General features: G+C 32.0%; 6 protein-coding genes and 2 long non-coding RNA genes across 18 annotated transcripts; 4 read left to right on the forward strand and 4 right to left on the reverse strand.

The window, feature by feature from the left end:
• Positions 1–21,833: 21,833 nt before the first annotated feature.
• LOC129302247 (endoribonuclease Dicer homolog 2) lies at positions 21,834–34,844 on the forward strand. 2 transcript variants are annotated; one of them, XM_054940981.1, is made up of 22 exons: positions 21,834–21,981; positions 22,087–22,264; positions 22,459–22,572; positions 24,329–24,463; positions 24,745–24,829; positions 24,942–25,006; positions 25,790–25,930; positions 26,213–26,341; positions 26,427–26,577; positions 26,669–26,768; positions 27,116–27,311; positions 27,399–27,559; positions 27,767–27,985; positions 28,113–28,327; positions 28,441–28,712; positions 28,790–29,190; positions 29,289–29,392; positions 29,691–29,872; positions 30,442–30,651; positions 31,795–32,205; positions 33,509–33,787; positions 34,416–34,844. In XM_054940981.1, exons 1-22 carry the CDS (start codon positions 21,932–21,934, stop codon positions 34,761–34,763), a joined length of 4,146 nt encoding a protein of 1,381 aa, XP_054796956.1. In that variant the 5' UTR covers positions 21,834–21,931; the 3' UTR covers positions 34,764–34,844. The 2 variants fall into 2 exon arrangements, with proteins under 2 accessions (XP_054796956.1, XP_054796957.1); XM_054940982.1 differs by lacking the exon at positions 26,213–26,341.
• Positions 34,845–38,127: 3,283 nt separating this feature from the next.
• Positions 38,128–38,999, reverse strand: LOC129302743 (uncharacterized). The gene is made up of 2 exons (XM_054941631.1): positions 38,660–38,999; positions 38,128–38,585 (listed from the first exon to the last, which is right to left on the reverse strand). Exons 1-2 carry the CDS (start codon positions 38,997–38,999, stop codon positions 38,128–38,130), a joined length of 798 nt encoding a protein of 265 aa, XP_054797606.1.
• Positions 39,000–39,624: 625 nt separating this feature from the next.
• On the reverse strand, positions 39,625–40,646 carry LOC129302744 (L10-interacting MYB domain-containing protein-like). The gene is made up of 2 exons (XM_054941632.1): positions 40,329–40,646; positions 39,625–40,248 (listed from the first exon to the last, which is right to left on the reverse strand). The coding sequence occupies exons 1-2, from the start codon at positions 40,644–40,646 to the stop codon at positions 39,625–39,627; spliced, it is 942 nt and encodes a 313-aa protein (XP_054797607.1).
• A 6,379-nt stretch (positions 40,647–47,025) lies between these two features.
• LOC129302251 (uncharacterized) lies at positions 47,026–57,942 on the reverse strand. 2 transcript variants are annotated; one of them, XR_008591229.1, is made up of 4 exons: positions 57,537–57,942; positions 55,607–55,694; positions 53,750–53,806; positions 47,026–47,333 (listed from the first exon to the last, which is right to left on the reverse strand). It is a non-coding gene; the product is annotated as an uncharacterized LOC129302251 (long non-coding RNA). The 2 variants fall into 2 exon arrangements; XR_008591230.1 differs by lacking the exon at positions 47,026–47,333 and adding an exon at positions 48,779–49,806.
• LOC129302248 (endoribonuclease Dicer homolog 2-like) lies at positions 47,889–78,461 on the forward strand. Of its 4 annotated transcripts, XM_054940984.1 has the most exons (10): positions 47,889–48,009; positions 48,120–48,201; positions 48,285–48,562; positions 48,663–49,045; positions 49,145–49,248; positions 73,792–73,973; positions 74,898–75,107; positions 75,630–76,040; positions 76,688–76,966; positions 77,889–78,461. In XM_054940984.1, exons 2-10 carry the CDS (start codon positions 48,174–48,176, stop codon positions 78,234–78,236), a joined length of 2,223 nt encoding a protein of 740 aa, XP_054796959.1. In that variant the 5' UTR covers positions 47,889–48,009; positions 48,120–48,173; the 3' UTR covers positions 78,237–78,461. The 4 variants fall into 4 exon arrangements, with proteins under 4 accessions (XP_054796959.1, XP_054796958.1, XP_054796960.1 ...); XM_054940983.1 differs by lacking the exons at positions 48,663–49,045; positions 49,145–49,248 and adding exons at positions 72,779–73,161; positions 73,260–73,363 and having other exon boundaries at positions 47,910–48,201; XM_054940985.1 differs by lacking the exons at positions 73,792–73,973; positions 74,898–75,107; positions 75,630–76,040; positions 76,688–76,966; positions 77,889–78,461 and adding exons at positions 49,668–49,849; positions 50,816–51,025; positions 51,479–51,889; positions 52,521–52,799; positions 53,662–54,144 and having other exon boundaries at positions 47,926–48,201.
• On the reverse strand, positions 70,366–80,272 carry LOC129302250 (uncharacterized). 3 transcript variants are annotated; one of them, XR_008591227.1, is made up of 4 exons: positions 79,984–80,272; positions 77,977–78,043; positions 71,719–73,930; positions 70,366–70,587 (listed from the first exon to the last, which is right to left on the reverse strand). It is a non-coding gene; the product is annotated as an uncharacterized LOC129302250 (long non-coding RNA). The 3 variants fall into 3 exon arrangements; XR_008591228.1 differs by lacking the exon at positions 70,366–70,587 and having other exon boundaries at positions 71,337–73,930; positions 80,002–80,272; XR_008591226.1 differs by lacking the exon at positions 70,366–70,587 and having other exon boundaries at positions 71,337–73,930.
• Positions 80,273–117,717: 37,445 nt separating this feature from the next.
• Positions 117,718–133,650, forward strand: LOC129302112 (DExH-box ATP-dependent RNA helicase DExH11). Of its 3 annotated transcripts, none has more exons than XM_054940786.1 (23): positions 117,723–117,968; positions 118,399–118,656; positions 118,946–119,206; positions 119,323–119,391; positions 119,620–119,716; positions 119,881–120,053; positions 120,160–120,267; positions 122,038–122,139; positions 122,424–122,624; positions 122,778–122,888; positions 123,205–123,272; positions 123,754–124,120; positions 124,515–124,670; positions 124,737–124,847; positions 125,049–125,102; positions 125,550–125,807; positions 127,477–127,586; positions 128,221–128,374; positions 129,840–130,302; positions 131,806–132,020; positions 132,133–132,371; positions 133,069–133,195; positions 133,317–133,650. In XM_054940786.1, the coding sequence occupies exons 1-23, from the start codon at positions 117,834–117,836 to the stop codon at positions 133,527–133,529; spliced, it is 4,050 nt and encodes a 1,349-aa protein (XP_054796761.1). In that variant the 5' UTR covers positions 117,723–117,833; the 3' UTR covers positions 133,530–133,650. The 3 variants fall into 3 exon arrangements, with proteins under 3 accessions (XP_054796763.1, XP_054796761.1, XP_054796762.1); XM_054940787.1 differs by having other exon boundaries at positions 119,893–120,053; XM_054940788.1 differs by lacking the exons at positions 131,806–132,020; positions 132,133–132,371; positions 133,069–133,195; positions 133,317–133,650 and adding an exon at positions 130,979–131,799 and having other exon boundaries at positions 117,718–117,968.
• Positions 133,651–134,707: 1,057 nt separating this feature from the next.
• Positions 134,708–139,210, forward strand: LOC129303837 (uncharacterized). 2 transcript variants are annotated; one of them, XR_008591546.1, is made up of 2 exons: positions 134,708–137,445; positions 138,100–139,210. XR_008591546.1 is itself a non-coding variant. In XM_054943379.1 (2 exons), exon 2 carries the CDS (start codon positions 138,111–138,113, stop codon positions 138,633–138,635), a length of 525 nt encoding a protein of 174 aa, XP_054799354.1. In that variant the 5' UTR covers positions 134,708–136,733; positions 138,100–138,110; the 3' UTR covers positions 138,636–139,210. The 2 variants fall into 2 exon arrangements, 1 of the variants encoding a protein (XP_054799354.1); XM_054943379.1 differs by having other exon boundaries at positions 134,708–136,733.
• The last annotated feature ends 4,969 nt before the right edge of the window (positions 139,211–144,179 follow it).

Below are 144,179 nucleotides of genomic sequence, written 5' to 3' on the forward strand. Positions count from 1 at the left end.
GCCTGAGTGAGCACCGTTGGTATGAGTGTGAATGAATAGTGCAAACTACTTGAGTAAGAGTCTGTGGCTCTGTGATTGAGTGTGAGTCAGTGACTATGTGAGGCACTGCCGCTGCCGTACTATCACTGAGAATCTGAGATTGCAACTTACAAGGGAGACAGCAAAGAGAAAGGTGCAAGTGACTAACAGTGGCAGCGAGCAATAGGTGCAGAGGCCATTTTTAGATGCGAGTGGGCAAAGAGCCGAGGCAAGGAGGCTTCAAAGTTTAGAGTCTTTAAGTGCGAGTCAAAATGAGTGAGTCTACATCTCTACAAGATGAGATTTGAAGATTGCAACGCGAGGGAGAAAGAGAAGCTAAGACGATGAGACTTGAGAAGCGATTGACCGAAGGATGAGGGTTTCTTTTTTGCCTTTTTTCTTTTAGTTTGAAAGGGAAAATCACGTAGGTTTGGGTCTTAAGGAGAGAGAAAGAGAAGCGACTCAAAAGTTGAGTCAAAATGCAGTAGCTATAGCTGCACTCTGGACCAAATTTTTTTTATTTAAAATAGGATGGGACAGGCATTCCAATGGCTAACCCATAGCCCGTCTCGCCCGTTTATAAAAAACATAGGTTGGCCTATTTTTTTGACTCGCCCGTTTTTTTCCTTTACTGGATGGGTACAAACCCGCCCATTTTCAATAAGTTCAAGTGGGTCCCATGGGTTGCGGGTTGTCTACTCACCCCTAATTGTAACATCTTAAATTTTAATCTCTAGATTATTGATGAAATAATCAAGTTTAATTATGATAATTGAGAGTTTTGATGTGATGTGTAGCTAAGGAGATCTAATTGTGGCATTCAATTGTGTTTTCAACCCTAATTATAGGTTTAAAGTGAAGTTAGGCCACCTGGACATTGAAAGGAGGTGAAAAACATGAAGGAATATCTTTATGTCAAATGTCACGGCGTGCAGCACGTCGTCGCAATGCACAGATGATCACGAAAGTAGGAAGGCCTCTCTATGCCATACATCATGGCATGTACTGCGTGTACCGCAATTCATAGCCCTTTTTTTTATAGAATTTAGTCGTGAACTGAGGCAAAAAAAACAGAGAAAAGGAAAACATGAAATGGAGAGCAAGTGGGAACCTCTATTAAGGTTCACCTTTAGAAGATATTTTGAATATTTTAGAGCTACTAAATACTAAAGGTAAGTACCCTACACCCTAATCTTTCATCCTCTTCCACATTTATGAAGTTTTTTATTAGGGTTTGATAATGGGAGATGATTTTCAGTCCATATAAGTTATGGGTCTAAATCTATTGACTCAAATGGAGTTAATAGGAGTTGACTTAAGTATTTAACCCTAGAAATAATGAGTTTTGATACCTTTAGTTGGTGGACCTCAAATATCTAAAATTTGGTATTTATGAGGGTTGTTGGAAGAGTTATAATGCCATTAATGGGAGTTTAATAGTTCATAAATGTTATTAGGGATTAAAGAGAGTTAATAAATCTAATGAGTAAGCCCAAAGGTGAAAATTAAGGATGTTAGGTGTTGTAGAAATAGAAAATAAGAGTTGAAAATGTGTATTTGACAATGTTGATACGTTTAAAATTGGTTAATTGTAGATTGAGCTATTAGGCACCATTGTGGCTTGGGAATTTAAGATTAGGCACCATTGTGGCTTGGGAATTTAAGCTTCGAAGCTATAATATTGAGGGATAAACCTTTAATCTCTTAAAAGTTTGAGATAACTAGGGAAACCTTGTCACATCCTAAATTTTTCAATCCTAAAATTAGTGGTTAGTTGAAGGTAGAGTGATAATTAGTGTGGAATTAGAGATTCGGATAATTACTTGATAATTTAACTCATTGGTGTGCTGTATGAATAGATATAGGTGAAAGGAGTGCGTTTCGGGTCGAAGTAAGTATGCATGGTGAGAATAAATTTCACTATGCCACACGTCACGGCTTGTATTGCATGCGTTGCGATGCATGAACCAGAAAATGCCTTTATAAGTCATGAAATTTCAAAAATTTTTTAAGAGTGAAATTTAGAAACACATGAGAGAAGGAGAGAAGAAGGGTTGAGGAGTTACAGCAAGCTATTTCAGGTTATTAAAAGGTATTTCTGATTAATAATTTATCAAGTAAGCTACGTATAACTCTTATTTTCCATTCTACACAAATTTTTTTGAAAAATGAGTTATAAAGAAATTGAATCGTTGGAATTTGAAGGGTTTAATTCTTGCTTAATAGTAATAAAAAGATTCTCAAGAATTAAATTAGAGCTTTGTGACTGGTTTAAATCTGAACAATAAAGCTTTGAACTCATAGGCTCAATTTGGCCCTTAGAGAAAGAAAATTTAGGGCAAAAATATGATTTGAGTGAAATAAGACCAGTTGAGATGATGTAAAGTAGTAATAGAGTAATAGTAGACCTGGAATGGATAAATGAAAAAGAGTTTATGGATGAATATAGCTCTAAGTAGTAAAAATGAGTTTTTGGTCAAAATGAACTACATGACTAAAATATGCTAAATGTGTTTAGATTGGCATATTAAATGTGTGAGTTTAGAAAGGAAGCTTATGATAAGCTGTTGTAGTAGTTGAAATTCATAGGTAACCTTTCTAGTGATAGAAGGGTTGAGGTAACATCTTTTACTCCTTTAAGGTGTCTTATACTTTCGTGATTTGTTTTTACTCTAATTAAAGAATTTACAAATGAATTTGACTCATTTTTAAATTATGAAAACTTGAAATCTCTTTATTATAAATCATATCATGGTAATCTCTTTATGAGTTAATCTCTTGATTACCATGAATTTTGGGTAATTAATTATGTTTAGTAAGGAAGGATGTTATATAAGTGTATGTTTAATCATGGTTATTAGAAAAACAACAGCAAAAGATAACTCTTTAAAAATGAGATCTCATTAAAAAACATTTTTCCAAAACATGAACTCAAACAAGAACAATTTAATCAAATAAATGAAAGTAAAATAGATAATCTCATTAATGATTATTATCCAATAGCACATGGATACAATAGTCATTTCCATGACCTAGGTATTCAACCACACTTGTCCTCTCAAAACCACAATTCAACACAATCAATTCTAAAAGTCAAAAGCATATCAAACCATAAACTACACCTGGATAACAACACTCAAGTCCATATAAATATCACCCACAATATTACTACTAAAAAAAACTTTTTACATCATTTTTTAACTTTGATTAACCAAAAATACTTTTCACACCTGGATAACCAACATTATTTCTCTTTATAAATATTTTCTTTGCATCATCCCCCCATTCAAATAACCCCTTTCTTTTTTCCTTTCTCTCTATCTTTTCAAGTTTTCTGTTTCAAGATTAGCCTAATCTTTAAAGCTTTGACCTTTACCTATTTTCATCTTCAAGAAGATCCTTTCATCATTTTTCAAGTTCAAAGAAACCACTTAAAGTACCCAACAATGGAAAAGGAAGAAGGAACAAGCATCCACTAAAAAAATATATTTGAAGAAGACCTACCCATAATGGAAGAAGAGGGAAGAAGGAAGAAAGCAAATGATGCATATAATGCAATTAACCATGCATTTGCTAAGTAGGTATATTACATCAAGTTTCCAAACACAATTTATCCAAACAATCTGAACAAATATGCATGACATAACTTATTCCTCCTTACATCATGCTAGAAATCAACAAACTCAGTCAAAGGTAAGTCAATTTATGCTAAGTGCCCTTCATTGGACCATATGGTATATTATCTTTAAACAAAAATCTCCAAGATACATGTATTTTAAACCCAACAAGTCATGCAAATTAGAACATACCCAAACAAGAAAAACATATCCAAACACATTTTCATGCTTTCGAACACAAAATTTCATACAAAACAATATATATGTATGTGTGTGTGTGTGTGTGTGTGTGTGTGTATATATATATATATAACATCTCACTTGGAAAATAATTTTTCAAACATAATTTAATTTTCAATCAATAAAAAACACATAAAAATCACAAAACACAAAAAATCACATGTTAATAATTGTCTTGTCTAGATCATGACTTTCCTAGAGAAGGAAGGTCAATAAATGTAATAAAATAGGAGTTGCTACTTAAATTTTTAAAAAACCTCAGAAAATTGTATAATAAAAAAGGATGGTTTGTGAAGAAGGGTTTTAAAGTCGATAGTATGTGGAGAAGGTGTTAAACACCCCTCCACACCTATTCATAAAAACGATTACCCTAAGTTGATTGCATAAAATAAATTGGCCATTTAATAATATCTTAATTACACTTTAGAATCACATGTATTTAATTAAATAAAAATTAATGAAAATAAATTATTTATTTACATGGATAGACTTAACCTATAATCAAAACTTTAGGACCTACGTACCCTACGATAAGAATCAAAGTCCTCATACTTTTAAGATATTATTATTAATTTTTAATTAATTTATTTTATGAGAAGAGAATGTCATTTTGGGTTGTATTTTTTTTTATAAAAATTCATTCCTTGAAAGTACCTTTAGGAAGAGGAAAATAACTAGTGCCAGAATCTGCAGTGATTTAGTATCACTCACAGTCCGTTGGTTAACACTTTAAGTACACATGGTGATTTAGTATTACTTATGGCAAACCCAGTATAAGGCACAATCGTCTATGGTTGTAAATAGAGAGCACAGACTAGTTTAAGTGGCTTTAGTCATCCGCAGTTGTGAAATACACTAGTCATGATTGTTTAAGGTTAAAAACATAGATAAAAGTCCCCATTCTGAAAATTAAATCAAAACACGAGAGAGGGAGGTGAAAACATAGAGGGCGATTTTCTTTGCTAGAGCTTGATTTTTCAAAGCCTTTAGCTAGTTTTGAACCTTGCAACCCCTTGAGGTAAGTTTCTTGCCTTCCGCTCTACCATTCTACATTTTTTTTAAGTTTGAGAATGATTTTTAGATTAGGGTTTTCTTTGAGGATGATTTATTATATTTGTTGAGGTTTTTGGATGTATGATAAATGCTGTAGAATATTTCTTTAAGGTTGGATTTTGAATTTAAAAATTTTGAGTTAAATCCTAAACTTATATGGTTGAGTTTATGTTGAATTTAAATCATTGGGATAAATTTATGGTGTTTAGATGCTTATTTTAGTATGAGAAAATGTTTATAAGGCTTTGAAATGGTGATTTAAGGCTTGAGAGCAAATATTTCAGGGTATTTTTGGATGATATGGACTAATGAAATTGTAATATTATGAGTGATTTGAGACTTAATTATAGTTTATCAGTGTATGGGAATTTTAGAGAGAAGTGCGAAATGGTTAAAATAGGCACTAACCTTAATTTAGTGCTAATTGTGTGCTAGGCCTAGGCTTTCTTACTCAATAATTAGAGTTACTTATTGATTTTAAATGTGAAATTAATACCTATGTATTATGAAATAATTGTATAGATTGTGTTGACCAAAGTGTAGTGGAAGTGGTGTTGTGAAGGGGAATTTATTGACCAAGCCATAAGGTAACTACTATTGTCACGTTCGGATCGTGACTTTCCAGTAGAAGGAAGGTAGATAAATGTAATAAAATGGGAGTCACCACAAAAAATTTTAGGAAACCTTAAAAAAATGTATAAACCTTATAGCATGCAAACGGTAAGCTACTGCTTAAGGGTGAATTAGAACTTGGTTTTCCAACAAATAAAATAGAAAGAGGCTTTAAGTATAATTGTGTCATTCATTGCATTAAAAGAAGCATACGCTAGATTAGGGCAAACATAAAGTTCAGGTAAATCAAAGGTTTGTATTAGCTATATCACATCTAATGTTATCATTTTACATTAAATAAATCATCGGGGCTCATTTTGACTAGTTAGTTAACCCCTTTTAAAGCCCTATAACACAGGCACCCTGAAGTCTAGTAATAGAAGGCACCTTTTTTAAAGTCCTGTAACTGCAGGTACTCAAAAGTGTAGTAATGGCTAGCACCCTTTTGAAAGCCCAGTGATGGTTAACACCATTTGAAAGCCATATAACAGCAAACATCCTTAAAAGTCCCATAATGATAGGCACCTCTAAAGCCTAATAACGGCTAGCATACTTTTCAAAGCCTTGTAATAATAAGCACCCCCAAAGTCTAGTAGCAACTGGCATTATTTTGTATAAGCTCAATAATCCCTAGTACTACTTTTCTTAAAGCCTTATACGGGCATGTATCTACTAAAGCCCTATGAAAATAGGCACATCACTTCCACCTATTGTTGTTAAGGGCACTTAAGTCTTGCATCTTGATAGGCATTTCTTTTTAATTTTCATTCTCCTATCCTCCACCTTCTCCCTTAAGAATCAAGTAAAGAATACTACATTCACTTAAGTCTTGTACTTTGATAGGCATGAACACTACATTTTGCCTAGACTTACTTTGATTCTTATAAAAGTATTGACAGCCTTAGGGGTTTCATGTTTTCAACGGAAGTATTTTGTTCCTGGCATTGTATATTTAGCCGAAAAAAATAAATGTTCTTATCTTTATTTACTTCTTAGGCAAGAATTTTATAAAAATACATTCACTATCCTCACTTATAAAATAAGTAAAGAGAGGTAATTGTGAACATCATATTTTTTCTAGGTTTTTAGATATAAATTAAAAATAAATAAAAATCTCAATAAAATTAAGTAAATAAAATAAATAAAAAATATTTTTTAAAAAATAATGCGCAATGATTTTATAAGAAGAATCTTCTTTTTTATTTGACCCTAAATCCCCCCAACTATGGTTCTATCAAATTAAATGCTTTGATTTGAATCTAAAATAATTAGCAAAAGTGAAATGAAAATTAATTGACATGATTGGGTCATTGATGAGAAGAAACCTTTGTTGAATCTCTATAAAAGGGATATGAAGGGGAAGGAAAGGGGACAAGACAATTGGGATAGAAAAAATGCAAAAAAAAAATTGAGAAAAGGAAAAGAATGGGTAGAAAATTTGGAGGAGATGGAGGAGCACGTTGCTAAAGCTTTGCAAGTGAGTGATTTTATTTTTGTGACTGCTTCTTGTCTCCTTGGCTTTGAGTGTGTTTAATTCCAAATAAAGAGAGGCCTTTTCATATTAGGGTTGCATGCCTTTTAGTTCACGGCTAATATTCTTGTCTTCATCGAGTGCAGTAAGCCATTTACTTGATCACATGATACCGTGGTCTTAATTCTCTACTGCATTTATTTTTCATGCCCACAATAATTATGTTTTCGCTTATTATGTTGTGTTGTGTTGCTAATGCACTGAATTTCTTATGCTTCCTATTTTGTTCTCATTAGAGTTGATTACCACGTGCATATATGGAAGACTTTAACACCTTATGAGCACTTGTTCTATTTTATTGGTTTATTTTTCTCTGAGAGCATAACAATATTGCAATATTGTGATGTTTGGTTCAAGGCAATTTTTCTTTATAATCAATATCCACTTGACATCTTATGTTTCAATTCCATCTCCCTTATAATTTTGAAAATTCATGGGCAAAACAAAATCACCGTAAATGTTTTGATGCATTGTGAGTTATATTAATTCGTGAGTTGACTTGTATTACCAGCTCCAAATTTAACTCCCTCCAGCCAACTCTTTTTTTTTTTTTAATTTGTCTACAGGTCTTTTTAATCTTCAATTCTTTTTTTTTATTCTCCTAAAATTTAAAGGGTTGAGTAAGGGTTTTATATTTTTGTTTAAATAAAATTTTCATAACATTAAAATATTTATAATATGATAAGTTGGAATAATATTTTAAATAATTTAATTTAATTATACCTAATCTCATTTATTTTCCTTCTTTGTGCAAAACAATGACGTAGAAACTAAGTCTTCAAAATTTATCCCAACATTAAATTCCAATCAATCCCTAGTTTATTTTAATATCTTAGTCAAAATTTTTGGGATGTCACAGACTATCTATAATTAATTTCATTTCCTTACATGGTCTCCACTTGTAATTCACCTTTGATTGCATACAATTTTTAAGGTTTGTATAAATATGAAATTTAAAATACTTAAAAAATGATCAATGGGGGTTGATTCTAATGGAATGAGTTAATCCCTTACAATATAACAAACCAAATTTTAAATCTCTGCTAGAATAGGTGTTTATATTTAATGTTTGACCATACCTTAAATATGACTACCTCCAATAGGAGTATACATATGAGCATAAAAAATATTGAAAAAGGTGAATGAAAACAATTTTGAGAAGAAAAGTATATACTTAATAATTAATTAATTATTTGTAAAGAGGAGTAAAGCATATATTTGATTACAATATTTGACTAATTATTTAATTGTGAAGAAAAGTGTATGGTTAATTTATAAAGTGTGACATTTTTTGGGTAAAAAGATCAATCAATTACACACACACACACACACAAGCACAAGAAATAAAGATACATCAAAGTAGAAGTGTAACATCTATTGGAGTGTAACCTAGAACTAGCTAGTAAGGGTGAGATTATATCCCTTATAAAAGTTGAATGGAAATCTTGGACATATATATAATTGTCCTTCAACCCTTTCTATTATTACAAGTAAAAATCCTTCATATATTTGCATATCCTTAAAACTAGATCTTATACCCGTGCCATATGTAACATTTTAGTTTCCAAACTTTGAAATTTTACATGTTTAGGAGGGTAAATTAGTAAAATTAAGTGATATATAAGTTAATGATATTTTTAGATCATTAATATGGTTTATGGATCTTTGGATAGCCTTGAAAAAAAGCTAGATTAGAGTTTGAGTGAAATGTGGTATAGAGAGAGGCCCAAAACATGTATGAGCTTACGGATGGGCAAAAATCTACATATATCAAATACACAAACGGACAGAAAACAGAGGGAGAAAAAGAATGAACACATGAGAGGTGACAAAGGGAGCTTGGTGGTCTATTAGGGCTAATTCCCAACATCATCGTGGGAGCATTTGGAGCTTGAACATTATTAGGTAAGCTTCCCATACCTCTTCCTTTTTCTTTTATGCAAATTTTGGTGGATTTATGTGTGATTGGGGTTTGATTTTGTCTCTCCTTGGGTTTTAACTGTACCTATTAGCTTAGCTAAAGTATTAGGGAGTTAAATCAAGCTTCTAAACCTAAATTGATAAGTTTTATAGTGGTGTGAAATTTTTGGCTAAGGTTTGGGCGAACCCTAAGTAAGATTTGAGAGTTTTAGAACAATATGAGTAAAGGATTGATATTATTAGTGTGTTTGGGTGTTAAATAAAATTAATGAAATGTATTAGAGGTGTTGATGTTGTTAAAATGGGATTTTGGGTATAATGGGTGTCAAATTAGTGATTTAAGGGGTTTAACTAGAGTAATAATTGACAACTATTGCTTAATCGTGTAGATTAAGTATTGCTCAAGTGTTATTGTGCGTGTAAAACTTGTGGAGCAAACATTAGACCATGGTAAACCTTTTTGTGACAAAAGGATTGAGATAATTAAATAATTCACTCTATTTGATTAAATTCTTAACTGTTTGTGAGTAAATATATAATTTTGTATATATGTGTTTTGAAAGTGTTGCATGTTGTAAAAGAAAGATATTGTACATTGGTAATGATTTTTAAAACAATGAATTTATGAAAGTTTCTCTATATGTGTAATGTATGGTTTTGATACAGGTATGTGATGGTTATGAGAAGTGTGAGCATAATTATGATAAGAGTTGAGAGTTCACCCGTAGGAAGGAGTAGTACAAGTTTATATGTCATTTATCTCTTTATGCCTAGTAAGGTGAGGTGTTGGAGATTTTCTTCTTAGTACCCATGTAGGGTATGATGTTAGAGACCTTAAATCATGTTGATAGGGGGAAATCATAGTTCGAAAGTGGGATAAGACATGTTTGGCCGGGTGATCCTACTACTGAAAGTGCACTCGGGACATTATGTATGTGCACTTGGTCTAATAGAGCCTTTGATTTCATTTAGAGTAATATAGAGGCTCAGATGATAGAATGATCATGCTAGAATATGAAATTGAATTGTGGATACAAAATTATTATATTTGAATAAGCTATGATGTCTTTGCGTGTATAAGCTTTACTTATTTATAATTGTGCATGTTAATTGATAGTGGTGAGTTATTCTGTTATTGAGATGTTTATCTCATTCTTTGGTTATATTTTGCAAGTGAAGGCTTCAATAGAGGCAAAGATAAGGAAGTAGCTATCAAAGATTGAAGAGCTTTGTTTGTATAGCTCTTCCCCTTTCTTATTTTGGGTATTGTAATGAATTTGTGTTAATTATGCTAACTTAGGATCATGTGCTATTTTGAATCACTTGCAAGAGAACTAGTATGTAAAGGTGTATATCTCAACCTAAAGTGATGTATCTGTGTTGAAATTATTATGAGAGATCGAGATATTAGTGCAAGTGATATTTTTGTGTTGATTATGTGTTATAATGGTTAAAATGATGTTTGTTATGAATTGTTGGTAACCCTTTGAATTCAATGTGAAATTGGAGTTTTGGTAGTCAAGTTGTGATTGGATTGTTTTAGTTGTTGAATACTTACTCTATTAGGTTGTTTGTGGTTTATTTGAGTTGGTCTAAATGATTCTAAGGCTATTGGCACTAGGTTGTGGGTTTTGGACACCCTTATGTGTGTTTTGAATTGAAAATAAATTAATTTAGGTTCGAGTATCCAACTTTTAAATAGTTGATCATTTGAGTGTGAAACCTGTGCCAATAGCTAGAAAGCTCAAAGAACTATATGTGGACACTTGAATCATTCAAATTAAACGTTGGATGATGAAATAGAGCACTCCAAAAGTTAGCAGAAAGAGCTGTCATAACAGCAAAACTATCATGACAGTAAGAGTGCACCGTGTTGCATTACATAGAGAGGAACGTAGTTCCTTTGTGCCATTCGCTAAGATGGGTGATACTTGCGCCACGGCAGATGGTGTATTTATGGAGATTTTCCCAGAATGCCCATTTGATGTTTTTAATAATTGTAATTGGTTTCTATGCTTTGGCTACATTATTTAAATTATTTTATACCATTGTTTGAGCTCAAACATTCTTTCAAAAAGGATTTTTTTGATATGCCAATGTTTAAACTATTTTATTTTCTAAACCCTTGTATTGTAATAATCTTGTTTTGAGAATCTAATTGATCTCGATTTTCACAATGGTGTTATTAGAGTGTTATTTTGATAATATTAAGACGCACATTACATAATGTATAGAAAAACTTAAAATGGAATTGTCTAAATACATTAAAAATATAGTAAATAATCATTTTTTGGTAAAAAAACAGTAATTATTAAAAATATATAAATATATTTATAATATTCTAAATGTATTGCAAAACATTTAATTGATCATTGAACCAATATACATAGCGATAAAATTATATTAATATGTTATTCTGAAAAGTTTACTACTAGAAAATATTTCTTAAAATTTAATATTTTTTATGAAAATAAAATTTTGATATTAAATAGTCACAATAAAACATGTTTTAATTTTACTTTAAAATATAATTTTATAAAATTTCTCATATACATAATAAAATTAAAAAAAATTAAAAAAGTCTTGGGTGTAGAATTGTAGAATATACTAGATAGATTTTAGAGCCAGTGTGATGCATGAATGCATTAATTCATACCATTTCTCTATCGGGGAAGGTGGAAGTTAAATTTTATTATTTTTTTTAAAAGTATTGATAAAAATAACTATATTTTTTAATTTCTTTAGTGATTGCAATAAATTATATTTTTTATTTCTAACACTATATAAGAAGTATTTTCACATATAGGCTAACCTTGGAAATCTCCCACTATGGCATTGTGTGTGGCGACCACATTGTTTCGCGACCGTCAAAAAGACATGAATGTTGGCATGTTTTGGGGGTGTGGGAATAGACTCTTGCCTCAACAACTAACAGGTGACAAGTGGTAAGCCTAAGACTGCTACTTTAATAAAATTAATTTTTCTTACTTAAAACTTAAGGATGAGCATCATGTGCTCATTGTCTCACCAAGTAACAGCTGACAATTAATGAACCTTAACCCACTAATTTAACAAAATTAGTTTCCTTACTCATCTCAAGAATGAGCATATAACAAAATTAGTTTTTTTACTCATCTCAAGGATGAGCATCATGTGCTCATCTTTGAGATGAGATTTGGACCATTCAAATTTTAATTTAGATGGTTCAGATTTTAAAATATTATTATTATATTATTATATATTTCTTCCATTAAAAAATGTAGGTTATTTTTAACTGAATTTTACTTTCCAATAAAATAATTATTTACTTTTTAATTAATCCTATCTTTTCATATTTACTCCTATTAAATATTTTACAATAAATATAAAATTATTATCAATAGGGGCACTTGTAAAAAATGTAATGATTACACCTCAAAAGATTAAAAATGCCTTATATTTTTTAACATTCAACTCTTCAAAAAATGCCTTACATTTTTAAATGAATGAAGTATTATATTTATTAAAAGAAAAATTTATGAGAATTATAAATAATTTTAATAAATTTTTATTTTTAATTTGATCTAAATTTAATTTAGAGGGTTTAATTTAATATTAAAATTTTTATAATTAATGTATATTAATTATTCAAATATTAATTAAATCTAGATCATATTAAAAATAAAAAATTTCTGAAAATTATTTTATAATTTTTATAAATTTTTATTTTAATAAATGTAATATATAATGATACTTTATCCAGATTTAATTTGAAACATTCAAATTAAAATCTGAATGGTTCAAATCTCATTTCAAGAATGAGCACATGATATTCATCTTTAGGATGAGTATAGAAACTAACACTCTAATTTAACTCCCTTCAACCAACTTTTACTTTTTTAATTTGTTTGTAGGTTTTTTTAATCTTCAATTCTTTTTTGTATTCTCCTAAAATTTAAAGGGTTGAGTAAGGGTTTTATATTTTTGTTTAAATAAAATTTTCATAACATTAAAATATTTATAATATGATAAGATGAAACAATATTTTAAATAATTTAATTTAATTATACCTAATCTCATTTATTTTCCTCCTTTGTACAAAAAAATGATTTAGAAACTAGGTCCTCAAAATTTAACCCCACATTAAATTTCAATTAATCTCTAATTTATTTTACTATCTTAGTTGAAATTTTTGAGATGTTACAGCTTATCTATAATTAATTTTATTTCCTTGCATGGTCTCCACTTGTAATTCACCTTTGATTGCATGCAATTTTTAAGGTTTGTATAAATATATAATTTAAAATACTCAAAAAGTGATCAATGAAAGTTAATTCTAGTAGAATGAATCAATCTTTTACAATATGGCAAATCAAATTTTAAATATTTGTTGGAATAGGTGCTTATATTTAATGCATGACCATGCCTTAAATATAACTACCTCCAATAGAAATTTACATATGAGAAATAAAAAATATTCAAAAAAGTGAATGAAAACAATTTTGAGAAGAAAAGTATATACTTAATAATTAATTAATTATTTGTAAAGAAGAGAGTAAAGCATATCTTTGATTACAAAATTCAACTAATTATTTAATTGTGAAGAAAAGTATATGGTTGATTTATGAAGTGTAACATTTTTTTTGGGTAAAAAGATCAATCAATTATCTATATATATATATATATATATATATAAAAGAAATAAAGATACATCAAAGTGTTAAAGTTTTAAAAATGTAACATCTATTGGAGTGCAACATAAAACTAGCTAGTAGGGGTGAAATTGTATTCCTTGTAAAAGTTGAATGGGAATCTTGGTCATATATATAATTGTCCTTCAACTCTTATATAGTTTTATGAGAAAATTAGTGACAACAATAACACTTTTAAAAACAATAAATTACAAATAATACATTTAAATTTTAAATGTAACTCTCAATTTTTATTTATATTATCTAAATCAATATAATTTAATTTTCAAAAAATTTTAAAAATTCAATTGTCATTAATTTGATTTTTTTAATATTTTAATGTATTTCTCCTACACCTTATTATTATGATCACTTGAGAGCGACCAAACACTCGGTCACCTCGTCATCAAACTAGCGTTTAATTATTAAAAAAATATTTATACCCTTCAATCTTTCGTATCAAATATTTGAGAAGTGAATGAAAAAGTGAATGAAAACAATTTTGAGAAGAAAAGTATATACTTAATTATTAATTATTTATTTGTAAAGAAGAGTAAAGCAAATATTTGATTACAATATTCAATTAATTATTTAATTGTGAAGAAAAGCATATGGTTAAGTGTAACGCAAAAAGACCAATCAATTATATATATATATAAGAAATAAAGATACGTCAAAGTGTTAAAGTTTTAGAAGTGCAACATCCATTGGAGTGCAACAAAGAACTAGCTGGTAGGGGTGAAATTGTATTCCTTGTAGGAGGTGAATGGGAATCTTGGACATATATATTATTACAAGTAAAAATATTTCATATATTTTCATATTCTTAAAACTAAATCTTATACTCGTGCAATGTATAGAAAAAATTAAAATGGAATTATCTAAATACATTAAAAATATAGTAAACAATCAATTTTTGGTAAAAAAAACAGTAATTATTAAAAATATATAAATAATTTGATAATATTCCAAATGCATTGCAAAACTTCTTCTCATTTTTTTTATTGGTATCCCACCCTAATTAGCCGCTTTGTAGTCGAGGGCCCCCCGAAGGTGTCCCCACGGCTTTGGCTCTTTGAGCCAACAATGAGACTAATCGTTAAGTCAACAATGTAATAGAGAGTGCTTCCTTCAAAACCTGTCACCTTCCAAAAAGGTCATCTTAAGGAATCAAACCTATGTTCTCTTTTTTGAGAGTCACAGCCGATCTCCACTATGCCAACCCCTCATTGATTGCATTGCAAAACTTCTAATAAACTATTGAACCAATATACATAGTGGTCACATTATATTAATATGTTATCATAAAAATTTATTACTAGAAAATATTTTCTTAAAATTTAAATATTTTTTATGAAAATAAAATTTTGGTACTAAATAGTCACAATAAAACATATTTTAATTTTACTTTAAAATATAATTTTATAAAATTTCTCATATACATAATAAAATTTAAAAAATTTAAAAAATTCGGGAGAACTACAATAATCACCCGATGGCTTTTACAATATACTAGACTAGATTTTAGACTCAACACGATACATGAATGCATTACTTCATACCATTTCTCCATCAGGGAAGGTGAAAGTTAAATTTTATTAATTTTTTTAAAAGGACTGATAAAAATAACTATATTTTTTAATCTCTTTGGTGACTGCAATAAATTATGTTTTTTATTTATAGCACTATATAAGAAGTTTTTGGGGTTTTAGCAAATTAAGTCAACATTATATGGCTAAATAAAACTAATAATCCACCTTTTTTTAAATTAAGATAATGGTCGTTTTTTAATTTATTTTTGATTCAAAAGACAAAACTATCCTTAAACATCACAGTATCCTAATTCCCTCTTTTCACACTGGTTTCGCTTTCACCCACCCGAAGACGTAGAGACGGCATTGCACTCTCGACCATGACGGCAAAGAAACTGACAGTAGATGATAGAATAGCTCACATCGGTGGATAAACGGAGTTAGAAATTCAACTAAGAGACCACACGAACACAAGGCTAGGTAGACTGGAAGCTATAGATTCAAGTTGAAAAATCATGAATGTGAGGTGAGGAAGTCCAAAACTACAGCATCTATATAAAGCTACACTAAAGCTGTAGATTTAGGTTGAAGAAGTATGGTCAAACTTTGTTATAAAAGCTAGAGTTTAAGCAAGGGTTTCCTGATATTTTGTCTTATCTGTTTTGGGCAAATGATTATATGTTTTTTATGTTACTGATTTGCGATACCACATTATTGATATATATGACTGTATATCAATTATAAACAAGTTTATGTTTGATTGTCTGGTTATATTGATTTACGATAGTATATCAGTGATATTATATCACTGATATATAAGCCATATCAGCGAAAACTTACTAATTTGTTTATCATTGATATATAGTCGTATATCAATAATATAGTATCACAGATCAGTAATTGAGTTTTCTTTTCAATGTCTAATGTTATCTTCATAATATCTAAGAAGAATAGAGAGGGCGAGAAAGGAAAAGATTTGCGATGAAAATGGTAATCTAGAAAAAATTAGATCAAAAATTTTGATGAAGAAAAGTACTGTACGAGAGATAAATATGACAATTTAGAAAAATCTGATCTAAAAATCTGATGGAGAAAATATTCATAAATTAAAGAGAGATCACGCACAATATGATTTTTGATAATAAAAATAAAAGGTCTAATTCGTTAAAGATTAGTTAAATCAAATATATTATGTTTTAATAACAAATTTATTTTGAGGATAAAAAGAAAAAACACTTCTAATTGATTTTATGAATGGGTCATATTTTAAAATATTTAAAAACCTCATCCATACTTTATGGGGGTTGTATTTTTTGAGGTCATTGAGCTAATTTTCTCAAAGTTTTTTAGTTATTAGAATATAGAAATAAAAATTCCTGTTTAAAAATCTATAAAAAATTTATTTCATTTTGAAATTTTTATTCAAATATACTCAAATATATATTATAATTTATTTTAGTCTATATATTAGACCCAAGCAAATAAAAAAAACATGATATGATTTCTATTTTATATTGCATTTCGTTTTGTACAGGTCTTAATATTATTTTAGTAATTAAATTTAATTAAAATAAAATTACATTTTAACTATTGAAATGATAAGTATGGATAAGGGTGACTTAATATTTTATGACAAATTAATTGAAAATAAAAACTTTTGTTGGCAAAAAAGAAGATGAAAAAATTTATACAAAAAGTAATCATATATGTAAAAAAGTTATAATAAATCATACTATTTGCACATTATTAATAAAACTATAAGATATAAGAATATGGCAAAACTATAAGTACAATAATGACGTGAAGGTAATTACGTAACCATCAGTCAATTCACATATTAAATGGTGCTCTTTACACATTACTAAGGTACACCATGAAGATATGGCAAAATTATAAGAATAAGAATCCCTACTAAATCAAAAACATCTCACCACAAATTAAATCCATCACGGCATTACGCATAGATACATGTGTATGTATGTATAGAAAATAAGGGCTATAATTTAAAGGATAAATAAACAAATTACTTCCTAAATTTTAAATTTAATAACATAATAAACCGTAAACTTAATTATTACACAAATTATTCTTTTGACTTTTTAAAATAGTGCAACATAACCTGTCTTTAATAAAAGTTAACTTTAATTATTAATTGATAAAAAAATAAAAAATTACAATAAAAGACTCAAAAAATTTTTGATCCTTTTTCTATATCTGTTGATGTCATTTTTTGACTAATTAGCAATTAAAATTAATTTTTATTAATGATAAGGATTAAATTACACTATTTTCAAAAGTCAAAGGACTAGTTTGCACAATAAAGGATTTCAAGATCTATGATGTTGTTATATTTAAAGTTTAAGAGTTAATTTGCTTATTTATTTTAATTTAAAATTTGAAAAAAAAAAAAGGATTGTATTGTGAAACATTCTAATTGCAACATGGGGGATTTGCAAACTTACTCCAATGCATTGGAAGAGAAAGAAAAGAAACCGATCTTGAGAGATAATATTTAACAATTAGTTGCAACGTGGGGATTTGAAAACTTATTCCAATACATTGGAAGATAAAGAAAAGAACCTAGCATTAAAATATGAGATTCAACCGTTATTGCCATTAATCCTCACGGACTAATAAGATAATCATTAAGAAAGATAAAATGTAATACATTGATTAAAGAGAAAATAAATGGAGAAAGAATAATTATCTTGGGAAGATCAATCATTTGTTGTTTTTAAATTAAAAGTGAAAAAGAAAAAAGCAAAAAGGAAAATATGAAGTCAAAAGATATCTAATGAAAAAGAATTCGCCTTAAAAGCTGATAGTTATGCCTTCTTTGATACTATAGAATTGGGGAGAGGGAAGTGAATATGAAAGTGAAATTTTTTTTTTTTTCAGGTTTAGTATGTAAGAACCCAGTTCTTGAGGGAACCCAAATCCATCAAGTGAGCGTTTGATTTTCAGTTTGGCAAAAGTTCATTTAGTAAAAATTTATTTGATAAAAATCAGTTGAGTAAAAGTCAGTTATTGTAACGAAATTTGTGTTTGGATATATTTTTTCAAAAGTCAGTTTGATACATTGAAAGTTGTTTGGTTTGTGATAGTGAAATGTGCTTTTAAATGTACAATTATCAAAAAAAACATTGATTTATAATGATTTATAATTTTTATTATACAAATATAATATATTTAAAATATTTAAAAAATATAATAAAGATTTTAAATAACATAAATTTTGACCTATAATACTAAAAATTTGATCTCTAGTTTAAATAATATAAATTTTGACCTATAATACTAAAAATTTGATCTCTAATTATTTGTATTTTTTAATTTGTAATTTTAAAAGATGTAATAAAGACTTGTAATTTTTATTATATATTAATGTTAAAAATTAACATGATTAATTACTCAATTTATAATACCAAAAAAATTAATACCTAATTATTATTATTAAAATAATAATTATATTTTTAATGAATTAACTATTTTTTAAATAAAAGAATAAGAGATTAAACTTAGGATAGGATGATCAAATAACATTTTACTTTTTAAATTTACTTTTTAAAAGTTTTAAATAATTATATTTCAGAAATTCACTTTCAGCTAGATATGAATGTACTTTCAGCATATACTTTTCTGTAAAATATTCTATCCACTAACTTTTAATTTTTTAAAAATAAAATTTTACTTTCTAAAAAAACCAAACGGACTCCAAATCTACTCAGAGAACTGACTTCCATTCTCATTTTACCGTCTTCACCCTCATTCTCTCTCTTGCCATGAACCCAACCTCATTGATAATGCTCACCGACGACGACACGAAGGAGGATGTGAGTGTGCTTGGCCGGCAATGGCAACTCCCAACCACGGCCGGTTATATTGATTACGTTATCGGCGATACTAATCGGTGTTTATTTGTTCAGGAGTTTTTTTTTTTTTTAAAACGAACGACATAATAAAAGCTTAGGAGCTAGAAATCGAACCCCATTGATATTCCTACTAAGAGCTCGAGAAAGCGACAAGAGGCTTCAAGGATAAGGAGCTTCTTGGACCAGGTGGGTTTGCTCTATTGTACGAAAGAACACTTCCTAGTTTGAAAACCCAGGTAGCAGTCAAACCCAAGTTGATTTCGTCTTTGAAATTGCCAACATTGGGCGGCTCCATCACTGGAATCTCGTTCAACTTCTGGGTTGGAGTTGCCAGCGAGGTGACCTTCTTGTCGAGTACGATTACACGGCCAATGCTGGATTTCAATTTTGAATGGTGGAGTTTGATTTCGACTGCATATTTTGATCTTGTTCAACTTTTGGGTTTTTGATTTCTACCTTCGATTTGTCTTTGCATATCAATTAATTTCTTCCTCTCGGCTCTCATTATCTTGTTCATGGCTGGTGGCGGCTTGGTATACAGGAGCAGTATCGGTGGCCGTGGCTATTTATGGTGATGGGTGGGCATTTTCTTGGCGAGGGTATTTAAGTCTTTTCACATTATAAATGAATATATTAATTAAAAATTATATTTGTAAACCCATTTTTACTTCCAACTTCACTTTCAATTCCCATTCTAATTTCATAAAAGAAGAAAAAATTAATTTTTTATATTTCAAATTAAATATTTATATATTATTCAAATATTTGATTCGAAAGATTGAAGGGTATACTTTTTTTTTTTTTTGTTTAATAATAGAACGCTAGTTAAATCACGAGGTGACCAAGCATTTGGTGGTTATCAAGTGATCATAATAACGTGGTGTAGGAAAATTACTTTAAAATATTAAAAAATTAAAAAAGAATTACATTAAAGTTTTATATAAAAAAATTAATTATTGTAAGGTTTATTGACAATTGAACTAAACTGTATTGACAATACAATCAATTATTTATGTAATTTAGTTTAGTTGTCAATGAACCTTGAAATAATTAATTTTCTTGTATGAGACTTTAATGTAATTGTCCCAAAAATCAAATTAATGGCAATTAAATTTTCAAAATTTTCTGCAAATTAAATTATAAATATTGATTTAGATGATATAAATAACAATTAAAGTTACATTTAAAATTTAAATGTATTATTTGTAATTTAAAATTTTGGAATTTATAATTATTTAAATTTAAATAGATATTTGAAATTTATTATTTAAAAAATTTTATTGTTGTCACTAATTTTCTCATAAAACTATAATATTGAAATCGAGGTTAAGTAAGTCAATTAAATAAGTAAATAATTAAAAAAGTATTTTTAACCACTTTAATAAAATATGTTGTTATAATCGATCTAATAATGACAAGACTATTATTTTAATTATTAACCATTGAATTAACGCTCATTCAATTTAATTATTTTGTTTCAACAAGACCTTATTACAGCTTAGTTTCTGTCTTATTATAAAAAAGAAAATACTCAAACGGTTTAATCATCCGTTGGATTTTATTAATATCTTTCTTTTCTTTCATTGTCATTCACTCTAAGAAAAGTATAATTGTTAGTTGCTATAATTTTATCAAGTTTTAATTTTAATCTCTATAATTTTTTTTTCTTATAGTCACTTTTTATAAAAACTAAAAATATTAAAAAAGTGAAATTATAAAATTTAAAAAACAAATGTCACCTAATCTTTTTAAAATTGTGAAGATTGAAAATATTAAAAAAATTAAAAGGATTAAAAATAAAACTCAATACAACAATGCTGATTCTATTTTTCTTTATTTAAATTTGCATGGAAAAAGAATTTTTATTTACATTTTTGTAAGAATTAGATAAATTTAACTTTTTATCGCCCTCCTCCCGTTGGGGAAGGGGTTTCTTCCTTTATTTTATGTCATTTTCCCTCCTTTTTCAATTCTCACCGTTAATTTTACTTTATTAAATAAATTTATTTTAATTACAAAAGAAAGGAAGGAACCCTCTAATTAGAGAGAGAGAGAGTCTGACACTAGGTGTGGGCACTTGCACAGTGTACAGTGTAGTGTATCGAAAATGAGAGGCCTGTTTGCAATGACGACCATGCCATCGAGGGATCATCCAGATTTAATTGGCATAGATTAAATATTTTTAGTTTTTATCTTAAATTTATATTTTTAAAATAAAAAATTATATAATTTTTTAATAAATATATTTATTTATTTGAGAGTTAAGATTTAATATGAATGATCTAAATTTAATATTAAAAATTTAAATTAACTTTTTATATAAAGTATAAATATATTTTAAATAGAATAGTAAATTTATTAAAAAATTTTAATATTAAATTTAGATTATGTATATTAAATTTGAACTGTCAGATTAATAAATATATTTATTAAAATATTTTTATAATTTTTATATATTCTTCATTTTAAAATATAAATTTTAAATAAAAATTAAAAATATTTAAAATCTGGATGGTTAAAATAATCTTCTGTTTTAACTTTTATGGGGGAAGCAAAGGAAGCTTCTTTTAATGGGGACGCAGAGGAGAAGCTACCCTCTACCGAGAAGGCCGTTCGCCAGTTTCGCTTACATTCGATTTCCCGCAACGCGTCACTTTCACTTGTGGGGTCTCCTTAGTCTAAAAGCTACTTGCTGAGGAAGGAGTGTTTTGAGTGACTTGCCTGTAGCAGTGTTTAACTATATATAGTTTTGCTTCTGAACTCTCTGCCCTGCACTTTACTTGCTCGCTCTCTCTCTCTCTCTCGCTTCAAAATTTCTTACTTGCATTCTCTGTCACCAATTGGCAATTGCAGAGATTGAGAAGCCATGGAAATAGATGCTCCAACTTTCGCTGATCCTCTTTCATTTGCAAGAAGGTAGCGTGGCTCTTTTCTTCACTTGATCGGATTAACTAGACTGATATTGTTATATTTTTTTTTTGTTTAATATTTTGTTTTCTTTGGGTTCGTCATCTTCTGTAGCTATCAGCTGGAAGCTTTGGAGAAAGCTATCCGCCAAAATACCATCGTGTTCTTAGAGACTGGTTCAGGCAAAACTTTGATAGCTATAATGCTTCTACGAAGCTATGCATATCTTCTTCGCAAGCCTTCCCCTTTCGTTGCCTTCTTTTTGGTTCCTAAGGTTGTTTTGGTTAAACAGGTACGCAAATCTTTCTCTCTCTCTCTCTCTTCTTCCGGCATTGGCATTCTTTGATTTCAAATAGAATAAAAAAATATTGACTCATTGTTGGAATTATTACCTACAAACATCCATTATTGTTTATTGGAGAATTATATCATGATCAACACTTTTTTGACTATGCTTTTCTTCTTCCTCCCTTTCTAAAATGTCAGCAAGCTGAAGCTGTGAAAATGCATACAGATCTGAAAGTTGGAATGTATTGGGGAGATATGGGAGTCGACTTTTGGGATGCTGCACAATGGGCAGAAGAAATACAGAAACACGAGGTGATTATTTTGCATATTTGTTTAGAGATATCAAATTAAAATTTTCATGTGAAATCGTCGACCATATATATGTGCTTTGCATAATTTGCTTTCGTCCCTCGAGATTCTCCTGCCCTCCTTTAGCTGTTTCCTATTCCCAATTATATATGTATATATATTTATATCTGCATTTGTTGTATCAGCATGGGAAGTAATCATTTAATTTTACCGATGTCAAGTGGCAAAAAATCTGTACTATATTGCTTTCTTACAAAAGCCCAAAGTGGTTCGAAGCATGTTCTTTGTGAACTAATATTTTGATATAGGGTGGTAATGGCAAATAATTCTCCCTTCAAGATAACTGCAAGATAGTAAGAGGTTGTCATATATCCTCTTTTGTTGCAGAAGGCTTCTTCTTTAGCAATTCTCACTGTCCGACTATCAATAGGTTTGTTGGATTTAAACTTCTTCACTTCTCTCAAATTTGGTTTTCATGGATTAACAATTATATGGCCCTTGATGGTTACTCTTCTAGGAAGAGCTCTTTTCTAGTTATCATCACTTAGAGCTCCCTTAACAACTTGCTGCTGGTACTTCACATAAAATTACACAGTACTAAATGTATTGATTTTTGGAGGGATCATAATCACCCTTTCCTGGGTTTTCCCAGTTGTGGAATCAGCTCTTTTATTTGGCATGATTGGGGCCATCCCACTGTGTAGCTGCACAGCTGTATACAAGATAATTAGATATTAGAGTGGTCCACTGTGAACTGATCCTTTAGCAGCCTATGTCAGTGGCCGTAAAACTGTACCATGTCCAGTGCTTTCAAAGTCCAGGAGTCCTTTTCTTGCCTGAATTTCAGACCATTCTCATGCCCTGATCATTCCTACTGTTTTTAATTGTTTGCATGTTTTTTTACTGGATGCCTTAATATCTAATAACCTCTAGAATTTTTCTCCTTTATATGCCATTATCCATGCTTGGTAATGCTTGTGTTGGCAAAAATAAAGTGTGTGCTTGTATTTTTTATTAGATCTTGAGAAAATCGAAAATATACATTGAGAAGGTTTCTAAACATTAAATGTTGTAAATCTCAGTTTACAAATCCCTGATTATTTTCTAGACACAATAAAATTTCTTTTGGTGTTTATATGATGCCACATCTTTGTGGGAATTTTAAAGGCAAAATCATAATATTCACATGAGAATAAAAGCAGATAATATTACATATTCAGTGTTAAGTTTTTATAAGGGTGTTTATAAATTTTTCGACTTCATTCTGTATGTAAGATCTTGAGAAAATTGAAAATATTCATTGAGAAGATTTCTAAACATCATAAAAATAGCCCTTAAATGTTGTAAATGAGTAAATATCTATTCAGAAATCCCATATTGATTTATAGACACAATAAAATTCTTTTGGTGTTCATATAATGCCACATCATTGTGGGATTTTTAAAAGTAAAATCATAATATTTGCCTGGGAGTAAAAGGAGATAATGTTACATATTTCAGTGAAGCTTTCATGAGGGTGTTTATAATTTTTTTGACTTCATTCTGTATGTAAGGTATTTTAGCTGGCACAAAGTGTATGTTGTTGTGCGCAAAATCCATATTCAAACAGTAAGAATTTTGAATTTTCTCCATTTGGAGGATTAATTGTTCTCAGCATCACATTTATTGTTAGTTATTATTAGCACAAGTTTTCTGATCTGTCTTTTCATAATACATAGATGACAGATAGTTATTGTCAGTTGTTGTTTTGATTTTACAGATACTGGTTATGACTCCTGCAATATTGCTGGCTGGCCTGAGGCATAGCTTTTTTAAACTGAATATGATAAAGGTCTTAATAATGGATGAATGCCATCATGCTAAGGGTAGAGACCCTTATGCATGCATCATGACTGTAAGTGCTTCCTCCAATGGTTTCTATTTTGCTGGCCTTTAAAACAATTGCTTGAACATTGAATGTCATAGTTAATTGGACTCAAAAATCGTTCTCAATGATGTTTAGCATTAAATGCTTGTTGTAGTCAAACTGTATAAAAATTGTTTCCTTCAATGAAAATCGCAGTTTTTTTTTTTGTTTAATAAAGTTTCTATCTTATAATGCATTTTCAGCAACTTGAGATTGTGGCATGTGCAAAGCTTATATTTCTTACACTAGGAAGATCTGATTTCATGCAGGAGTTTTATCATCCTCAACTGCAATCTAAAAGTTCTGATCTTCCTAGAATATTTGGGATGACAGCATCTCCGATTAAATCAAAAGGTCCATAATCTCAAAGAAAATTTTATTCATCTCATTGCATTGACATTATTTTCCTACTCAATACTTTCTAATGTTAAATTTCCTTTTTCCTTGTCCCTAATATTTGAATTAGGTGGGAATTCTGAATTGACTCTCTGGAAAAATATTGCTGAACTTGAGAGCTTAATGGATTCTAAGGTTTTTATTTTATTTTTCTCCATTTTTTATTTTTTAATTGTTTTCTTAATTTCTAATTTCAATGCATGTCATTTTGTTCTGGGTAATATGTTATCCTGATGGATACTGGCAATATTGGAATGAAAGAAACTGAACTACTACTGAGAAAATTGAGATAAGTCTCCAATATACTCCAACACAGATATCAAAGACCTTAGGCAACAGTAAAACAAACTGAACAACCAAATGACAAGACAGATTGTCAGGCTCTAGTTCAAGGCTTCTAGATATCCCCCAAACCATCTAGCCTAAAAATACCTTAACCTTGCTTCCTCTATTTTCCACTTTTTCCTTATTTTCTACTTGAAGACGAACTCTTAACTGACTTCCATCTTGGAACTTCCCTCTCCTGCTATGTGTTGCCTTGTGACCAATTTCCTGTGCCCCCTATTTTCTAACTTCCCTAATTACTCTCCTCTGTTCCTGCCATGTCTCTTCCCATTAACATTAAATTCTTTTCTCATCACATCCATCTTTTTATCATGTCTTTAAATTGACATCTATAGATTTATTGTTATTAAAATCCAAAATAGAAAATTGTTGCTAGGGTTTATGTATATTTTTTTGGGGGGGGGGGTATGTATACTCGTCTAATGGTACAGGAAACTTTGCCAGAAAGATGTTGACACTTGACAACGTATTTAGAGGAGTTTATTTTTCCGGGACTAGTACTCTTATATTGAAGTGCAACTTTGTTTTGTTAAGTTATTTATTATTTTGAATAATTAATATTGTGTATTGAAGGTATATACATGTGCAAGTGCATCTGTCCTTTCTGAATTCGTACCAATATCTACCCCAAAGTTCAAATTTTACAAGCACACTGGAATTCCATTTGAGTTATTCAAATGCTTGGCAGATAAACTGAATCTACTAAAAAAACAGGTGAGAACTTTTAACGAAATTAGCTTTCTTTCTCTTACTTGACATTGACAGAATTAACTTATTCCTCTGGGTTGAAATTATGGGTAAGGAATTGGCTATAAAAAGCAAAAACTGGTATGCTGAGCAGCATGTTTTGTTTGAATCAATGTCAATTCTGTCATGTTCTTATATCAAATACTTTATCAAAGTTCAGTTTTTCAACTTTTAGTGATACATATTTTGATTATATGATTGTTGGTTTACTTCCCTGAGGTTGTTGACTATTGATATTCTCTTCATTAGTATGAGTGCTTTGTGGAAAAGTCAGAGTTGACAAGTTCTGCAGCAGAGTCTATATGCAAAAGAATAACAAAAGTTTTCTCAGCTATAATATTTTGTTTGGATGACTTAGGAGCTTTGTCAGCTTTGAAGGTGCTTATTCATACTTATCCGCTGATTTCATTTTGCTGTTCATGGTTGTATGAAAGGCTTCAATATATGTTTGTTTATGCCACAGGCTGCAGAATTCTTATCATACAATGAAGCATTCTTATCATCCAATGAAGCTGAATTTTTTTCATATGAAAATATGGATGTCTCTGGACAGACAACTGTTAGAAGATTTACCTTGAACGCTTTGGAAATGATTTCAACTTGCATATTATCTGGTAGTAACTTTAGCCTTGAAGACAATAGGCACATTCATCAACTCACTTCGTTTTCCTCGTTTCTAATTTTTATAAATGTTTTCTTGCTCAGGTCCTCGACATACTATTGGTAGTAATGTTAGGTCAAATATGGATGCGGGCCTATTAACCTCGAAAGTTCTGTGTCTTACTGACTCTCTTCTTGAATACAGGTTCCCTCATTGATTATTTATGAAATATTTTGAATTTGAATGCGGTTTCACTATCATATATTCAGGTTTGGACATTGGGATTTTCTTTTGGACTATGTCCTGTTGAAACGTGAGGGTTTTTCAAGGATCTTTGGATATCTCTGTGGCTGGTTCTTTCATTTAAAATAAAGTCGCATCTTTAGTATTTTGCTATTGTATGTTTATATATAGATATATTTTTCCTTGTCTTTGGTTGATTTGTACTTGATCTCAAGGCAATATTTTTTTTATCTCTAATTATATATAGCAATTTGCTAATTTCATTGATGTTGATTTTGACTGGTCTGCTATGCATATCAAATTTACAGGGACTTGAATGATATGAGATGCATAATTTTTGTGGAGAGGATAATTACAGCAATTGCTCTAGATGCTTTTTTGAGAGAATTCCTCCCAAATGTTAACGGATGGAAGACCAAGTACATAGCAGGAAACAATTCGGGGCTGCAAAATCAAACGAGGAAAAAACAAAATGAAATTGTAGAAGAGTTTCGTGTGGGCTTGGTATGAGTATGTTAGTTACATTGTCATCATTTGTATAATTAGAACAAAGTACAATATTTAATTTTATACAGAATATTTAATTTGCAGGTCAATATCATTGTGGCAACATCAATTCTTGAAGAGGGGTTAGATGTTCAAAGTTGTAACGTGGTCATTAGATTTGACCCATCTGCCACAGTGTGCAGTTTCATTCAGTCCCGAGGACGAGCCAGAGTTCAAAATTCTGATTACATATTAATGGTTGAAAGGTAATTCTTTCTCTGTCTTTATTTTGAGTATTCTTGACTGTTTGGACAAACAGGGTTTTAAAAATTTCTGTGGGCTGTAACAACTGGACGATTGCAAATAAATATGTTCTACTGATACTATAATAACATCCATTTGGGTTTTATTTTCTAGTTGAGACAAAATATCCCTGAATAGCTTCCATGTTATGTTTTATTTGTAAAATACAGTGGGGATTTGGCTACACGTTCTCGATTGGAGAAGTACCTGACTAGTGGAGAAATTATGAGAAAGGAGTGCTTGCGTCATTCTTCCCTTCCTTGTGAGCCTTTCAATAGTGATCTATACAACAAGGAAACTTATTGTGTTGAAAGCACTGGAGCGATTGTGAATCTCAGTTCTAGTATTGGTTTGATATACCTTTACTGTTCTCGACTCCCTGCAGATGGGTTAGTGAATTGCTTCTCTTCCTTTACCCTACTTTAGTGTTTCCATAATTTTTATGGGCTGTTTTTAGTTTAGTATTTGAATCTTTGGTTTGGCTAATCCTGCATTTGAATTTTCATCCCTTTCTAGGTACTTCAAACCAATGCCTAGATGGGACCAAGAAACTGGGACGCTACTTCTTCCTAAGAGTTGCCCTATATCATCTGTTTGTGTGCAAGGCTCCAAGAAAACCTTAAAGAATATGGCTTGTCTTGAAGCCTGCATACAACTTCATAAAAATGGAGCTTTGACAGATAATCTTGTTCCTGATATTGTCATTGAAAAAAATTTGGCGGAAGAATTTGGTAATTTTATGCCTATTTTTCATTTTTATTCTAGGAAAAAGTGTTAATTGAAAATGGAATTTTGTTTTCCTTATATTTGTGTTTCCTAAGTGTTTAAGATCTGATTCTTACAGTGAATGAACCTTACAATGAGGAGCAACCTCATTATGTCCCACCTGAATTGGTTAACTGCCTTCCACACAATGGAAGCATGTTATACCACTGCTACTTAATAGAGTTGAACCAAGAATTCAACTATGATGTTGCTGTTCGTGATTTTGTTCTTGCAATGAGATATGAACTTGACCCGGAAATTGGGTGCATGGAATTTAAAATGTGCGTTGATAGGGGTGACTTGATGGTAAAATTCAGATATATTGGTACAATTAATCTTGGCCTAAATGAGGTATGATGTTTTGTTCTCGTGTCTAGCATAATAATAAATGTCACAAATGTTAATGTAGTTATCATATCCTTTTCCAGGTTCTTCTGTGTAGAAGATTCCAAATTACTGTATTTGGAATTCTTCTGGCCCATAATATTGATAAGTTGACAGCCATTTTAAATGAACTCCATTGGGGAGATAATCTTGAGATTGATTATCTTATGCTTCCAGCCACCGCCATAGACCAGAGACCTTTGATCGTTGATTGGCCTTCTGTTACTTCCATATTTTCATCTCAACAAGGTTGCAACAATCACGGTGCAAATGTAAGGACCAAGGATGCTCTGGTCTGCTCCTGCAAACTTGAAAATTCCTTGGTCTGTACTCCTCATAATGGTCAATTTTATATCACCACTGGTAGAATGAAATTGAATGGAAACTCTGTGCTAAGACTCAGCAATGGCAGAATTACTACGTACAAGAAATACTATAAAGAAAAGTATGCTGCTATTTGTTGCAGAGGTCCCTCTTTAAGTTAATATCTCCCATTGGCTGTTTTTACTTTGTTATAATCTTATCCCTTATTCTAAATTTCAGGCATGGAATTGATTTGCGTTATGAACACCAACAGCTGTATAATGGAAGGCACATGTTTCATGTGCAAAATTACCTTCACAGAAGCAGACAAGTGAAGGAGAGAGGTTTGAATATTGATTCTTGTTTTTGGACTTACCCATAAAAGTTAGTTCTGCAGAAAGGTTTCCAAAAAGAAGACAAACTTTTGGGTGATGAAACAAGCACAAAAACTATTTTTAGCTTGTTCTAGAAGTGTCAACTTCTTAACTTTTTCATAAAACGTTTCCTTATAATAAAAGCATTTTTGCGGAGAGAAATTAAGCTTGTTCATGACTACCCAAAATTGCATCCATTGTTAATATCATTTGTCTGTGTGAAGCTGATTTACATGTTAACTGTATATGCGTACATATTATTTTTCAGAATCAACCAAAGCTTCAGTTGAATTGCCTCCTGAACTATGCTCTATTATAATGTCACCAATATCCGTCAGTATCATATATTCATTCTCGTTCATTCCCTCAATAATACATCGGCTTGAGTCATTGCTTTTGGCTTCCAACTTGAAGAAACTGTGCATGCAAAATGATATTCCGACAGTCAAGGTAAGTTGCATTCTATTGCCGTGAAAATGTTTTTCATGATGTACAATTCCAACTGCTATATTTCAGTTTTTCCAAGGGAAGAAAATTTCATGTCTTTTTGCTGAGGCTCATTAACTACCTACATATTTGTCTAGATTAATTTTCTATAGAGAAGTTATTTTAATGTAAAATTATGGCACTAGATAACCATGGTAAAAGAATTGCTTTGGCCTCCTTTTCCTACCATATCCCAACCAATACACACAGATTAATTAGTTGCTAAAAGCTGTTGTAATACTAATGCATAGATTTGATATGAAGTGAACTCTTTCTGTTAGTTTCCTATCCTTAGATTTGTGTTGGGTCTTCCCCATATGGGTATATATTTTATTTGCTTGAAGATGCTTCATTGATAATTTTATTTGCTAAATCATCATTTTAGAAGTTTTGACTCGACGTAATGTATATCCATAGAAAACTTCACCTTTTCCTCATGATTTCATTATATCATAATTATGGAATATCATTTTCCTTGTCTTCAAGCTTTTCAATGATACTTGTGCTGATAGCATTTGCTTTGTGCATTGTAGATCTTGGAAGCGATTACTACAAAAAAATGCCAAGAGTCATTTCATTATGAATCCTTAGAGACTCTTGGAGATTCTTTCCTTAAATATGCTGCTGGACAGTATCTTTATCAAACCCATCCATCTTACCATGAAGGTCTTCTCAGTGTGAAAAAGGACAGGATAATTTCTAATGCTGCCCTCCGGAAGTTTGGGTGCAGCAGTAGACTTCCGGTATTCTTTATTTTTCAACTCGTGTCTTTTCCTTTTTGATTCTTTTCAAAATTGTCTATCAGCATTTTGCATATGCCTTTGGATCCTTACTACTATTCATGCATTCACAGAGAAAATGGCACAAGAGAATGTGGCTGTGCATGTGGTTCATGTCTCGGACTTATACTACATTTTTTTATCTCTATCTCTCTTTGAATGCATTCTTTCACAAAGAATATAGAGGATCACGACTGTTTTTCACATATAGTGGTGAATATTTCCATATTTTTTAATTCTATGCTAGTCCATACATATTTTTTTCTTGACATAATTGACTACCCAATTTTTAAAGTGGTACCGAGTGGAAAATATAACTTTTACTGTAATGTAGTTAAAAAAATTAGTAGTAAGTGGTTCAGAATTTCATTTGCTGATGTTATTGAAGTCTGATATAAATTGGAAGTTTTGACATATTTGGTTGATGGTTGATTGCTTTGTACGTAGCTGTTTCGGCAGATTAGCTTTTTATTAGCCTGTTTCTATTCAATACTGAAGATGAGATAAAACCTGAGTAGGGATTAACATAAAAAAGTCAAATCAAATAAATGTCAACGAGAATACTGAATTAATCCAATTCTACTAGAAGTAGAAACTCAAAGCTGAATCATTATTTTAGAGTAGAAAATAGAATCCTTATCCCATTTTCTTTACGATATCATATTTGATAGAATAAACCCTAGGTTTTTTAATAAATCATAGCTAAACTAATAATCTGGCTCTAGATATCAAGTATACAATTCAAATAACATTGTTACAATCACATTATTCTACATTGGATTAATTTTTATTTAAAAAACTTATCACATTTATCCTGTGAGATCGTGGTTCAAATTGCGTTGGTTAGCTATTTCTTGCTGAAGTGTGTTCGCTAATCTCACCTGAATTGTTGATTTTCTGAAATCATGCATGGCCATGAAACTGTAATTGCTTGACCAATAAGCTTTGTCTCATTGATAGTCTTTTAAGCCTTAAAGATCTGAGACAGAATTTCAATCGAAACCAGAATTGACAATGAAAAAATGGGGAAAAGAAAATTACCTGGTTTCTGTATTTTGGAAACGGTTCTTTTTCTTTTTTATTCATAATTTTCACTCTGTGTTTCAGGGCTTCATTCGTAACAGTCCTTTTGATCCACACAGATGGATTATACCAGGCAATAGCTCTGAATATGTTTCTTTAAAAGAGGAGTTAGCGTCCGATACAACTAAAATTTATGTTAGTGGGAACAGAAAAATAAAACCTAAGATCATTGCAGATGTTGTTGAAGCCTTAATTGGGGCTTGCCTCATCACAGGTGGAGAGAAAGATGCTTTTAAGTTTATGGATTGGATTGGAATTAAGGTGGATTTTAAAATATCACCCAATAAAACACATTTGAGCATACACGCAGAGAAGCTTGTAAATGTCAGATTTCTGGAATCCAAATTGAACTACTCATTCAATGACCGTTCTCTCTTGGTAGAAGCTCTGACCCATGGTTCTTACATGCTGCCAGAAATTCCAAAATGTTATCAGGTACCTTAAAAATTGGTTAGGCTATAAATCATTAGCTTTGAGACTCTTAGGGTGTGTTTGAATTTCAATTGGGTATAATTGATTATGAAAAAAAGTGATTAATGTGATTGATTTTGGATATAATTGATTATGTTTTGAGGTTTATATTTGATTTATAAAATTGATTTGAATTAGAATTGAAAAGTAGAATTGGAAAGCAGAATTGAAAATAAAGTAAAACATGGTTTTATAAAAATATATCCAAACATCTCTACTATATGTTAAAATCAATTATAAATTCAAAACTATATTTTCTAAAAAATACCCAAACATCCTTTATACTTGCCAAAATCAATTATGAATTCAAAATCATGGTTTTCTTAAAAATATTCAAACATTTCCATATATGTCAAAATCAATTATAAACCCAAAATGCTTATTTCATCAGCTACTATTACCTGCTTTTGAATTCACATTTTCAATTATACTTTTCTAAAAGTTTATGCAAAAATCATATAAATTATTTGGCAAATTATATTTTTTGGTTCATAATTGATTTTGACATGTATAGATGTGTTTGGATATTTTTAAGAAACCCATGGTTTTGAATTCATAATTGATTTTAGCGTGTATAATAAGTGCTTGGATATTTTTAGGAAAACATGGTTTTGGATTCATAATTAATTTTAACATGTAATAGGAGTGTTTGGATATATGTTCACAAAACTATGGTTTTGACATCAAAAATTGATTCCAAATGTTATCCAAACAGGCACTTAAACATTCAAGTCAAACATGATCTTCCGACAAATAGGAGAGGGTCATTATTATTAATTTATCATAGGAAAAGAAAAAGTTTGTATGTATCTATGTAGGAAAATGTAACTTTTGGTCCCTCAACTTTTCTTTAATTATTGATTTAGTCCTTAAAATTTGACTCGTAGTAACTCTGCTCTTGTAATTCCTTAAACCATGCTTTATAGCATATTATAGGTATAACTTGGTAGAAGGATTCAGTTGTACTCAATCAAAGTTCAAGGACTAAATTGTTAGTTAAGAGAAAGTAAATTATAATAGCTGAATTCTACCTAGTCAAAGTTTAGGGGCTAAATTGATAGTGAATGAAAGTTTAGGGACTAAAAGTTATATTATCCCTATTTTTGTCATCAATGAAAGGTGAAATCTTAAGGGTCATTCCTTAGGACCAGCCTATCTTTTGATGTTCTGATGTATTCCAGAAGTAGTAGTCACTATGGTTTTGCTCTTAATTTTGTTTCTTTGCTGTTCAACATTATTGAATAATATATATGTATTTTTCGTGCAGCGACTAGAATTTCTTGGGGATGCTGTGTTAGATTTTCTCGTCACTGAGCATCTATACAATAAATATCCTGACTTGTCTCCAGGGTTGTTGACTGACATGAGGTCTGCTTCTGTAAATAATGATTGTTATGCTCGGTCTGCCATTAAGGCTGACTTACACAAACACATACTCCATGCTTCTCAAGAATTACATAGAGATATTGTTTCCACAATAAATGATTTTGACAAGTTATCTTCTGAACCGACTTTTGGATGGGAGACAAGGAAATATTTCCCCAAGGTTAGCCATAACCGTTCAGTTCATCAATCTTCAGCCAATGTCCTTTCTTTGAATCCATAGTGGTGCTTTTAGTACATGTATTCAAATATTATTTTGGTAAATTTGCTCATGATGACACTTGTCAAACTTCTAACATACATTGGGATGAAACACTCTGTTCTAATGCTTCTCTTGTTTGTAGGGCAGAATTGTTTTGCTGGTATCTCAACTCTACATTTCTTGCAATTCTGCATATTTTAATGCTAGTTTCTATTCTAAACTTATTTGGGATTATTGTTTGGATGTGTGTATCATGAAGAACATGAGTTTCCCGCCTATTCCCTCCCCCCCTCTGATAAAGGACACCTTAGACCCAGGACTCATAACGTTGGTAGCTAAGGACCGGAAGATTAAATTACTATTAATGCTTCTCAAACTTATCACTCATGTTCTTTTGAAGTAAAACCTGATTTTTCCATTATTATTGTAATGGCTTGGTTAATTATATACTAGACAGAATACTCGGAGAAGTTATTGTTGTTGATAGAGCAAAATGGCACCATTTAATATATAACCAACTCTACATAATAGGATAAGATTTGTTATTGTTGTTGTTGTAGTTAGATAACATTGTTCTCACTCTTAATAGGTACTTGGAGACATTATAGAGTCTCTGGCAGGAGCAATTATGGTTGATTCTGGATTCAACAAAGAGACCGTGTTCAGAAGCATCATGCCCCTATTGGAACCTTTGATCACGCCTGAGACTCTACAGATTCATCCTGTCCGTGAATTGCAAGAACTCTGCAGCAAACGACATTATATAATGGAGAAGCCATTGGTGTCCACCAGCAAAGGCTTAACTTATGTCACTGTTAGGGTTCTAGTTAACGGGAAAATTTATGAGGAAACCTGTGAAGCTGACCATAAGAAGACAGCCAAAAAGCTAGCTTGCAAGGAAGTTTTGACTTCCTTGAAGAAGATCAATCTTGCATGAATAAACAAGCAATTGTATGTATAAATGGATGAAACTTTGGTACTTAGCCTTGTATGATTAGTATATTTTTATCCAATTAAATTAAGACAAATAAATTTTGATATATAAATAAATAAATATTAATAATAAGAGTTTGTTATAAAATAAATAATCTATAAAATATTCACATGTTTTGATTTAATTGAAAACAAATACTTTAAATATATAAGTTTTTTTTCACATAAGTAAGATTTGTTAATGATTCATTATTATTATTTTTCTTAAAGTATCTTATATTGTAAAACATAAAATCACTTCAAAAAAATATCTTATGACACAGATAAGTGAAGTAGAAATCTATTTTTTTCCCCACAAAAATAGCATTTTCCATAGTTTAAAATTTTCTTTTATGATGATATCAACTATTTCCTTGTATTGAGATCTAAAATTTATTTTGGATTTATGTAAGGAGAGCAGGGGCAAATGACAGAACCAGCCTCAAGAATTAAGAGTAATGTTTTAAAAGCCAAACTAAATATTAAACCAATAAAGTTATCAGGCCTTGTTTTTAATTTTCTATTAGGTTAAACCAGCAATCAAACACGAAAATTAAATAAAAATAATATTAAATATAAATATAATATATACATATACATACATACATATATATATATATATATATATATGTGAAATAAATTCATTGCATATCTAGTCAACAAAATAGCGCTAGCTTGCAAGAAGGAAGTTGACTTCCCCGAAGATCATCCCTGTTTGAGTAAACAAGCAATTGTATGTAAATAAGATTCATTAATAAATCGTCATTTTTCTCAAAATATCTTATGTTGTGAAACGTAAAATTAGTCCCAAAAAACATCTTATAAAATGGGGATGAGTGGAGTAGAAACCTTTTTTTTCACAAAAATAGCATTTCCCATAGTTTAAAAGTGTCTTTTCTGCGGGTATTGATTATTTTCTTGTATTAAAATCTAACATTTATTTTGGATTTACATAAGGAGACTAGGGACAAGCAACAGAACCAATCTGCAGACTCGAGTAACGTTTTAAAAGCCAGACCTAAACCAGTGAAATTATTAGGTCTTGGTTTTTATCTTCTAATCAATTAGATCGGCAGTGTAATAATTAAAAAATAATAATATTAAATGTGCGCGCGTGAAAGAAATAAATTGATTGCATGTCTAGTTAATTAAACAAAAGAAATAACACAATATGACCATAAATCAATTATATTATAAATTATAATTTTATAATTTATTAAATATAAGTGAATTTTATTTAAATTAGATATAAATAGATTGAAAAATATTTGTACTTATATCCATAGTTGTCAACATATAGTTTCAACTCATTATATATATGTAAAGGGTAAAAAAAATGAAATTAGCTTTTAGTATGTTTAATTTTTGAAATTTTATGATTTTTTCTCAAAAAACTTTTAACCTTTTTATATTATGTTTTGACCCATTTGGTTTTCTAAAAACCCTTTCAGTTTTTGGCTCAGTGATAGTTTAACTTGGTTCAACCATGAAAATAGTTTTTTTTTTTAAATCTAAATGGAGCTATTAACCGCCATTCTTTCTTGTAATATTGTTACTTTCTAGCTTTTTTTAATAATAAGTCAAGGATATTTTGTACTGTGTTCTCATTGTTTTTTTCTACACTTAGCTTCTTCTTCTTGTTTTTTTTTTTTTACATATATAGACAAATATTTGGACCAGAAAAATAGAGAAATAGAAAGAGAATTAAATAACGCATAATTGAAATAAAAAATAACAAATGTTAAATTTAACGAGTATATTGTAATGTTATTAAAGGTCCGTTTGGTTCAATTTTAACTCTCTCTGCAATGCAAGGGTAACCAAAATAATCAATTCTAAAAGCTAAAACTATAATTTTGTAAAAAAAATATATATAAACATTCATATTACATGTTAAAATCACTTATGAACTAAAATCTATTACTTTCTTAAAAACATTCAAACACCCATTATATATGCCAAAACTAATTATGAATTCAAAACCATAATTTTCTTAAAAATATCCAAATATCAAAATCAATTATGAAAAAAATGATTTGTAAAATAATTTATATGATTTTTGAATAATTTTTTAGAAATGTAAAATTAAAAAATTGAATTGAAAAGCAGATAATAGTTGATTATGAGATAACCATAGTTTTGAGTTCATAATTAATTTTGGCATGTATGTGGGTGTTTGGATATTTTTAAAAAAATCATGGTTTTTAGCTCATAATTTATTTTAGCATATATAATGAGTGTTTGAATATTTTTTGAAAACATGATTTTGAATTTATAATTAATTTTAACATGTAATATGGGTGTTTGAATATATTTTAAAAAATCATGATTTTACCTTATTTTCAATTTTGATTAAAATCAATCTTATTAATCAATTATATACCACACAAAATAATCAATTATATTTTAAATCAATTATATTAATTAATTTTTTTATAATCAATTATATTTTAAATCAATTATATTAATTAATTTTTTTTATAATTAATTATATCTAATTGAAATTCAAACACACCCTTGCTTTACTTATCTCATTTTTGTAAAGATGATGACAAAGAGCTCAACTGGAAAGTAGTGATGTAAGGGCACACATGAAATGCTCTCTCTCCCTCTCTCTTTGTTTTTTTTTTTCCCTATGGAGTTAAGGAAAAAAAATTATTTCAAAAGTTTTTTAAAAGTAACATTGGATATCCTTAATGTTATCCTGAAAATATTAAAATATTAAAAGTATATCAATTTTATCCTTAGGTTAATTTAGACTAACCTTTGATTGTTAAACCTCTTGATTTGACCATCAAATTGACACGTGTATAGAAACCGGAAACCACTTCCAGGAAGGGATACAACCTTGCTTGCTCAATTTTTACGAGGAAATCAGTCAATCACCTATGGCTCCGTTTGGATTTCAGTTGGGCATAATAGATTATGAAAATAATTGATTAAGTGGTAAATTTTAATCATAATTGATTATGTTAGAACGTAATATGTTTGGATGCTGTTTTTCTAAAATTGATTTTAACAGAACTGAAGATGTTTGGATAATTTTTTTAGAATCAATTTTAGCTGTTTAAATTACCATAAAGAACATTGTTTTTTAAATTTAAATTAATGATAGATTTGTATGTAATAGTATTAAAGTTGTTACATTTTATTTAAAAAGCAAAATATATTATTTAAACTACATATATAATTAATTAAAAATTTAAATTATATTAATATTAACATTTAAATTTATGTAAATAAATAACTAAATATATCTTGCTTAAAATAAATTCAATAAAAGACAAGAAAATTAAATTTTTAAATATAAAACAGTAATTTTACAACAACTAATAAAGATGATAATATACAAGTTGGTCCCTAATAATATCACGAATACTAGTCATAGCTGATGAAGAAGATGTCATGGATGAATATCCATCAACGCCATGGTCTTCTTGGTCCTCATAGTCTTCCTGATCTTCCATCTCATGATGCATAAAATCAGCGTCAGAGTTAGAGTGTCTTCTAATAAAATTATGTATCGCCATTGATGTAACAATGATTTGAACTTGTATATCGTAGTCATAGCTAGGCATGTTGCGTAAAATTGCAAACCTCTTCTTCCAAACTCCAAATGTTCTTTCTATTGTGCACCGTAAACTTGAATGAAAATAATTAAAGACCTCGTTATTATTTGCAAATCCAGTTGATCTTCTAAAATCAGGAAGATGGTAGCGTTCCCGTCTATACGGACCAAGATATCCATTTGGTGTTGGATAACCAGCATCCACCAAATAATATTTACCTTGTAAAAAAAATTACTATCAATGCATGTAAGCTGGAAAGTCTAACACAAATAAATTGAACAAACAAAAATACCTGAAGGCGGGTGTGGAAAGTTCATGGATCGAGCTGTCAGGGCATGTTGAAAAATGCGAGCATCATGTGCAGTGCCCTCCCATCCAGCCAAGACAAAAGTAAAGCACATGTCCCAATCACACACAGCCATTACATTTTGCGTAGGGATTCCTTTTCTTCCAATATATTTTGATTTTTCACTTGCAGGGACTACACATGGAATATGTGTGCCATCAATTGCTCCAATGGCATTTTTAAAGAATGGCCAATATCGCTTATCATTTTCTATTTTGTTTGATACATGACGAAAGGACTTGTCTTGTGGTTTAATATATTCCATTGCAAGTTTCGAGGAAGCCATTAAAACTTTATAAAAATGTCTATGAATAGTCTCTCCTGAGTGTTGAAATCTTTCTTGTGCCATCCTATTTTCCAACCCATATCCAATTGTATTTAAAAAAATTGCAACCATCTCCTGTACTCTCATTCGCCTAGTATCCTTCAATCCATGTCGTGTCAATTCACTACATAATTGATGGAACACATGTGGTTCCATTCTAAACATTTCATAGCAACGAACTGGGTGTCCTTCTGAAATTTCATTCACCCACAAATGACCTGTATATTCACTATTTCTTCGTGGCTCTTTGCACAAATGTCTTGTTGCATACAACCCAATGAGAGCACTAACTTTTTGGGCTCTATTTAGCCTTTTTTTAGATGACTCTTCCATATGTCTTACTATCTGTAGCCAAACACATAAATAATACGTGCACTTAATTTCAATTATAGATACATCTAAATAAGTCATCTATAGAAATACCAATGACTTTTCCACAACATTGTAATACTCAATTACCATATATAAAAAGTACATAAGTAGTTCAAGAGGCTACATAAGTTAAATTCTACAATATAATACAAACATGTTAGATTACTTTTTAAGTAAGATCATATACTCATAATAAGTTTTAAAACTCCAATAATCAACCATTTTTGTAACATTCATATCTCAACCACTCCAAAACGCTTTCTTTATCATCCTTCATCGTCAAAAACATCACCCTAGCCTCTCGGGACATGAAGAGTGACATGCATCGTGAAACCCAATGTTTATCAGTTGCAACTTCTTCCCATTGTTTGACTATAGACATGACTTCGGGAATTGATGTTTCCTTGGCCTGTTGAAATTCTTTCTTTGTTGTCTGAGCTATCACACTCATTGCATCTGCTATTTGACTTGTACTAGGTAACTTGTTCTTCTTTCTACCGTTACTGCTTTCGCCCCTCTTCCTCTTACCACTGCTTCCACTTAAGGTTCCTTGAGAAGCATTTAGAACTACTCTATTAAATTCACCGCTTACTCCAGTAGTTCTTAAGATCTCATCACTATCTCTTGAACCTTCCTCCAAATCAATACCCTCATTTGCCATATCAGGCCGATACACCTCTTCATCCTCACCTTCATTCCTATTGTAAATGTTAGGCAAAACTCCACTTGAAGGTGCCCATGCTCTAGGTCCATTGGCGATAGTACCTTGGAACAACTCGGTTAATTCATTGGCAAATGGTAATCCTTTATGTCTGAATTTCTCATATAATGGATTTTCCTGCACATAAATTATCAATAATATTACAGAATACACAAATAAATAAAATAAATATAAAGCCTCATATAATAACATCATACCAATATCTTCTTCTCCCACCAATCGTCTGAAGCATCCACAGTATTGTTTGCATAATCCCAACCCAATCCTGTCTCACTTGAAACTAACTTATCCCATAGTACCCACTCTTTTCTCATATTATCCCACTTATTCTTGAATTGTTGTCTGTCATATTTCTGTCCAGTCTTCTTATTGAAGGTAGAAATTATGCTGAGCCATCCTGCTTTGGTAAAACTACCACCATTTCTTTGCGATTTTCGAGCTTGGTCCAAACAAATGTCAATAAAGATTCTAGTATTTCTTCGATCCCATGAAGCTTTTGACTTATTGTTACTCATTATACTATGTAAAAAACTAACATATTAATTATAGGAATTATAATTAAAATATTACATGATAAAAACTTGGCAATTTTCAGAGGAGCCAAATTCAACAGAGACTCACACAGCAAAAAATTCGACTAAATGACCCCTATATATGCAAAACATAATGTTTGAGAATAAAGCTCCAGTAATCAGTGATCACAAACCAAAACCAGCAAAGAGTTCGACTTGGCACAAAATTAACTTTCACCAGCTTTCCCACAATTTGCAAATGCATAGATTTTGACTAAAATCAAGTTTCAATAGCTACAAAATTAACTTTTAACAGGTCTCCCATGTTCAGCACAGAGTTCAACTAGGCACAAAACTAACACAAAAATAGCATAAAAAATCAACTTTCACCTATCTTATTATTTGCAAATGTTCAAGAGTTGTAAATGGTTCAAGCCACACAAAACTAAGCCAGCAATCCCGAGAACAAATCCATCCATGCATAGATCAGAGTGGAGAGGAAAACAAAATTTGACCAAGATCAAACCTGAACAAGATCGTCCAAAAAGAGAAGATCACTTACCTCTGAGTTAGACCGACTGAAGAAGACCACGAGCAGAGCAGCGACGGACGGAGGACCACGAGCAGATCAGCGACGGACGGAGGACCACGAGCAGATCAGCGATGGACGGAGGACCACGAGCAGATCAGCGACAGACGGAGGACCATGAGCAGATCGAGGAAATAGAGTATAGATAAAGCTTACTGCCTTCCTCGACTATAGCAAGAGATCACCACCACTGGAAGCAACTCAGAGACGGTGGACGGAGGAGGTGACGCCACGAGGACCACAAATCTGTACAGAGTTGGAAGATAGTCGAAAGATCCTTGCCTCTGTGAGAACTGACTGTGAGACGGCACACCTGTTGGAGGTGGGTGGACGACGGGAGATGGTGGACGGTGACTAAGTTGGGGATGGCTGGACGACGACAGAGCGGCGGCACCACCGTGAGGACCGACTGGTGAGCTGAACGAAAGAGGAGATCACAGAAAGAAAGCTGCGACTGATAGAAGACAAATGAGGATTAGAAAGAAGAGAACTCAATCACGTGAAGGGCACAGATAAAGAGCACGTGAATAACGGTAAAAAGCTTAAAGCTGAAGCTGGTTTTGGTAGATTAAGAATTAACGCGCGTTTAACCTCCCTAATCGATTATTGCATTTTTCTACTGTTTGGCAAATTTTGTTTTGAAAATCGATTAAACCCCAAAAAATTGATTCTTGACGCAAACCAAACGGGCACTGTCTTGCTTCCTCCAACCTTCCATTACTAATCAACACAGTAACTAATGAATTCTATGAAATCAATGAAGTCTAAAGACTAAGCCATTCATGGAGGACTGCACCATGGGTTGTTTCAAGAAAGTTTCGTGCTTCCTGATGCTAGAATCATCGAAAATGGGTTTTTGAGTCTGCATCAAGGACCTTAATAAATATCTCATCTTTTGTCTATAGAGTATTCAGTGAGGTATTCTTTTCATTGAAGTAGCTCCAATCATAACATAATCGATAAAAACCAGTCAATCGATTGGCCAAATTGGTAGCGTACGTGATTCCAAACTTGCCCTTTCTCATAGCTTCCATAAAAAATGCTTATTCCCATGAAATAGAGCCATTCCAATAGTCCCTTGAAGGAATGCACGTTCCCTCAAATGAGATAATAGGCCATTCCATTGAAATACCTATTCCAATATATCAAACATTTAAGATAAACATTTCTTTATTCATTTTCATTCTATCTGCACCTATTCTCTCATACCATGTGAGACCTTAGTACGTATTTAATTTTCAGTTTACAAAATTTTGTTTGAAAAAAAAAATTATTTATTAGATTTGGCAAAATGCACATTTCAAATGTATTTTGAATGAACTTTTGAAGGAAACCCAAACAAGCAATCATTATACTATAATAATATTTCAATTCTCTCTTCACTTGAAGAGTAATATTGAAAAAAATTGTTTTAAAAAATTATTTTTATTAAATTATCTTATATTTTGGGACAACAAATTCCTTTAAAATTGTCTACCAATTTGAAATGGAGGGAATAATAGACATTTTATAATATTTCATTAGAGACACACACCTTGGAATTTTTAATATTCCAAATAGCAAGATGTCTATTGTAAAATCTCTGGGTTGAACGAGCAAGGTTGTTCTTGCTAATCTTCCCTAATCTTCAAACATCAATGTAATTATCATTGTTCGATTTCACAAATGAAATCCTAAATTTTTAATATTTAACACATCCAAAAAGATCTTTACAAGCCGAAAATCAAAGTTCAATTAATATGCGGAAGTATGGAATCTCCAAAAAGAATCAAGACATTTGCTCAAACAATTGAAAACAATGAATCAATGCAGCAGAGAGGCGTGCACCGTGGCGCATTGTACATATTTGATAGCAAATTTTGCTATCACTTGATAGCAACTAGGGTGAACTTTCGATGCTCGCCATGTCCCCTTTCGATCTTTAATTGGGGCGATCTAAGTGTTTATAGAGAACTTTCTCCTATATCTAACTAATTACACTAATTTCATAATCATATCATTTCTCAATCAAAATACGGACACCCATTTCAAAAATCACTCATTTTTCAATCTTATAGCACAACTTAAGTGTCCAATTGACATAGCTTGTGTTAAAAACCAATTTCACACCCTAAACCAAACTTAAAGGACTAAAACAGAACTGTGCAATACACCATAACTCACAATTAACAAATACATTACATTTTCAATGCTCAACCTCTAAATTTAAAAAACAAAAGGGGGAGTTCCAATCACACATTTCATCAATTAATCATCATCAATCAAATGTCATTCACAACCCTTACTTGCACTAGTATTTTGGCCCTGTTATAAATTTCACAATCATTACCTATGCACCCTAGGGCCTAAAATACACAATATAGTTTAACAAAACACATAATGCAAGTAAATCACAACATGAACTTTCTCTAGTTGGAAATATCATACAAGAGTATACACATTAATAATCAAAAAGAAAAGGAGGCCTACAGATAGGATAGTAATCTTATGCCTCAGGCTGTTTTCCTTTGTCTTATCCTGTTGAGTTATTTTATATAATATTGAAGATAATGGAAATGAGTACAACTACTCAGTAATCAAAATCCTTCTAACTCATACTAATGCATGTTAATCAATTTAAATGTAAGAAGCAAAGATATTTAATTTCAAATTATTTAACATCTTCAAGAGCATAATTCAAAATTCTCATTCACAATAACACATGCTCATGAGTTAATGATTTAGTAATATAATTTAATATAGAAATAAGACTAATCACATCAATGCAACATTTCAAGGCATGCAATTACTCAATGTTCAAGCATGCATAACATTATTATTGTACTCATCATAGATATGAAAAACACATTAACTCACAAAAACAAATCATCAAACTCCATTTCACTTATCTCATTGAACTCCTCTTCTACACATTCATTGAATTTCACTAACAACACATCATAGAATTCCACAAAACACTATTTCATTGAACTCCTCATGACACAACAATCACTGAATTCCATTTGCGAATGACATTGTTGAACTTCAAATGAAAAGCACATCATTGAACTTAACAAGATCATCATAGTGGATTTTCAAGTAAGTCATGCCATACTTGCATTTCATTCAATTTCACACATTTAAATCATCAAATACAACTTAATAAACTAATTAACATACAAAAGTATAAGAAAGAATTTCCTCAGTTATTTCAAACCTTTGAGAGGTCAAAGATTTTACCTTTTAAATACACACTCTTAAAGCTTTCATGAAACTTGAATGGTTCTAAATATACTCACTCTATAATTAATCACAACATAATTTATCAATACTCTTTTTTGGATACTTTTCATTATTAAATCAAATACTTCTTTACTTCTAAGATTCAATCTCTTCACATACAAAAGTATCCATAGGGCTTATAAACTTCGTTTAACTTCCATTAACCTCATTGAATTCTTAAATAACTATTAATGAAGTTATATTGCCCCAACCACCTCATTAATGGTGGATTTTCATTCATTTATGGCCCTAACGAACCAAAAACACATGGATTCATAAATGCTAGGTTTAGATAGTTCAATTAATTTTCATTAACTTTATCTAAATCAATGAATTTGGACCCATAGCCTTTATGGACCAAAAATCATCATTCTCAACCATACCCTTACTCTCAACATCATAAAAATGCAAGAGAAAGAGAATGAAAGAGCTTAAGAACCTTATCTATAATGTTTAGAAGCTCTAAAATACTCCCAATGCTTCAATTCTTTACGCCCAATAGAACTCTTTTGTTTCTCCTTCACTTCTCCTTTGTTTCTCTTCTATTTTTTATCTGTTTTCACGTCTTATTTCTACAAATTTGTTACAATGCACTGCGGCGCATGTCCCCCTGCACTGTGATATGTGTAACAGAGCCTTTTATCTTTGTTTTTCTCATTTTTTTAATGCCCGATGGCCTAACTTCACTTGGACTTAATCCCAAGGTTAAAATGACAACCTAAAATACCCATTAGCCTTCTGTAACTATACATCATGCTAATTTACTTAATTAGTCCTCATTTATTCAACTCATTAGGGGTTAAATTCTTCAAGATGTTACATCTATATATAAAAATCATTGAAAATTTCAACTTATAAAATTATATGGACCAATAATTGTTATTATTATAGAAAAATATGATTGTTTTCTTATAGTTTTACATGTTTTGGTATTAGTCCTATTATTTTTTTTTTCAGCGCTCATATTTTTTAAATTTTATTTGCTTGCAATGTTAGTCTTCTTCATCACTTATAGAGTTAACTCTACTTATTTATATGTAATTCCGTTAATTGTTGTGCTGAGTTGGTAAAGTCATGATGAATTAAATAATATGTGAAAATAAAGACTAACATTGTAAATGGATAAAATTGAAGGAACCAAGAGTAATGAGAAAATAAGCTAAAGGAACTAACGCCAAATCATGTTGAAGTACAAGGACTGCTTTATTTTTCCAATTTTTATTACTAATTTTGGACCATATTTCCACGTTAATGAATACTAAAAGGCTATTTAAAACTGTTTTTATTTTATTATTTTGAGAATTAATGTTTTGTAAAATAAGTTATGAGAACAAAAAATAATAAAAATATGTATTTTTCTCATTCTTTCTTGTTCTTCAGCATAATAATATTAGAACACCTGAAAGTTGTTTTCATTTTTCTGTTCTCCAAAATAATATTTTATTTTTTTATTCTTTAAAACACTTTTTAAAAATATGTTATCAAACATATCTTTTTGTTCTTTTGTTCTGAAAAATAGAAAACTGTTTTCAGAACAAGTTGCCAAATAGACCTTAAATTGCTCAAACTTTAGACTAAAAATGAGAGAAGGCTTTGCAGGGTGGGATGATGGGTTATAGATCAGTTACAAACTTCAACAAATATTTTTTTCAAAAATTAAGTGATAACTCAATTTCAGTATTTTGTAGAAGCCAATTTTGGTGATAGTATGCTCAATGTGCCGTAAGACAATTTTAAAGATTATAGCATTGTGGTAAACAGTTTCAAAAGTGTAGCATTTAGGTAAGAAAAATATTATATATTTAAAATACTTATTTTTAATTAAATCAAGATATGTGAATCTTTTATAAATATTTATTTTATAATAAATTCTTATTATTAATTTTATTAATAAGATATTAAAATCTATTTGTTTTAAGTTGATTGACTAAAAGTATATTAAGTATATGAAAGTAAGTACTTAACTCTTGAGCTTTAGGTAAATTCTTTTTTTATTGGCAATAAGGTAAATTTTTTTTTATTTGTAGCATAATGCTCAATTTGTTCAATAAAATTCATTAAATAAATAAAATTTTACAATTTTTTTAAAACATAAATATAAATTTTTAAAAATACTCTTCATTTAATATAACCTTATTACAAAACATTAAATAGAGAGAGAGAGAGAAATAAAATAAGGAGGGAACGGTAATATTATAACAAATATAATTAATAAAATTTTATTTTTTAAATTAAAGTATCTTATATTTTGAAACATCGAATTAACTTCAGAAGTATCTTATAAATTAATATGGTGGAAGTATCATTATTAGGGTAAAACTTACTTTCTCCGTTAAAAAATATAAGGCATTTTTAACATAATTTCACCTTTAATAAACTTATCTCTATTTAATGGGATGTTTCACTTTAAAGTAAATATAAAATAATTTATTTATTATTTATACTTTTACAAAAAAATACAACAATTATACCTTAAAATATGAAAAATATTTTATATTTTTTAATATTTAATTTCTTAAAAAATACTTTGTCTTTTACCGGAAGGAGTATGTATTTAAGTTTTTTTGGGCGAACACAGCGGGACAAAAGCCCAAACTCAAAGGAACTAAAATAATATTCGAGGACTGGAATAGCACAGACTATTCCGATGCAGCACTTCACATGAATCCACAGGCGGATTATGTAGTATAGCTGGACGACGTCGTTGGTTTGAATGAAGCTCCATCTGGCCAGCCAATCTGCACTTTGAGTCCCTTCATGCAGCACATGCGACACTTTCCCGTTCCATCGTCTCCCAAGTTCTCTTGCAATCCTTCTAATGTACCTGTTCTTTGGCGTTCCTGTGATCAAGAGCTCTATCTATCAATCATTTCATGCTCATCTACTAAGTTATATACATTTAATATACTTATATACAATCTAATCATGATTAGTAAATTTTAATGTATTAATAAATTTAATATACAATGAATAATGAATAATTTATAAAAGATTCACATACTTTGATTTTATTAGAAATGAAAACGTTAAGTATATAAGGTTAATAAAGCTAATCATCACCAAGAAAAATATAATTATTTATTTTTATAATTTTATTGAGTTTTGCTTTCAATTCTTATAAATTTTTTTTAGTATTTTTAATCCTTATAGAGATTGAAAACACTAAAATTACAGGGAACTAAATAACAAACATCATCAATCTTGCTGAAACTATAAAGAATGAAAAACTGAAGAGGAAAACTATAGAAATTAAAAATAAAAGCCGATAAAACTATAGGACTGATAACTGTGTTTTCCCATGTTATTATTTTCCAGTACACTGTTAACCATTTTTATTGGGTTAACGGGAATTTAAATATTTTAAAGTTAACTTGACTAACAAGGAGCAAAGCTGGCCACTTTCCTTGTGGTTTCCTAGTTGTATTGCTCGCTTTCCTTCTTTCCGAAAGCGAGAAGCCGAGAACCAATATAATGGCTCTTTTCGTTCTCTCTCTCACTTGTGGGTCTCCTTAAGTTGTAAGCTAACTTGCTCACGAAGGAGACACTGACCTGTTGCAGTGTTATTTATACTTTCCTCTCTCACTACTTTTTGCCTGACGCTTTTCATCAACCGTTTGAAATTGCAGAGTAAGAGAATAAGGCTTGGAGCTTTCTCAGGCAATCTTGGCACTGATATCATCATGGACAGCAAGGTGGTGGAAGAATTAGGTAATTTCGTGCCTGTTATTTATTTTGCTGATTTCCTCTTATGTTTCCTTTTTGTTTGACCATTTATGATCCGATTCTTACAGTGAATGAATCCTATAACGAAGAGCAACCTCAGTATATCCCACCTGAATTGGTCAATAGATTTTCACACATTGATGGCAATACAGTGTATCACTGCTATTTAATAGAGTTGAAACAAGACTTTACCAATGATGTTTCTACTAGCGATGTTATTCTTGCCACAAGGTGTGAGCTTGATCCAGAAGTTATTGGGTTAATGGAATTTAAAATGTGTACTAACCGAGGGAGCCTAGCAGTAAAGTTTAATTACATTGGAATAAAAAATCTTGGCCTAAATGAGGTATGCCAATTTGTTCTCTTTCTGGTTTATACAAGCATAATGGCAAGTGCTACAAAGTTTAATGAAATTACTGTGTTTTCGTTTTGTTGTCCCTTTTCAGGTTCTTTTGTGCAGAAAAAAACAGGTCACTGTGTTTGGGATACTTTGTGGTTATGATATGGCCAAGTTGACAGATATTTTAAATGAACTCTGTCTAGAAGATGATCTTGAGGTTGATTATCTTCTACTTCCTTTCACTACCACACAACAAAAACCTTTAACCATTGACTGGCCTTCATCTCAAGAAGGTTGCAACAATCATATTGCAAATGTATACACTCAAAATGGTTTTGTTTGTTCCTGCGAACTTGAAAATTCATTGGTCTATACTCCTCATAATGGTCATTTTTATATCATTACTGGTATAATGGAATTGGATGGGAACTCCCTGCTAAGAAATAGGAATGGTGAAGCAATTACATGCAAAAAATACTTTGCAAAAAAGTAAGATAATATTTGTGGCTGAGGTCTGGTTTTCAAGTTAATATTTTCCATAGGTTTTTTTTACTCTGTCATGTTCTCATCACTTATCCTGCATTTCAGGTATGGAATTCATTTGTCTTTTGAAAAGCAAAAGCCATATAATGGAAGGCAGATAATTAAGTTGCAAAATTACCTACTCAAAAATAGACAAGTGAAGGAAAGAGGTTTGAATTTTGATTCCAGTATTTGAACTTGAACTGGTACCCTCCATTTGGAATGGGAAGAAAATAGGAAGGAAAGAAATCAATGAGAGAAAAGTAGAAGAAAAAAAACATTCTTTCATTTCTATCATAAAGTTTTTCCGCTCTCTCTAGGAAGAAATTAGGAGTAAACAAACGTATAAAATGTCCTTTTCCTCTAGTTTTCTCCCCTAGTTTTCTCTTCTCTGTTTTCTTCTCATTCCAAGCATATCTGTAAAGTTGCTTGATGCTTTCTGGAAATAACATACAGTTTTTGCCCATGAAACAAGTGCAAAGGCTATATTTAGCTGTTCCTAGAAGTTTCATCTTTCTAACTTTTCCTTAAGCCAGTGTTAGTATCATTTTTCTCTGTGTGCTGCTGATTATATATTATTTTTCTTCAGAATCAACCAAGGCTTCAATTGAATTGCCTCCTGAACTGTGCTCTATTGTTATGTCACCCATATCAGCCAGTACAATATATTCACTCTCATTCATTCCATCAATAGTACATCGTCTTGAGTCATTGCTTGTGGCTTCCAACTTGAAAAAGATGTGCATGCAAAATGATATTCCAACAGACAAGGTAAGCTAGTATTCTTTTGCTGTGAAAATGTACTATCAGGATGTAATTATAGTAGTTATGTTTCCAAGTGTTGCCAAGGATTGAAAATTTCATTTCTTTCTACCGAGGCTTATTAACTATCCATATGATGAAGAAAAAGAATATATGTTTTTCTAGATTAATCAGTTATAGAGAAGTATTTTTATTTGTTGGACAAAATAGAGAGAGTATTAATGGAAAAGACAGGATACTAGATAACCAAAGCAAAAGAATTGATCTAGCCTACTTTTTCCGACATCTTCTCAATGAATACGCAATAAAGAGATTAATCAGCGGGAAAATGGTAGTTAAATCCTGAAAAAGCAAATTAATGTCAGTTAAATTCCTAATAAAATTTTACGAAAAATAAGTGATAGATATCGATTTAAATAATTACAAATTCAGGAGTTCTAATTGTAAATAAAATATTTAATTTCTAACTATAACTCTCAATTTGCAATGGGGATTCTTGTTTGTAATTGTCTAAATCAATACTTGCAACACATTTTTTAGAAAATTTATCAAGAACTTAACTGTCATTAATTTGATCTTTCAGGACTTCACTATAGTTCCCCCTTAATTAGATTACCAAAAAATAATGTAATGCTTTTGTTATGATGTGAACTTTCTATAATAGTATCTTTTGGCTTAACTATGTTGGGTCTTCTCAGTATGAGTGTGTAATTATTTGCTTAAAGGTGCTTGATGGATTATTCTGTTTGCCTTAATTATTTGCTTAAAGGTGCTTGATGGATTATTATGTTTGCCTTCTCATTTTTTGAGAAGGTTTGACTTTGACATCATGTCCAATGCCAACCTCTCCATCTCTTACTCATGCTTTCATTACATCATAATGATGGAATTTTATTTTCTTATATACATTTGTTGTGTTTGTTCCAGTGTTTTTGGTGATACCTATAATAATGGCATTTGCTTTGTGCATTGTAGATCTTGGAAGCAATTACTACAAAGGCATGTCAAGAATCATTTGACTATGACTTGCTAGAGACTCTTGGAGATTCTTTCCTTAAATATATTACTTGTCAGCATCTTTATCAATTTTATCCATTTGATCCAGAAGGTCTCCTTACTGTGAAGAAGGAGAAGATGATATCTAATGCCTTTCTCAGTAGGTTAGGGTGCAACTCTAAACTTCCGGTATTATTTCTTTCTCATCTTATTCACATAAAACAACCATACCGGATCAGGGTATATAATCCGAAAGCTCACAAAGAGTATAGACTACTAGAGTCATTTCTATAAGGCACAATAGATGCATTGTAAGAGAAAATAAAGAGTAGAGAAAAGAGTGAATGCAGAAGAGATATTCAACTTCGGCATGTTCTTTCTCTTGAACCAGCCTCCTCTATTTATAGTGTGGATGGTTGACATAAAGTCATAAATCATATCATAGAAAATCCTATCTCATTGTAAGAGGATGATTACAATATGATATATCCCATAACTTGAAGATTAAGTTTCTCTAGATTCTGTTAAGAACTACTTTATTTTTGTCAAAACTAACTTAACCGATATATCCACTTGTTGTGCTGTATTCTGAAATGGTTCCTTCTTTTTCTCTTTCTTTCTTTTTATTTTTTTTTTTGGCAGGGCTTCATACGAAGCAGACCTTTTGATCCAAAGAAATGGATTATACCAGGAGATAGGTCTAGAAGTGTTACTTTGAAAGAGGAATTGGTCTCAGATATGACAAAAATGTATGTTGGTGGGAGCAGAAAAATGAAATATGATATAATTGCTGATGTTGTTGAAGCCTTGGTTGGGGCTTTCCTCAGCACAGGTGGAGAGAAAGCTGCTTTGAAGTTTATGGATTGGATTGGAATAAAGGTGGATTTTGAAATAACACCTAATAAGAGGCTTTTAAACATAGATCCAGAGAGACTTGTCAAGGTCAGATGTCTGGAATCCGTGTTGAACTACTCATTCAATGACCGTTTTCTCTTGGTGGAAGCTCTCACCCATGGCTCTTACATACGGCCAGAAATTCCAACATGTTATCAGGTACTTAAAAAAATGGCTGGGTTGTGTGTATATTTTCTTAACTGATTTTCATGTTGGCATCTTTTCAGCAAAACCATAAACAGTACTTGGACCTAACTTTGACCATAATACAGTTTTACAGACACTTGAGATGAGACTGGCTTGGAGTTAGGTCTAGGACTCTTGGTATACAAGCCATGATTTTCCACCTAATAGTTACTTCTCTTGTCTTATATATAAGTCGCTTTTAACTGCCTCACCAAAACTAATGAGAGATAGTTAAATTATTGATGTTGTCTTAAAAAAATAAAACAGAAATTTTACAACATCTTTAAAAACACTTTTCCTCTCCTATAGCTTTTTACTCTACTTATGGAAAAATTGTGAAAGGGTGAAATTGTAAGAAGGTAAATGATGATCCACATTTTTATGTAAAGTGATTTATAAAAATGACCATAAATTCCTTCTAAAAGATAACTTACACATAGGATTGGAGGGAGTATCTATGATAAGCTAAATCTTCAAGGTCATCCCATTAAAAGGAGCTTGTCTTTTGGAATTATTGATGTAACCCATGAGTAGTTATGTTTTTTTATATTACTTTCATAATAATTGAATAATGTATATGTATAAAAATGCTTTTTCCCTGCAGCGACTAGAATTTCTTGGGGATTCTGTGTTGGATTTTCTCATCACTGAGCATCTGTACAATAAATATCCTAACCTATCTCCAGAGTTGTTGACTGACATGAGGTCTGCTTCTGTAAATAATGATTGTTATGCTCAGTTTGCCATTAAAGCTGGCTTACACAAACACATAATCCATTCCTCTCAAGAATTAGAGAAGAATATTGTTAAAGCGATAAATAAGTTTGAAGAGTCGTCCACTGAACCAACTTTTGGGTGGGATACAGAGACATATTTTCCTAAGGTTAGTACTTACCATTCATCTTATTGGTCTTGAAATAATGATTTAGTTGAGTCTATGATTATTCATATTATTGTTACAGTGGCGTTTTAGTGCTTATAGTCAAATATCATTTTGGTATATTTGCTCACCATTGGAGTATACAATCTTGCCTTTTGAACCTATTCACATGAAAATTATAGGGTGCATTCAACTAGACGAGAGTGACCTCAGTATCTCATAATTAGTTATGAAATCTAAGGGCTTGTTTGATTGAGTTCCCATTTTTTTTTAAAAAAAAAAGCATCTTTTTTTTATAATATAGTTTGATTGAGAAGTGGGAAGAAAATAGGGAGGATAGAAAACTTAGAGAAAATTTTCCAAAAATAGTAATTTTTTTTTCTCACTATTTTTAAGAGTTTTCTTTTTAGTTTTCCTTCCTCTTTATTTTTTCTCCACGTCCAACCAAGGGTTAGAGCTCAAAAATCAGCCAGTGGTGGTGGCCACAAGTGGTTAACAATGATAGCTTATGATACTGATTAACTATAGCTGATCATAGTTTCCAATAGTTAAATATAGTACATTTGAAAATAAAAAAATAAAAAAATAAAAAAATAGCTCTGAAATGGTTTCATTTTTTTCATTTTTTATTTTTTTTGTCTTGAAAAACATAAAAATAGTTTTTGAAAACAAAATCAAACAGACCCTAATACTCCACCTTTTTTTCTCTATTTTTCTCTAAATACATGCTCTGCCTTCATTCTATGAATGTGAAGCTTCTGTAGTTGGATAAACCATATAGCACATACTATGTCCATGGGAGGGTGTGTACATCATCCAAAATGCCCTAATTTTAAGTTCAATATTAAATATTAGTCATTCACAGGTACTTGCAGATATTATAGAGTCTCTAGCTGGAGCAATAATGGTTGATTCAGGGTTCAACAAAGACATTGTGTTCAAAAGCATCATACCTTTATTAGAACCTTTGGTAACACCTGAAACTGTACCGATTCAACCCGTTCGTAAATCTGCCAAAAACAAAATTATAAATATGAGAAGCGATTGGTTTCCAGAAGCAATCACTTCACTTGTGTCACAGTTAGGGTTCTGGCTAATGGGAAAATGTATGAGAAAACTATTAAAGCTCCCAATGGGGACATGGCTGAAAAACTAGCTTGCAAGGAACTTATTGACTTCCTTGAAGAAAATCAGTAATGTATGAAGACACAAGGAAGTGGATACATGTTCCTTAATCTCCTATTTAGCTCTTCACTCAGTGTCTTTCTTTCTTGTAATATTGTTACTTTTTAGATTTCACTGCTTGGCTTTGTACTGTGTTCTCATTAAGGGAAGGGTCTTTTTTTTTTTTTTTTTAACTTAGCCTTTTTCTACCCATGTGGACAAATATGATTGGAATTTTGGACCAAAAAAACAAAAGGGCATCGTAAAACGCATGACATTATTGAAAGTTGAAAGTAATAAAAAATTATAAGAAATTTTAAATTTAAGGAGTACATGACTATATAGTTAAGGATGGTTATAACATGTTTCAATGCAAAGTTATCAAACTTATAAGTTTATATAAATTTATAATGATAACTTCAATGTCAATTCGTATTGTAAATTTATAAAAATTTATCTTTAATAATAAATATTATTAAAATAAATAATACTATATTTAAAACATAGTGTTTTAAGAACCAGTTTTACTTGAATATAATCCAAATTATAATAATTAAAAACAAATACACACACATATCAAAATTCATAATTCTTAATATAAAACTAATAATAAAGTTTTTAAACAAAGTCATTCAACCTAAATGCTTAGAAAAAAAGTCATTCAACTTAAATGTTCGAGAAAAAAGTCATTTAACTTAAACAATAATAAAGTATATTAATCTATATGCAATAAAAATCTTCAAATAATCTTTTATGGTCATATCCGTTACCTTCAAATTCTTTATCAATATCATCATCTCCATCTATATCATCAACATTATGATTACGACTATGAACATTTAAATTAACATTTAAATCAATTTCAATATGATCATCAAGCTCTATCATTGGCTTGTGCATAGAATTATTAATATTCTCAATATTTTCAATGTATTGCAAAACCTCATCACCTTCCATCATGTTGTAAGTACCTTCATTTATTCTCCCTTCTATTATCCATTCATCACCTATTTTCCTTGCTTCTTATTTTCAAATTGCTCATTACAAATGCTAAATCATTCATCTTTTTTTTATGCAAGCAATTTCTTTTTTTGATGTGAATCTACAAAAAAAAAGTCAATTTTCTAATATTATAACAACATAAATAATATTTCAAAATTTACAACCTACCATCTCAAAAGCACTCCAATTATGTTCACATCTTAAAGAGCTACAACATAAATTGAGAATGCAAATTGCAATTCTTTAAAGTTCAAGGCATTCATTTCCATAAGAATTCCACCATTTTGTCGAAGGCATTTTTGTTCTTAAAAACTGTGCACTATCACATCCAAACATAGCTCTTGCATATAGTGGAAGTCATTTAATTAATACTTAATCTTCTCTCTCTCTTCCGAATCTTCAAACATTCTTGAGAAGCAATTATATAATCCTTCTTTAACCAAATAATCAACTTTGAAATCAGGGTTATAGTGAAAATGATGATTGAAATGGTATGCAGCTACATGCAAAGGTTTATGCAATGGAGTTTCCCACCTCTCATCCAATTATGTTCAACATTTGTGCATAACTACAAAAAAATCATGATATAAAATTGCATTTATAAATTTAAGCACAAGAATTAAATATTTAAATTTACTACTCACCTCTTTTTGACATTGTTAAAATTCTCTTTAATCTTTTGCCTTATAGTTTCCACTGCTTCATGTATGAATCTCATAGCCACCTTCTCATCTGAGTCCACCAAGCTAAGAACTTTAATGAGAGGAGTAGTGACCTTAAGACATATTACAATGTTCTTCCACAAATCATTATCCAAAGCACTTCTAGCTATTTTTTTTTCCTTCTTTGGTGGATGAAAATTTACTATCATTCCACTCCTCCTTAGAATGAAATAAATTTATCAATGCTGCTTTATTTTCAATAAGACATGATATTGTCAAATATGCAATAGCGAATTGAGTTGTAGCTGGTCTAACTAAATCTCGACCATTTGTGAATTTTCTTAGAAGACTAATGAGCATTACTCTATTATAAATATATGTTGTAATTCCTCTACTCTTGCTTATGGTTTCTTGATATAATGTAAGTTTTTCATCAAGGTCCTCCAACATCAAGTCGATATAGTGAGCTAAAAATGGTGTCCAATACAAGTATTTTCTCTTCTCCATCAATTTTTGTCTAGCTGCCTTGTAGTTTGTAGCATGATCTGTTATTATTTGCATCACATTTCTCTCTCCCACTTTTTCTATAACTTCATCAAGAAAAACAAAATTTTTATTGATTGTCTTAAAAAAATAAAAATTGACCAGTGAATATAAAAATATAGTCCTTTTAGGATAGTTTAGTAATAAATTATAAATTGAACATCTTTTTTTATCGGTCCATCGATCAGATATAATGGAACAACTTGTTGTCCATACACTCCTAAATGTATCCAACATATTTTAACTTCTAGATTCAAGTACTTTTCTCTAATCTCATGATAAGAAGGAGATTTAAGTCCAAGGCCATATTTTTTTATAATCTCACACATTTTTATAAATTTTAGATTTTTCACTCAATTAAAAGTAATAGAACTTGTATAAAAAAATCTAGCTGTTTGTTGACAAGCTTCTTCCCTCAAAACTCTCTTGACCATTTGGTTAATAGTTGATTGAGTGTTGCTCACATCCTTGTTGTTATTTTTTGAACTACTTTTCAAAAAATTCATAATCCCATTTTCCTTTTCTTAAGTCTCAACTTGTGCTTGTGTATATTAATCTTCTACGCCAACATCAACATATTTTTTTTTCTTTTAGATGTTGCACATTTGACTTCATATATGTATGTTAAAATCATCCAAAACACTGACATAACCTTCAACATCTATTTTAGTACCAACTAAGTGGTGTTTAAATATGTAAGTATCTCTAGTAACAATTTTGCCAATAGTTGCAATTTACTTTTTTACCATTCCCATCAATATTCATTCCGTATTTCCATCTTATAACATATCTATTACTGGGATAATTTTTTCTTCCAGTAACAACTTTTTTTCTAGCAACTCCACTTGATGACATATTCAACTTATTATATTGACTGAACCAAGCAGTCAACAAGATTCCAAAATAAAAAAAAACATGTTAAACAAAACAAGGCATATAAAATATACTATTTTATGTAAATATATTACAGTATAATTTATTTTTTATATAAAAAATATACTACAATTTATTATAGAGTCTAATTTTTTGTGAAAATTGGATCACGCCCGACTAACGTGAAAACCAACAAAAATTCACATTAAGTTTAATAGCACAATATGAAGAGAAAAAAAAAATACCAAAGATCTAGAAAGCATCTTATTTTTTTTTCTTTTTTGATATGGCTGAGGGCTTGAGACCATGGTTAGAGAAAATTTTAACCAGGGGAGTGTTTATTGAGGGGAAAAAGTGTGTTCGCATATGTAAGCAGTTAACAAGCTTTGGTTTAAAAAAAAAAAAGGGGTGGGGGGGGGGGGAAAACTAACAAGCTTTTGTCCTTTTTGTAATATAAAAATTTCAAAATAGAAAAGTTGAGGAAAGAGAAAGTTACCTTCGATGAAAAGACTCGTCCCACTCTTCACCTTAGTCTACCTTAAACCAACGTACCCTTTAATAAGAAAACATTTTTTCTTCTTTCTTCCACTCCCTCTTCTTTCCTCCGTGTGTTCTCTGCTCTTTCTCTCTCTTCTGGTTACTTTTTTCCTGAGTCCAGCTAGAAGAAGAATAAGAGCAGAGTCTTGAAGGCTTGCTTGGAAGAAGATGAATCAGGAAGGCAAACAATGGAGGACAGCCGTCGACATATTTTTTTAGGTCAAGTTATCATTTTTATTTTGTTTTCACTGTTTGGGTTGTGGGCTGTATTTTTGGGTTAGATTTTGATACATACTCCAACTTACTTGACTTGGCCTAAAATCATTGAGTGTACTTTTTTTTTTTTTTTTTGCGAGTTAAGGGCAAGTTTAACTGAGCTAGTATTAGGACCGAATTTATAATCAATTTAACCCATTTTCATATGCTTAAAACATTGACTCGGCGAGTTAACAATCATGTTTCAATGGGAATTAAGCACTTAAAGTATGTTTTAAAATGTATAATGAAATAGAAAGGCATGGGGTGGAATTGATTGGAATATTTCTTTGTTTGAGAATTTTATTAGAAAAATAAATGATTTTAGTTAATCATTATTTAAGAAAAATTATAAAATTAATTATTGAAATAAAATATAATTATGCTTTTCAACTTTAGGGTGAGAGTGAAAAAGTGAGAAAATGTGAGGATAATGAAGGTAATTTTATAATAATATTATTGGTCGAAGAGCACAAATATCTCCAAATGCTTGATATTTTAAAACACTTTCTTTAGGCAATATTATCCTGAAATTTTTAAAAGGAGTGCAATTTCAACTTCTGTCAATTAGCAATTAGTTAATGGTTAGTTGGCTTAATTTTCATGTGGCTTATTTTTTAAAATTAAAAAAAGAAGCAAGATATGGATTCCAACTCATAGACAGGTCAAGGGTAGAAAAGTGGTAATTGTTTACCACTGACTCCAATGATGAATCGGCCTCACCTCCGCTGAAATTTCCTCCATAGAAGAAGACAAACTGGAATAACTTGTAGATGTTGACGATCAAATATTACAAAGTCCCAATTCAAAAGCTAAAAGAAGATAGCTAGATGATAACCCTTAAAAAAATTGGGGACACCTTGAAATTGGGAGCGTTTGGAGGAGAGCAGCGGAAGAAGATAATGTCACAAACACAATATTATACTCAAAAAAAAAAAAAAAAACAAGTTGCATGACGAAAAGGATGAAATGGAAATCAATTCAGCAATAAGAGTCCTAATACAATACGGAAATGACGTTCAAGCATAAACAACAAATAACAAAAAGCAGAATTGTAGAGTAGTCTGCTTAGAGAGGAAAAAGAATGTCCAAAGGAGATTCACAATAATCACAATCATGCCTCATCCTCTCACATTCGCACATTACATAGCCTCCTCGTCCTTGTACTCACATAATTTCCATGTGAATTCCCTCTCACGTTTGCTTTTGTGCCACCTTTATGCCTTTTCTAGCCTAACATGTCTCTCGGCCCACTTCCTTGATCTGTCTACCTCTTGGGCTTATGAATCTCCATGACAATACCCTTGCCGATAAGTTTGACCTTGTCCTCAAGTCAAAGTGAGGATAAAACTATTGCATCTTAGTAAGGATTCCCAAATAAAAAACTCTGCATAGTCCAGGGAATACATATTTGCATCTCCCTGCTCTTTCCATTCTGCACCTTCCGAACTGCCAAAACATCTTCGAGTTGAGCAATAAGAGCCACTTGGAGATAGAGTAATGGAGTAAGGATGAATGGCGGATCCCCTGTTCCAGAACACTTCTTTAGTAATGACCCATAAAAAACAAGATGAACATGTTGTTCAATGGGTAGCTCAAGACGATAAGAACTGAAACTCAGCTTTTCCATATCTTGAAAGGGCCAAAATATCTTATAGCCATCTTCTAATATTTACTACGTTGCATAGAATGTTGACAATAGGACTGAAGCTTGACAAAGACTGAATCACTGACGCTAAAGTGCAGCTCTATTCGTTTTATTTAGAAAAATGCTTCATTCGATTCTATGCTTCCAACAATGAAGCCTTAAGGTCCTTTAAACAAGATCCTTAGCCTTTAACTGAGCATGTATATCAAAGAGGATGTCCTCTACAGAATAACGAGGGAGCAAAAGGGAAGGGTCACAGCCATTCACGACCTTAAAGGAAGGCATACTAGTGAAGCTATTGTAAGCAGAATTATACTAGAACTCAGCCAAAGAAAGGTAATCAAACCAACAACGCGGCTGCTCAAACCCATAGCATAAGTACATCTCATAGCAATGATTGACTGCCTCCGGTTGGTTTTACTTTGCGCTCATTTTGAGTTGGGTTCCCTTTAGTCGGGACAAATGTCGCCAATATGCGTTAAAGGTGCGATAGTGATTGAAGTCTATCATCTGTAGACTATCTTTTAATTCGTTAACGGGATCCAAGAAAGTCTTGGCCACCATCTGATTGTTGTAGTGAGTTTTCAAGGATATGAAGTGTGCATATTTTGATATGTGGGCAACCGCCATACAAATGATAGAGTACCCCTATAAGATCAGAAGCCCAATGACCAAATTTGTTGTAGTGTCTTCCCAAACACATTTCGGTATCAGCAGTCACTATAATAAATTGGTGAAATGGAGCTGCAATACTTTAGCTTGTTGACAATTTTGAACAAACTCCTTCATATCATTACTCATTTTCGACCAATAGAGTTGAGTGGCAACATGATGAAAGGTTCGAGTGTAACTTGCATGTCCACCAGTAAGTGATGTGCAAAATTCATATAAGACTCGCTGAATAAGGTCGAAGTCATCATGGATCCAAACTAACTGGTGGCACCAATACATATCGCCGTGCTGCAACACATATCCAAGTAGAATAGAAGGGTTGACCTTTAATTGGTGACGACAATCCTAAATGCTTCGGGAAGAATGCACCCCCTGATAGACCTCATCCATTAATGCAGGTTGTATTTCATGGTTGTCATGGGAACCCGTGAGAGAGCATGAACTTCGATATTGGTATTTCCAAGTTGGTATTCCACAGTAAAGCAGTATTCCAATGGTTTAAGTAGACATGCCTCTTGATTCAGGGTTTGAATCCTTTGCTCTATCAAATATTTCAAACTAGCATGATCTATGAGTGTAATGAAGTGGTGCCCAAATAAATGTGTCAAAATTTAGATAAGGCTTCAACAATAGCATACAGCTCTCGGTAATAAACTAATGGAGCTTGAATCTTGTTAGAAAGTTTTATTGAGAGGTATTAATGAGATTTTCATTTTGGCTGAGGACTGCTCTAGGACTCACTCTCAAAGCGTCAATTTGAAGAATGAAAGGCTGAGTGAAATCTGTCAGAGCTAAAACAGGGGCATCTGTTAGTTCTTGCTTCAATTTGTCTAGTTTTGGTTGAGCTTTATCTTGCCATTGGAATGCATTCTTTTTAGGAAATCGAGTTAATAAACTAGCAATCCATGCATCATGTTGTATGAATCATCAATAAAAGCCTATGAATCTAAGGAAGCCATGCAGCAAGGTTACTATACAAGGAGTTGGCCAATCTCACACCGCCTGTATCATGCTCTAGTCAACTTCTACCCCAGTATCCGAAATGATGTAACCCAAGTAACAAATCTTTATCGACCAAAATAGCACTTAGCAAACCTCGCGTGCCCTTGCTTTTAGGTCCGAAATTTCATTTGTGTGGATTTACTCCTTATTTGCATCATCGTTTTGGCTGGAGTCACACTCATGTTGGTGCTTCCATTCAAACCCCCCGTAGAAGATGCTGAGAAAATCGTGCAGAGCCTCGATGGAGTTGTCATAAAAATTTCTCTCCCCCAATATATTCGACCCAATGCCACGACCTCTGATAATATTGACGGAATTTGTGTGACCACCTTATGTCACACATCAAGCTGCAAGCCACCCTCAACGCAATCAACAAATTGTTGTACCTTGGTCATCTCAAAGAAACTAAAGCACTGTTCTTCATAGAACAACCCATCCAAAGGTTTAGCCCCATTAAATTTGAGAAAATCAACTTTTACGGCCTTCTTTGTTTGCGGTTTATTGCGTTACGTCCCTTTGCCAACTTTGAGGACCCTATTCCATGATCTAGAGAAGAGACCTCTGCACGATGATTAAGATTATTCACAGACTTAGCCAAAGACTCTATCATCCTTTCTATTTTTGCAAAACGTCCAGAAGCGTCATCTATAAACTTGTGAAACTTCTTCATGTCTGAGTGGAGCTCTTTCATCATTGCGTTGTCAGCCATTAATCTATCAATGAAAGCACCAAATGTCACAGACACAATATTACACTCCAATAAAACAAGTTGCACGATGAAAAGGATGAAATGGAAATCAATTCAACAATAAGAGCCCTAATACAATATGGAAATGACGTTCAAGCATAAGCAACAAATAATAGAAAGAAGAAAGGTAGAGTAGTCTGCCCAGAGAGGAAAGAGAATGTCAGGAGGAGATTCATAATAATCACAATCATGCCTCATCCTTTCACATTTGCTTTTGTGTGCCACCTTCATACCTCTATCGGCCCAATATGTCTCTTAACCCACTTCCTTGATCTGTCTGCTCTTGGGCTTATGCATATCCATGCTAGATAATGAAGAAGAAAAATCAAAGCACACAAGAGAAGCCCATCTTTCTCTAGTTAGAGACTCTCAAATAAAACTTGAGCCATAAAGTTCCCTCCAAAACCTAGAGTAACAACCCAAGGTGCACAAATCTTGTACCTTCTCACACAAACCCAAGGAATCAAAAAAGGACCAATAATTGGAATTCATGTATGCTATGGTAGATATAAAATCATACCAAAAGCATCGGAAAAATTTTGGGGGCAACATCTTCAGGTAGCGTGTTTTGGATAACTTCGAATAACATTTGTTTTTCTCCCATACAATACTATATCAGAAAAAATACAAGACAAAATTCAATCGTTTCATCAAAAATAAATGGCAACATTTTACCTAGACACCCTGATGTAAAATAAGAAGGGGAGAAGGAAAGAGAGAAAGGAAGGGCAAAGAGAAAAGAGGAGGGAGAATACTAAAACTTTTAGAAACTCTATTCAATAATATTCAACAATTGAATACAAATGAAGACCCTAACTCTACTTATAGAGTTTTAAAATGATAGAATAATAATAATAATAATAATAATAATAATAATAATAATAATAAATATAGATATAAATCATAATTCTAAATATAATCTTAAAGTTACTAATATCTAAGATAATAAAATAAATAATAAATCCTAATTATAATAGATAAATATCCTTACTTGAATATCCCTAATAGATAATCCTAATATCTTAAATAAATCTCAATTATTTTAATTAACCATTATCTCATATTCCATCATTTCTCCCCCTCTTGAAGAACTTATCTCTTGACAAGTTTAAAATTGAGGCACAAATTAGTCAAGGAGGGATGAGAGGGACAAAATTTCATCTATGTGCATAGATTTGGAAATCCTTTCTAACAAATGAGATAGCAATGAACTGCATCATATTGAGGACAACAATGATTATTTGGAATATCTGGAAAACCTTTCCAACAAACAAGATACTGTTGAAGCTTTCTGTTAAGTGAAAAGACATTCATGGCAAGTACAACTTGTAGATGAGGTGAATCTGTAGTAAAGCAAGATTGGTTTTGGTTGATCACAACTTGGGAAGGTGCCATTTGTACAAAAAGTAAAGGAGCTTTTAGTGGAGTTTTTAATGTAATCTGTAATGATAAAGGTGCTAGAATGGATAGACCACTCTCATGATTAGGCTCCACAAGGGTTATTATAGATTCCTCTGAATTTAAGGTAGGAGCTTCAACCTCTTCCTACCTGATTGCTTATTTCTACTAGTTTAGCTATTCCAAAATTTGTTGGAAACTCTTCTTTACTCTTTCAGTTAAAAGTTCACTTTTTGAATTTGATTTTTCACTTCAGTGTTAGATTCAGTATTGCTTATTCACCAGTGCTAGCAAGAAAATCATCTAATCATCAAGACTAAAAGCCCAACAAAGGTTAGCCGCCTATCCAAGTGATTAACAGATTCTATTCTTTTAAGTGAACAAAGTTAGTTTACTTAAACTTAACTATTGGAAAAGAAAGAGGTCGTATCTTCTTGCAGCTTCAGCTATTCACCTTTCAAATTTAGCATCAAAACTTTCATTTTCAACAATCTATCATGCATATTTAATCTTGTGACATGCTTCATAACCATACCATGGTCATATGCATACCAGTATTGTCATCGTTCTTCAATTATTTTCCTCTAGTAGCCTTTGTTATATTATGGATTTACAACACAACAAGGGGGTGCCATAATAATTTTGGCACTCCTTGTATGGCCATTCATGGTAATATCCCATATAAAATCATGAATATATGGATTGAAAATTTTCCTTCAAATATTTTATATGATGATATGTGGCTTTAGAGAAGGTCTAGGTTATTTTATGGATTTTAACTAGAAAAGTAATACAAGGAAGGGAGGTGAAACTAAGCTCTAATATCCAAATTAATGTGAAATAGGAAAGAGAAGAGAGAATGCAGGAGGAAGAGAAAACTATATATTTGTTATTCAAATACAAAAACTAAATACAACTAACGAATCCTAGAGCTACATATAGAGCCCTAAAAATAATAAAATAATAATAAATCTAAATCTAAATTAAATCATAATTTAAAAGGTGATGATAAGGTATCTAGCTAGTTTAGATATCTTATTTTATTTGAGATAATACTTAAAGATAAACTAAATCTAAGATACTAAAGAAATAATATCAATCCCTAGATACTAAATCAAATCTTGATAAATCTAAATCAAATCCTAAATCAAATCAAATATAATTTCCATCATTTCTCGCCAGTTGAAAGAACTTTCTACTGGAGAGGTAAATAGCTAGTAGTTGTTGAATGAAGGAGAGTCAATGGTGTGAAACTCCTCTATAATGATCCATATGGTGTCTAAATCAGAATGACCCTTCCAGCAGACAAGGTATCGTTGGACAGGACCTACTTAAGTTACAATTATTTGTTCGTCCATGACAACATCAATGGTGTCAGTAGGTGGCATAACAACGTGCAATGATGGAATTGGGGCACAGTGGGACTATGTATCTATAGAGTCATCAAAGAGCAAAGGGGGTGGCTCAAAAGTACCCTAATAAAAAACAAGATCCTCAACATTAAATACTAGACTGATAGACATATTTAGAGGTAAATCTAACAATTAAGCATTGGAATCTAGTTTTTTACCAATATGAAAAGGACTAGAAGCATGAGCATGTAACTTCTTGAGTGAATTTCTCAGGAAGTGCTTTGGACATATGCAAGCCATAATGTAGTCTCTAACATCAAATTCTTGAGAATGATGGTGCACATTGGCAACTAATTTATATGTATCATTACTCATTGCTAATTTATGCCTAATCTCAGCATGAAGGTTATGAAGGCGATAGGCAAAAGTTTTAGCTAATTCATATGTACAAGTTGTAATAGGAATAGGAAAGAGGTAAATATGCTATTTAGGGTTGTACCCTTAAACAATTTGAAATGGACTCTTACAGTGGATTGATTGACCGAATTATTATAAGTAAACTTTATGACTGGCAATACCAAATCCTAATTTCCTAATTTATCTATCGTTGTCTAGACTCCTGAGTAGGTCACCTAAACTACGATTAGTAACTTCAATTTGACTATCAATTTGAGGATGAAAAGTAAAGGAAAACTTTAACTAGGTACTATAGAGCTTCCAAAGAGTCTTTCAAAAATAACTAACAAATTTGACATCCTTATCCAAAACAATAGAAGTGGGTAACCCGTGAAGATAGACAATCTCCTGAAAAAATTACTTAGTGAGGTGGGATGCATTGGTGGTCTTGTTGCATAGTACAAAGTGAGCCACTTTTGAGAATCGACCAACGATGACTAAAACTGAATGTGCCCTCAGACTGTCTTAGGCAAACCTAATATAAAATCCATACTAATATCCTTTCAAGGTGCCTTAAGAATTAGTAAGGGTGTATACCATCTTATATTTCTCTTTTTCACCTTAGTTGTATGACATATGCAACATTGTGCTAGGATCTTAGAATATCTTGCTTGAGGGAGGGCCAATAAAACCTATCATCTACTAAGGCTATAGTTTTTTGGATACCAAAATGTCTAGCTAACCCGCTAGCATGTAGTTCCTAAATGAGAAAATTATGCATTGAAGTATGAGGGATGCATGGTCTAAAGCCTTGAAATAGATACCCATCAAGGACCAAGAAGTCTGCATGTTCACAATGATGGCCATTATTAACTTTTTGGTATATAAGTCCAAAGTCAGGACAGAAGGTGTACTCATTCTTTAGTCTCTTAAATCCTACAACACTAACGGTTAATGTGTTCAAAAGGTGGATTCTCTTGCTCAAGGCATCAACCACCTTGTTCTTAACTCCAGCTCAACACTTTACAACAAAAGTGAATTCTTGCATAAATTCAATCCACTTAGCATGTTTGGCATTCAAGTGCTTTTGAGAGCTTAAGAATTTAAGTGCTTGGTAGTCTGAATGTAGACCAAATTATTAAGGTAGGAAATAGTACTTCTAATGCTCAAGTGAACAGACAATGGCATGGAATTCGAGAACTTAATCACAGGGTTAGACTCAGTTCTTCAACTCATAGTAAATACACAGGCAAAAGAGAGAAGCCTTAAGCGAAAAGGGTATGAGAGTCTTTTTCTTGTGTGTGCAGAACCGAAAGCCAAAAACCCTCAGTTATTTAAGGCTTCAAATGACCCTTACATGCTCATTATTCATAGACGTGGGAGGTTATAAAGAAACTGTTCCCTCCAATTAATCAAATTGAATAATAAGAATATTTGTGTATAAAGGCCCAAAGCATATTATACTTAATGACCCAGACTCTTTCATATTCACGGTAAAGCCTCATAGGCTTATATATTAGGTCAATCCACCAAGGGTGGATAACCCAACACTAACATTATTCTTGCAGTTGTTTCAAAAGTCATCGCCCAACCCACACCAACTCTTGTACCTATCAAAGTGTCCCAATTGTTGGACAAGTTTAAAGATGTGGCACTCGAGGAATTACCTTTAGAATTGCCACCCATGAGAGATATTCAAATGCAATAGACTTAGTTCCTAGATTGCAACTTCCTAACTTATCGCACTATAGGATGAATTCGAAAGATAAAGATGAGCTAAATCAGTAAGTTAACAAATTACTCGAGAAAGGTTATATCTTGCTTAGTCTTAACCCCTGTGCTTTACTTGCCCTCCTAACCCTAAAGAAAGCCCTAACTTTCTTTATAGAGTTTTAAAATGACGTCGACGACGACAATGATAATGATGATGATGATGATGATAATTCTAAATATAAATCATAAATCTAAATATAATCTTAAAGATATTAATATCTAAGATAATAATAAAATAAATAATAAATCCTAATTCTAATGGATAAATATCCTTATTTAAATATTCCTAATAGATAATCCTAATATTATAAATAAATCCTAATTATTCTAATTAATCGTTATTTGATATTCCATCACATCCACTCTAAATGTGGCAGTTCATTTGGAAGCTAGGAAATCAATTTTTGTAAATTGAACCTGGAGGAGTAAATCAAACCTTGACCGCAATGCGAGAGAAGTAGATAGTAGCTTGAACCTTTATCTGAACGGCAAGTGTGATCAAAACCATGCTCTGTTCTCAGCTTTGAAGCTTCAAATCGATGTGGAGGAAGGATCCAGATCCTCCTAGGCTCCCACTCCCTCAGCGTCCCTTAACGCCAGGGAAATCTACACCTTCAATCCATATCTAATATCTTATATCTTGCCACATCATCCCATATTAAAATAATTTTATTTTTAAAAATAATTTTTTATACCTTATTTCACTACTTTATATATATATATATATATATATTAGGATAATGATTCAAACTATTTTTTTTATTTTTTGATAATTAATGGAATATAAATTTAATATAATGAAAAATAGATTAGTCAATATAATTTATGCTTATTTTTATCTAAAATTTATAATTTTAATAAAATAATTTTAAATTAGTTTTAAAATACTTATGTGTATATTTTATTTGCATGTGTGATGTTTTGGTTTTGGACTTAGTAAATTATATAATTTAATAAATATTGTTATTCAAATCTCTCTTTCATGTTTTATTTGCTTTACTGAGACATTCTAGTTTTGTCCCAATCTTAAACAAGATAGGACAAATTTTGAGATTAGATAGGGTATGTGACAAAAATTTAATCTCATTAATTTTTTAGAATGAAACATGGGATTGGATTGTCGCTTTCTCGTCCCATGAAATCCTTAGAAATAAGAATCGATGTTAATAAACATAAGGGGTAGGATGTGGAATTTTCTTTTTACAAACATTAAATTATTTAAATTTTGGACCAAGATTAGTTGAAAAAAATACTTATATTTTAGATGGGAGAAAACTATCCATGATGAATACTAAATTATTTAAATTTTGGACTAAAACTAAAAGAGGCTTTTGTAGGGTGGGACTAGAGATGAGAATATGGGCCAACCCGACCCATATAAATTAAGAGAAATATAGGTTAGGTTGGGTTTAACTTGTTTTTATATGAGTTGAAAAAATTTCAACCCAACCCAACCCTTGAGGGTTGGCAGACTAAATGGACTAACCTGCCAACCCATTTTTTTTAAATTTATTTTTATAATTTTTTTAAAATACACCTAAATAATAAGTTTCAATTTGATATTTCTTCATGATTTATTCCAAATATACCAAAATATTATTTTATAATGTTTGTACAAAATATATAAATTGATACAGTTAAATAAATCATGCTTGATATGGTTTATATTCACAAAATTTTCTCCTTTTCTCCTTTTTTTTAATTTTTTTAACAGTAATACGGGTTAAACGGGCCAACCCTAACCCATCAGAGTTAACCCATATAGTTCATAGGTTATATGGTTTGGGTCAGAAAAAATTCATTTTTATTTAGGTTAATTTTTTTTAACCCAACCTGACCCTTATGATCGATTATTCAGGCACCCATATTTCCGATTCTAGGTAGGACGATGGGTATAGATCAATCGCAAACTTCAATAAATATTTTTTAAAAAAATTAAGTGAAAAATCGGCTTCAGTATTTCATAGAAGCCAACTTCGGTGACATTCTACTGAATATGTCATAAGTCAATTTTTAAGATTATAGCATTGTGGAAAATAGTTTCAAAAAGTGTGGCATTTAGGGACGGAAAAATTTATATATTTAATATATTTATTTTCAATTAAATTAAGACATATAAATTTTTTATAAATTATTTGTTCCATAATAAATTTTTATTATTAATATTATTAATATATTAAAATCTACTTATCATAATTTGATTGAATAAAAGTATATTATATGTATGAAACTAAGTATTAAATTTTTTTCCTTTAAGTGAATTCTTTTTTAGCTTTTAGCATTCTGCTCAATTTTTTCAATAAAATTCATTAAATATATTTTACAATTTTTCAAAAGATATATATACATTCTTAAAAATACTCTTCATTTAATATAAACTTATTTATAAAATATTAAATAAAAAGAGAGAGAAATATAATAAAGAAAGAACGGTAATATTAGAGCAAATATAATTAATAAAAGAGCAAGGCCATGAAAAATATATTAACCAAAAATTATGAGAGAAGTTTTCAAAAATTTTAAAATGTAGCCTATTTACAATTAACTGGTGTGTGATTTTTTTTTTATGCTCAAAACAAATAAAACTTGCATAACAGAATAGCAAATTTTTCATAACTAAATGATTATAATCGTGGCCCATTTACAATCTTATATCATTTCAATATTCAAACACTTTTGAATACTTCATCATCAGCTTAGTGGGCATCATATATTTCAAATTTGAGAATGAGAATAAGATTTTAAATTTTAAGAAAATAGAAAATTTTTATCATTTCCATTTAACTTAAATATTAATCTGACCACATTGCAAATGCTAGGCTGTTATCTTTGTTTAAATTTATTAAATAGGTTATATGTGCAAAAGCCTCTTAATAAAATCATATTTTTTATTAAATCATTTTACATTTTAAATCATCGTATCACTTTCAAAAATATCTTATAAATTAAAATGGAGGAAGAGTCATTATCGGGGTAAGGCTTACTCCCTTTATTGAAAAATATAAGGCATTTTTAACCCAAATTCTCCTCCATTAAAGTAATTAATTGTTTTCAAATTATTATCATCTTTTCATATTTACCTTAATTTAATAAAATATTTACTTTAAAATAAATATAAAGTAATTTATTTATTATACGTACTTTTTAAAAAATATAATAATTATACTTTAAAATATTAAAAATACTTCATATTTTTTAACATTTAACTCTCTTATTTCTCTCATAGATGAGGCCAGTAAAAAGCTAGAGAAAGAAACAAAAAAAGACGACAAAGTCTAATTCATATGGGGATTAACCCCATTTTTGTCAAGCAAAATGAGGCTATCACAACCATGTGGCTATAGTCTTGAGCCATTCTAGCCAAGAAATCAGCACAAGAGTTTGCATCTCGAGAAATATGCAGGATCTTGTAGTCTCTGTGGCCACATATGATCTCTTAAACTTTTGAAATAGCATCAACAAAAGGGTGATGAACATATAATTTTTTAAAAAATATTTAAAGATGTATTCTTAGGTTTATTATTTTTATTTATTTATTTATTTATTTTGTGAACACAACGGGGCAAAAGCCCAAACTGAATAAACAAAAATGGTACTCGAGGGCTAGAATAGCCTAAACTATACATTGGTTTGAATGAACATAATTGGATGAAGTACATGTAGCAGCTGGACGCCGTCGGTCTGAATGAAGCACATGCGACACTTTCATCCATTCGTCCCCCGAGTTCACGTGTAATACTTCTAATGTAACTGTTCTTTGATGTTCCTGTGAGCAAGAGCTCTATCAATCATTTTAAAATTTATCTACTCAGTCTTATATAATTTATATTCAATTAAATCATCAATAATGAATTTTAATATACTAATAAAATTAATAATTAAAATTATAGAGACTGAAAATATTAAAATTATAGTGACCTAAGCAATCAACATCACCTAATATTGTTGAAAGTAAATTAAAGGTGTTTAAAGTTATACCATTTCAATCAACCCGTACCTATCCCAATCACATTAGGATTGGTTTGTCCCGGCCTAAAAAAATTGGGACAAGACATTTGCAAGGCAAGACAAAAAAAAGCTCAAGATACCCTTCAAGATGTCCCATCCAGTCTCAATATTATATAAATATATTTCTTTCATTATATATGTTAATTGTTATGTTACTTTTATTGCTAATTTGTTTATATTTTTTTGTTTATTTAATTTTGTAATGCCCTGTGATACTCGGTCTAACCAAACAAGTTGTGAGATATTTTTTCATAATTATTGATATTCAATTAATAAATTAAAAGCACAATTCCAAATTGCTACCATTCAAGTACTCTAATAAGTTTATTTTTCGAGCCTATGCTTGAGCCTGATTGTTGTTACTTATGATAGTTTGAGTTTACAATATGCTCTAACCATATAGTTTGCATATGCACAAGGGCTCTTATATTAGGGTGTCTCGAGTCCTTATTTCTATTTGTTTATGCATTAAAACTCAATTAATTAATCATATATATAGAAGTATGATGCTTGGTGCATATTGGTTAAGTATTACTAATCATTTAAAAATACAAGGGTAACTAAAGAAAGTAAGAATGGTTACCACGACGTTCCAATCTTGTTCTGACTTCTATAAAGACAGGATGGCTTTTGAAATGGGTCAAAAAATGCAATAAAATTTGAATCCCAAACAAACCATCTAGTAAACACACCTAGCTGAAACTACAAAGACTGACAAACTGGGGGAAAAAAAAAATACAAAAGCTAAAAGTAAAACTCAATAAAATTATAAGAACTGATAATTGTATTTTCTCATATTATTTCCCAATAGAATGTTAACCATTTTTCTTGGGTTAACAGAAATTTAAACATTTTAAAGTTAACTTGAATAACAAGGAGCAAAGCTGACCACTTTCCTTGAGGTTGGCACGTTGCATCGTTCGCTTTCCTTCTTTCCGAAAGCGACAGGGCCAATATAATGATTCTTTTCATTGCCTCTCTCACTTGCGGAGTCTCCTTCTGTTGAAAGTTAACTTGCTCATGAAGGAGACACTGACCTGTTGCAGTATTATTTATACTTTCCTCTCTCATTACTTTTTGCCTCGCGCTTTTCGTCACCGATTTGAAATTGCAGACTGAGAGAATAAGGCTTGGAGCTTTCACAGGCAATCTTGGCACTGATATCATCATGGACAACAATGTGGCACTGAAATTAGGTAATTTCGTGCCTGTTATTTATTTTTCTTATTACCTTTCATGTTTTTTTTTTCTTTTTGACCATTTATGATCCGATTCTTACAGTAAACGAATCCTATAATGAAGAGCAACCTCATTACATCCCACCTGAATTGGTCAACAGGTTTTCACACATTGATGGCAATGCAGTGTATCACTGCTATTTAGTAGACTTGAAACAAGACTTTATCAATGATATTTCTCCTAGTGATGTTATCCTTGCTACAAGGTGTGAGCTTGACCCAGAAGTTATTGGGTTAATGGAATTTAAAATGTGTATTGACCGAGGGAGCCTAACAGTAAAGTTTAATTACATCGGAACAAAAAATCTTGGCCTAAATGAGGTATGCCACTTTGTTCTCCTTATGGGTAGTACTTCCTCTAGATCACAATTTAAAACATCTTCTAGACCTTACTTGATTCAAAATATAGAACATTAAATAACTTTTATATTTGTTTTTCAAACAATACCTCTATTTTATTTTACTCTTTCTGAAAAAATCAAGCATTGAAATTTTAATTGCTATTATCAATGTTCTTATATAATGTATTTAATGAAGGTATAAATAAAAAGATGTGAATATTTTTAATAATTTAAAAGTTCTAACATTGTTTGTAAACCATATATTAGTTAACTATAACTTATATTATAATTCAGAGGACGTATAGCATAATAGCAGGTGCTACAAAGTTTAATGAAGTTACTATGTTTTTGTTCTGTTGTCCCTTTTCAGGTTCTTTTGTGCAGAAGATTCCAGGTCGCTGTGTTTGGGATTCTTTCTGGCTATGATATGGCTAAGTTGACAGACATTTTAAATGAACTCTGTTTGGAAGATGATCTTGAGGTTGATTATCTTCTTCTTCCATTCACTACCACACATCAAAGACCTTTCACCATTGACTGGCCTTCATCTCAAGAAGGTTGCAACAATCATATTGCAAATGCATACACTCAAGATGGCCTTGTTTGTTCCTGTGAACTTGAAAATTCATTGGTCTATACTCCTCATAATGGTCATTTTTATATCATTACTGGTATAATGGAATTGGATGGGAACTCTCGGCTAAGACAAAGGAATGGCGAAGCAATTACATACAAAAGATACTATGAAGAAAAGTGAGATAATATTTGTTGCTGAGGTCTTGTTTTTAAGTTTATATTTTCCATTGGGTTTTTTACTCTGACATGTTCTCATCCATTGTCCTACATTTCAGGTATGGAATTCAATTATGTTTTGAAAACCAGCAGCTATATAATGGAAGGCATATATTTCAAGTGCAAAATTACCTACTCAAAAACAGACAAGTGAAGAAAAGAGGTTTGAATTTTGATACTAGTATTTGAACTTGTACTGGTACCTTCCATTTGGAATGGGAAGAAAATAAGAAGGAAAGAAAACTATAGGAGAATAGTAGAAGAAAAAGACATTTTTCCATTCCTAGCATAAAGTTTTCCCCCTCTCTCTAGGGAGAAATGAGGGGAAACAAGGGTATGAAATGTCTTTTTCCTCTAGTTTTCTCCCCTAATCTTCTCTCTTATCTGTTCTCTTCCCATTCCAAACAAATATGTAAAGTTTCTTGTGCAGGATGATTTCTGGAAAGAACATACAATTTTTTTTGCCCATGAAACAAGTGCAAAGGCTATATTCAGTTGTTCCTATAAGTTTCATCTTTCTAACTTTTCCTTGAGCCATTTTTAGTATCATGTTTCTCTGTGTGCTGCTGATTATATACTATTTTTCTTCAGAATCAACCAGGGCTTCAGTTGAACTGCCTCCTGAACTGTGCTCTATTGTTATGTCACCCATATCAGCCAGTACAATATATTCATTATCATTCATTCCACCAATAATACATCGTCTTGAGTCATTGCTTGTGGCTTCCAACTTGAAAAAGATGTGTATGCAAAATGATATTCCAACAGACAAGGCAAGCCAGTATTCTTTTGCTGTGAAAATTTACCATCAGGATATAATTATAGTAGTTATATTTCCATGTCTTGCCAAGGATTGAAAATTTCATGTCTTTCTACTGAGGCTCATTAACTACCCATATGATGAAGGAAAGGAATATATGTTTTTCTAGATTAATCAGTTATAGAGAAGTATTTTTCATTTTTTGGACCAAATAGATAAAGAGTTTTAATGGAAAAAGCAGGACACTAGATAATCAAAGCAAAAGAATTGCTCTAGCCTCCTTTTTCCGATATCTTCTCAATGAATACACAATGAAGAGATTAATCAGCAGGAAAATGGTAGTTAAGTCCAGGAAAAAATATTAACGACAGTTAAATTCCTAATAAAATTTTATGAAAATAAGTGATAAATATCAATTTAAATAATTGCAAATTCATGAGTTCTAATTGCCAAAAAAATATTTAATTTCTAAATATAACTCTTAGTTTGTAACTGAAATTCCTGTTTGTAATTGTCTAAATCAATATTTGCAACTCATTTTTTAAAAAATTTTATCAAAAACTTAACTATCATTAAGTTCATCTTTCAGGACTTTACTATAATTCTCCCTTAATCAGAGTACCAAACAATAATGTGAAACTTTTGTCATGATGCGAACTTACTATAATAGCATCTTTTGGCTTAACTATGTTGGGTCTCCTAAATATGGGTGTCTAATCATTTGCTTAAACATGCTTGATGGATTATTCTGTTTGCCATCTCATTTTTTAAGAAGGTTTGACTCTGTCATCATGTCCACTGCAAACTTCTCCATCTCTTACTCATGCTTTCATTATATCTTAACGATAGAATTTTATTTTATTTTCTACATTTGTTGTGTTTGTTCCAGTGTTTTTGGTGATACCTATACTAATGGCATTTGCTTTGTTCGTTGTAGATCTTGGAAGCAATTACTACAAAGGAATGTCAAGAATCATTTGACTATGACTTGCTAGAGACTCTTGGAGATTCTTTCCTTAAATATATTACTTGTCAGCATCTTTATCAAACTTATCCATTTGATCCTGAAGGTCCCCTTACTGAGAAGAAGAACAAGATGATATCTAATGCCTCTCTTAGTAGGCTAGGGTGCAACTCTAAACTTCCGGTATTCTTTCTTTCTCACCTTAATCACATAAAACACCCATACTGGATCGGAGTATAGAGCCATTAACCCAAAAACTCACGAAGAGAATAGACTTTCTACAAGGCACAATAGATGTACTGTGAGAGAGAAGAAAGAGAAGAGAAAAGAGTGAATCGAGAAGAGATATTCAACTTTGGCATGTGCTTTCTCTCCAGCCAGCCTCCTCTATCTGTAGTGTGGATGGCTGACATAAATTAAGAAATCGTGTCATAGTAAATCCTATCTCATTGTGAGAGGATGATTACAATTTATGATATATCCCATAACTTGAAAATTAAGCTTCTCTAAATGCTGTCAATAATTACTTGATTTTTCTCAAAACTAATTTAACGGAAATAAAATTATATTAAATACTAATTAATATAATATGATATCTGACTTAACAAAGAAAAATAAAAATCCACTTATGTGTTGTGCTGCATTCTGAAATGGCTCCTTCTTTCTCTCCCTAACTTTCTTTCCTTTTTTTTTTTTTTTTGTCAGGGCTTCATACGAAGCAGACCTTTTGATCCAAAGAAATGGATTATACCAGGAGATAGGTCTAGAAATGTTACTTTGAAAGAGGAATTGGTCTCTGATATGACAAAAATGTATGTTGGTGGGAACAGAAAAATGAAATATGAAATAATTGCTGACGTTGTTGAAGCCTTGATTGGGGCTTTCCTCAGCACAGGTGGAGAGAAAGCTGCTTTGAAGTTTATGGATTGGATTGGAATAAAAGTGGAATTTGAAATAACGCCTAATAAGAGGCTTTTAAACATAGATCCAGAGAGACTTGTCAATGTCAGATTTCTGGAATCCTTGTTAAACTACTCATTCAATGACCGTTCCCTCTTGGTGGAAGCTCTCACCCATAGCTCTTACATACAGCCAGAAATTCCAACATGTTATCAGGTACTTTAAAAAAAATGGTTGGGTTATATGCATGCTTTCTTAACTGATTTTCATGTTGGCATCTTTTCAGCAAAACCATAAACAGTATTTGGACTCTAACCATAATACAGAGTTACAGACACTTGAGATGAGACAGACTTGGAGTTAGGTCTGGGACTATTGGCATGCAAGTCATGATTTTCCACCTAATAGTTATTCCTTTGATACTGTTTATAACTTATTTTTAATTACCTTACCAAAACCAACAAGAGGTGGTTACATTATTAATGTCGTCTAAAAAATAAGGAAATTTTTCAATTTATCCTTATTAAATGCATCATCTTTAAAAATAGTTTTTCTCTCCCATAACTTTTTACTCCACTCGTCAAAAATTGTGAAAGGGTAAAATTTGAAGAAAGTAATTGATGATCCACATTTTTATATAAAGTGACTTGTAAAAATGACCATGAATTCCTTTTAGAAGGTAACTTATACATAGGATCCGAGGAAGTATCTATGATAAGCTAAATCTTCAAGGTCATCCCATTAGAAGCAGCTTGTCATTTGGAAGTTTTGATGTAACCCATGAGTAGTTTTTTTTTTTTTTTTATATATTACTTTCATAATAATTGAACACTGTATATGTATAAAATGCTTTGTCCCTGCAGCGACTAGAATTTCTTGGGGATTCTGTGTTGGATTTTCTCATCACTGAGCATCTCTACAATAAATATCCTGGCCTGTCTCCAGGGTTGTTGACTGACATGAGGTCTGCTTCCGTAAATAATGATTGTTATCCTCAGTTTGCCATTAAGGCTGGGTTACACAAACACATAATCCATTCCTCTCAAGAATTAGAGAAGAATATTGTTAAAGCGATAAATAAGTTTGAAGAGTCATCTACTAAACCAACTTTTGGATGGGATGCAGAGACATATTTTCCTAAGGTTAGCACTTACTATTCATCTTATTGGTCTTCAAATAATAATTTAGTTGAGTCTATGATTATTCATATTACTGTTACAGTGGGGTTTTAGTGCTTACATTCAAATATCATTTTGGTAAATTTGCTCACCATTAGAGTATATGATCTTACTTTTTCATCCTCTATTCACATGAAAATGTAGAGGGTGCATTCAACTAGACTAGAGAGTGACCTAAGAATCTCATAATTAGTCATGAAATCTAAGGGCTTGTTTGATTGAGTTCCCTTTTTTTTTTTTTTTAAACGTTCTTTTATTTTCATACTACTTTGATTGAGGAGTGGGAAGAAAACAGGGAGGATAGAAAACTTAGAGAAAAATTTCTAAAAATAGTAAAAAAAAAAAATTACTATTTTTAAGAGTTTTCTTCCTTTCCCTCCTCGCTATTTTTCTCCCCATCCAACCAAGGGTTAGAGTTCAAAAATTAGCCGTGGTGGTCGCTGCTAGTTGTTAATAATGATATTTTATGATAGTGATTAACTATAGCTAACGATAGTTTCCAATAGTCAAATATAGTACATTTGAAAATAAAAAATAAAACAAAAATAGCTCTAAAATGGTTTCATTTTTTATTTTTTAAAACAAAAAATAAGAATAGTTTTAGAAACATTTAAATACAAAACACTTGCCCAAACCCAAACAATTTTTTGTATTTTTTTCCCTTTAAAAACATAAAAATAGTTTTTGAAAACAAAATCAAACAGACCCTAATATTCCACTCCCCCCCCCCTATTTTTCTCTAAATACATGCTCTGCCTTCATTCTATGAATGTAAAGTTTCTATAGTTGGATAACCAGATAGCACATAGTACCTCCATGGGAGGGTGTGTGAATAATCTAAAATGCCCTAATTTTGAGTTCAATATTAAATATTATTCATTAACAGGTACTTGCAGACATTATAGAGTCTCTAGCTGGAGCAATTATGGTTGATTCAGGGTTCAACAAAGACATTGTGTTCAAAAGCATCATACCTTTATTGGAACCTTTGGTAACACCTGAAACTGTACCGATTCAACCTGTTCGTGAATTGCATGAACTCTGCCAAAAACAATATTATAAATATAAGAAGCCATTGGTTTCCAGAAGCAATGACTTGACTTGTGTCACAGTTAGGGTTCTAGCTAATGGGAAAATTTATGAGAAAACCTCTAAAGCTCCCAATGGGGACATGGCTGAAAAACTAGCTTGCAAGGAACTTATGACTTACTTGAAGAAAATCAATAATGTATGAAGACACAAGGAAGTGGATACACGTAATATGTATTCTACTAATATTGCATCATTTGAAGAGATCTGGCAAGGAAAGTCTTGTGATCATATAGGCTTCTAATATTTGGTAGATTTTTATGTACTCTTGTTTGTGATATGGTGTGATATCCATTTCCCTTAATCTGCTATTTAGCTCTTCACTCGGTGCCTTTCTTTCTTGTAATATTGTTACTTTTTAGATTTCACTTCTGAGGATCTGAGCTTTGTACTGTATTCTCATCAAGATTTTTTTTTTTTTTACCTGGCTTTTTTCTACCCATGTAGACAAATATGATTGGAATTTTGAACCACAAAAAATAGAAAGAGCATTGTATGACACATAATTGATTGTAATAAAAAAATTAGAAGAAATTTTAAATTTAAGAAGTACACGGTCAAGGATGGTTATAACATGCTTCAAAGGGAATTAGAGACTTGGGGTTGCTTGAGAATACATGATGAAATATAAAGGCATGGTCATTGATGAAATAGAACACGAGGGGGTGAAATTGAATGGAATACTCCATTGTTTAGGAATTTTATTAGAAGAATAAATATTTTAGTTAATTATTATTTTAGAATAATTATACAATTAAAATATTTGAATAAGATATAATTATATTTTTCAGTTTTTCAATTTTAGGTTGAGAGTGAAAGAGTGAGAAATGGTGAAAATGAATAATATTATGAATTAAAGGGCAAAAACACTCGAAACTTTTTCACAGGAAATGCCTACCTCAGAACTTTTAAAAAAGAGTACACTTTCACCCTACTATCAATGTTTGGCAGTTAGTTAATGGTTTAGTTGACTTAATTTCCACGTGGCTGATTTTTAAAAATAAAAAACAAAAGAAGCAAGATATGGATTCCAGCTAATTGACAGGTCATGGGTGGAAAAGTGGTAGTGGTTAATGTTCACCACTGACTCCGACGATGAATTTTCATCGCCTTACCTTCGCCGAAGTTTCCTCCATCGAAGAAGAAGAAGTTCATCCGATCCTTATTATAAAATATCTTCAATCATTGTGCGCATCTTTAAAAAAAAAAAATAATATCATAAAAAAAATGAGATATACTCTCACTTTTAAGTTTTACCATTCACTCAAAATAATAGGAGAGCGTAACTTGCAGACGCTGATGATCAATATTGCAGTGTCCCAATTCAGAAGCTAAAAGAAGATAGCTGATGGTAAAAAAAAAAAAAAAAACAAGAAGATAGCTGATGGTAACCCTTAAAAAAATTGGGGACACCTTGAAATTGGGAGCGTTGGGAGGAACGGAAGAAGATAACGAATCAGAAAAATCTAAGCACACAAGAGAAGCCATCCTTCTCTAGTTAAATACTCCCAAAAACAATCTAAGCAACAAAGTTCCCTCCAAAACCTTGAGCAACAACCCAAGGCGCACAAATCTCGTACCTCCTTACACAAACCCAAGGAATCAAACAAATGAAAGGACCAATAATTGGAATTTATGTATGCTATGGTAGGTATAAAATCATACCGAAAGCATCGAAACAATTTTGAGGGCAACATCGTCAGGTAGCGTGTTTTGGATAACTTCCAATAACATTTGTTTTTCTCCCATACGATACTATATCCCGAAAAATACAAGAAGGAACACAGCCGTTCCGTCCAAGATAAACAGTAAAATTTTACCCAGACAGCCGCTCTAAATGCGGCAGTTCATTTGGAAGCTACAAAATAAAAATCAGTTTCCGTAAATCGAACCTGAAGGAGTAATCGAACCTTAACAGCAACGCAAGAGAAGCAGATGGCAGCGTGAACCATTATCTGAACGGCGAGTGTGATCAGAACCGTGCTCTGCTCTCAACTTCAGAGCTTCAAATCGGTATGGAGCAACTAACGAGGTGCCGTACCCTGCTCTGAGGAGAAAGGAGGGGCCGATTTGATTATGGGTAAGGATGAGGAATGAGATAAATCAGAATCGGTGAAGACGAAGCAGAGGTGGAGGTGGAGGGAGAGACCACCGACGAGCAGGTGTTTAAAAAAAAGAAATTGCCACATGGCAACAGGTGAAAATCAAACTCAAATTAACAGCTAATATTGATATCAGGACAAACTTGTAATCTTCTTAAAAGTTCTGGGATTATATTATTAAAAAAAATTAAAATATCTGGCATTCCTCACAAAAAAATTTGAGATATTTTTACTCTTTAATTCTAATACTATCTATATTATACCATTTCATAGTAGGTTTAGAATAACTTGAAAAGTCACTTTAAATCATCCCGCAACCTTTTAAAAAATATTTCAAAATAATTGTATAAAACTTTTAATCATCTTACTTCATCTCATTTTATCTAAAAACTTTCCAAACAATCCAAGACTGGCCAAGGGGTATTTAGGCGGTGTTGGACTATGTTCCAGCCTTAGATAAATTAAATCATATAAGTAAAAGCCCAAACCCAATAGCACTTAATTAAAGTTGGGTAAATCATTTTATTTAAATTTAAATAACTCTGAATTATTGGTTGCAAGAAGTTTAATGAAATAGTTATGATTTTATTTTCAAATTTATGTAATTAATATACATAGTGAAATATGAGAATCCAGCTCTATTTTTGGAATGAATGTTGAGACTCTTCTTCTACTTCTCTTTCTCCCACTCTCTTAAATTATATCATGTATTTGCTGTGAAATTTGTAACCTAGATTCATCATGGTAATCCAGAATTCTCTTGTGGTAGAAGAGAAGCTCTAATATCTTTGAGGTATGTTTTCAGGACTCTAAAATTCTACTGGTGAGCTATATTATGGAAAATTAAGAACACAACCAAGAATTAAAGCAATAAAAAAATATCTCAATTATCATAATTTTTCCAAACTTATTCATTTCATGTGTTTTTTAGACTTAAGTTTTGTTTGGTATGATAAAAGATTTTTTAATGGAATTGAAATTAAAATTAAAATAGAATTGAATTATAAAAGTATGTTTGGTATGGAAATAAAATTCTAATACAATGTTATTAAAATATTAAAAGACTAAAGAACCCTTCTCATTAAATAAAAAGAAACCTCAATCCCAAGCGTGTCGAAAAAAACCAATAGCCATCATCGCATTCTCGGAACAAGAAACCACAATGCATTGGAATAACAATATAAACAATGAACAAGAGATCAAAACGAACCAAAAATCACTGGAATTTGTAAAGCAAGAACTAGAACGGATTTTGCGACCATCAAAATATATGATTTCGACAGGCTTTAAGAAGCTCTAAGAAAAACCATTGCAAGATTAAATCGTGAAAAATATGCATTGGACTTATGAGTTAGCAATTAATGGGCAAGAAGTTGTTATTGATGGGTTTTAAGAGGCATGGGCCCAATTGAAAGAAAATAGGGTATATAATTGCGGAGCAAGAATGAATTATTGAGTGGAAAATCATCTAAAGTTGATATTCATGAAATTTTCCTTTTTTATATATATTTTTCTCATTTTATTATTTTTGAATGAAATATAAAATCTCCCCTATCTCTCTTAAAAATGAAAACTTTATGAAATTCACATATTCTTAACTTTAAAGGACATATTCTTATCCATTTACTTCTCTAATAGTTACTCTTCCCTACCCTTTACATTTTTGCTTATTTTCTATGAACTTCTTATTATCACTAAATTTATGACGATCAATTCCATATATAAAATATCAATAAGTTACTTATGACTATTTCTAAACTAATAATGACAAGTTCAACAATAGCTTTATAACCTAGTAACATGTAAGCTCTCCTATAAGTAGGCATCATGGGTTGGATTCCTCTTATAATCTCATACCATTAGTATCTATCCTTCTGATTCAAAAAAATAATAAACAAGTTTATTGACATTAAGATAACATGAGTAAGAGAAACAAAAATATTAAAGAAGAAAAGAGTAACCATTAGAGAACAAGATGATTTTCCACACAATAATTCACCACCCCCACACCTCCTTTATTAAAAAAAAAAATTTACAAATAGACTATCATATAAACTCTATTTTAGTTTTCAAGACACTATTAAATGCTAAATATGAGCCCTATTTTCTTCCAATTGAGCCCATTAATTGGTAACTCATAAGCCCAATCCATATTATTCTTGAGCCATGATAGATTACTCTTACAAAACCGGTAACAAGGAAACATCAACAGGGTATTTGGATGACTTAATAGTTCTATGGAGGAAAGACATTCCTGATTTTAGAATTTGATATTAAATTGAAAAAATAACAATCAAGAATCTCTGTATAAAATTTATATTACTCAAGAATCAATTATTGTCAAAACTCGAATGGATACTTCATTTGAATTAATCTTTTATCAACAAGTATCCATTCGAGTTTCAACAATAACTCATTCTAAATTAACAATAGTCAATTCGAGCTTATTTATCAATAAGTATCTATTTGAGTTTTGATAATAATTGATCATTAATTGTTATAAATTTCATACAAAGGTCCTTAATTGCTATTTTTCCTATTCAATTTAAAGGCACAAAAAGGAGCAAATCCATTAACAGTAATAAATCCAAAGCATGAGCAGGATGATTTCAACTTCAACTCAAGTGTCGGGTAAAGACCTTCAATTTGTTGTTTTCACAACTGTGCATCAAAATGCCTTGCAATTATCTATTGTGTTTATTTTTATTACCTAAACATGGGCTGAGATAGTAAGATGTTTATTTCTAAAAAGAGAGTGACTTCATGTGAGCTAATATTCGTGATAATAGTTGTTTTAATTTAAAAAAATGAAAAAAAAATTCTTTTATTTTTTAATTAAATCTTGATTATGATATTTTTGCCAACCTTAAGTATGATGTTATTGGTATTTAAATTTGAAATAATAAAAAAATTTAAAAAAATAACATGTCCTTTTTAATTGGTATTGGCATCAAAATATGGATATCAACCATTTTCGTTCTTCTCAGGTAAGATAAAATAATTGGAAAAATTAAGTAAAAGTCTTGGATAAGAAAGTTTATTGTCTCATGAAAGTCAATAATTAGTAATGGATGGATTTTAATGGATTTGGGTGTAATTCGAAGAAAACATATGTAAAATTAGAATAGTCTTTTGACCATGTTGATTATCACTTCTTGATTGGTTTTACCAATGTTCTGAAAACCAAGCTAAATTGGTGACCAAGCTAAGCAAAAGCTTGCTCTTCTTTTAAAAATCGTTTTTGAGCTTGAGTCAAATTAGACAAAAAAATTAACTTTTGATAACATCATAATGAAAATGATGATTCCATTTGTTTATATTCCACTTGCCAGTTGTATAACAAAATTCACTTACTTTAGCATGAAAAACAACATTTACATTGTAGGTGTAAATCACAAGTGGTTAAGGGAGAGTGGACCATTTGTCATGCCAAAGGATATTTGGTCTCATTTTTTCAAGCCAACATATGTTATGAATTTATTCTAGATTTTACAAATACTACTCCAAGATAACCTAGATTTATACATAATAGGAATAGTGGCTTGTTGCATTTATATTTCTCATGCAAGACAAGAATCTAAAGACTACTAGGTTTCATGACGAGGCCCTAGCAAAGTTTCATAATGTAGGCAATATTCTAAATTCAACATTTATTAAAGCCAAGTCTTTTAGAGTTTTTCTCTTTGGTGATATATTTCTAAGATAGAAGGTGAGGCTTTTGCTTCCATTGAACAAGTTTTAGAAGAAGTTTTGAGAGCTTTTTTCCAAATCATCAGAACATTATCAAGCAAAAGCATAGTTTATATGATATAATTGGAAAAGGTAGAAAGAACATATTTTTATAAGAACACATTTTCCTACTATGTTTAGATAATGATCGTTCTATGTAAATATGAGTTTGTTTTCTCCAACATAAGCAGAAAGGTTAGCTTGAAAGGTTTTTGATGCAAATAAGAATGCTAACATGTTTGCCAAGATTTTTTAATAAGAGGTATTCAAAATTTTTCATAAATATGCATGAACCTATTTATATTAACATTCTTTTAGAAGAAGAGTTTAGATTTTGTTGTGTTTATTTTTATGCCTTAGAGCCATGCAATTGAGACGAATATTATTGTATGATTTTTGCTTGATTTAGACATGCATTTGCAAAAAGTAACATATCATCAACAAAAAATATGGGAGAAATAGTAGTGTCATTAGATGGTAGACTAATATATTTTCAATCTTCCCTATCTATGTCACTGAGAATGCAATGACCAAAATGTTCAATACATGAAACAAAAAAAAAAAAAAAAAAAAGTGAGAGAGGATTTCCTTATCTAATACTATGTGAAAGGGCGACTTCTTAGGAAGGGTCTTTGTTCCAAAAAACTTTCACGTAGGTAATTGAGATGGTTGCCATGATGATTTTTCTAAAATGGTTATGATTCCAATTATTTAAAAAAAATTGTTAATAAAATCCCATAAAGACTTATTAAAAGCCTTTTTAAGATCCATTTTAAAGGTTATGTAATCTTATCTCTCTTTTTTGTTTTTTAATCAGTGAATGATCTTTTAAACAATAATAATATTATTATTGTTTTGCCTCTATATATGAAACTATATTGATTGTTAGTTGTCATGTTAGAAAGGTCTTTTAACATTCATTTTGATGAGATAAATAAATTCAATCACAAGTGACCTTTGCTTCATAGGATCAACTCAAGAACAATAAATGTGTTTATTGCAACTAAATTAAAAATCATTTTATAAAACACTCCCAAGAAATTCATTAACTCATTAACTCTAAAATTTCAAAAAGTCTTCAACTTTACCTTATTAAATATAGGGTTAAAGGGAAAAAATATTATAAAAACTTTTTCCTAGAGACATTTGCTATCTTTATATTTTTTTTTTAGAGTAATATCACTGCAAAACTTTTAAAAAGAATACAATTTTACCCCACCATTAATATTGACTAACATTTGACTGTTCGACTTAGACCTTTACTTTTAACCAAGTGCTTACTGTTCTTTTACTCCCTTAGCTGTCATTCTAGTCTCTCTCTCTCTCTTCATTCCATAGCTCTTCATCTCCCCAAGCCAACCTCTCTTCTTCTCCGACTTCCCTTTCCCTCTCTCACTTCAACATCTTTTGTAATTAAACTCTATCTTGATAATTAAATATCTACCATGTTAATTAAAGACAAAATTTATCTTTTAAAAAACTTATCATGGCATAAAGGAGTCTACCGTAGTAGAAAAACAAAAGCTATATTTTAAAAATGCTACTATAGTGAAAAAAAAGTTTATCATGATATAAAATTTTTTTCATAATTTAATAAAACATTTTATATATCGACTACCATATTGGAAAATATTATACCATGATAGAAATAATTGATCATAATGAATACAACTTACCATGGTAATTTAGATATTTACTTAAACATAAAAAAGTCTACCTAATGGGATCTTATTTCCAAAACAAGGTTAGAAATCCAAATTTGTTAATAAATTACATACAACATGAAATCGGAGTTCCTAGGGACAATTTAATCTCACACATCATATCTTTTTCTCACAAATATCCAAACTCAATTATTCAAGTGTCCACCCAAGATAACACACATAATCTAGATATTAACTTTATTTTGATCACTATGAATAGAGAATTGATTCACCTAACCCATTTTGGGCCTAAAATAATATTTCCTAACATTTAATATCACAATTCACAAACCAAAACCAGCACCAAGGGGTGAACAACTAGACAATATAACAAGCATTATAAATAGTACATATCAATTGATACTTCAACTAGATATAGAAAATTATAGTTAGGTTACAACCACTCAATATAATTATATAAAAATTCTTAATAAAATATTATTTCATCTCCAAAACATAATTTAAATACTTTAGGTCAAATCAAATGAGGCCATAGGTGTCAGACATAAATCCTATGGCTATAGTTTAAATAAGCTTAACAAAAGTTAAGTGTCTACATGTTCTAATTAAACAAAATAAGCTATAAATTGGCAAATATACATCAACTAACAAATGGAAGTATAACAGAAATAGAGTAGTGTCCTATACATTGAATCTAAGCCTAGGTGCTTCTCAGCTAAACTTGTAACATTCAAAAATTTACTCCTAGATTAATTTAGTTAATAAAGGGTAATTAAGTAAATTTAAGCTATATTGGGTTAGATGATGGTTAGAGATGGCTAATTGACATATTGGATTGTGGTTATAGCCTTTGGATTAGGCTCAGAGAAGAGTTAGGCCACCTGGGCCATGAAATAGAAAGGAATCAAAGTTTTCCCTCTCTATACCATCTATTGTGGTGCAAGCTGCATGCGTCACAGTGCATGATTGATTTTGTTGATAAAGAATGCATTTGCATTTAAAAAACCATGGGAGAAAAATTAAAAAGAAAGGGACGAGGAGCACAAGGTTGGGTCTACTAGGGCAAGGTAGTTGGAGCTTGTTAGAGTGATTCAAGCTTTTTTACTCTAGCATCTCCTCTTCTTCTCTACACCGTTTCCAAGCTAGGGTTTGCTTTAAGGGAGTGATTACCTATAGTGCTATGGGTTTGAACTCATTAGCCTAAATAGAGTTAATAAGAGTGCTTAAGTTATCTAAACTTATGTTTGGTGATTTTGCACATCCATGAGCCTAGGTTCACATTTATGGATGAATTTAGGTGATTGGAGAGTCATAAAAGTGATCGTTAGGAGTAATAGCAACCATATATGGTCTTAAAATGAGTTTGATAAGGTTAATTATAGTTATTGGAAGCTAATACACCTAATAGTTGAGTAAATGCTAGTAGTTATGAGTTTTAGTGTTTAAAGTGATGGAATTGGGAGTGAAAAGCATATTTATGATGATATTAACAATGTTTGGTATGATTAATTGGCGATTAATCATTTTGTACACAATTCAAGCTTGAAAATAGCTTTAGAAGTAAATTGCATTTGAGGGGTAAATATTTGACCTCTCAAATTTTTGATGTCATTGTGAGAAATCTAATTGTTGCATTTGCTTGTTGATTGATTGTATTGTTCTATAAACTTTTTTTTGAACATGTGAAATTAAATTGATATCTTCTATGATATAGCACATGCTTTGAAAAAGAATAAATGCAAATGTGGATTTGAAATTACTAGTTATGTGATCCTTGAATAAAAGGTGATTTAATGAGGTTGTATACTAGAGCTTTGACTTGTAAAATCACTGATAATAATGTGAAGCTTATATGTAATTCAATATTGTTGCTTGAATTCAAAGTTGATGATTATGATTGTGAAAGAAACCTTGATGATGTAATTGAGGTTTGTGACATGTAAGTGCCTCAAGTATGATATGATGATTGATTTCATGCTATTTAAGATAATAAATTTGCCCATTATGACATGAAATGTGGTAAACTAAGTTTGAGCATGGTGGCATGAAATATTGGCATGCTATATGCATTAGCATGATGCGTTGTATGATTATAATTGCAAAGTTCCATAAAGCACCATGGACTTTACTTATACACACATCACTACATATTTTATTAAACAATCACATTACTCAGAACATCTATTTGAAAATGCGAGATCCTAACTTTAAATTGAAAATACACATAGGAAACATTTAGGAAGGCATAAACATTTTTCCCTTGAAATAAAAACCAAAACACTTATTTTTTCCAAAAAGCCATCATGCATCACGACATGTGGTACAAAGCCATGAGTTTTAGCTCTATGTTATGCACTGCAGCGCACGTATTAGATTTTGCTATCATACATCTTTATTGATATGAACTTTCACAATACGCCATTTTCACATACGATGTCTAATTAGAATGACTCACATGCTCACACGAAGCTCATACGACAAGATAACTAATGAAGTAAGTTTGGACACAATTAAAAAATGCAATGTAAATTTAGATACATAGGTGCAAAAAGTCACTTTTTTTATAAAAACAAGCACCATAAGTATTCAAATTTAACACGTTTCCTCATTAGACTACTCTAGGCCTTGATCTAAGTCCAAAAAGAACCAATTATAGTTGATTGATACATAATATCACATATCACACATTATATACACAATTTGACCTCTCAACATTTCTTTTCACTAAGTAAGCTTACATGAGATTTTCACAACAAAATATGTAATTGAACACACTAGCACATATTCATATTTTTACTTATTCCACTTACATACACCCGACTTGCACATATGGGGCTAAGCCTTATGATATAGTCAAGTTCATAACTAGCACCTAATTTACACATATACATAATCACAAAAATACATAAATACACTAGTAGAATAAGTTAACTTTTTTAAATCCTCAAATCTTGCTCTTTAGCACACATCTAGCTTTACATAAGTACCTATACTCTAGGCACCATAAGTTAGGAAAAAGACCACTTATCACATATTATGTAGAAAGATTTCACAAGATTACACATATGTACACACACTTGCTTATAATAGCATCTAAGTTGCTTATCACATTTATACAAATGGTGAATATGCATAAAAATAGTACAAGCAAGTCATACAAAACAATATACACATGTTTTCACCCTAGTTGGCAACTTAAATATTATGCACAAGTATAAATTCATAAACTCTAGAGTAGCATTACAATTGGTACACACGTAACTACTTTTCTCATGTTTCCTTTCCCAGCCTCTTTTGACTCTCAGCACCTATAAACATGAAGTAACAGAATGAGATAAAAGTACTAGTAACTTGAATAAACCCAAGCACCGATTAACAAGTAAAACTATGCATGAGAGATAGAGTAATACTATTTTCACAATAAATATAAGTATAAGTAACATGCAATGCACATATAATAATGAATGAGCATGTTTTACTAATATCCACCAAACCTCTAGATCTCTTGATCGAACACATAGGCTAAACATGGGACCTCTTTGGTTGGTCCAAGCTAAAGAAGTAGGGTTAATACCTCTTTACCACTTTTAAACTATGAATTCACCCTATTTGATTAGTGGACATTGAATACTCCCCTTACTAATCACTCACATAGTGACAGGGAGTAGCCTAAATATCCCTGTTGGCTATGGTTCACAAGGCATAGCCATCACACATGCTAGGACTATGGTCTACAAAAATCTATTAGGTAAACTCTTATCTCTAATTACATATAAATGTTCAAGCACTCCTGAGTCCTACTAATGGATCACACTCAACATTCTGGACTAGGACTTCCTAGCCTTGTAGAAAGTAGAGCCATAAGCCTTTGCTTTAAACCAATGTATCATTTCCTCATGCATAATCATTCATCACACACATCACATGCATCACTTTTAGCACACCACCACATGCATCACTTCACACATGCTTCACTGTTCACAAAAAGTCTACTCTATCAATTTAGAAATCTTGTTACAAATAATTTTATATAAGTAAGGTGTAAATAATTTTACAAGTTAATAAACAAAAGGGTTTATCCATTTATCTTACACCTTTTTTATCAAGGGTTATTATTTACACTGAAGCACTTTATAATCTGTAGATTTCCATCAATAACTCCCATGTACTCAATCTACACAAATAGGTACCCCTAGTTAGCTTCTAAACTTAATACAAACTACTAAATTTGGCTAAGTCATGCCACTTAGAACTTACACTCATTTTATTAATACTTTTTAGACTCACCTTAGCCCATTTACCCTAATCACTTATCCTCAGGCTGTTAATGGGACCAAACCACCTCTCAACTTTCTACATTAACATTTTCACCATTTAAAACTTATTAATTTAAGGCTCAACCTTTAAATTCCCAACCAATTGTAAAACTTTAGTTTAACTCCTAAGGCTCTTTTTATTACTAAAGAGTAAGAAAATAACCCCTTAAAACTCCCTGATTCAATTTCTTTACATTTAAAACTAAAAGAAATTAAGGTAGAACAGGAGTATAAGGCGGCGTAAAACTTATCTGATAAGCTCCAAGTTGGAACTGTCTTCTAATACTCAGAAAATGGATGCCTTAGTAGAGAAAACCTTCTCCTACTCTCCCTTGTCCTCTTTTTTTCTTTTTCCTCTCTGCCCCACAAACTTATTCATCTCCTCTTTATCCAAATTCTACACCATGCACTGTGACATATACAACAGATGCTGTAGCTTATGGCATAGTAAGCCGAATCTCACCACTACTCACATGCTTACTCTAGATTATCATTCCTCTACTCGATCCTAATCGTTCAACACCCAAACCAATCAAAATAGTATTCTACCATTCAAAATCACAATTAATCCTCTAATTATTAATTTACTCCTAATTAGTAATTAGTTTTCCTAATTAAAAGTTTAGGATGTTACAATATTAGTAGGAGTTTACCTTAGGGAGAGGAGCAGGTAAACTCACATTGTAAGACTGCTTTTTCATAATTGAAGGCTAGCCTTTATCCCACTATTTGCCAAGGGACTGTCCTACTATTTGTTGAGAGACTATCTCACTGTTTGTCAAGAGTCTCGAACTTAACTTGTCTCTACTTGTTCTCTTGGGAGACTCGTATAAGGTTAATGACACTCCAAGGATTTGAAAATCGAGGAAACCATAGTCTGAGAGGAAGTGTAGTGACCTTTGGCTAGGTTGTTCCTCATAATTAATGAGCTTGGACAATTTATTTACATGGAAGAAGCCTTGTTTGATTTAATAGCCCAGGATTTTAGTTGGAGATATCAAAAGGTTATAAGGGATGAGTTGATCATGCCTAGCTCACCCAGCTTAAGCGAGTTCGAGCTACAAAATACTACTTATAAATTAGATGAGGAAACATCACATGGTATGTTTATTTCCAAACAATAAGTCTCTCAAATAACCTCTCGCAACATAACAATTCATGCATATATGATATTTAAACAAATGAGAATTTTAGACAGTATTACATACTTCCAAACATGAAAAATCGCACACCGTACACCACACACACACACCCCCACACATACACACACCTCAATAATTTTCATCCCACTACAACATTTTATTTCCAAATACTAATTATATATTTCTAAAGCATATATTTTTCAAACAATGTATAATTTAAGTAAAATACATACAACTAATCACACAACACACACCACAACATAGTAGCAAAGGTTACCTTTGTTCCTAACAAGTAAGTTTTCCCATATAAATGAATTATCACCACTAATAATGCTTACACCATGCTCTACATAATATTTAATACCAAACAAAAGTAATATTAATGATTAAATACTAATCTTAGTATAATTCTAAAGGTTAAATTAATTACTGTAACTAACCTAACACCTTTTCATACACTTTAAATCTTAAAGCTTAATCATCTTTATTTTTAATTCACTTTTAATATATTTATTTGATCTCTCATTAACATAATTAACTTCTCGAGAACCTTAATTTTGCATTTAATAAATCTAAAAAATCTAGAGCTTGCCTCAAGCCATAAATCATTATTCTAATACTTTACAAACATTTTTTCTAAATCCAAATAAATTCCTAATCATCATAAAGGAACTCCAATTTTCTATAAACTTTATTTTCTTTAAAAATTTCAATTCACTGCTAGAAATAATTTTCATCCCAATTATATTCCTATAATTCAATAGCCTCATTTCCCTCATTAAAGCTATTAAACAACAATAGTTTTCTAAAGTCATCCTTAATCTCAAAATTCTAACATTTAAAGTACCTGCTAAAATCGTTAACATTCACACTCAATAATAAACCTGAAAACTAATCCATTTAACATTCATTAACCCAAAATAAACCATTAAATTTGAAATATATTACTACCAAAATCATAAATCACAAATTTTCAACTAAACCCTGATTTTAATTCCTCAAATCAACTAATTGGGCAAAATTTACACCATATAAACTCTAATTCCAACATCATTAGCTCCATCAAAAACTAAATAATCAATTGCAATACCCAAAAACTCAAAATCTATCAAATCCTATGTTTTTCACTATTAAAAAATTAAAAACTAAAGAGAATAATTAAATTAAAAAAGTTTAAAATACTGATATAGTCTTGAAAAGTTTGAAATTAAATCCAAAATGTCCTATAATAGAGCCTAGCCTCAAAAATCACTTAGCCTCTCACACGTAATGTCACTGGAAGCAGAATGAAGAGGAAGAAAAGGATGTGGGTGGAGAAAGTAGAAATGTCACGGGGTTATGGGTGTTGAGTTTATTTAAATGCAAGAGTGGGTCTCGTAGTATTTTCTCCTTTCATTTACTATTTCATTGTTTCTACTTTCCCTTATTTTTTGGTTAATTTTTAATTATTTTTTATACTTTGCTTTTTTTTAATGAAAAAAATCACTTCAAATTAAATAATAAAAACAACTATACCATATTGTTCCATTAAGGCACCTATGTCTTTTTGCAGAGATTACAAAAGCCATGGTGCCTTGCTAAGTCTAGCTATAAAGTTGATATAAGATAATTTATATAGGCCAAGTCATATAGTGGTACTAAAACCAAAATGATAATTAAAATGGTCTTGCAAAAAATGTAAAATTTTTTTTTGAAGACACTCTATCTATAGTTATAGTTTTTTAATTTTTGCAAGCCATGATTGCCTCCAAAAGAGTATGACTAATCCATTCTAGGAAATAATTATCTGCAAAGATCTTTTAGCACCTGACTTCCTAAAATGTTTGAATTCAAAAAGTTAACTTCGATGAAATCTTTCCAGAAAGGAAGATTTATCTATTGTTTGAGCAAGAAGTTGTAGGCAATGTTGTGATCTTGATCTGCTTAATATAAAATTATCAATACTTGAAAATTTAGCTGCTCTTGATGTTTCCTGATTGATGACGTCTTAGGGATTAAAATATTTACCTATAAAATATTTCTAATTTTGAAAAAAAATCAAATTGTGTTTGAGATATAAAAAGGTAAAATATTATGCACAAATGGATTTTCTTTATGAGCATGAAAATTGCTTAACTAGGCTATCCACCAATTAAGTAAATCCCAAGAGGGTTGGAAATCAATTCTAAAATTTAGAAGGCTCCCAAGCCAACAAGCTTTAGAAAAAGAACATCACATAAAAAGATGTTCCAAACTCTCATCATTTGGATTACAAAAAACACAGACTTTATCAATTGAAAAATGATGAGAATTTAAGAAAGATATCATTGGAAGCCTTTTCCAATCGATCTTCCAAAGAAACACCTTAATTCTTGGCTGAATTTTTACAGATCAAATAAGGGGCTAGTATGTAAAACCAGATAGATTAGACACAACATATATTGATGACAAATCTTACAACCATATTTTACAAAATAATCATGCAAAATTTTTTTGACCATTTAATGCAATTAGGGGGATTATTAAAAGGAATTAGAATCTTTAAAATATATGAAACACTAGTAAAAGAATATAAAGAATTAAGTAAAGGGATATTCCATTTAAGAGAAGGGCACAGTATAAGGTTAGATATATTCCAAGAAGAATGTATTCCACCTGATTGCTGCAAATGCAAGCAATGCCTATTTTTTAAAGAAACCATCTCACTATTGACAAGACTCTAATGAAGATTATCAGTAATGATATTACTAGATTTCACAATACCTTTCCAAATAGGTGAAGCAGAGGCTTTAGAAATAAAGTTATAACCATCTTCGGTTGGAAGATGCCTATGCCTCAGTACTTTACTAAAAATAGTCTTATTATTACTAATAATTCTCCAAACATGCTTTGCTAATAAAGCCCAATTGAAAGCTTCAATGTTCTTAACCTGCAGTCCTCCATTATCATAAGATTGACAAATCTAAAGCTAGTTAATTAAATGAAGTTTGTTGGTATCTCCAAAAAAACAACAAATTGGCAAACTTTATGTGAAAATTATGACATAACATCTTGGGGAAAAGCCAAAGTGAAAGTGGATAAACCAAAAAAGAAAAAAGGGTACTTTGAATCAAAATTAATCTACCTGCTTGAGATAGCAAATGGGATATCTAAGAACAGATGCGACTATTGATTTTGTCCTAAATGTCCTTAAAATGCAAATGAGAATTGTCTCTTCCATCAATGTAAGTACCCAAATACTTACCTAGATGAGATTTAAACTTAACTTTCAAAATTTTAGACAACGAATGCTTGGGTGAATGAGAAACTCCAAGGCTAAAAACAATTAAAGATTTGTTAAAATTTATACATTGACTAGAAATGATACTATAAAGATGCAAAATGGCCTTTATAATTCAACAATCTTGCATTGAAGCCCTACAAAATAGAAGAGTATCATAAGCATACATAAGATGTGTAATCGGAATTTTATTCTAAGAGATTTGTATTCCTTGCCACCATCTATAAATTTATTCTTGATTAATCATTGGAGGAAGAATATTAGCACATAATAAAAATGAATAAGGAGACAATGGGTCACCATGTCTAACATCTTATTCTGGTAAAAAAAAAACTTCTAAAGGTGATCCATTAAGAATAGCCTAATAGGACATTATGCTAATATATTGCATAATACTATGAATCTAATGAGATGGAAAACACATCTTATGTAACAGTTTCTCAAGAAACTTTATCATAAGCCTTTGTAACATATTTTCCTTTATATGCTTTTATTCTTTTTATATTTATCTTAAAACTATTCTATTTCTCTTTCATGGGTATCTAGCATTGACTTAAAAATTATATTGTAGTTTTAAATAAAATTCTACTTGTATAATTTTACTTAAACATGATTCCATTAATATTTAAGTAATTTCCCAAATTGGAAAACAATTCAAACAATTCATATATATTTCCATTCCCCCCCCCCCCAAGAATCTTAGCTTGAGATGCTTTTTTAAGTTGAGGTAACCAAATAATCTAGTCCTTTTACTTGTGTATTTGGATGATTATAAGTTTTGTGAAAGTATATATATAATCTATTGTGAAAATTAGTAAATTATTTGTATGAATGTTTGGTGCTTTGGAAATCTATATGAAGTGGCATTAAACTATATTATTATTTTATGTTTGAAATCTATTTATACTCATTAGTAGATAATTGAGAAATCGGATACACGTTTGAAATGCTAGTAATTATTATATGGTTAAGGTACATTTTTACCCTTGAACTTTTTCTTGAGGAGCAATTTTATCCCTGTACTCATAAATCAAGCAATTTTACCACTGAATTATTTTTTTGAGTAGCAAAAAAAAACCCTTCTACAAGATTCTTAGCGCTCTTTAGGAAAATAGTTCAGGGGTAAAATTACTTCACTTATGAGTACATGGGTAAAATTGCTCATCAAAAAAAAGTTCAGGGGTAAAAATGCACTTTTACCCATTGTTATATGATCATCCCTAATAAGTTAAATATGTATGGCTAGAATTGTATGAGCATGATTAGTATGAGAGGATAAGAGTTCACCCTAGTGTTATAGGGGTTTATTGTTTGAAATCCTTGGTACATTCGCATTGTGGAAGCCCTGATGCTCATTTTTTTCTTATTTAAAAGTCCTAGTACTATCTTGGTGATATATTGCACATACACTCCAGATATTTGAGAAAGGGAAAATTTGTGGTTTGAAAATGGGCAAAGGTATCTTTAGCCACGCTGCCTCCTATGATTAGTAAGCTTGGGTTAGTCTAATTACATGGACTTGCTCTTATTGTATTGTTAGCCTACAGAATCAGTTGGAGGAAATAAGGGAAAATGTTGTGAATGGTAAATTATATGTATGTCATGTATCCGATAAACTTGTTTTACTTGCCACATCACATACTCATGCATTATCCTAACATACTAATGGATAGACTAGACTATTTAATTACTGAGACATTGTCTCACCCCCTTGATTATATTTTACAGGTGAAGGTTTTGATAGAAATAAATGGAAGAGGTACTATTGGGAACTCAGGATCTTGTGATTATATAGTTATTTCCTTTAATATTTTGTGTAACAAATTATCTATATATTTTATGCCAACTTAAGACAATGCATTGTTTTTGCATCAGTTGCTTGAAATTATATTGTTATGATGTATTTCAGCTTAGGATATTGTAATTGTAATGAAAATTATTGCAAGAAGTTGAAATACCAATGCAAGTATCATCATTATAGTAATTGAATGTGTAAATGGCTATTGTATGGTTATGTTGAATTATGCTTATGCCCCTTGAGTTATATGGAATCGGGGTCTTGATGGCCATATCGTATTTGAGGTATATGTATGTGCATTTGTTGATTCAATTAGGTGTATTATGATCTAATTGATTTGGTTTATGTGATCCTAGGGTTATTGGTACTTGGTTAGTGGTGTTGAACACTCTTAAAGGTTATTTTGCTCTCGAGTGTCAAACTTTTAAATGATAAAATGTTTTGATATGAAATTATACCAATAGATAAGTGATTCAAATAGTTTCATGCGACACTTGAATCAAACATTGGATAATGAAATGGCACATATAATCCTCCCCTATATCCACTAGATACATGAGAAAATTAATTAAATCACCACATTTAACTCATCACAGTAATCAAATGCATTATTTGAAAAGCCCGAGCCTAAAACTAGTTTTTACAAAATCATCAAATCATAACACATTTGAATAATACACAGCGGAAGCAAGTCACATATATTCGTAACTATTGGATGGGGAGGCACAGTGGAAGATTAAAATTTTAAAGTTCCTATCTTGATATAGACCAAACGAACTTGTTTAAGTCAAGGTAGATAGAAGAGTTACTTTTTAATTCTTTAAACTTAGGGCACGTTCTCTTCAGGAGTTTGGATCTCAGGAGTTGACAATGTAGATCTACTCCCTCTACCGGTATCCACACAAACAGCTTTCTAACTTGAACAGCGTGCTAGCACTTCCAACGTCTGTTCTTCTTTGAAAGTTATTTTTTCTTCCTATAGGATGTTTCGTGACTCTCAAAGTGTTTTTGCTGTCAGAACTTTTATAACTCTTTCTTCCTTCATAAAAGAAGTCCCTATCTATATATAGTATATGAATAAGGGTTTTCATTTTTCACTTAAAAGCCCACAAAAATTTAATTAAATTTATCTCATAAATTTAATCCATAATGTCATATCTAATTAGAATTTATCTTATAAATTCAAATGATATTCTCTCATATTATATTAGTTATTAAATATAATCTATCATATAAAATTAAATTTAAAACTAACATAATATAATATAATATAATATAATATATATCACATATACATATTATATTATATATATATATACATATATCTTTCAAAAATATATATATATATACATATATTATATATATGATATATATACACACACAATATATATATATATATAATTATATTTTGAATTTTACATTTCATATAAATATATATAAATATTTATCAAAAAAATATTTAAATATATATATATATATATATATAATTCATTCACCCTATATTATATTCATTGAATCTAAATATATTCCAAATTCAATGAACTTAGACATTATATCTTGAGTTAGGTTATTCTTGTGTGCGACCCTGTAGGCTCATATGAAATTGATAGTAGGCTAATTATGCTATTAACCCATGAGTCACAAGTGGCCTTTAGTAAGACATTGCAACTATCTAATTCACATGGAGATTGATCATCCGATGTAACCTATCATGTAACCATATCACATCCCTTTTGTCACGCGATATTTTGGTCAAGTATGAGACATGGAATTGTCATTCTCCTTTACCTGATCGTTACTTTTACAATCTCTAAGTAGACTGACAGTAGCAATGGAAAAACCCTTTTCATTATAGTATGGCTATACATTTTCTTAGTCTTACTCATCGAGGGGCTCAATAATATCTCTCACTTAATGTGAGAGACAAATTTCATTTTGACCACTCATATTTCTCTGCATAAATATCACTAAATTCAATCATAGCCTTTATGATCACCCGATCAAAGGTGACTTTTAACTAGGTTAAAATTCAGTGATCATCATGTAGGAATCCATGATGATCTCAGGTCAAAAGACTTAGTGATATAATTACAAATGAGATAAGCTTATAACTTGTACTGTGCAACTTTCTCATAGCAGGTCGGTCCAGCACTTTGTACTCTTTCAAGTACTTATAACTTTAATTTGTATCTCTATAATTAATTAAAGTCATACTAGTCTCATTTCATCTATGATCCCTCAAAGATGACCAACCAGGGACATTTAGGACAATTACTATAGTTTGTCAAAGGATACAGTTATCATATTGAACATGTAATTGGTATGATAACAAAAGAAAAATTCATTAAATAACAATGTGTATAGTACAATGATTGGTCCTAGGGCACAATTTCAAACAGTAACACCAATTGCATGCAATAAAAATTACAAGATTAGGTCAAATTAAGGGCTATGTATCGCAATGTGCAATATATGCATAGTGGCATATGGCATAGGGTCACACGCTTGACCTTTTGTGTCATGTACCACTACACACTAGTCCGAATTTTCTACTGTCATTTCACAGCAAAAATGATCAACTTTTGATGTATGTCATTTTCACATATGATGTCTGATCTTTCAAGTATCCACATGAAGCATATTTCATAAGCTAGCTAATGAGATAGGTTTAGACAAATCTAATAGTCTGATCAAAATTTAGACACCTGAGTGCAAAAAGTCGCTTTTTACAAAAATCTCACACACGCAAGTGCTCAAATCGATCCATTTGTCTCATTAAACCATATAAAGCGTTAAATCAAGTCTAGAAGGACTTATCACACCTAATTAACCATTATATATCACATATACATATAATGAAATTTGACCCTTCAATGGCCAATTTTTACATTTCATAAACTTGGCATAAATTAACACCACTCGACCCATTTGGCCTATTTCACCACCAAAATTGCATCTATCCATATTCAACATAATCACAACTCAATCTTAGCACCAATTACTCATTTCATTATAATTTTACACATAAGCTAAGATTCACCAAAACTCACAACATTTATCACAAATCACTACATTTCCCATAAAACACAACTCAAACATGCATGCAGTCTCCTATGGTAACTTATTTATATATATATATACATGAGTTTTCAGTTCATTACACAATACTTTGAGTTCACACAGCTTTAACAACTCTAAGTATTCAAACTCTTTTCCCTTACCTTGATCACTGTTTTATCCTATAAAAATATAACCACAAGGGTGAGATAAAAATCTTAGTAATGGAATAACTCATTCCTATTGACTATCACATGAAATTATATGAAAGTAAAGTATAATATATAATTTAACATAGCACATATCATATATTCCATTTCAAATCTCAACAACATAGCACATTTTACTACTTTTACTGCTTTTTACCACTTTTCTAACATAAGTATGATTTCTACCATTCGAACCTCCAAATCACCTCGACTCAAAACTATAGGCTTGTCTTTAACTAATAAACAATCTCATTAACCTTAAGCTTACCTTTAGTGATAGAATCACCTAGCCAAAGCTATTCTATCTCACTTTCGGACTATAGTTTCTCCCAATACATATAATAGGGTGCTATTGACTCCAACACCATATCACACAAATAATAAGGAGTCCAAACCTCCAACATCACACCTTAATAGGCATTAAGGCCTCAAAAGGCACTAAGGAGGTATAATTCTTTAACACCGTAACCCATCGGGCACTAAGAAGAATATACCATATGTTCTTATCACCACACTCTACACGGGTGAACTCCCACCCCTATGATCATACTTTTCAAACTATTCATAGGTTTCTAATCACCACTTTTCTCATATATATACATATACACATTTCCATATCAAATTAAACAATTTCATTACTTATTTGACCAAAATCTCTTTTTATGCAATAAACATTTAATGCTACAAAACATGCTCAGTTCAAAACAATTTTATGCACTACATGGCATACTCACACATAGTTACAATAAATAGTGAAACAAAGAAAGTTATTTAATTACTTCAACCCTTCTGTCACTAGAAAAGTTACTCGTGAATTTCAACTACCACTACTGCTCTTCTCAAGCTTTCTTTCTCAACTCAAACATGTAATATGCCAATCTAAATACAATTGGCACAATTTAGTCAATTGGTCCAATTTGACCAAAAGCACATAATTACTACTTATGGCTATATTTAGCCATCTATTCTTTTCCATTTATTCATTCTAAATTCATTATAACTTAATTACCACTTTACATCACCTCAACTAATCTTATTTTACTCAAACATAATTTTCACCTTAAAATCTCAAAGAATTAGGGCCAAATTAAGCCTATCGATTTAAAGCTCTATCTTTTAGCTCTAAACCAGTCGTAAAGCTCTAATTTAACTCCTAAGAACCTTTTTACTACTATTGGGTAAGAATCAAACTCTTTAAATTTCACCAATTCAATTTCTCTATAATTCAAATTTAGAGAAATTTGAGTAGAATGAAAGGCAAGAGTTATATGTAACTTACCTACTAAGTTACTGATTAAAAGCACCTTCCATAACTTTGAAATATCATGCCCTTACATAACTCAACTTTCTCTCCTCTCCTTTCATGTGTTTACTAATTTCTCTCTCAATTTCACCCAAATTTCATGACTTATGGAGTCATTTTCTGGTCCATGCGTCGCGGTGCATGGCATAGTAAAAAGAATTCTTACCACGCATACTTGTTTCAACTCGAAACACTATCCTTCCATCCGTATCTATTCATTTATCATCCTAAAGACACAAATCATCAACTAATCACCCAAATCTCTAATCCCACTCTTTATTAACAGCTAATTACAGGATTAAGAAATTCAGGATGTTACAACGTACTTCAAAATTGGTCCCAAAGTACAACCACAATAGTAGGAGTACACCACAACACGTGGTATAGCAAGGAACCCTTTCCTCTGTGCCATTTATCGGCGGACGGTCATATTAGACCTTATCTGAATTGCCCTGTTTTATTATATGATTGAGATGATTTCTTTTCCATGCTTCTATATTTCTTCCTTTTCATGTTTTAACTATTATTTGAACTCAAACACTTTTCTAAAAAGGGTTTCTAGGGATTCTGACTTTTAAACCTTTGATTTTAAACCCTTAACTGTTATAGTGACCTAATATAAGGATTTGCTTAATCCTGGTCATTATGAAAATGTTTGTATAGTATGTTCTGGTAATGTTAAGGTGAATAATATAGGACATAATCAGGATCCACGATTCTGGAGGATATAAAATCAATAATATTTAATGAATCAGGAGGAACAATTTTAGGGGATGTGGAATGGAAGTGAGGTACGATTTGCTGGGAGTCATCATTCTATTTAGTGGAGAATCTTCCAGCATCATTCAACTACTCCAGCCATCATGGGAGTCAATTACAAAGGATCTTCAAATATTATAGGTATAGTAGGCTCTTAAGCATCATGGTCAACCACGAGCCTACTTGATAAATGCATGTGTGTTTGTTACACATGTTGAGTGAATGGAAAGTTGATTTCTATGAAGATGATGTCCCGTGAGGTAAAACACTCTATTGTCTTCAAATCATATAAGCGATACCCCTTTTGTCTATGTAGGTATCTAATGACAACACATGCTTGCCCTCTTGTATCAAATTTATTTCCTCTTTTAGTCATGTGCACATAAACAAGAAAATCGAACACACTCATATGTTCATTTTATGGCCATTTCCCATAAAGAATTTCATAAAGGCTTTTACACTAAATTACTTCTAAGGGTAATCTATTGATTATATATATAATAGTGAGGACACAATCTCCCTATAATTTCAAAGAAAGGTAAATGTAGTGCTTATGCAACTTTTAGTATGTTTGATGCTTTTGTGCAACTTTTGATGGGGTGTATATGCACATGAGGTTTGAAGAAGAATTCCATTATCTATATAAAATTTCAATATGGCCCTAAATTTAAACTCCAACCTATTGTTAACTCATACCTGCTAGACTTTTTTTCCATATTGGGTCTCAATCATCTTTATGAATGAAGGTAGAAAATAACTAATATTGGACTTATTTTTCATTAAGTACATCTAAGTGCCTTGACCATAATCATCCATGATTGTTAAAAAATAATGAGCATCAGTGAGAGAAGCCACTTTATAGCCTCCCTAAATATCACAATGAATCAAGTCAAAACATGATTTTAAATTTATTAAACTTTTGCTAAAAGGCAAACGAGTCTGCTTAGCATGAATACAAGAGTCATAATGATGATTTTCTTTATTCTTAAAATGAATAATGTAACATCCTAGTTTTTAATCTCCTAATTTACTAAGCTTAATTAAGATAATTGAGTAAATTATAGTGGTGTGTGGCCAAGGAAGTCTTTTAATCATATTCGATTATGTTTTAACCCTAATTGTGAGTTTGATATTAAGTCAAGCTACTCGGGCATTAAAAGGAGAAGCAAATAAAGGGTTAGTGTTACTATGCAACATGCCGTGGCATGGAGTGCATCCTTCGCAGTGTACAAACACTTCAGATATGAGAATGGAGACCTTTCTGTGCCATGCACCGTGGCATATGATCACTTTTTATAGTTTATCAATCACGAATTGAGACAGAAATAGAAAGGAGAAAAGGGAGAAAACAAATAGGCATGCCAACCTTTACTAAGGTTTGTTCTTGGATGATATTGGGAGTTTTTTGGAAGCTACAACACCTAAGGTAAGTATCATGCCTTTTAATCTCCCATTTTCTTCCATATTATGAAGTTTATGGTTAGGGTTTAATAGAGGAAGATGATTTTTGTAACATCTCAAGTTTTAATTCCCTGATTAATTAAACCTAATTAGGGTAATTAAGTAAGTCAAAGTGGTGTGTGGCCAGAAAGGTCTAATAATTATGTTTGATGCTATTTCAACCCTAGTTGTGGGTTCGGTATTAAGGCGGGCTACCCGGACAATGAAAGAAGAAGAAAAGGAAGAGTTGAAGTTATTGTGCCACACACCGTAGCAAGTAAATCGTCCGCCACAATGCACAGCCACCTCTGAGCGAGGGAGAACCTCTCTGTGCCATGCGTCGCTGCGTATGGCCATTTTCTGCAGTTTATCAGATGCGAAATGAGACAGAAATAGAGAGAAGAAAAAAGAAAGAAAGAAGAGGCACACCAATACTCTATTAGGATTTACTTGGGGATGACTTTAAGAGTATTTTGAAGGCTACAAACATCCAAGGTAAGCATCATACTTATTAATCTCCTTATTTCTTCTACATTTATGGGTTTATAGTTAGGGTTTGATAGTTGAAGTGGGATTTTGGTCCATACAAGTTATGGGTTCAAATTTGTTGACTCAAAAAGAGTTAATGGGGGTAGATTAGAGTATCTAGACCTAGATATAATGAGTTTTAGTGTCTTGGGTTGTTAGGCACCATTAATATCCAAAAATCCCATTTATTATGGGTGTTTGGAAGTTGTGATACCATTAATAGGGATTTAAATGTTCATTAATGCTATTGGGGTTAAAGGTAATTATTAAACCTAATGGTTAGGCTCTACCTCTTGTAAAGTAAAGGTTAGCCAATGTAGAAGTAGAGATTAAGGGTTCAAATGATTGAGTTTGTTATGTTGATGGAATTCAACTTGGTTGATTATAGTTTTGGCTCTTAGTCACCGATTAGAGTGGAAATTCAAACTTGAAAGCTAGTTGATTGAGGGGTAAACCTTTGACCTCTCAAAGGTTTGGGGTAATCGGAGGAAACTCTACTTTGGATAGTTGTATGTTAATTGATTGTTGAATGCGAATGGTAAATATTACATGCATGAGATTGATTTTTATGTAAAACTGTATATTAGTTTTCAATGAGTGTATGAAAATTTAATTGAGCACAATGCTATTTTGGTTTGAAATACAAAATGCAAAGTCAAAAGGATTTTACTATGAAAATACTTATGTTTCAAAAAATGAACGTGATGATGAGTAGATATATTTGTGTGTTAGTCATAAAATGAATTTGAGAAAATGATGAGGATACATACTTGGGTAACGTAAGGTTGTGAGCCTAACGTGGTTATTGTAGTAGTGAGTAAATGAAAGCGAAAAAGTAAACTTAAGTGAGTAATGATTATGGTATGATCAATAGCAGGAGTTCACTTAGGGATTTGGGAGTAGAGAAAATTCATATGGTAATTAGGCTACTTTCTAGTGCATGGAGGCTATAGCCTTGTCCCACTGTTTGCCGAGGGACTGTCTCACAGTATGTTGAGGGACTAGAACCTAGCTATCTCTACCGGTTCAATAAGAAGAATAGCCTAGGGTATGAGACACCTCATGGATTTAAGAATGAGGGAAGCCATGGTCTGAGAGTGAGTCTTGTAATTTTGACCAAGTTACACCTCACAATTGGTGAGCTTGGGTAGTCCAGTTCACGGACGGAGCCTTAAACAGTGTTATAGCCCACAGTTTCAATTTGAGGAAATAAGGAGGATATAAGATTGGTTGATTATTGCCTAAATAAATATATGATGTATCACATGAGCTAAGTAATAGCAGGTCGCAAGAGTATGGGTTATGTCACATATCTAAGAATATGGTGACAATGCACCTAATTACTTGAGTTAAAGAAGCTATATAGTGATAAATGGTAAATTATCATACATGTGAGTTTGATTTGCATGTTTGATCTCCTTGTGCATGTATTTATTTTATAATTGATATATAATTGCATAGGGTAGGTTTAACCTTGGTTACTGAGTAGCTAGACTCACCCCTCTTATTTAACACTTTTCATGCTCTAGCTTTAGTATTGAGAGGGAGAAGACTAAAGAGGCAAGAAATTAGCATATCCCTACTGTATGCCTCTAGTTTAACTTTAATTGTGTAATAGTATATGATTGGCCAATTCTAGGATGCCTATTACCTCACTTGCACTATTTTGGTTGTTGAAAATATTAGAATTATATTTTGGGCCCTTAGCCTTTATGAATGTTGATATATATATGTTTATAAGGCCAAAATATTAGTGCAAGTATATAAATGAAGATTTGAGCATGTTTTGAATGATTTGAGTGAAATGTAATGAAAAATTACCTTCTTATTTGTTTTTGGTAAATTGGGGTTGAGGAGTGAATTTTAGTTATATTGATGTTTTGATGCTTGTGATGTATTGTACTGGTAGTCCTAAGTTCATTAAACATGGTCCAGGTGTTAGGAAAAGCTTTTGGCACTTGTTGAGGGTTTTAGACACCCATTTTTGTGTAAAAGTGTTGAAAAGTGGTCAAAGTGTGTTTGGATGTCCAACTTACTAGTGTGACTTGTTTTGAAAGTAAAACCTATTCCATTAGCTAGTTCATGTAAAAAGCTTTCTGTAGACACTTAGATCACGTTATTCAGACGTCGGACAGAGAATCAGGGCAAGTCGGAAGTTTCCTCGATTCTGTTGTCAAATGATAGCAGAACTAGTGAAATTTCGTGCAATATGCCATGGCGCATGGCACCTGAGCCACGCCATGTGGCACAGAGAATAACATACCGTAATGCAGTGTGCATGAGCCGCGGCGCATTGCTCTAAATCACAGCATATGTTTTTTTCAACCGTTTTCAACTTCTTTCACTCCTCTGAGGTATCCCATGCTTCCAAAACTTATTTTTACTCTAATATGAAAGATTTTGATCAATTTTAACTTATTTCTATTTAAAAAACTTGGGATCCCTTATTTTTAGATTAAACCTTGGTAATCACTCTTTGAGCTAATCCTTTGATTACCATATGTTTCATTTATTAATTGTATTTAGTGGAGTGAGAATGTTTCAATTTTCGGTCCATATAGGTTATGGGTTTGAATCTATTGACTCAAATGGAGTTAATAAGAGTATATTAGAGTATCTAAACCTAGGCATATTGAATTTTGGTGTCTTGGATGGTTGGGCTTCATAAATATGTGAAAATCACATTAATGTAGGTTGTTGGAAGAGTGTGATGCCATTAACAAGAGTTTAATAGCTCATTAATATTATTAAAGACTAAAGAGAGTTAACAAGCCTAGTGAGTAAACCCAAATGTGAGCAATGTGGGCATTGGGCTAGTTAGAAGTGAAATGTGAGTTGACAGTTATGTGTGATCGACATCATTGATGAAATCCAACTTGGTTAATTGTAGATTAAGCTCTTAGACATCAATTTGGCTTGAGAATTCAAGCTTGAAAGTTATACTATTGAGGGGTAAACCTTTGACCTCTCTAAGGTTTGAGATAATCGGGGGAACCCTATTTTAGGCAGTTATTTATTAATTATAATGTGAGGTGAATTATGTGTTAAACATGTAAATTGTGATTTGTGAATGGTGTAACATGCAATGAAATTGATAATTATATAATTTCTTTTATGTGTGTGAAACATGTGAAAAAAATATGCTTGTGAAATGATTGGCATTTAATGTGGTTTGGGATGAGTAATTGATAATGAGATTGATGAGATGAATATATGAGATTGAAAATGATAGGTTTTTTGTGATATAAATGAAAATAAGAATTGATGCTCACTTGGGTAACGTTCATTCATGAGCCCAATGTGTTGACTTTGATATTGAATAAATGAAAATGTAAAAATGACTGAGTATTGTATATGGTATGATCAGTGGGCGGGAGTTCACTTAGAGATTAAGAGTAGAGAAAAATTCATATGGTATTTAAGCTGCCCTTTGATGAATAGGGGGTATAGCCTTGTCCCATAGTTTGTCAAGGAACTGTCTATAGTTTATCGAGGAACTAGAACCTAGCTTTCTCTATCAGTTTAATAAGGAGAAAAGCTTACGGTATGAGACACCTTAAAGACTCGAAAGTGGAGAAAACCGTGATCTGAGAGTGAGTCATGTGATCTTTGGCTGGGTCACACCTCATAATTGGTGAGCTTGGGTAGTCCAGTCACACGGACAGAGCCCTATTTAGGGTTATAGTCCACGGTTTCAGTTTGAGGAGATAAGGAGGGTATAATGTTGGTTGATCATTACCTATGTAAATATATGATGTGTCACATGATTGTAATGTGGCAAGTCACGTGGATAATGAGTCATGGTCACATGTTAAATGTATTGTGACAATGCACCTAGTGTATGTAAGATAAAGATGATATAAAATAAGTAATAATAAGTTATGATGTGTGTGTAAGCATGTTTTAAGAACTTGATTTCATATGCATGTGGTTAATTATAATTGATATATAACTGCATAGGGTAGGTTTTACCTTGGTTACTGAGTTGCTAAACTCACCCCTTTCATTTAACACTTTATACACTCTAGCTCTGGTGTAGGGAGGGAAAAGGCTCAAGAGGCTAGAAATTAATACATTCTTACTATATGCCTCTAGTTTATATTTATTTTGTGTAATAGTATATGGTTTTCAATTCTAGGTTTCATATCGTGCATTTACACTATTTTGTTATTGCAAATGTCTATATTGTATTTTAGGCCTTAAGTAATTGTGTATGGAGAGATATATATGTTGATAAGGCCAAAATACTAGTGTAAGTGTCAAAATGGTGTTTTAAACATGTTGTGATTGATTTGTGAGTAAATGCAATGAAATTACCTCTCCTCATCATTTTTGGTGAAAAGGGGGTTGAGGAGTGATTTTGTGTTAAATTGGTATTTAAATGCATGTGACATATTATCATAATAGGTCCAATAAATATGGTTTAGATGTTAAAAAAGGTTTTTGACACTTGTTGAAGGTTTTAGACACCCTTTTTGTGTGAAAGTTGTAAAAAGTGGTAAAAATACGTTTGGGTGTCCAACTTCCTGGTGTGACTTGTTTTGGAAGTGAAACCTATGTAGTTAGTTTATGAAAAGAGCTTTCCCTAAACACCTAAATCACATCATTTAGATGTCAGATAGAGAATTGGGACCCATCAAAAGTTCCTCGATTTTGTTGTTAGCTATCATTTGCCTGCAACACACTACAACACATGGCACTTGAGCTGCAGTGCGTGGCACAGAGAGCAACATGCCGTGGTGTAGCATGTATAAGCTATGGCGCATTGCCCTGTTTCACAGTAAATGATTTGTTTTTCAATTATTTTTGATTTCTTTCACTCCTTTAAGGTATCCTATTTTATTTTTACTCTGGTATAAAAGATTATGATTAATTTAAACTTAGTTTGATTATGAAAACTTGTGATCCCTTGATTTTGAATTAAAACTTGGTAATCTCCTTTATGAGTTAATCCTTTGATTATTATGAGTTTTATTAGTTAATTGTGTCTAGTAAAATGAGAATTTTACAAATAGAACATAAATAAAGCTGTTTTAATTTCTTAATTGACGTGTGACCTAACCGAGAATGCCACAAGTCTTCATCCTTGGTTCCTTACATCGCCATCGCCTCTCCCCTTTTTTGCATAAGTTTCAGGAAATAAAGGCCATCAATGCATTTACCCCTTCCAATTAGGTTCCTCATATTCAAGTCCTAAATGACACAGAAGTCAATAAAAAGATCATGGCACAAGTAAAATCTTTAGTAAATTGGCTCACTGAAAATAAATTACATTTGAACTCAAGGACATAAAGCACTTCATCAATGTTCAATATGGTAAGAGTACAACACCCTTAACTCCTTGAGCAAGAACATCTCTACTAGTGGGAACTTTTATTGGCTTCATGGCTGTAGATCTCAAATTTAATAAGTCATTTTGATTATTAGTGATGTGGACTAAAGTGTAGGTGTCAATTACTTATAGCCCATCAGCCCAATGAATACCTGCCATGTTGACCATGGTTGAGGTTGACTCTTATCATCAATGCATAAAAAGTGCATCAGTTTAGAATATTATTCTGTTATGATTGCTAAGGTTGGGCTTGTATTGGTGTCTCCACTTACTTGGGCTACTTTAGTTCCAAGTCTTTTATCCCTTTGCTCACATCTACCTTTCTTCCAATTTGCAGGGTACTCGTTGAGTTCATAACACTTGTCTTTCATATATCCAAGTTTGTTTTAGAGATTATATTTTAGCATATCTTTCTTGCCATCCTTTCAATCTGCTCGCTCTCCATGCACTTGAAACACAGAATCATCTATGGCTAGCTTATGAGTGGCTAAAATATGTTTTTACTGTTCATCTTCAGACACCAAATGATATGCCACACCTAACCTTAGCATTGGCTTTATGCTTTTATGGTCGCATAATTCTCCACCAATCCCATGAGAAAATCATTAAGGTGTTTTGTCTCTTTCATTTCTATTTTTTGTTTCTGCAAATCACATTTGCAACCTTCACACATGCATTTAGGCCATGGCATGATCGAGTCTAATTCATCTTAAAGCCCTTTTAATTTTATGAAATAGGTAGGGATAGAATGCTTATCTTGTCTGGTGGGTTTTATCGTTCTTCTCAGTTTATATGAACCTAAGGCATTCCCTTTAACATATCATTCTTCAAGATCAGTTCATATTTCTTATGCCATCTTTGCATAGCATACCATTGCTCTTGATCTCCTTGCCCATTGTACTCTTCAGCCATCCCTTTACCATGGCATTGCAATGCATTAATGATTTAAATATGGTGAATCTACAACTGGCATAGGAATGGATTTGTTGACGAAGCCAATCTTTTTTTAGCAAATAAAGCATTGCTCATGTCATTCACCTATTCTCCATAGTTGGTTTCATAGAGAAGTTCTTTGACATACACCAGCTCCAGATTATTAGATACGTAAATGTAATGAGGAGATGATATATCTATACTTTCAACTTGTGCATTAGCCAATATTTTCTCTCCATCTTTTGTCATCTTGATCCTCTATTAGTGGCTGTCAATTCAAACCTACTGCTATAATACTATGAAAGATTTGTGAGCAAAACCAAATTTTTCATTACAGTAAGTAAAAGTATATACAACTCAAGTCTACAATGATCCAAAAATCACGTCAATATAATGAATACATTTAATAGCACTCCTAAAATCATGCTATTGATATTTACATTTATTATTTGATAACAATCATATCTTAATTAACCCCAAAAATTTTGCCTTTGCACTATAAAAAAGGATGCTTTGCTCTTATTCTTTGCCTTTATTTCTACTTTACTTTTTCAAAGCACGTGCGTTTAGGACCTAGAGAGAGAATTGTAATATCCTCCTCCTTCTAATCCCATAATTAAAACCAAACCCCAAGTTTATAAAACTAAATTCATTTTCAAATCTTGCAATTAGACAAATAAGCATTTACAGGTATGCAAAAGCATGAGATTATTACATAAACGAGTGCATTTGTTTAGGAATTTAAAACAAGGGAATTTCTGAAAAATTTTGAGGCGTGCACCACAACTCGTTGAACATGTGCCACGACGTGTTCGCCTTTATGACACACAATATGGCTCATGGCACCATGCGCCGCGATGCAATTGCACGAATTTTGACATTGAATTTTGCTATCAATTTGACAGCATTAAGGCCAACTTCCGATGCACCTTAAAACTCCATCCGACATTTGAATGACGTGAACTAGGTGTCTGTGGAAAGCTCTTTCTCCATAGGATAGTCTACTTTAAAGCCAAAAAGTGAGCTGACTTGGTCAGTCCATCCACAATAACCCAGATAGCATCGTAACCTGCTTGAGTACAGGGCAAACCCATGATGAAATCTATCAAAATGCTATCCCATTTTCACTCTAGAATTTCTAATGGTTGTAAAATACCAGGTGTTTTCTAATGTTCAATTTTGACTTTTTGACAAGTTAAACATTTGGACACATATTCGGTCACGTCACACTTTATACCATGCCACCACCAATATTTCTTCATATCTTAGTACATCCTGGTAGCACCAAGATGAATAGTAAACTTGCTTCGGTAAGCTTATGATAGTATGGTGTCTTTGATCTCCTCAATGTCAAGAACACAAACTCGATCATGATATACCACGTAACCATCATCATTGAAACCGAACTCTGTAGTCCATTTCTCTTTAATGTTCTTCCAAACTTCGAGCAAATGTGGATCTTTCAATTGTGCTTCTCGCAATTCCTTCCAAAACTTATTACTAATCACCGTGGTATTTAAATTAAACACAGTAAAATTAGGTACATTTTGATGTATACTAGAGAAATCCTCTAGCAATTTCTGTTCATGTATCATCATATAAGCCATATGTACCGTTTTCCTACTCAACACATTAGCCACTACATTGGCCTTACTTGGATGTATTTTAGCTCAAAATTGTAGTCTTTTAAGACTTTCATCTATCTTTGCTGTCTCATGTTTAACTCTTTCTAGTCAATCAGGTATCTGAGACTCTTATGGTCACTAAACACTTCAAACTATAAGCCGTAGAGATAATGCCTCTAAATTTTCAGAGCAAAAACAACAGCTACTAACTCAAGGTCATAAGTAGGGTAATTATCCTTATGTGGTCTCAATTGTCTAGACGCATAGGCTACAACCTTATCATCTTACATTAGTACACATCTTAATCCCTTAAGTGAAGCATTGATGTACACTATGTACGACCACTTAGGATCCAGAATTTTCAACACTGGCATTGTAGTCAACTTCTCCTTCAGCATCTAAAATGCTCCTTCAATACTTCCAACACAATTCTTAAATGTTTAGCATGTTCTCCTTTATCCTTGGAATAGACCAGGATATCGTCAATGAATACCATTACGAATTTATCCAAGTAAGGTCTAAAAATCCTGTTCATATAATTCATAAAGATTGCTAGCACATTAGTCAATCTAAAAGGCATCACTAAGAATTCATAATGCCCGTATCTCATCCTGAAAGCAGTTTTGGGTACATCCTCAGACTTCACCCTCAGCTGATGATAACTAGATCTCAAATTGATCTTGGAAAACATGATTGCTTCGGCAAGCTGGTCAAGCAAATCATCTATCCGGGGTAGTGGGTATTTGTTCTTGATTGTTATCTTATTCAACTGTCGATAATCAATACACAACCTTAGGCTTCCAGCCTTTTCTTCACAAATACTACAGGAGAACCTCAGGGGGATACACTTGGCCTAATGAATCCTTTTTTCAACAATTCCTTCAATTGTTTCTTCAATTCTTCTAGTTCAAATGGAGTCATATGATATGGAGCCTTAGAGATGGCCTCAGTTCCTGAACCAAGTCAATGGAGAAGTTAATCTCCCTTTTTGGTGGTAAGCCAAACATCGCATCTGCAAACACCTCTAAAAATTCATCTACAACTCCAATCTCATCAAGAGCACCATTATACTCTCCATGCGCTGAAAGGAACACTAAAAACATCTGACACCCTTTGTGATCCGACGTCTTAATTTGCATAGCTGATAAAAACATTAGTGTCTCAAGGTTTACTATTGAAAATATCCTCAAGTACTACAAGAGTCGTAGCATACACTGGTAGGGAAACTGTCTTGTTTTCACAGTCTAGTGCCACGTCGTTAGCCAACAACCAATCCATTCCAACAATCATATTAATCCCTGACATGGACAAACAAACCAAATCAATCAATGTAATTCTATCACCAAATCTCATTTCAACTTTTAAAAATGCACAACTGGTTTCACAGAAGCACCGGCCGGCGTAGATACATTCATCAACACAAGCAATTCAATCACAAACAACTTTAACTTTTCTACACACTCATAAAAAATAAAAGAGTTAGTAGTACCTGAATCAAATAAAGCAAAAATCTCAACATCACAGAGAGAAATAGTACCTTTAATAAGCTTCAAAGAAGCTTCAGCTTCCTTCTTAGACATGGCAAAGACACGACTAAGAATAGTAAACCTTTGGTCAAGTGTACTAGCATTCTTAGGACAGTATCGCACTATATGACCTACCTTGTTGCATGTGAAACATGTCTAGTACTCCCCCTTATGATACTTCTGACACTTGTTGCAATGCGGGGCTCTCATAGGTCTAGTAATAGTAGGGACAAAATCCTGCCTTGAAGTCTAGTTTTGACCTCTCATACTTCTAGGTTCATTGCTCTTGGATTGGGATCCCTTAGATTGAGACCCCTTTTGAAAATGATTCCTAGCACCACCGACACTAAACCCTCAGAATGGTCCTGAACCAAAACTGGTCTTCTTGCTCATACTGCTGGTAGGACTCATGAATGAAGAGAAACGACCCTGACCATCTCATTTCTTATCATCTACAAATTTGGTTCTTTTAGCAATAGCCTGAAACTTATTGCACGTTACTTCAAAAGAAGTGATCTCAAAGGCTATCAATTGCTTACTATACTTAAGCGGCATCTTGTCTAAGAATTGCTCGGCCTTCCACTCCTCATCATCATGATGTCTCAAATAGGTCGAATACTTTAAAAATTCATTAAACTTGGTAATGAACTCTTCCTCATTCATATTACCTTGCTGTAAGCGATGAAACTTAAACTCCTTCTCAGCTCAAAAGGTAGATAGAAAATAATGAGTGAAGAATCTCCTCTTGAATTCCTTTTATGTAAGTAAAGAGCCATCAACTAGTCTTACACTCTCCTACCATTGTTTGGCAGCATCCTCTAGCATAAAAATAGCTAAAAGTACTTGCTGCTCTATTGTGCAGCTCATCATGAAGAATATTATCTCCAATTAGTTTATCCACTTCTCACCGGCTCTATCTTCCATGGAACCATTAAAGTGAGGAGGATTTAACCTTGTGAAACTCTTGAGTGCGTAGTCAATGGAACTCTCATGTTCCTTCTCAATCAGCCTCATAGAATGCATTGGTTTCTTTGGTGTACTCTCCTCATAATACTCCTTATCTTCATGCCCCTGCACCTCTTCAAGTATCTCAACTCTTTTTTTCCTCTTGTGGTTACCTCCGGTTTTCTCAACCGTACCACTACACCCTTCCTTAGGCTTCTTCTCAAGAATCTTGTCATGCTCATCTAATCTTTTCTCAATTCTCTCCATCATTGCTCTTAACTCGAGCAACAAATTATCCCTACCCGTGGAGCGTACGGGTTGTTTTTGGTTTTGTTCCATTTCTACTTGTTCCTCTTCAATTGGGATTACTTCAGTCTCCACTTCTTCTGAGGCTTCTTGATCTTATCCCAATAAGCTATATTTCTTGTTTGTATCATTCTCCCCTCCTAAGGATGAAAGTCATTCCATAAAAGGAAAGGTTTAGTACTAGCTCAAGAGAGGAAAACAATATGTGTATAATGACAATTACTAATTCTATATGCAAATGCATAAATAATCATAACTACTAGAGACAATCCACAGACCAATTCTCATAACCAGAGAAATTGATACCAAGTTTGTAATATCCTCCCCCTTTTAATCCTATAATTAAAACCAAATCCTAAGTTTACAAAACTAAATTCACTTTCAAATCTTGCAATTAAACAAATCAACATTTACAAGTATGCAGAAGCATGAGATCATTACATAAGTGAATGCATTTATTTAGGAATTTAAAACAAGAAAATTTCTAAAAAATTTTGAAGTGTGTGCTGCGGCTCATTGAACATGTATCGCGGCATGTTCTCCTTTATGACACGCACCGTGGTGTAATTACATGAATTTTGACAGTGAATTTTGCTATCAATCGACAGCATTAGGGCTAACTTTTGACATGCCCCAAAACTCTATTCGAAGTCCGAATGATGTGAATTAGGTGTCTACTGAAAGCTTTTTTTGAGCCCTAACTAGTGGCATTGGTCTCAGACTTAAATTCTTTCTAGAACAAAAATTAAACATACTTTTCAAAAACTTACCCTTCTACAATAATTTTCACAAATTCATGTGTCCAAAACAAATATTAAGGGCCATTAGCCTCCGACACCAATTTGACCATATACAAATCATTAAGACTAACTCATGCAATATACCATATCACAAGAAATATTTTCAGATTAAATTTTCACTACTCAACCTCTTAAACTCAAAAATACAAAAAAGGGAGTTTACCACACTTTTCATGAAATTCTCCCAAATCATCTCATAAAATACTCTACTCTTACTTGCATTAGTATTTTAGCTCTATCACAAATAACACATGTTCATCAACTCACTCCCTAAGGCCCAAAATACAATTACAATTTAATGCAAGTAAAGAACAAATGAGAATTCCTAATTGGTAATTGAAATTGTTATACACATAAGTTTACTCAAAATAAAGAAGCTTACTACAAAAGGATCGTGATCCTAAGCCTCTAAGTGTTTTTCTCTGTCCACACTTCTTGAACTATTCCCTAGTATATTGAAGATAATGGGGTGAGTACTACTATTCAGTAACTAAGGTCTGACTAACCCATACTAATATATGTCAATTAGTTTAAATGCAACTGGTAGTTAATGTCAATACTTTAACCTATTTAAAACATTTGAAAATAGGTATTCACAATTCTACTCACATAATAGCATTTACTTGAGAAATAATGCTTTTTAGTACTTTTCATATAAAGAGAGTTGATCACACAATTCATTGACAATTACATTGGAAGAAATTAAGACTCAACTCATAATATCATCATTAGGGACACCATATAGACAAATGCTCACTACATGCATAATCACACCTCCCTTATATCCTTTTTATTCCTCTGACATTAAATTGTGGGCTAGAACTTAATGGGATAGTCAATATTCAGTGACTTCCCTAGCCTAAACACTTGTGAGGGGATTATTTGGCCAAGGTACACCCAATTCACTTATGGAACACGGTTTCCCCAATTTCTCACACTATGGGGGTGTCATACACCTTAGACTAGCCTCCTCATTAAACTGGTAGATAGCTAGCTAGATTCGAGTCCCTCTTTGAACTAATGGGATAGTCCCTTGTTGAACAAGTAGGACAGTATAGATATAATAAATCCGGTAAACCATCACACGAATGGACCTTACTATGTGGATTTTATCATATACTCCTCTTCTTAGGGCTAATTTCACAACAATTACACCAAGTTAAGTCCTTCTAGCCACATACCTCACTAATACACATATTTGATCTATTTGAATCTAATAAATTTTGATTTAAAATTGAGGATGTTACAAGAATCACATGCTCAATAGCGGAGCCAAGACTTGAGGTTAGGGGTGAATATATATTTTTAAAATAAATAATTATATAAAAATTGTACAAATATATGTGTCTTATAACTTAAAAGGTCTTATAGTAAATATCTTATATTAATCACAATTTAGTATGATTGAAGATTTGATACATCATGTCAAGAAAATGAAAGACTTCATACTTACATTTTAGATGAATATTATTGCTTCTATTATAACAATTTCTCTTATCATTTAAATACACATATTGTATAAAAGTAGAATAAGTCAGTATTGCTAATTTAAATAATGGTTATTTATTATTCAATTGTGAGACTATTAAAGGAGATGGTGCATGTTAAAGGAGCAAAGGGGGGCATGAGATGAAGATCAACACCCATATACACATAGGTTTCAAAATATGAAAAGGGGGGAATTACACCTAGCTTTACTAGTGTGACATGCTACATTATGACCTTGTAGGTGTAGTGTAGGGCTACTAAAATTTGATGAGTCAAGTGCTTTGAAGCCTTATGGACCAATGATTTTGTATTGGTCATCATCTTCGACATGGAAATTTTCAATGGAAGCTGGGATTTGAGTTAAACAAGGCATATATTTTATTGTGGAAATGGTAAAAATTGATGATTGCTTATTCATTATTATCGCTGAAATGCCTTCCAAGTGTTCTTGGTGCTTGCCACTCGGTAAGTGCTTGTTGGCTTGCCGCCATGTCTCCTTTAATGACACTGTCTAATCCAAGATTAGTGGCCTTTCTTTCTCCCTTGGAGGAAACCTCCTTAGCACATTCAAGGTTTTATAGTTGAAGTGTTCCAACCATATAGAAATAGAAAGAATCTACACCATTATCTCATCAGCTTGTCAATCTGGGATTGTCCAAGATTGACTGGAAGGTCAGAGAAGGTAGCAGTGTGGAGAAACAAATAATAGAAAGTAGAGGTTAATAGCAAGATGAAATTTCTCCGTTTTTGAAAGTTTTGAAATAAAATTACTTCTAAAAGAATTTAAGATATCAAGCACCTCTTGAAAAAAAGTTATAATACATTTTTGCCCTTCCACCCTTAAATACACACACACACACTCTTTAATAACATACTTTTTTCACTAAAAGTTAATAAAGGGTAAATAAAAAATTGTAATAAAAATTTACTAATATAACTAATAAATAAAATAAAAAAACCTTCTCTTGTGGCCTTATAATTATAAATAGGACCAAGGCATACATTTTTTTTTTGCCAGATCCCAAAAAATATACTTCCTCCTTTTGAAAATATAAGATATTTTTTTAGGAATTGAATGTTTTAAAATATAAGACATTTTTAATTTTTTAATATATAATTATTTTTTTTCAAAAATACTCTTATTGATAATGACTTTATATTTATTGTAGAGTATTTAATAAATATAAATATAAAAAAATAAAATTAATTTAAAAGTAAATAATTATTTTATTAAAAGGTAAAATTTGATTAAAAATATTTTATATTTTTAAATGAAGGGAGTGTTAATTCAAGATGTATATAAAAAAAATAAAATAAAAGGAGTTCAGGGAAGTAAAAACGGAAAAAAGAGGGAACAGCCTTCACTGGAAAGTGTCGCAAGTCAATTTGGCGTACAAATACTTTCGTCTTCCTCTGAACCCGCGAAAACCTTCCTTCCCTGGAGTCACAACATTGAGGGATATGCTAGGCAAAGTGCAAAAATGGATCCAATCGAAGCATCGCAAGAGCTTGCTTTTCGGGTCGGGTTTACCGGTCACAGTGGGCACCTCCGAGTGGAGCCGCTGTCGACGGTGGAGCGTTCCAACCCGTTGAGTTCGCTTCCTGATTTCATCCTGGTCAATCGTTGTACCTCGATCTTCTTCTCTTAGTTAACTCCATTTTTAACTCTGCGGTTTGCGTTTGGGTGCATGATTTGTTATAATGTCGCTGGTAGTGTGCCAAATGTAACATAATTTAAATTTTCATTCATTGCAATTTCTTGTGCTTCGGTTCTTTTCTGCGTATGTTTACTTTTAACTTTTAATCAGTATAGTATTTTTTTGTTTTGTTTTTTTCATAGTATCTCTGCTATTTGGGTGAGCAGAAGTTGCATTACCTAAGCATAAATTGTAAAGTTTGCAGCCCAGTAGCTGAATTCCTGAACAGTGGCTTCTTTGTTACTTAGTTATTTTTCATCAACTTAGATTCTTGAAACGAAGTTGAATTCCCGCCTCCTGACGCATAATGAGGCCGTATTCTTTGTAATTTTTTCCTTTTTGACTTCAGCCGCCCGCATTTCCGGAGGAGACACCTGAATCTATAAAGAAGTATATTGAACAGACATATCTCAGCCCAAGATTGGACCCTGATGAATTTTCACCCGAGAGAGTTGGGAGGCAGTGGGAATTTGACTGGTTTGACAGGGCTGAAGTGCCTCTGGAGCCATCTTTGCCACGGTCTGTCGTGGTTCCTGTTTGGGAACCACCATTTCGACGCCAAAACAATGTTTCAGAGCAAGGAAAATGGGAGCCAAAATCTGAGGAGGTATCTTATGTATTTTATATACATGTGTTGTCATAATCATCTGCTTTGCAATACCTTTAGGGACGGTTGTTACAGTTATTCTTTCCTTTCATCATGTCTCCCATTGGGAGGTTGTGATATTGGTGTTCTTTTGTGGATGATCCATTTTCATTGACGGAAGGATATGAAGCAGCAAATTTTTCTTCAACATTGGAAATATATATTTAAAAGATGTTGGAAAAATGTTTTGAGTTGTTATTTTGTGAGGCTTGTCCGGCTTAGTTTGACTTTGCTAATTCTGTATCATTAGGTGGATGTGTCAGAATTGATGCTAGGAGATGAAGACTCTGGGCCATTACCCCGTGCCTCTGGATCTGCTAAGGATTTTGTAAGGGGAAGCATCAATAATCGCCCTTTTCGCCCTGGAGGTTTCGATAACTCGCAAACTTTAGACAGAATTATTCCAGAAGGTACTTCTACTGGTGAGTGGGTGCGTGAAATTTTGAATGGCGGCCCTCCTCAGATGATCCCTCCAGGCTTTAAACAAGGGTTGGACCTTGGAGCATTTAAGGTTATAATTTTCTTTATCATTTTATTGTTTTATTCAAAACTATTTTTCATTAAAATATTGTATCAACTTGTTGTAGTTTGTATTTTGATGCAAGTTATATTTTGCTTTATTTAAAGCCCTATCCTTGCTCGTGGAATGTTTACAAGGATGTCAGTTTGCTTAAGAGCTCATCAGATGAAAAACTGGTTAGTTAACCATTGTGCTCTGTCCATTTTTCTCGGGAAGAAAAGCTTCATATTTTACATTCTTTTAGTCATGTAACTCTTTTGGACCTCTTATTATGGAATTTATTGGATTATTGGATTAGAGAGATTTTCAGTGTACAGATGTGCTTTTTTTATTTATAACATTATATACAATCATTGACATCATAAGCTATCTCAAATTAACCAATAATTGATGTTGAAATACAGAGTGAGTTGTCCCTACAGTTTGATGACTTATTTAAGAAGGCCTGGGAGGATGGTGTTACTCAAGAACAGGAGGAAGATGGTATCTTTACTAGCCCCGGTAATCTCTTTATAACTTCACATCTTTTGACATGCATTTTATATTTATGGAAATTCTAGCATTGTACTCTTGTAACTTGGACCGAGTGTCTTCATGTGGTACATTTCTTCATTGGACCAAACTATTTCCCCCTGTTATGGATAATAATGATTGTGTTTGTTAAGGCTGCTTATCAGAAGTGGAGCCTGTTATAGTGGAAGCTGAAGTTGATAAGGCTGAGGGATCTAGCAGTATGCATGAGGATGAATTTTCATTAGATGAGGTACTGTCAACTAAATCAGAAGGATCAAAGCCACTTTTAGATGGATCTAGTGATGGTGGACAGCAGCAAAAGGAGGTAAGTGATTGTGAATGAATGTTTCCATCTGCAGTTACGCACTTGGTGTGTCTTTTAATGCGTTGTGGTTTCTTTGATGTTTATTTCAAAGTTCATCTCTTGGCAGGCTTGGGCACATCGTGGAGGTTCCAAAGGAATTATAGATCACTTCCATGAACTTATTCCTGATATGGCACTTCAGTTTCCCTTTGAATTGGATGCATTTCAGAAGGAGGTATTGGCTGAGGATAATTCTCTTTTTATTTATCCTTAGGCATACGTATCTTGCTGATGTAGAAACTAAAAATATGGCAATGCCCCTTTTTAAATGGAAAATAGCACTGCAATATATTTAAGAATTTTATTCTTCCTCCTATAGCGGCTGCTCATTGGTGGAAACTAGTATGACACCGACCTTTTAAGTTATGTTATACCCCTTATATGAAAATATAACTGAATGTTGGGGCTTAACCTATCCTTGTCATCCAAATACAACTGAATGTCTCTCTCTTTCTCTTTTCCCCTCAATTTCTTCCCTATACTCCATCAATTTGGCATCAAAGCAAGGTTCTTCTTGTTCCTTTCATGCTTTTGTTGTTAAAATCTCATTGAATTATTGCAAACCACTTATGCTCTACCTACTGGGAAAATTGATAAGTTTGTGGATCATTGGAGTATTCTCTTTCCTCATCCCCCCTCCACTCTCATCTTGTTTGTTGGAAGGGTGTTCAGATTTCGATGCTACTTTGATCAATGAAGAGTTTCTTTGCGTAGATCTTGCCTTGTTGAAGCCCTATCAACAATCTTCCTCTTTTGAGAAGAGTTCTTTTAAAAAGGCTGGGGTGGGATGATGGAACATTTGGAGATTTATTTTATGCTTTTTGTCGTTTATTCTATCACTTTATTTTTGTTTGTTTATTGGGCTTTCTTTTATCTTGAGTTATTTCCTTTAATATGCTTCCTTTGATTTAAATTATCATGTTTTGGGCTTCCTGTAAATAACCATAGGTTATCACTTATTCTTTTTGGTAGCAATTGATGATTTGAATTTGTCAAGTTATTATTATCTCTTTCTCCCTCATTCTTCTCCCTTTTTCCTCTTTCCCTCTCTCCCTTTTCTTCCTTGTTCTACGTCAAATTCTCTTCTCACTTCCCTTTATGACTCTGTAATTCATCATATTTTCATCTCCAATAGTTAAGCTAATAGGAGAAACCTCATAAGTGGTTTTCTCTAAATATCTCTTTGTGAAAACTGGTTGGGCTTTAAGTGTGGACTAAAGCACAAACACACCATACCTTGTTAATGATGTCAGATTAATTAGGAATATGGCAGCAAGGGTCAAATTCTTAATTACTTGCGCATGATGTATATCCAACAAATTTAAACATAAAAGTTATACAGCATGAAAGGAAGATTGAATTTTAAACAAAAATTTCAAATATAAAATAGCTGTCCGTAACAAGCTACCTATAAACAATCTACCACTAGAGTTTTCCATTTGAATTAAATGTCAATCTTCATTTCCATTTACACCACTATGATTCTATATAATGTTTTGAACTGTTTCAGACTATTTCTAAATGTACTGACATATTTGAAATCTTCCAAGCCGCATCAGATGCATCTTTGGTTTTTGGAGTATCAGTGCTTCCTATAAATATCTGTTGTCTCTAATAATCTTTATTCTTGAAGGTAATTGATGGTCTTGGTAATTTTAAAACGTTTGTCTTTTGGATTTTACATTTTGCATATGCACTTGGAGTAGCTGTGTCTGTATTTTACATGATTGTATTATCTAAATGAGGCAACTGTTATTGGAGAAATTATATTTCGTTGGAGTTTCCACCTGGCAGCATGTTAATACATTTTTTTTATCTCCTCTTAAAATGTCAAAAGAATATCAAGGGACGAAGAAATAGAATTGCTCATGCATATATATATGTATATGGATATTTTTCTTTTCCTATGATTTTCCTTCTTTCCCTTTCCATATAACATTTGCAGGCTATATATTATCTTGAGAAGGGGGAATCTGTTTTTGTTGCTGCTCACACATCGGCTGGAAAGACGGTGGTGGCAGAATATGCATTTGCTTTAGCATCAAAGGTATTACTTGATTTTTGTACTTGGTTTTCTTTCTCCTTTCTTTTCCCATCCTAGCAGGGTAGTTGCATGAAGCAATGAATGTTGTTATGCAAAACCTTGTTAGAGCATGGCGATTTAATGCCACTGTTTATTTATCAAAGCACTCTAATTCTTCTATGATGGTATCCTATTATTTAGACCAGGCTTGTCATGCTCCATAATTTTTCCTTTTAGCTTAACCTTAATTTATCTAGAGAAAAACTTGAATTGATTTCAAATTTTTTGTTCAAACTTCATCCATGCAGCATTGCACTAGGGCTGTATATACTGCTCCGATAAAAACAATCAGCAATCAGAAATATAGGGATTTCTGTGGGAAGTTTGATGTTGGGCTGCTTACTGGTGATGTAACCTTGAGGCCAGAGGCTTCTTGTCTCATCATGACCACAGAAATTTTAAGGTCCATGCTCTATCGAGGTGCAGATATTATTCGGGATATTGAATGGGTAAGGGACTTTTCTCTGGTGTCATGCCAGCAGTACCTTGTACTTTTCTTTATATAAGTTTGTAAATATTTTAAAACTGTCAATCTATTATTCTTAGTTAATTTGAATAATTTATGTTCATTTGTTGATTTATTTGCTGCATAAATGTGGTAGGTTATATTTGACGAAGTGCATTATGTCAATGATGCTGAAAGAGGTGTTGTTTGGGAAGAAGTAATTATAATGCTTCCAAGACACATCAATATCATCCTCCTTTCAGCCACGGTGATTATTTTCCTGATATCTTTCCTTAGTGGCCAATGTCATGCTTGGGGGACTTTTGCTTGATGTTTTGCTGCAATGGCACTTAAATTTCTTATGCTGACTCCCTTGTAGTTCGTTACTTCTTCAGGAGAAATCATGTTTTGACCATGTGACCTATTATTATATTTGTCTGCATATTCAGTTCATTTTTGGTACTCATGTCATGTATATTCTGACTGGCTAAGTGGCTATCCGTTTTCCTTTTTATGCCTCAGCAAAGCTTTTTTTTTTTTTTTGTGATAACTGTATTTATTTTATTTGAACAAACATTTCTCAGGTACCTAACACGGTTGAATTTGCTGATTGGATTGGTCGGACAAAGCAAAAGGAAATCCGGGTTACAGGGTAAGTAGTTAAGTCATCTTACTTATGGAGTGTGGTCTGTTGAGAGTTATCCTGTGGATTCAAAATTCAAAATTGTTTTAAAAACATACCTTTCTGGAAACAAAAGAATAATATAGAATAACATCACAATCATATTTGATTTAATCACCTGTTACTTGAAATTTTTAGTGTAAAAAAGGGTCAGATCAGGTATATCCTCTTCAATATGTGATATCCTTCAGTTTCAAACAATGGAAAGTCTTAAATCAAATTATCTGGCTTTACTAAACATCATATCCTCCTTGATTTATAATTTATTAGATGGATAAATTTTGTCATTGCATACAAATGGTCTCTAATTTTGATTTGTTGAAGATGTGACAATTTAAAACATGACTGATGTACGACTGAAATTTCCTTGGATGGTGCCCTGAATAATACCCTCATAAGATTTCTTGATTGCTTTGTTATTTCCTGATGTAACAATCAATTTTGCTTTCAGGACAACAAAAAGACCTGTCCCATTGGAGCACTGCCTGTTTTATTCTGGAGAACTTTACAAAATTTGTGAAAGTGAAGCATTTCTGCCTCAGGGACTGAAAGCTGCTAAGGATGCATATAACAAGAAGCATTCAACTGCTGTTGGTGGTGGCTCTGGACGATATTCAGGGACATCAGCAGGTCATGAGAGTACTCAAGTTCAAAAACGTGAAAATGCAGCACGAGTTAAACGTGGAAGTAGTTTCTCCAAAACTTCTAGAGGCTATCAGAATAATGTAAATGGCCAGAACAACTGGGAACTCAGGAGGGCAGAATCTTCTATGTGGTTGATGCTTATTAACAAGCTCTCCAAAAAGTCACTGTTGCCTGTATGTTGAAATAGGTTCTGAAAATATACTTAATTACTCAGTTATACTTTATCTCAGTTTTATTTAACTGAAATTGGGATCATGGGGGCCGCATAATTTGGGTAATTTAACAAAGGAGCCCTGTGCAGGGTAAAGAGTAAAAAGGATTATGGCATGCATCTAAACGTCTATTTAATTACTTGGAAAAGCAGTGTCATTCCTTCAATGCAATTATTTCTTGCATTACCGTTTTGTGATGTTTAAAACAACAATGCATGATAGCCATGTAAATATTCATGATTGATACACAAGGGGAGCTGATCTTTTTAGGGAATTATGTGGAGATCCCTTTTTCTTTTCTTCGTTACTTCTTTATCATTCACAATGTTACATTTGCCTTCGGAACTTGATGCAGGTGGTCATATTCTGCTTTTCTAAGAATCGCTGTGATAAATCAGCTGATAACATGACTGGAACTGACCTAACTAGTAGCTCAGAGAAAAGTGAAATACGTGTCTTTTGTGATAAAGCATTTTCAAGGCTGAAAGGATCTGACAGGAATTTACCACAGGTTTGGTGATTTATTGCTGAACTTTCTTTCACATGAGCTTGGCTACTAATTTATTTATTTTGACAGGTGGTTCGAGTCCAGAATCTTCTTCATAGAGGGATCGGTGTGCATCATGCTGGCCTTCTTCCAATTGTAAAGGAAGTAGTTGAAATGCTATTTTGCCGTGGTGTTATCAAGGTAGTAACCTACATTCTGTACAAAGTTCATGGCTGTTTAAGAATTTATATAAAAGTTTTATTTATTGGAATGCAGAATGCTTTTGTATGTTGTGAGTCATACCTTGTTCTTTTTCCTGGCTGTTGTTTACTTGGATGATTTTAGGAGTAATATCTGACAGTGTTCAATCTTTTTTCTCCCTTTTACCCCTTAATATTATAGGTTTTGTTTTCAACAGAGACATTTGCAATGGGTGTCAATGCTCCTGCTAGAACAGTAAGTCTCTTGTCAAGGATGATGCTAAAGTTGGATATGCATATTGCTTTTACACTAAAAGCTCAACTAGGTCTAAAATCTGATGTTTGCATTTCTTTTCTTCTAAGTTTCACTAATTGTTTTAGCTCTTTCTTAGTGTTTGCCGGAATGCATCTTGTTAGTATCAGTTGCTTATTTGACTATGTTAGAAATTTATTAAAGAAAAAAAATCTCTGGTCAAGCCTTAGTAATAAGTTGAGTTGCAATGGCCTTTGACATGATATTATAATCTCTATAACCAAGTGGCTCGGAGTTTGATCTGTCACCCCCAGTCCTTATAATTTCTTAAATTTACACCATAGATAGGCTTGCGCTTCATCCACAATTCAAGCCTGAAGGACTTGCTGCTTAATCTTTTGACAAAATTTGTCTTATTGTGGACATAAACTGTATATTATGCTTTTCCAGGTAGTCTTTGATACTTTAAGGAAGTTTGATGGCAAGGAATTTAGGCAGTTACTACCAGGAGAATATACTCAAATGGCTGGTCGTGCTGGAAGAAGAGGTCTTGATAAGATTGGTACTGTTATTCTAATGTGCCGTGATGAAATCCCTGAAGATAGGGATTTAAAGCATGTTATTACTGGAAATGCAACCCGCCTTGAATCTCAATTTCGACTTACCTTTATTATGATCCTCCATCTCCTTCGAGTTGAAGAATTGAAGGTGTGCAAAACCATTAGTCCCTGTTCTTTATATGAACTACTACAAATGATGAGCACTTGGAATGTATGTGCACTCCAAAAAATTTAAATGTGAATATTGGTAGCCAGAATATGAGTGAAGTAGAGAATATTGAAAAATGGAGGAGAGAGTGGGAAGATAAATACAAGCATAGGAGAGTGGGAGAGGAATGGCTTGTAATGATTTAAAATATTTATTTAATTTTACTGTAACCTTTACTTGTTTTCAATTTGTTGGACACTTGGCTAATGGGCTGAGCTGGTAACTAACATATGGGGTGTCTAAGGTTGGGGTTGTCATGGAGCATGGAGGACAACGACTAGAGTAGGAAAGCCTAGGATACACTTAAATTGATTTTATGCTTGTCAGTAATCTTTATTTTAAGTTTTAGGATTTATTTCATTTTGAATTAAGATTTATCTTTATTCTTATCTAGGTTTAAAATATCTTGGTTTAAATGATTTGAGTAATGGCTTTATCTTGGAAGAAAAGATTATTCATTTGTATTGACTTTTTGCCTATTGAATAATATTCAGTATTTTGCTGTATCTATATCTCCCTCAATTCTCTTTCTATTTTCTCCTTGATTCTTCTGATATCCATGCTTCTCAAATGCATAGAAATGAGTGGTATCGTATGTTTGCTTCCAAGTTTTCCCCCTTTGATTTCCAGAATCATAGCTGTAGAATTCACCAAGACCAATTCTCTGGTTAGATTTGTATCAGATTAATAAGATTTCTGGAGCTGTTTCTTATCACAATCTATTATTACCTTCATTTGAATAAAACTAGGACCATTTAGGAATTTAGGGAAGCAAGACAATAAGCAGATGAAGACAACCCAGGGTTTTCTATTATAAGTGTAGATAGATGGCAATTATGTTAAATTGATGAAGCAAATTGTTGACAATCTGTTGTTATTCGGTTCTACTTTCTTATAGCTTCTCTTTTATAGTTTATTAGATTTGAGTGAGACTTTTCATGAACAGTTAATGGTTTCTCTAAATCATGAGAAGAAACCCAAAAAGGGATTGGGGGTTGAAGGGGGAATATTTTTCCCATTGTCTTTTGAAGTTGAAACAATCCTCTGTTATGAAGATCTGTTAATTTAATCCGTACCTCATTATATGTTTCATAATCGTATCTAAATTTGGATAGACAGGAGAATTTATTGAGGGGAAAAGAAAATGGAATAAAAATGGAGAGCAAATGGACCGTATGAAACAAGAGAAGAAACTGCACAATCTTTTGCTCAGAAGGTTTATCCAATGCCTCTAAATCCACAAAAGATGCGGAGCAAAAATAAAAGCAGTAGCTGAAAGGCACAAGAAGGACACAAGGCCTCATTTGGTACACAATGAAAATTGATGGAAAGAGAAGATAATGAAAAAGAGTGATTTTGTAGATGAAAAAAATGATTCATTGTCCCTACTTTATCTCTGTAACTGGTTGTTTGTGGTGTGAATTGTGATGTCTATTCTTTTCCATTGTAAATAAAAATTGAAGATTGAAATCTTTTCAGCATAAAGAAGATTCCTATTGCTTTTAATATTATTATTCTTGCTAAATGCTGTTGATAATTTATTTTTTTTTTTTCACTTTGACCCAAATGAACAATTGTTATTCTAAGTTATGTGAAAATTGAGCTGCAGGTAGAAGATATGCTTAAAAGAAGTTTTGCTGAATTCCATGCTCAGAAAGAACTACCTGAGATGCAAGAACTTTTGAAGCGAAAGCTTAATCAGCCTACAAAAGCTATTGAGTATGTCATTGCAAAATGTTGATTTATTCTTCTCATGAATATTTTAATATAAGACTTCTATTTTTGTGGCCTTTCATCTTACAAACTTGCTGTTATTATTATGATGTTCATGTTTTTTTTTTTTTTAAATTAAAAAGATAATTGAATCGTAGGGATATTGGTATGAAACAAGTAAAGATGTGGATGGCAAGAGGTGCTTCCCAAACAAAAGAACTAATGCTGCATTTGGATGTAGGGGATTTAAATTTGGATTTGAATTTGGCAAATTTGAAATTTATAGGTAGAGCGGATGCCTTTTTTGTGGTTACTATGCTTTATTTTCTCTTTTTGGCTACTATAGGAGAAATTCTAATCTTCATTTTTAACTCTTTATTGCTAACTTAACTTCTTATGCCCCATAATTAAACGAGGGGGAAAAAGGGCTAACATAAGAAAGTTTAACGTATTAACTCTTATTTTGTTCTTATGAATTTTTAATGCTCTTGAGTCAAGGGTTTTGGTTATTTTCCAATTTTTTATTTGTTTGGGGAGGATCTCTTCTCTATTTTTTGTACAGTTCTCCTCGCCAATAAATTCTATTAACTTAATTTTCTTTCTTGCAATGCTGTATTTTTTTCTTTAAAAACAAATCTAGATGCATAAAGGGTGAGCCAACCATTGAGGAATACTATGAGACATACTCTGAAGCTGAGAAGTACAGCAGCAAAATATCAGATGCAATTTTGCAGTTGTCGAGTGCCCAACAATTTCTTGCTCCTGGAAGAGTAATAGTTGTAAAATCAGAATCAGTGAGTTGCGACAATTAGTTATGCGTATCACATTGGTATCATTTTATCTTTGTCAAGTTCATAACACCTGTGAACTTATCGAATTGCATAGTAGATGCACAAGGTTTTGTTCAAGTAATTTTTCTAGAAGAAAACTTAATAATGGTATGTAAGATGGATGAAGTAAAACACTGTAATGAATTACATATTTTTTCCCTTTCTAGTATAAGGAATTAGTTACTTGCTATGCACACTGTAAAGAAACAAAGTAAAACACTAAACAAGGTCCAGTGACTTACTTGGCCAGGCGTCTTGTGTATCTATTTTATATTTGCAACCTGTAAATTATTTGAAGTGCAAAGGATCGTACTTGTAGTACTAGGCCAAGTCCAAAGCCAACTAATCTTTTGCACACTTGACATAACATAGCCATCACAGTCACTATTATTTGGCTCTCCCTCAAACAAAACTCAATTATAATAGAGACAAGCCAATTCAGGTTTGGAACCCTAAAAAGTTAGACAAAGCTCCTCAGTACATAATCACCGAACAAAAACATCATGACTTACAAGGTTGCCCAAATATTATCACAAACATGACTTTCAGTAAAATCCTCAGTAGACGAAGAGCTCCCAGAATTCTGACCTTCCCATGAGCAGTCCTCTCACATTCTCCCAACTACTTTCTGCAGCCACAAGATCTAACACGCTGACACAAGTCTAGAATTCCTTGACTTGCTTGCCATCAGGGCCTCTCTAACATTTTCCTCAGTCTTTCCTAAATGGATTGCTCATTATAAACATGCAACAAACATGCAATCTAGTGCTGAAATCTTCAATCACCCCTTTCTGATTAGAGAACCGAGGTTCCAATTCATAAGCTAAAACCTTGTGAAATATTATTCAGAATCTTAAACTAAAACAAATCTAGAAAAAATCATAAAAGGACTCTAAATCAAGAAATACACGAGAAAAGCTTGGACTCAACACCAAAAACATTGTGATACGTGCCAAACCAAAGTCAGAAATGAGGTCATTAGGAGGACTTGTTTACTCTTTATGAGCATGCTAGTGTCTTTATTGGTTGTATCAGTGTCACAATGCATTGGCATGTGGGATATCACCAGAACTGGAGAGGGTGTTTAGGTGCTTTGCCCATTATTTTATCACTGGTAATATGTCAACTTGAAGGTTTTCAGTATTATCTGATTGTTTCCAATCCAAAAGAAAGGCGACTGGAAAACATTTTAGTCACAGGAAAAAGCAGTAGAAAAAGAATGCTAGCCAAAGAAATGACGGCCATTTGTTTTTATTATATATCTTTCAGAACCTAATCAAGCTTTCTAACAGAAGTTTTTTGGGATAACGTGGTATACTTTTTGAGTTGTAACGTATGCATTTATTATTTTATATTTTGGAATCTAGCCTGGGTATTCAGCCATTTGATTGGGTAATGCGTAGCTCAACGTTTAAGATTATTTATGCAGGCCAAGGATCACCTGCTTGGTGTGATTGTGAAAGCTCCTTCTGCAAATTATAAGCAATATATTATTTTAGTGCTCAGGCCTGATTTGCCTCCTCCAGTGGAAAATGCCCCAAGTAGGGGTAATGTGCAAGATAAACCCAGTGACTTCAACCAGGGTTATTTTGTGGTGCCTAAATCTAAACGTGGTTTTGGAGATGAATATCATACCTCTGTTTCAGCTCGTAGAGGAACAGGTGTTATCAACATCACACTGCCACATCATGGTTATGTTAGTGGAATGAGTTATGAGGTTCAAGGAGTTGATAGTAAAGAATTTCAATGCATTTGCAATAAAAAAATGAAAGTTGACCAGGTTGGACTTCTTGAAGATGTTAGCAATGCTGTTTACTCCAAGACTGTTCAGATGCTCCTGGATTTAAGGTCAGATGGAAACAAGTACCCTCCACCCCTGGATCCTGTGAAAGGTATTACCAGTTAATGGAAAAATGAATCTTTTACTTTTATCATAATAAAACTGGTCCACTTTGTTATGAATAGCAAGTCCATGTTGTTTAGCCTGTGATTATTTCAATCACTGCTTCACTTTTACTAGTCTTTTGCATTTCTTTTTATGAGCTGATTAAATGACAATAGATTTGATCCCAGTGATGTTCTAATCCTTGTGATAATCGAACTTATTTAAAAATGTTGTTCTAGTTGTTGTCATAGATTTGTTAGACTTCCTAATCATTATTTCCATCTTCACTTGCATATTCAAACTTGATAAATTTTGGTCAAACAAGTTTGGAGACTTTGCATTTCTAAAATTCAATTCATAATTTCATAATTATATTTGAAAGTGAAAACTGGCCTACCTTTTTAAACTTTTGTGTTATTAAATACATATGCATCTGCCTCTATGATCAATTACTATCTTTTTGAAACTGTAGTTTTTCTGGTTCCCCCTTAAAATCACATGTATGATTTTCATGTTTGATGAGTCATGACCTAGTTGGTTGTGAATGGAGCACAATGATGTTATGTGATCCATGCAGCTGACCAATTAGTAGGATAAGGATTGTTATTGTTGTTGATATGTCATGACCTAACTGTTAATCATGAATTTCTTACAAACCTCATCCGTTTGTGTCTTACATGTAGGTTTTTGATGGAACCCTCTATGCTAATAAACTTAAAACAAGCAAAAATGCAGAAAAATACACAGAAAATGGGACTAAACAGAATAATGGAGTTGTATTACCACCAAAATAAGGAACTAAAAGTACAGAGTACATGAAACAACACAAAATCCAACCCAATACAGCAACAAAAACATAAGTTACACATGAACAAATGATGAAGAAAGATATCTTCCTCCACCCCAATCTGGTATTCGAGAGGTCAGAGCTCTCCTCACCACTCACAATTTTCAAAATACTCCACACCCCTCTCTCTAGGCAAGGAGGAAGATTTAAAGACCCAAAAAGTGACTCTAACACAGCCCTTACCCCTAGAAGACTCTCAACACATCACTAGGACTCTAAAACATCACTAGGCCATCAATTACTTTCCCTTATAACCAGGATCCAGAGGGTAAACATCTGAACTGGCAATGATGTTATCTTCTAAGTTCATTGCCTTCCTTGCTTTCCTCTTATAGGTCTTAGTAAAATGTGAGCTCGATCAGTTTTCAAATATTCAAAACATGAGAAAGGTCGCTAATAAAACACAATTTCAAGCTTTCCTAATACTCATTTGGGAATAGGCTATGATATATGTGTTGTTTGTGTTTCTATGTAAGTTTCTTGAACGGTTGCTTGGTAATGGATAATGATGTTTGTCTTGTTCTAATACTTAATCAAATTTTGCTTTAAACCTCAGACCTCCTCCAAGCTATCCAAATCTCTCACTATTAATTAAACCACAATGAGTGGCTTAAATATTTTCTTTCCCAAGAACTGGTAATGCAATATACCTTTTTCACGTAGATCTTAAGTTGAAGGATGTTGAACTCGTGGACACATACTACAAATGGACTAAATTATTGGAGAAGATGACCCTGAATCAGTGTCATGGGTGTATAAAATTGCAAGAGCACATTAAGTTAGCGAAAGACATCCAAAAGCACAAAGAAGAGGTCAATGATCTTCAATTTAAAATTTCAGACGAAGCACTTCAACAGATGCCAGACTTTCAGGGCCGGGTACATTTTCATTTATGTGATATCTCATTTCTCAGTAACTATTATTGATATTTTCTGCTGTATGTTATTTTGAATTCAATCCGATACAACCTTTAGTAATCTATTTTTGCAGATTGATGTTCTGAAGGAAATTGGTTGCATAGATGATGATTTTGTTGTACAAATGAAAGGTCGTGTTGCCTGTGAGATGAACTCTGGTGAAGAATTGATTTGCACTGAGTGCTTGTTTGAGAATCAACTGGATGAACTGGAACCGGAGGAAGCTGTGGCATTAATGTCAGCTTTTGTGTTCCAGCAGAAGAACACTTCTGAACCTTCACTTACGTCCAAGCTGTCACAGGCAAAACATAAGTACGTTCTTCAACTGGGTCTATTTTCTGAAGTCTTTCTCATTCGTCCACCTTACATTACTTGGAAATATGCCTATGTTTAAAATAATTGTAATGTCAGGCATTGTCTGTGTCATAGATTAGCTTAAATTTTCATTTTTGGCATTTGATGATATCCTGATTACTACTCATGGAATTGACTGGATGCAATTATCTCTTTTCTTTTTTAAAAAGTATTTACAATATTATTTTGGGGTAAAAATCAATAGTAAGTGAAATTATTTTGGCCCTAAAGAAATAACAGTAAGTTGAAATTTTATTTGTAAGACTGAGGGTGACTGGAGAAGGATTTTAAAATATAAACCACTTTAACCAGGCTTTAAATTTAACCCACAGACGGTTATGACTTATGAGCTACTAAATATAAGGTTTACTGATTTTTAGAAGGGTAAGATTGAGGTACTTAGCCTTACATACATACTATACTTTTATCAAATTAAATCAAGACAAGTAACTTTCATTATAGAATAAATAATAAATAAAATATCTATATGTCTTGATTTAATAGGAAACAAGTACTTCAAGTATACAAAATTAAGTATATATTTTTTCTGCTTTTAGAACTGTAACTACTTTGTCTTATTTCGTTGCTTTAAAATCCCTTGGAAATTCTAATTACACACAGAAACTATTTTTAACTTTGGATGCTTTGATTTCAGATTGCACAGTACGGCAATAAGACTTGGACAACTTCAAGTGCAGAAAGGACTACCAATAGATCCTGAAGAATATGCCCAAGAAAATCTCAAGTTTGGTCTAGTTGAAGTGGTTTATGAATGGGCAAAGGTTAGAAAAATAAATAAATAAATAATAATAGGAAGGAAAAAAAAAAACATCCCTTGTGAGTTCCATCATTGCCTTGCTGGAGTAAAGCTGATGGGTTGAAGGCATGTTTCTTAATTTGCAGGGTACTCCATTTGCAGAGATCTGTGAGCTCACCGATGTTCCTGAAGGGTTGATAGTGAGGACCATCGTGAGACTAGACGAGACGTGTCGAGAGTTTAAGAATGCTGCAGCGATTATGGGTAATTCTGCTCTCTGCAAGAAAATGGAAGTTGCTTCTAATGCAATTAAGCGTGACATAGTTTTTGCGGCAAGCTTGTACATTACTGGTGTATGATCCTTGTTCAACATTTAGGTAGGCTTTGGTTAATTCGAGGGTATTGTTTTGATTTCCGCGAGCATTTGACATTTTCTTTGTAGAATATTTGTGCATAAAGGAGAAATATGATTCTAATCTTTGATTGATGCACCCTTTTAATTTGGCACTGGAGCAGGTTCACTGGTTTTTTGATTGGGAAAACCACGTTTGAGTCTTAGATAAAGAACTTATTTACCAAAAAGAAAATTCTCATAAAGTGTACCTTGTCAAAATAATATGAGAACTTGTTATTTTAAAAAAATTATAGATATGTTTGTTTTTTGTTTTTAAAAACTATTTTTTTATTTTTAAAAAATAAAAAGTTTAAAAGCTTGTTTTGATTTATGTTTTTTATTTAATTGTTCTCAAAATTATTTTCATCTTTTGTTTTTAAAAACAAAAAATAGAAACAACTTTAAATTGTTTTCATTTTATTTTTTGTATTTTTAAAATATATTATATTTAATTATTAGAAATTATAGTTACCTCTATTAATTTTTATTATTAATCATCATTTACTATTATTAATTATTTATAATTATTACTATTAGTTTATTTTTTAATTTTCAAATTGTTTTTTAATTGATATAATCAAATTGATTTTTATTTTATTTTGTTTTGAAAAATAATTTTAAAAATAATATTACCAAACAGTTTTAAAAAATAAGAAATGAAAATAAAAATCAATCAAGTCTTATAGTATCAAGTTTTTGAAGGAAATCTGTTAACATTGTTGGATGTCCAAGTAAACATTAATAAACCTTACCTATGAGACAGAGAGAGTAAAAAAATTTAATTTTGTTTATAAAATATTTGTTACTTTTTAATGCTTTTCTTTATATTTTTATCTTTATTAATAAAAATGTTAACAATAAAGTTTAAAAATATTTATTACAAATAAAGATAAAAAATTATGAAATTTTAAAATAAAATTTAAAATTTTTTAAATTTTAATAAAATATATTAAAAATAATTTATAAATAAAATAAGAGAGAGTAATAAATTCGATTAAACATTTGACCGATACATTTTATCTTATAAAAACAGCTAGCGCCTATTAAATCTTGGGAGAATTTTCCACCTAATAAACTTTGAAAATATACTGCAGGATTTGTGCACCCAATTGAAATTATCTTTCCCTGCGAAATAACCAAAAACTCAAATGTTTAACTTGAAAGAATAAGCTCTCGAGTCCCGATAACATTCACTCTCTCTTTGCGCAAATTTTCGCCCCTGAACCAGCTAAACATGCTCGGCGCTGCCACCGGAAGACGACCGATATGAAATCATTTCTATCGGAGTTCTAATCGAAAGTGAGATGAAACTTGCAATAGACCGAAAAGTAAAATATGAGGCGCAGGCACCTCAAATCCGCAGGATACGAAGCGAGTGAGAAAGAAGTAAGAAAAGGAGACAGAAAGTCGAGGTCTGGACTCTTATCTCTTCAACTGAGCTCTCTTCATCTTCGCTGAGCGGCTTCCATCCATGCTGTAACCACTGCTCTGTGCTGCGGTATTAGTGGTGATTATCTTGAAATGCAACGGAATGTGATTTTAGTGTAAAGAAAATCAAAAAAGTTGGATCCTCGCATCATGCAAACCGGCCACCGATTGTTGAGACTGGTACCACCGTCGCCTGCGACCCCGAAACCAACCGCATCGTCTCCCTCATCGACCGAGAGAAAGAGAGAGTGGGTATTTTGCAGAGAAAGATCATTTCAATTAGGCACTTCGTATCGTACAGTGTATTTGTCGTGTTTCTTAGACCTACTTGGAAAATAACTACCTATATTAGTCCTTAAATGAGATTCTCACCTCAATCTTTAACAATTTTTTTTAATAAATTGATAAATTTTATTAAAATAATAAATTCATATTAACTTTTGATAATTTGACTTTAGTAATGAAAATAAATAAATATATATAAAAATTAGTGCAAATTAATTTTTTTAATAAATTTTTATTAATAATTTAATAAGTAACTATTTATAAAATGATAAATTGAGTTACGTTTTTAACAAGTAATGGTTTAAAAAATAAAAACAAAGTGTATAATGTATATAAATTTGTAAACTATATTATTAGAAAGTATTGATAATTTAATGACTATTAATTCTTTTGGTAATCAAAAAGTTATGGGTTTAAAACTCTTCTTAGCCACTTTAAAAATTTAATTAATGGTCATTGATGTTGGAGCTATAACACCGGTGGGAAATTTTTCAAAAAAAAAAATGAGGATTACTTTTTTCTTCTCATACTAAATTTTAATTACATTTATATTTTTTAATTCTGCAAAATAATTTCAAAATTATTTGATCTTTTTTAACAACAAATTTTTTTAATCAATCTTTGGATATGATTTTTCCTTATTTCTTCTCTTCGCATTATATCTTTTTTTTAATATTAAAAGACAGGTCAGAAGACTTGGAGATACAACTAATTAATAAGTTACAAATTGTTTATCAGCCTCTAAATAGGCCATGTATCCAGCAACAGGTTCATATAAAATACAGAAATAAAAAACCCATTATGAATCTCATGGTTAGACTAATGAATCTCAACCTCCCAATCTAAGACAATCAGCTTTTATATCTCTGTAATGTCAAGTCTTAAAGGATGATTAAGACCCCTACCCATTTGGATCAGGTGAATAGCTTCCAAAGAGTTAGAATGATAGACAATTTTATTCACCTGATAACGCTTACAAAGCTTAAGACTCAGATGCAATGCAAAAGTTCTGCTATAGTAGATGGAACAAACCTCAATCTGCTTTGAAAGCCTAAGATCCAATTACCTTGTGAATCCCTTAGGACTTCGCCACACGTTGCATCTCCTTAGCAGTTCATTGATCCATCCACGTCTAATTGAAGATAGCCCAAGTAAATTGGTCCTTATGATCTTGTGTAGACCGTGATAGGTGGACCACACAAGTGAGCTCAATGGGCAGAGGCCAACCCACAACCCAGTAACCATCAGTTATTTCCTATCTCTTAACTGACTGAGTCAGAGATAATAAATAATATAATTATTTAATTATTTAATAAGGCAGTTACAGATCTGATTAATATAAGTCGATCAGTCGATAACCACAAACACACAACTCATTTTTTTCTTCTGCTCTATTAACTCTAAACTCTCCGAAGACTCTGGGGGCCAGTGGGTTATGCACCTGTCTACACTCAAGGTAATCTAGTCTTCTCAAGCGCTTATGAATTCTTCAGGTACGCATACATTACTTTACTTATTCATATGTATTGAGATATACAAAATTAACACATGGTATCAGAGCCAAGTTAACGAATTCTAAATTTATATATCTCAATTCTTCTTATGTATATATTGATATATTGATAGAGATTCATGCTCATGTTGATAAATTTCTTTATGATCCATATTACTCAGGAAATGAGTATGAATATGAGTTTTGAATAGGAAAATTTTGGTCTTAAATCTTATTATATTTATGATAAAAAAATTCTTGACGTCATTTTCTTCACTGTGCGCTTCACGGAGTTCTCCTTCACGGCGTCAAAACTGTTCTTCCTCACTGTCAAATTGCCAACGAGAGGGGGTAGTTCACGGCGTCGTCCTCCTTCATGGCTGTCGGAAGCTGTTCGGTACGCGGCTTTGACAAAGACAGCTCTTTCTTGCAAATCACTGTTTCACCGTGTGCTATTGTCGAAAAAAAAGGTTTTGGACTGCTGCGTCGTCATTGGAAGTTTATGTCACCGCAGTTCAGGCATTGCCGTCGTAGGTCTGCTTCGGCGTCGTCTGGAGTTGGCGGCGCGGTGGAGGTTCTGGAGCTGGGGACGTCACTGCCATTCCGACAACCGCTGCACGCCGGCCTCCCCTTTGGTCCTCGTTTCTAGCTCGCGGCTGGAGAAGACCCAGAATAGGTCAGGCATCGGATCCCTAGGATTCGGTTCCATGGGTTCTGGGCTAATTTTTGTATGGGCCTAGATCTTTGTTAAAAAAAAATAGTTTCTGTTAATTACTCTTTTGGCCCAGTTTAAATTACATCTCTCGACCCATAATTTTTAGTATTTACGCATTAATCCCAAGATATTTCTAGAAATTACAGTTTAGTCCCTTAACTTTCAGAATTGTAATTTTGACCCAAATATCTTCTAGAATTACTTATTTGCCCCTAATTACCTTTCAAAATTTCACTTAAGTCCTAAATTTGTTCCCTAATTCCCAAAAGACCCCAATGACTTTTAAAATTATTTTGTTTTGTCCTAAGGTCATAAAATTTGTAGCATTGATAATGGACATACCCCATAGATGTGACATTATTAACGTAATTTTGATGGATAGGCTAATAGCACTCCTTTAATGTGTTAGATAATTGTTGTACTCTATGGGTGTAGAAATGTTTAATGTATTATTTTGTATGGACTTTTGTATGAGCTAAATCTTTATGGTATTTGAACCTTCTTGGTGCATGATTATAGTTGTATAATTGATAATTGCTTGTTGGAAAATTCTGTTTTATAATTATGTTGTGCATGCATAATTAATATTTCCAATTTTCTATTTTGCAATTTCAGTTTCTGCTTTTATGCAACTATCTTTTGTGAAGGCTCTCAATGAGACTAACTATGATGACTGGAAAGAGTCCCTAAATATGTATTTGGCCATTTCTAAGAAAGATTTAGCTTTGAGAGAGCCCAAGCCTGCGGATCTCTCTTCCAAGTTCAGTGCTTCTGAAATGGCCTTCCATAAACAATGGAGTGAGTCCAACCAGATCTCTCTTGCGATCATCAAGTACACAATTGAGAAGAGAATTAGGGATAGTATTCCTGAAAAGGATACTACAGTGGAATACTTGAAAGCTGTTGGTAATAAATACAAGAAGCTTGACAAGACTCAAAAGAACTACTATTTGTCACTTCTTGACAATACTCGATATGATGGAGTTTCTGGTGTCAGGGAGCACATTCTGAAGCTTGTTCATTACTATAACAAGCTTAAGTCATATGGGATTGATTTGGTCAAGAGTACCTTAGTTTATCGTGTTCTTCAATCACTGCCATCAGAGTATACATTCTTGAGGACCTCATACAACTCACAAGAAGCTGAATGATCTATTGACCAGATGATATCAATAATCACTCAAGAAGAGGAAACTATAAAGAAGAATTCCTCTCACTCAGTAAATTATGTTTCTCATGGCTCTAGCAGCAAATCTGGAGGGTCGTATAAGAAAAAGGGGAAGAAGCATAATGCCCCAAAGCCTAATAATCCAACCTTTTAGAAGAATGGTGATAAGAATGAAAAGCTGAGGAAGAAACCCTTTAAGGGATTATGCAATTATTGCAAGAAACTGAGTCACATTAAAGTTAATTGCTTCAAACTAAAGAACAAAGAAAAAAGTAAAGGTACAATTCTTCAAACTGCCCTTCTAGCTCTAGTTTGTTTTGAATCTAACACCATTGAAACTTTCTTTGACTCATGGTGGCTGAATTCTGGTGCCATTGTACATGTTGTGAATTCTCTACAAGGGTTAAGAAACCAGAAGATTCCAAGTGAGGCACAGAAGTTAGTCTTTGACATAACAGGGAGCAAGGCATCAGTTGAATGCATTAGAACTATCTCTTTGTATTTAAATTCTGGTCATATTTTACATTGAATAATGTTGTTTATGTACCTTTTGCAAAGAGGAATTTAATTTCAACTTCTGTATTGGATATTTGTGGCTATTCATTCTTCCAAGGAAATGAAAAAATTGACATTTGTTTTAATTTTATTAATGTTGGTTACGCTTCCTTGATATATGGTTTATATCGATTGAATGATTGGTCACTTGAACTTCCTAATCTCCATATCAATACTGCTATTGGGCATAAACGTCAAAGGCCCAACAATAATTCCTCTATGTTATGGCATCGTCGTTTGGGTCATATCTCTAAAGAGAGATTGGAACGCATGGCCAAGCAAGGTGTCTTACAAGACCTTGATTTCTCAAATTTTGAGACTTGTGTTGACTGCATAAAGGGAAAATTTCCTGTTAAAGCTAGAACCAAAGGGACAAAGAGGTTTAAAAACACTTTAGACCTAATTCATACTGACATCTATGGACCTATCACACCTCCGGCTATGGGTGGTTTCAGATATTTTATCACCTTCACAGATGATTACTCTCATCATGGATGGATTGAACTTTTGTGTGAAAAGGGTGAGTCTTTTAATGCATTAAAGACCTTTAAAGCAGCAATTGAATTAAAATCTGGCAAGTTGATCAAATGTGTAAGATCTGATAGAAGAGGAGAATTTTATGGGAGATATACTAAGACTGGTAGGAACCCTGGGCTATTCACTTTGTACCTTCAAGAGCATGGCATTGAAGCTCAATATACTATGCCTGGCACCTCACAGCAGAAAGGGGTTGTAGAAAGACAAAATCATACTCTCATAGATATGGTTAGAAGCATGATCAGTTACTTCTCACTGCCGAAATTCTTGTGGGGTGATACACTCAAAATTACTATTTATATTTTGAATCAAGTTCCTAGCAAGTCAGTTCCAAAGACTCCATATGAGTTGTATTTTGGAAGGACTCCTACGCTAAAGCATATGCGAGTTTGGGGTTGTAAAGCACAGGTAAAACCTTACAATCCACAACAGATGAAGCTTGATGCTAAAACTGTTGATGGTTTCTTTATTTGCTATTGCATCGGATCTTATGGGTACAGATTCTATTGTCCAAATCACACTACTAGGGTAATTGAATCTGACCGAGCTTATTTCTTTGAAAATGCCTTAGACAGTAGGAGCTCTATGCCTAGGCATATTACTTTACATTACAAAAGTAATATTTTGCTTATGCCTATCTTGACAACCCCTCATGTTAACAGAAATAATGCCGTGGATCAGGATGAAGCTCAAGATAAACCACCTTTAGAGGGTGATGGGGATCTGGTTGTTAAACCAAGATGGTCCCAAAGGATTCGCAGGTCTGATATTCCAGATGATTGCATGGTGTATTTGCAAGAATTTAATTCAGATGCTATTGATATTTTAGATCCAATATCTTACCAAGAGGCTATTTCTAGCTCGCATTCTTTTGAATGGTTGGAGGCTATGAGTGAAGAAATTGCCTCTATGTATCGCAATCATGTATGGGAGCTTATAGAGTTACCAAAGGCTTTTAAACTAATGGGTTACAAGTGGGTCTTTAAAATAAAATGAGGAGCTAGAGGTGAAATTGATAGATACAAAGTCAAACTTGTAGCTAAAGTCTACAACCAGAAAGAAGGTATTGATTACACAGAGACCTTCTCTCCGATATCCACCAAAGATGCCTTTAGAGTGGTGATGGCTTTAGTTTCACAGTTTTGATCTTGATCTTCACCAGTAGATGTCAAGACTGCGTTCTTGAATGGCAATTTGTATGAAGAAGTCTATATGACACAAGCTGATAGTTTTATTGAATCTAGTAAAGAACATCTAGTGTGCAAATTGAAGAGATCCATCTATGGGCTAAAACAGGCCTCTAGGTAGTGGTATCTGAAGTTTGATGAAGTTATTACCTTGCTCAGTTTTGTTGAGAATGTCTCAGATTAGTGTATCTATCAGAAGTTTGAGGGGAACAATTTTTCCATTCTTGTTCTCTATATTGATGATATCTTGTTAACCAGCAATTCAATAAATTTCCTCAATGAGATAAAGCACCTATTGTCTTGCCATTTTGACATGAAGGACATGGGTGAAACCTCCTTCATTCTTGGGATACAGATTCATTGTGATAGATCTTGTGGTATTCTTGGTTTATCACAGACCACTTATATTGAGTGGGTACTTAAGAGATTCAGAATGGATTCATGTTCTCCCTCACCTGCTCCTATACAGAAAGGTGAGCTGTTGTCAAAATTATAGTGTCCCAAGGATGATAAGAAGAGGGCTGAAATGAGAAAGATACCATACGCTTCCGCTGTCGGTAGCTTTATGTATGTTCAAGTGTGTACTCGACCAGATATAGCCTTTGCCATTGGAGTGCTGGGTTGATACTTAAATGATCCAGGTCCAGATCATTGGAATGCTGCTAAGAAAGTTATGAGGTATCTTTAAGGTACGAAGAATCATATGTTAACTTACAGAAGGTCAAATTCTCTTAAGGTTGTTGGGTATTCTGATTATGACTTTAAGGGATCAGAAGATCTTGAAATTATTGGCTTTTCATATTCAGATTTTGTCTCTTGTCTAGATGATCGTAAATCCACGACCAACTACATTTTCATGTTGTCTGGAGGAGCTGTCTCTTGGAAAAGTGTGAACAGACACTTACAACAGTTTCATCTATGAAAGCTAAGTATATTGCTTGTTTTGAGACTACACGTCAAACTATATGGCTGAGGAAGTTGATATCTGGCATACACCTAGTTGAGTCAATATCACGTCCTCTAACCATTTACTGTGATAACAAATCTGCAGTATGCTATGCTAACAACCACAAAAATTTCAGTCATACAAAGCATTTTGATATCAAACTTATGTTTGTGAAAGAGAAAATTGTCTCAGACCCGTGTGGTACATATTCTTGGCACGCAGATGCTTGCAAATCCGCTGACCAAGGGCTTACCTGTAAAAGTTTTTCAAAATCATGTAACTTGTATGGGTATTATGAATTCCTTGGATGCCCTGATTTAGTGAGAGTTTGAGAACCTTTTATGTTGCAATTTCTCTTTAGGCTTTCTTTTTTTCTGTGAGTTATGCTCAGTTCAGTTAGATGCGTCTATATCATTTGTATCCCTATAGGATTCAATGATCTTGTTGTGGTATATTATGCATGTCACTTGTTTCCCCATAGGAATCAGTGATTTATGTTGTTATCTTACTGAGCTGTGTTTGAAATAAAATTTCATATTTTATTTAGATTATGAGACATCATATCACTTGTTTCCCTATAGGATCCAGTGATTTTGTGGAGTTTCATTTTTTGAATTTTATTTGTGACTTGTTTATATAACTTGCTTAATTAATGCAATCCAAGTGGAAGATTGTTGGAATTTTATTATGGATTAACATTAATTAATGAGCCCAAGCAGATTGGTTCTTATGATCTTGTGTGGATTGTGATAGTTGGACCACATAAGTAAGCCCAATGGGCAGAGGCCTAACCCACAACCCAATAGCCGTTAGTTATTTCCTATATCTTAACTGACTGAGTCAAAGATAATAGATAATATAATTATTTAATTATTTAATAAGGCGGTTACAAATCTAAGCAATATAAGTCGATCAGTCGATAACCGCAAACACACGACTCATTTTTTTCTTCTGCTCTATTATCTCTGAACTCTCTGAAGACTCTGGGAGCCAGTAGGTTGTGTACCTGTCTACACTCGAGATAATCCAGCTTTCTCAAGCGCTCATAAATTTTTCAAGTACGCATACATTACTTTACTTATTCATATGAATTGAGATATACAAAATTAACAGTAGTTGCCCAAAAAGTTTAGATAGACATCAACCTTAAAATAAGTAATTTAGAAGTTGTTTGAAACTGTTTTTATTTTATTATTTTGAGTTTATTATTTTGAAAACTAGTGTTCTGTAAAAAATGTTCTGAAAATAAAAAAATAATGAAAATACGTGTTTTTTCACTCTCTCTTATTCTTCAAAATAATAATCCCAAAATACTTAAAAGTTATTTTCATTTTTTATTCTTCATAACAATATTTTGTTTTTTTATTTTTTTAAAATACTTTTTAAAAACACGTTATCAAACTGATCTTTTTATTCTTTTATTTTAGAGAATAAAAAACTATTTCAAGAATATATTACCAAACAAGCCCTTATTTTTCATAACTCCAAAACACTCAATTGTTATTCTAAGCGATGAGTGTCTATAATTAAATAACTCTTTCCTCTATATTGGCCTGTATATTCTCGTGTTTATGATTGATACAAAGAAAATTAAAAACTTAAAAAGTAATGAACAAAACTTGCTCACTAAATTAACAAATACTTGACAAATCTAGTATGTTGCAATAAAAAGAACTCATTATGCACACTCCACAATCTATTCATCATTTATTTGATTTGCTTAACACTAAATAAACCATTAGTTACAGAATTCAACCTTATAGCCATGGCATTCCATTTTCTTTTCGGCATTTTTTTTTTGGATATCTTCAACCAAAATGTCTATAAAAACTTTATTTTTATTATTATTATTATTATTATTATTATTATTGGTAAAATGTCTACCAAAACTTTGATTATTGGATTAGTCCACACATCTTTAAATCAACATTAATTTCCATCTATTGTAAGTAAACATTATAGTGAGCAGTAGTGGGGGGTCCAAGGTGTAGAATAATTTAATAAAAAATTTTAAAATTTTTTAAAAATAATAATTATACTATAACTAAAAATTAAAATAACATAAATAAATTGATTATATTTTTTAAAAAAATATGTTTAATTAACAGGCTGATATGGTCTTTTATATAAATATACTTTTCATATCCTATCCATATTATTAAAATATTATATACTTGATCAGTTAAAAAGTATAAGGTATTTTTAATTTTTTTACATATAATTAATGAATTTTCTCAAAAAAAAATACTTTTAATAAATAAATAAATCAATCATTCACTTTAAATGAAAAACCCTATTAAAT

This window comes from Prosopis cineraria, unplaced genomic scaffold (assembly GCF_029017545.1).
Source record: "Prosopis cineraria cultivar Desert tree isolate PC_DT_omini unplaced genomic scaffold, ASM2901754v1 PC2, whole genome shotgun sequence".
NCBI classification, from domain to species: domain Eukaryota; kingdom Viridiplantae; phylum Streptophyta; class Magnoliopsida; order Fabales; family Fabaceae; genus Prosopis; species Prosopis cineraria.

Coding starts and splice junctions, on each gene's coding strand:
- LOC129302112 (XM_054940786.1), top strand. CDS start 117,834: ATGGATCCAATCGAAGCATCGCAAGAGCTTGCTTTTCGGGTCGGGTTT. Junction 119,392..119,619: donor GCTCATCAGATGAAAAACTG/GTTAGTTAACCA, acceptor GTTGAAATACAG/AGTGAGTTGTCCCTACAGTT. Junction 125,103..125,549: donor TCAATGCTCCTGCTAGAACA/GTAAGTCTCTTG, acceptor ATGCTTTTCCAG/GTAGTCTTTGATACTTTAAG.
- LOC129302743 (XM_054941631.1), bottom strand. CDS start 38,999: ATGGCTTCCTCGAAACTTGCAATGGAATATATTAAACCACAAGACAAG. Junction 38,586..38,659: donor CTTTCCACACCCGCCTTCAG/GTATTTTTGTTT, acceptor TTTTTTTACAAG/GTAAATATTATTTGGTGGAT.
- LOC129302248 (XM_054940984.1), top strand. CDS start 48,174: ATGGACAGCAAGGTGGTGGAAGAATTAG. Junction 48,202..48,284: donor CAAGGTGGTGGAAGAATTAG/GTAATTTCGTGC, acceptor CGATTCTTACAG/TGAATGAATCCTATAACGAA. Junction 49,046..49,144: donor AAAAAATACTTTGCAAAAAA/GTAAGATAATAT, acceptor CCTGCATTTCAG/GTATGGAATTCATTTGTCTT.
- LOC129302744 (XM_054941632.1), bottom strand. CDS start 40,646: ATGAGTAACAATAAGTCAAAAGCTTCATGGGATCGAAGAAATACTAGA. Junction 40,249..40,328: donor GGTGGGAGAAGAAGATATTG/GTATGATGTTAT, acceptor ATTTATGTGCAG/GAAAATCCATTATATGAGAA.
- LOC129302247 (XM_054940981.1), top strand. CDS start 21,932: ATGGAAATAGATGCTCCAACTTTCGCTGATCCTCTTTCATTTGCAAGA. Junction 22,265..22,458: donor AGGTTGTTTTGGTTAAACAG/GTACGCAAATCT, acceptor CTAAAATGTCAG/CAAGCTGAAGCTGTGAAAAT. Junction 24,830..24,941: donor ATCTCCGATTAAATCAAAAG/GTCCATAATCTC, acceptor TATTTGAATTAG/GTGGGAATTCTGAATTGACT.
- LOC129303837 (XM_054943379.1), top strand. CDS start 138,111: ATGCAACTATCTTTTGTGAAGGCTCTCAATGAGACTAACTATGATGAC.